This window comes from Myxocyprinus asiaticus, chromosome 5, assembly GCF_019703515.2.
Source record: "Myxocyprinus asiaticus isolate MX2 ecotype Aquarium Trade chromosome 5, UBuf_Myxa_2, whole genome shotgun sequence".
In the NCBI taxonomy this organism is placed as follows: Eukaryota; Metazoa; Chordata; class Actinopteri; order Cypriniformes; family Catostomidae; genus Myxocyprinus; species Myxocyprinus asiaticus.
Window position 1 is genome coordinate 9,481,791 of NC_059348.1, and position 144,179 is coordinate 9,625,969.

The 144,179-nt window shown below is 39.6% G+C and overlaps 3 protein-coding genes across 12 annotated transcripts; all 3 read right to left on the minus strand.

The window, feature by feature from the left end:
* Window positions 1-3,982: 3,982 nt before the first annotated feature.
* Window positions 3,983-32,572, minus strand: LOC127440824 (gastrula zinc finger protein XlCGF8.2DB-like). 2 transcript variants are annotated; one of them, XM_051697761.1, is made up of 3 exons: window positions 32,487-32,572; window positions 30,388-30,539; window positions 3,983-6,612 (listed from the first exon to the last, which is right to left on the minus strand). In XM_051697761.1, the coding sequence occupies exons 2-3, from the start codon at window positions 30,470-30,472 to the stop codon at window positions 5,579-5,581; spliced, it is 1,119 nt and encodes a 372-aa protein (XP_051553721.1). In that variant the 5' UTR covers window positions 30,473-30,539; window positions 32,487-32,572; the 3' UTR covers window positions 3,983-5,578. The 2 variants fall into 2 exon arrangements, with proteins under 2 accessions (XP_051553721.1, XP_051553722.1); XM_051697762.1 differs by having other exon boundaries at window positions 30,388-30,559; window positions 32,487-32,557.
* Window positions 32,573-34,975: 2,403 nt separating this feature from the next.
* Window positions 34,976-46,640, minus strand: LOC127440823 (gastrula zinc finger protein XlCGF8.2DB-like). Of its 4 annotated transcripts, none has more exons than XM_051697757.1 (4): window positions 46,583-46,637; window positions 44,941-45,501; window positions 43,331-43,477; window positions 34,976-36,147 (listed from the first exon to the last, which is right to left on the minus strand). In XM_051697757.1, exons 3-4 carry the CDS (start codon window positions 43,413-43,415, stop codon window positions 35,219-35,221), a joined length of 1,014 nt encoding a protein of 337 aa, XP_051553717.1. In that variant the 5' UTR covers window positions 43,416-43,477; window positions 44,941-45,501; window positions 46,583-46,637; the 3' UTR covers window positions 34,976-35,218. The 4 variants fall into 4 exon arrangements, with proteins under 4 accessions (XP_051553717.1, XP_051553719.1, XP_051553716.1 ...); XM_051697759.1 differs by lacking the exon at window positions 46,583-46,637 and having other exon boundaries at window positions 44,941-45,176; window positions 45,312-46,095; XM_051697756.1 differs by lacking the exon at window positions 44,941-45,501 and having other exon boundaries at window positions 46,583-46,640.
* A 17,335-nt stretch (window positions 46,641-63,975) lies between these two features.
* Window positions 63,976-91,121, minus strand: LOC127440851 (gastrula zinc finger protein XlCGF49.1-like). 6 transcript variants are annotated; one of them, XM_051697851.1, is made up of 5 exons: window positions 91,032-91,101; window positions 88,064-88,161; window positions 87,856-87,936; window positions 81,928-82,074; window positions 63,979-65,125 (listed from the first exon to the last, which is right to left on the minus strand). In XM_051697851.1, the coding sequence occupies exons 4-5, from the start codon at window positions 82,010-82,012 to the stop codon at window positions 64,452-64,454; spliced, it is 759 nt and encodes a 252-aa protein (XP_051553811.1). In that variant the 5' UTR covers window positions 82,013-82,074; window positions 87,856-87,936; window positions 88,064-88,161; window positions 91,032-91,101; the 3' UTR covers window positions 63,979-64,451. The 6 variants fall into 6 exon arrangements, with proteins under 6 accessions (XP_051553812.1, XP_051553811.1, XP_051553806.1 ...); XM_051697846.1 differs by lacking the exon at window positions 63,979-65,125 and adding an exon at window positions 70,080-72,407; XM_051697848.1 differs by lacking the exons at window positions 63,979-65,125; window positions 88,064-88,161 and adding an exon at window positions 70,080-72,407 and having other exon boundaries at window positions 91,032-91,121.
* Between the last annotated feature and the right edge of the window lie 53,058 nt (window positions 91,122-144,179).

Consider the following 144,179-nt stretch of genomic DNA (forward strand, 5'->3'; position numbering starts at 1 on the left):
CACACACTGATCTTAATTTTTCATGACTTTGAGAAATGGCTTACATCAAATGAGTACAAAGTAATCTACAGAAGTGCTATTACAAAGTGTTCTGCACTGCGGACAATGGCTAACCGTTCTACTGTGGCTTCAGAGTTACTAGAGATTTTTCTCAAGAAAAAACTCATAGTGCCTACTTCAGCACGATAGAATTCATTTCATGATGCCTTGTCCAGGATCACTGACAATCCAGTTTGTGAGCTAAATACTATTTGCACTCAATTTGGAATAAAATGCAAATTATTGGGAGTATCTTTTCCTAAAGGAATATTGTATTGTGTTGAAGCCACTCACTGTAGCACTAGACATATTGCAAGGAAAAGATAATTGCTGTTTTGGAACACTTCTTCCAACCCTGGAGATTCTAATGTTCAAGACACTGGTGCTGCGGGATGGGCTTAGAATGACAGCATCTCTCCTTGATGTCATTGTTCAGGTAATCTTATGAAGTTTATGCAAATTGCTAATATCTTGGTTCACCCATGGTTTAGACCTTTTTACATTATCTGTCATACTCTTGTCTCATGTGAAGTGTATATTTTGTTTTTTTCTCATAGGCGATCAAAGTACGCTTTTCCTCTAATGATGGACTATAAAGATGCTCTCCTGGCTGCAGTCACTTTGCCCAAATTTAAGTTATGCTGGCTAAAAGAAGAGAAGAAAGACACAGTCAGGGCAATGCTTACCAATGAGTGGCGTAAGTTGCATTTTGAAGAGCAACAGGAGAAAGTTCAACAGCACCATAAACCTGCTTGATCCAGTAATGACTTTTTTGCATTTGAACAGGAGGAAATTTTCTACTTTGCTGAAACAGAGATCATGGAATATTTGAAATCTGCAGGGTCTGAGCTGGGTGTTCTTAACCAGTTTCCCAGGGTTAAGGCTGTTTCACTGAAATACGACACTGCCACACCATCAAGTGCACCAGTTGAAAGGCTTTTCAGCCTAGGGAATCTTGTGCTGACCCCCAGAAGGAACAGAATGTCAAGCAAACATTTTGAGAGTCTTACATTAATGAGATACAACCACTATTTTAGAAATGAAGCCGCACAGTCAGCTGAGCAGTAGCTCAAGAAATAATGCATATGAAAATATATGTATTGAATAAGGTACTCTGCTTTTAAAAGTCTGTTAATATTTACAGCTTGTTACCGCTAATGTTTAACTTATCTTGTTAAGTTATTTGTTATTGTTATTCAGATACAGTATCATGTGGAGTAAATCCCTTAGTTAACTAAAGGGGGTTCTTTTCAATATTCTGTGTGATTTTATAAATTTGTAATTTTATCATAACTTGATTATACCTTTTTTTTTTTTAGAATCTCTCTCATACATTTGTCAGATGATTACACATGCTTTCAAGCAGTTGATGTACCATACTGTAATATGCATAATACTGTAACTACAGTTTTATTATGGGTTACTGAGTTAGGGGTTGCTTTTGTTTTTAGTAGCTCTTATTGTTAAGCCATTTTATATAATTTGTTTTAAAAAACTGTTTTAAAAATGGTTTACTAAAAGCTGTGCTTTATAGGCTAACAGTGGTTCCCAACCCTGTTCCTGGATGCCCCCCAACACTACACATTTTGGAAATCTCCCTAATCAAACACACCTGATTCAGCTCATTAGCTTGTTAGTAGAAACTCTACCACCTGAATTGGGTGTGTCAGATAAGGGAGGCCTCCAGGAACAGGGTTGGGAACCACAGGGCTAACCTATTCTGTGTTTGACAAGTTATAGAATTAAAAAAAAGAGTTTCATTTTTATTGTCCATTTGGTCAAGGTTGATGCAGATTTTAATAAGTTAGTAATGACTTAATTAATGATTTAGTTAGTTTAATAATTAGTAATGAGTAATGCAATTACTTTTCAGACAGAGTAATTAATTACAGTTATTAAATACATTGTTGAAAATGTAATTAAGAAATGAATTACTTTTTTGGAGTAACTTACCCAACACTGTCAGTGAGTACATCACAAAACCAAAAAACTTGACCTCAAATCTATGCCTCTTTGCTGGTATGAACTGTCAGAATGCCAGCCTGCCCTTCCACTTCATTAGTGACTCATCCACAGAGATCCTTGATTGGCACAAAGATGTTACGAAACGAGGAAGTGATGGCTGTAAATATTTTTCTTATTTTACGCAGGGGATCGCTGACACTGGCACCAGCACTGCTGCTATAGTGCAGGCAATGGAGGAGGAGGAAGCAGTCTTGGGAGAACAAGGACTTGAAAAATGGGGTCTGTGCTCCAGTACTCATGGGGTGAGTTCTTTTTCACAATTCCCATAAGTACAACTGTTACAAAAATGTAGTACACCTCACTGATATTAGTTGGAACCCACTTTGCCAGCTTTCCTTTCACTCCAGGTGGTGTTTTTCCCAGCTGCTCCGAAGCGTATTGGTTTGTTTCTGGAACAGTCTCCTCAACAAGTTCCTCTGTCATAAACATTTTAAAACACTGGACCTCTGTGGGGGATGCAGGTGGGGTCTGAGGTCCAGGAGGGGTAAAATTGCTGGTACCACTCCAGCAGGAAGAGCTTACCTCCTTCACCTCCCTTGGTTTTGTGTTTGCAGGTGTAGGAGCAGTGGGTGAGGCATCTTCATCCTCAGCATCAAGGGCTTGGAGTTTGGGGGGCATCTCCTCATCTGTGTCACTTCCTTCATTGTCAAAATCTCCCTCCTCCTCCATCAGAATCAAAAAAATATTTCTCTGATCTCATCTGTAAATCGATTCCTTTTTTAAAGCAGACATATTTTCTGTGGCAATTGTGTAAATAAAACTGTAAATAATCAAATTAACTCAAGATGTGTGTAAAATAGATGAAGGGTTCCGATGCGAGTATGAAGTAAAAGTGATGTGCCGTGATATCACTTGTCACCGGGGGAAAGGGAAGACTAGTGAAAGGCTATGGCCATTTTTTTTCTTTTTTAAATTGCAGTGCAGGGCCTGTCTGATAATATTATATATATATATGTATATATATATACACACACAGATTCACTATTAAAAATAATTAACAACATAATATGTTTCATGTGAATAAAACATTGCGTTTGAAATGTAATTGTTTTTCTTGCTGTTGTCATAGACACGAGTGTGTAGCAGCAGCCATACAGCAAAGCGAAAGAAGATTTGGTGAGTTTCTCATCTAGTTTTGCTGCTGTTATACACAGTGTGTGGCTATGGACAGTAAACTTGTATTCTGTGTTTGTTTTAATGCTTGTAACATAAAATAAACATCCTGTGGTTGAAAAGATTGTTCAAGTAGCTGTTTAGAGGTACTTTTAAACATGAAGACGCTCAACACTTATGTCATAAATTAACATGGCATTAAAATGTGTTTTCACTTACTTCTATGAGTAGAATTCACATGAGATCAGTAAAAGAAGTTCTTTTAACTACTCGGTGATCATTCAAAGTAACAAATACTGTATGCAGTAGATAATGCATAATTTGTCTTGTTTACATTTTAAATTCATGGAGCTAATGCACACTATATGCTGCCATAAGCCATGCATAAACCTGTGGCCATATTTACAAAGATTTGTAACTTAACACTAGGAGTTCTCCAAAGAGTTCCTAGCTAAGAATTTTTTCTTAAATGCTATTCACAAAACTGCTAAGAGCAAGTTTTACTAAGGAAATCTTAATGTAAGATTCAGGCAGAGCTGACCTTGTTGCTATGGATGATGTCACAATTTATAAGCGCACTCTTTTAAATCGCCCAAAGCAGTAGATGGGGGAAAAGCAAATTATCTGCAAATTACTTACATACAGATAGCAGTGCATTCAGAAAGTATTCAGACCCCTTCATTTTTTTCACATTTTGTTATGCTGCAGCCTTATGCTAAAATGCTTTAAATTATTATTTTTTCACATCAATCTACACCCCATACCCCATAATGACAAAGCAAAAAACAGATTTTTGATAACTGCAAATTTATTAAAAAAGAAAAAACTGAAATATCACATTGTCATAAGTATTCAGACCCTTTGCTATGACACTTGAAATTTAGTTCAGGTGCATCCCATTTCTCTGGATCATATTTGAGATGTTTCTACACTTTGAATGGAGTCCATCTGTGGCAAATTCAATTGATTGGACATAATTTGGAAAGGCGCACACCTGTCTATATAAAGACTCACAGCTGAAAATGCATATCAGAGCAAAAACCAAGCCATGATGTCAAAGGAACTGCCTGCAGATGGAACCTGATGGTCACTCTGGTTGAGCTCCAGAGATCATGCGTGGAGATGGGAGAAACTTGCAGAAAGACAACCATCACTGCAACGCTCCACCGAGCTGGGCTTTATGGCAGAGTGGCCAGACGGAAGCCTCTCCTCAGTGCAAGACACATGAAAGCCCACTTGGAATTTGCAAAAAAGCACCTAAAGGACTCTCAAGACCATGAAAAACAAGATTCTCTGGTCTGATGAAACGAAAACTGTTTGGCCTCAATTCTAAGCGTCATGTCTGGAGGATACCAGGCACCGCTTATCACCTGCGCAATACCATCCCAATGGTGAAGCATGGTGGTGGTAGCATCACGCTGTGGGGGTGTTTTTCTGCAGCAGGGACTGGGGGAATGGTTAGGGTTGAAGGAAAGCTGAATGCACAAAAATACAGAGATTTATAGTTGGTGCAATGAAACAATCGTGTGTCCCGTCTACTGTATCAACTACACCGTGTAGCCCCGCGATGGCCGTGAATGCTGCCTTTTTCTCTGCAATGAGCATGCATCCAAAAGAAAACATACAATATAAACTATCAAATTGTCGGATAATGTGCGTTCTGGAGAGGGCATATATAGTTAGATGATTCTGCTGACGGATGACTGAAATTCCTAATTAATCCATGCAACACAGTTTTATTTTTCCTGTGGCCAGTAAGTGCAGGATTTTCAAAACCTTTATCTCTGGTTTAACTGGGTTGTTTCGATTTGTGGGAGAGTTAAATCCATCTCTAACTAATATAGTAATCATGAAAACACCCTTGCAATTCAGAAGATAACTTTTTAAAAGGTTTATTTCTTAACAATTGACGGCAGCAGACATGCTACAGATCATTTGTGAGTCACTTTTATGGATTTAAAAGTCCTCAGGAGGACTTCTTTGGTGTTGTGGGTTTAGGAAGCATTGAAATGCTTCATGAATCACTTTTAAAGTAGCACGCCCCTAATTTTTAAGTGTTGCTCATAAATTTCCACGTTAACTGCTTTTAGCCTTAAGATTTTTTGTGATTACAGTCCCAGCTCGCTAGCTAAGAATAGCGGTGTGTTCATGTTGACTAATCTTAACTGACTGAACAGGAATGAGCTGTAGGTCTCAAAGTAGGTGGAGCTCCATGTCACACCTACAGTACCGATGACGTGAACTAATGGTAGGAAGGTGTTGAGCAGTCGGTACGAAGTTTTCCTGAAAGTTCACCCTGGCGAGCCATTACGAACCACCGAAACAAACTAACCACCTTTTTGGCCAGATTTTGTTCTAAATGAAGTCACACCTGTTTGTTCTTCAATTTGATATGTGTGTGTCAAAACGGAATTTTCATGTGATTCTCAAGGGTATTTTTGTCTGTGAAGCCAGAGTGAGAGCGCTGATGATTTTTGAGTTTTCTTGCCTGATTAAAACTCTTGCCACAATGTGAACAGTGGTGTAATTTATTTTCTGAATGAACATTTCTATGCCTTTTTAGGCTACTTGAACTTGAGAAACTCTTTCCACACTGATGACATGAATAAGGCTTCTCTCCAGTGTGAATTCTCATGTGATTTGTAAGGTTTACTTTGTGTCTGAAATTCTTTCCACACTGAAGACATGCATCAAGCTTCTCTCCAGTGTGATCTCTTATGTGGATTTTAATGCTCTTTTTATCTGCAAAACTTTTTCCACACTGAGAACAAGTGAAAGGTTTCTCTCCAGTATGAATTCTCATATGATTTGTAAGGTTTACTTTGTGTCTGAAACTCCTTCCACACTGAAGACATGTAAAAGGCTTCTCTCCAGTGTGAATTCTTATGTGGGTTTTAATACTCTTTTTTTCTGCAAAACTTTTTCCACACTTATTGCAAGTGAAAGGTTTCTCTCCAGTGTGAATTCTCATGTGATTTGTAAGGTTTACTCTTTGTCTGAAACTCTTTCCACACTGAAGACATGTATAAGGCTTCTCTCCAGTGTGAATTCTCATGTGATTTGTAAGGTGTACTTTGTGTCTGAAACTCTTTCCACACTGAAGACATGTGAAAGGCTTCTCTCCAGTGTGAATTCTCGTGTGTATAGAAAGGTGTACTTTCTGTATGAAACTTTTTCCACACTGAAGACAAGTGAAAGCCTTCTCTCCAGTGTGAATTTTTATGTGACTCTTAAGGTTTCCTTTTTTTGTGAAACTCTTTCCACATTGAGGGCACATGGCTTTTTCTGCTTTTGTTCTTTTTAGTGCAAAATTCATTTCAGTCTGTGAGCAACTATACGATTTTTGTCCAGTTATGAAATCAGCAGGTTTCTGATGGTGATATTTCTTCTCCTCTTCATTTAGTTCTTGGCTTTCCTTTTTCTCTTCCATCTGGTCTAAAATAGACAAATAAAATAGTCAAAAATAAATACAAGTGAGAAATTAAAAGCAAAATAGGAAGAACAGAACAAATAGTAAAAAGCAACAAAGGAAGTTATTTCTGTGATCTTTATCTTGAAATATCTTTATCTAGCTTAAATTTGCCATTCTAATGTTCAGAGGTTTATTCTGGTATAGTCGACAAAGTTTTGCCCACCCCTCTGATTAAAAATGAATTGTTTCCAAGTGGGTAACTTTATTACAACAATAATGTATTTTCATAGCGCTGACAGGTCAAGTTAAACAAGTCAGTGAAATTACTAAATAAATACATCCCCAATACTTGGTTTGCCTGACTTATTAACAGAAATAATAAGGTTAAGACTAGAACATAATTTATTTTATGCAGTGGTAAAACTCGCAATACTTAAAAATCCAAATTTGAACAACAATCTCATCTAACTCTACCAGGGGACTACTACTTACCTCTAAGTTCTCACCTCTAGTTTTATTCAGATGGAATGATTTTTTTTAGTGTACAACCTACATTATGATCCTTTTATTCAATAATTTGTTTTCCAGCAAGACATGCAACCTTGTGCTGACTTACATTTATATTGTTGTTCTTGACAAATACCTTTAACAAATACTTTTACAGGTAGTTAAAAGGATAGTTTACACAAAAATGAAAATTCTGTCATGATTACTCTTCCACATGCCCATAGAAATGTCTCTCTTCTGTGGAACACAAAATGAGATATTAGGCTGAATGTTAGTCCCAGTCACCATTCACTTTCATACAATGAAAGTGACTGGTGCCTGAGACTAACATATTTCCTAATATCTCCTTTTAAGTTTCACGGTTGAAAGAAAGCAATATGGGTTTGCAAAAACATGAAGGTAGGTGATAAAATCGTTTTCATTTGGGGTCAACCATTCCTTTACAAGTGGTGTTATCACTTTTAATAAGTCAATGCTCTCCAGAACACAATTTATTTTATGCGACATTTCACAAATTGTAACTGCAGACTGGAACCTTAACAAAAATTTTTTAATAGACTAAATAAAGGTACAGTCACAGTAGGCTTTGAGCATGCAACATTTTTTCAACCCAAGTTCAGATGCATTTAAATGGGAGTGAACGGAGTATGTAGTGTTACCGCTGGAGTGGCTGGAGATCAGACTCTTGAAGTTCCAAAAATCACAGATAGACAGCATAGATGTCATCCATACAAACCGTATTAAATATCGTTGAAATAAATGTCTTCTAAAGCGATACAATCACTTTTGGTGTGAAAAAGATGAATATTTAAGTATTTTTTAACTATAAACAATTGCTTCTGGTAAGCTTCACAAGAGCTTGTGACGTATTCACGTTGACATGCTACAGATGTAATCTCACGCACTTCTCTTGGTTGAGACATCCAGGATAAGCACACAAATGCACCATTGTGAGTAAACATACAGTCAGTTACTCCTCCTTCGAAATGTACAAATTCAAATCAGCGGGCCCATAACCAAGGAAGTTTGGGGAATTGAACAGGCTTTGGTAGGGAAACCACCTCTTTGCCATCTCTGTGTACAAGACAGGCTTTTGGAGGGGCGGGGATAAATCTTACTAAAAACTTTTGGCTAATGGATTTTGACAGTCTTGCACATGTCACACACATCATTTTAGTGATGATTTTGGGATAAAAAAAGACAAGTACAGTATGTTTATCATAATACCAATGTGTATAACTTTTGACCAGTAGGTAGTGCTGTCACCAAGTAAAATAGTGCTGTCAAAGTGTAAAGCGTTGCCAAGACACAGCCTCAGATCCTTTCTAGCATCTTTTTAGCCATCAAATTAAACAAAATCCATAGACGAGAAAGGTTCTGTCTATCTGTAACAAAGCAAAGTCATTTTTATTTGTATAGTGCTTTTCACAACACACACTGTTTCAAAGCAGCATTACAGGAAATCATGCATAAAAAAAAAAAAAAGAACTAATATCTATAAATTCTTAGAGTGATCATTGTGTAGTTTGATTAAATATGATTGTAAATTGTGTATACAAATTAAGTAATTAAATAATAATTGTATTTAGAACCCCTGTGTGCAAGCTGAAGGTGACTGTGGCAAGGAACACAAAATTCCATAAGATTTTGGTTAATGGAGAAAAATAACCTCGGGAGAGACCAGGCTCACTGTGGGGGCCAGTTCCCCTCTGGCTAAACAACATAAATATAATGCCAATATTAGTTATTAAAGCCACATAAGGGACATGATAGAACATTATTGCAATTTACATAAAACAAGCAAATGTACTAGGAATTTCTATCCTGTTTTAACATATTCCTGTTGTCTATTTTAACTACTGTGTTTAAAGTATATGAAATGTCTTTTGAAACTGTTTAACTTCCAATCACTGGTGGTCATGTGACAGGGAGGAGGAAGTGTTTTTACCACCTCATTGTAAATAAATAAGCAGCATGGCTTACTACAGTTACCAGTGATTACATCGTTGATCATCGAGTGTTCTGAATTGTGGAGTACGATACTAATGCGTTCTATCACTACTGGACTACTTACCTTTATGGGATTATCACAGCATGTTTGGATTGTTGCACTTGGGATTCTAAATACACTAGTGAACACTTTGGACTAACACTTGTGCTGCGTCAGAATATCCATACATCCCTACTGTACGGTATGCCAAAAACAGTATGCTATTGGAAAAGTATGTCCGAATCATCAGTATTCATAAAACACCCGAATGACTTACTATTTCTGGCGAGATTCTGAAATGTGCATCGACTGAACACTTTCCGATCCCATAATCCCATTTTAGAGATTATTGTTGTTATATCATAAATTCGGGTCACGGGTCAATACCCACATCCTCGGATGTAGTATGTCTGGAATCTATTCATACTACTTACCTGCATACCTAGCGAATGTACTGTTTTACCAGCCAAGAAGTGCGTCCTTCATTAAATAGAGTACATACTCTGACAGTATGCATTTTCGGACGAAGGGTTGGACTGTAAGTAGTGAGAGAACTGTAGCGGCAGCCCTTGTGTGCAGCCATCTTCGTGTGAAGACCTATTTTGGGTAAAGACCTGCGAGTGTAGATGCACGAGTCCACAGATCAAGGACAGCGACAAAGCGCCATTCACTACACTACGTTTCGTTCCCTTTTCTTTTTTTCCTATACTACTTATATTTCCTTGCTGTGCTTGTTACGTGTTTTCAGTACATTCCTACTGTTTCCTGTGGACAAAAATCCACACACACGCCGTTTACTACGCACTCCAGAACACCTGAGATCGCTTACTGCAGCCTCACCACATTCTCTCTCTGTCTCAGTTGGCCTGTGGAACTGCCAGTCAGCTATCAACAAAGCAGATTTTTATCCCAGCCTTCGCCATTCAGTCAAAACTTAATATTTTGGCCCTGACTGAGACAAGGATCAGCACAGACAATACTGCAACTCCTTTGGCTCTCTACCAACTTCACTTTGATCCACACCCCTCATCAGACTGGGTGGGATGGGGGAACTTGTTTGCTCATTTCCAACATATGGAAATTAACTTTTCACTCATCTATCTTCAATAAAACATTTTTTTGAGGACCTACATTTTGTTGAGGAGCTAGATGTATTGCTGTCCTCATTCCCTGAGGATGGCACTCCACTGTGGTCCTCAGGGACTTTAACATCCACTTGGATAAACCTCAAGAGGCTGACTTCTCACACCTGATTTGACCTTACAAGATTGCTCACTCCTGCAACACACAGAACAGGAAAACAGCTAGATCTCATCCTTACCCATAATTGTATCTCCAATTATCCTCTTGCTACGCCTCTACATATCTCTGACCACTTCTTCATCCAGTTCTGTCACTCTGCTTTCTTCCTTACCTCTCACCCCACCTATGGTTTCCTTCCACCATAATCTCTGCCTTCTCTCCCCCACTTGCTTCTCTTCTATGATTTCTGCATCCCTTCCCTCAACTATCTGCTCCTCTTCAACTGATATAAATCAAGCTAAAAATACTCTTTGCTCAACATTGACTTCTTGCCTTGATAGTGTCTGTCCTCTTACCTCCAAGCCAGCACATACCACTCCCCCTCTAGCCCCTGGCTGTCGGAAACACTTCGTGATCACCACACTGAGCTCAGGGCTGCAGAGAGGAAGTGGAACAAGTCAAAACACCCTGCTGACCTGAGCAAGTATGATTCTCTTCTCTCCTCTTTCCTGTAGTGTTTCTTCTGCTTAGGTTGATAATTACGAGAATCAGTAACACTTCAGGTCCCTGTAAACTGTTTTCTACTCACTCTTCTATTCTCTATTCTCCCCTACCTCCTCCCATTTCTTCTGTGACTGCTGATGACTTTGCCACATTTTTTACTGACAACATAGTGAGCATCAGCAGCCAGTTCTTCACATCACATAACCACAACGCCATCTTCCAACATCCGATCCTCTGTTTTCCTCCTTCTCTCCTCACTCCGAGATCAAGATCTCCAAAGTGCTACTTTCTAATCGAGAGACCTCCTCTCGGATGCTCCACACTTCCGCTTAGTTGTTGTTATCAGCTAGACTAACGTTACTGGTGATGGCAAGCAGTGGAGGCTCTGGATGAATATGCGCTGTTATAGGGTGTTAAAATGACTGTAAAATGAATGTCACAACAATAAGCCCCCACAAAAGCTGCCAATGCTGAAACATTGAGTCAAACCAGATGAAATAAGCAGCAGTTGCACTCTGTCACTTGCCTATTTTTTAAAACATTGATAGATAATTCCAAATGATGACCATCATTTTGGAAGATAACAAAGATGAAAAACATTTAAACAAACATTTTTTTTATTAATCATCTTTACGAGGTTCATTTCTCATGTTGTGCTGCGTGTATGTGAATAAGGTAGAGACAGAGTTGTTGTTGGCAGAGTGCGTAAGAAGGCGGCACTTGTTAATGCAGAAATAATGCCATAAATCTGAAGATTTATTAAATTGAATTTATGATGACCATACACTCTCTCTTCACGGACATGTCCTCTTTTTTGAACCTTAATAAAGCATCCAGATTTGGCTGTTTTCATATTGAAGTGCACAACAAGAAACACAATGAAATCTAGCGCATCATATTCATGGATTCTCTCTCTGCATGCTGTATGTCTGTGTCTCTCTTTCACACACACACACACACACACACACATACAGAGCATGTGCAGCACGTGCTCGAGTAGTAACTTTACCATGTAAATGTGTGTGATTGTGTGCTTACCTATTCGGGATTGCCATCGAAACCTAATGTCTATACGCAGACATTAGTGAGAAAGTGATTTACGTTAAGTAAACACAGACTGTTCTTTTGTGTTTGACTGTTGTTAGTGATATTACAGTGCTTAGTAATGGGAATAAGCTGCGAAGCGGAAGTCGGTTGCATCCACATTGGAAGAACGCACTAAGCATAATGGGTAATTTCGCTGCCTGTCAAAAAGGTGGATAGGGAGAGAAAATGAAGGACAGGTGCGCTGATAATCAATGAGCAGGGCATTCAGCGTCTCCATAGAAACGCTGATCACGTTCACCAAGTGACAGCTGAACACACACAGAACAAACCTGACAAACTCACCGGGACCGTCACAAAATGAGATTTTTTGGTTAATGCAATCCCTGGACCCACCTACATCTGTCACGAGCCGCAATACATCAATCATTATGTTACTGTGTTACTGCAGGATTAATGTGTTGCTTAAAGTGCAAGCAAAAACAAGAAATTTTTGTCGTGTGGCTCCCCCTGGTGGAAAAACAGTAAAACAGCCTGCTTTCTCCATATTTCTAATTGTTTAAAAATGCAGTTGTAAAAATAGCTATTTCTTCTGTTATAGCTGTTTCCTCTGCCAAATTGATGTCATTTTGCATGTGGCCTCAGAATGCTCTTTTTTCCATGTTTTTTTACGTTTTGATAAGTTTGACATTTGTGCTCACAAGATACAAGGCTAATTATTTATTATGGGCCACAGCCCAACATGTATTTGATTATATCTTCAGAACGATTTGAAATGTCAAAATTATTTTTGATTAATTTTGTCTGGAGGGTCTTTAGATGATGTATACCAACTTGTGTGCGAATCGAAAAAACGGCCTAGGATGAGTTTGAAAAAGTATGTTTTTCAAAAAAATATTTGTGATAAAAAGGTTTTCTTACAGGAATGGAAATCCTTGTGGCCATATCATTGGGGGCACTGGTGGATTCAGAGAAGCAACAAATGTTTTCTGTAGCCTATACGGTTCCAGAGTTGTGAGCAAAAACGCAAATTATCTAATTATACCACCACCGTGTGGCCGATTGTCACAAAATTTGATATCCAACTTTGAGTTGACACCCTGCATGTGTATAGTAATTTCCATAATCCTCAGACATTCCCAATATAGTAATAAGGTGCTGAAATTTGATTGGCTGTTGGCAGCCATTTTTGTTAATTTGTCGAATTTATTTTTTAAGAATGTTACCATTTGAACCAAAGACGACGCATATTTAATTTGAACTTTGTCGCTCAAATGGCTGTAAAGTTATGACACTTTTTTAGTTGTAGTGCCTCCTAGGGATGGAATTGTACGAAACATTGCTGACATCATCTAAATGTCCTGTTGACTGTGTACTGAGTTTGGTTACATTTGGCCCCAAATTGGCCCGGTTGCTAGGGAGGGTAGAGTCACATGGGGTAACCTCCTCGTGATCACTGTAATGTGGTTCGTTCTCTGTGGGGCGCGTGTTGAGTTGAGCGTGGATGCCACGGTGGGTGGCGTGAAGCCTCCAAATGCGCTATGACTCTGTGGCAATGGGCTCAACAAGCCACGTGATAAGATGCACGGGTTGACGGTCTCAGACGCGGAGGCAACTGAGATTCGTCCTCCGCCACCCGGATTGAGGCGAATCACTACGCGACCACGAGGACTTAAAAGCACATTGGGAATTGGCCATTCCAAATTGTGAGAAAAAAAAAAAATTACTCAAATTGCGTTAAACTGAAGGAATTGTTGCCCCCAGATTGATTTGGCTAGTGCCCTCAGAATGTCCTATTGTCCATGTGTTCCAAATTTGTTCAGTTTGGACATTGTGCTGACAAGATCCGCACCAATTAGTCATTATAGGCCACACCCCAAAATACATTGCCTTACCTTTTCTGTATGCCCTAATGAATCAATATTATTTTAATACATTTTGTTGGGAGCTATCTCTACATGACACATACCAAATTTCATGTTTATCAAACAATGGCTCAAGACATGTTCGAAAAAGTAGTTTTTTTCCCCATATAACCATATGAGTGGCACTGAAAATAAAAAACAGAAATAATCTTTATTGTACCTCATACAATTCCGAAGTTATAAGCAAAACGGATAATTAACTTATTATAGTGCCATTTTCACCCCAAAATTTTGTATACAACTTTTTGTTAACACCCCACTTGTGTGTACAAAGTTTAATGACCATCGGCCAATCACAATTTAAAGGAATGGTACACCCAAAAGTAATAATTCTCTTATTTACTCACCCTCATGCCATCATAAACTCTTTTATACCAAACTTTCAAGCTCTAAGAACATCAAGGCAACATAAAGGTAATCCATAGGACTAGAATGGTTTAATCTAGGTTTAGTCTTCTGAAGCGATACAGTCACTTTGGGTGAGAAACAGACCAAAAAGTCCTTAATCAATAAAAAAAAACTTAACATTCGCAGCCTCCTTGACGCATTCATGCGAGAAGATCGTTCATTATGCAAGTTCAAATTATAGCCTCGATTTGAGGTTAGGGTACTTTTAAAATTTACCATGGTTGCCAAAAAGTTGACAATAAACATTAGTTTGTTTGTACTGGATTTTATTGCAATATCATCTTCAAAGGCTACTTCATGGCAAATACAGGAAGTAATCCAACAATTGATAAATGCAACACATTTTGTAAAAAATAAAACTACAAAATTAATCAATCCTATAAAATATGTCAGTTCTATAAAAGATTCTTTAACTGTACTTGTGATAAAAATTCTAAAAGTTTTTCAGGGCACATCTTACAAAACAAGTCTTTCAAAGTTTTTCATGATAAAAATCATTGTCTCGTGACATTAAAGACATGGCAGACCAAAAGCAAATATTTTACAGTCACAGTTGTATTATGATAAACATTAGAAAATGGAACATATTAATGTCATGATGAATAATGACACCATGATTGGGGACCTAGCAACTGTGTGCAGCATTAAAGGATCATCATTTTGAATCCTAAACTGTATTCCAATAGGGCCAGATGTATGGTGAATAAGGACTTAAATTTTGGTCTCTTTTTCCCTAAGCAATCATACAACCTCAGAAGACATTAAACAGCTCAAATCGAGGGTCGCGTGGCGCCATGTGAGGGTCGGACGTGTGAATGGCAAGCTCTGCGCACTTTGCTAGTTTTAATACTTTTTATTTTTGTAATTATTTTTTTTTTTAATTAAATCATACAATAACTACGAAATGCAAAACACACACACACACACACACACACATATATATATATACATATATATATATATATATACACATATATATTACACATACATACACACACACACACACAATAATCATACTAACTATATTACACTACTCTCTCCACACCCCACCCGAGAGCCCTCCAAAAACTCCAAATACCTGCCTCATTTCCGTATAAACATATCCAAGCCACCCTGTCTTCCCGATGACACCTCCTCATAAGCTGCCACCCTCCCCACCTCCGTGCAACACTCCGGATATGGGGGTGCACCGGCTGACTTCCAACCCCTCAAAATAACCTGCCTGACGATCATCACACAGGTCAGAACCCAGTTCTCTATATGGCCATCCCCCACATCGATGACCACCCCATCGCCCAGAACACAAAATCTGTGGCAAAATGAAACCCGAGTGCCAACCACGTCACACACAAAATTCTGAACCTTCGACCAGAATTTCTGGATCTCGACACACCACCAAAAAACATGGGCCATGTCTCCATCCTCCGACTGGCATCTCCAGCAGGTGGGTGTGTCTTTAAGACCAAGCCTATACAGTCTAGAGGGGTCCAATAAAATCTATGCAAAATTTTGAATTGTATAAGATGCACCCTTGCACCTCTAGAAGCAGACTTAACGTTTTTAAGAAACTTAGCCCACACTCCTTCCTCCAATGCCAAGTTGAAATCTTTCTCCCAAACTCTCTTGAGAGAAGTTAAAGTTCCATCCCCCAGACTCTGAATTAACAGGGAGTAATACACTGATGCCTCATGACCTTTTCCAAAAGCCGCAATCACCTCTCCCAAAGCATCTGCCTCCTTATTGGGGGTGTGCTACTCCCAAAAATAGTACAAAGCAGGTGGCGCAGTTTTAAATACCTATAAAACTGAGATCTGGGGATCCCAAAATGTTGGACCAAGTTTTCAAACGATCTCAACACTCCACTTTCATGTAGGTCACCGAGTGTAGCAACCCCCCTCACAATCCACTCTGGCCAGCAGAAAGGGGACTTGCCAATACACAGTCTTGTGTTCTGCCATATGCTCGAGGCAACATTTAAATAAGTGTTTAATTTAAACAATCTGGACACTTTAGTCAATACCGAGTGTAAAAGCGGAATAACGGGGTGTAACTTCCGATTAGTTTGATAGAGATGCTTTGTAATGGCTAAATTGGGGCAAGAACTGCCTGTTCAATAACAAACCAGGGAGGGGCTCTCTCAGGTGGAAGTGACCAATGAGCCAAATGTGTGAGACTGAACGCATAGTAATAAAACAAAATCTTGGTTAGGCCAAGCCCACCTTTGTCAATCGGCCTATGTAACTTATTAAAATGCATTCTGGGATGTTTACCATTCCAAATGAAGGCCTTCGCTATGCTATCAAATTGCTTGAAATAAGAGAGGGAGACATCTACAGGGAGAGATTGTAGCAGGTAGTTACATTTTGGAATACAATTCATTTTAATAACATTAACCTTCATCGATAAATGTAATGAAGCCCACATCGCTCGAAAACCTTTTTATTAAAGGGTCAAATTGAACCAACTAAATCAGACAAATTTGCTGGGAATAAAATGCCCAAATACTTAATGCCCTGTTTGGGCCACTGGAAGGCGCCCGGCTGGAAAGCCGTTACTGGACAGTACGCTGTCAGAGCCAAAGCTTCGTATTTAGACCAATTGACTTTGTATCCTGAGAACTTGGAAAAGGAATTAATAATTCTGTGGAGGCCAGGCATAGATCTAGTAGGTTCAGAGACAAATAATAAAATATCATCTGCATAAAGCAGAAGCTTATGCACCACACCTCCCACAACCACCCCTGGAAAATCATCCTCCTTTCTTATCGCGGCTGCTAATGGTTCCAGGCCAAGACAGAACAATAATGAGGAAAGAGGGCAACCCTGCCGAGTGCCCCTATCCAGAGTAAAATAATCTGAAATTAATCCATTTGTTTGTACCGCTGCTACAGGGTGTCTATAAAGTAACTTAATCCAACCAATAAATGTACTCCCGAACCCATACATTTCCAAAATCTTAAAAAGATAATCCCATTCTATCATATCAAACGTCTTTTCAGCTTCAAGTGAGATGGCAGCGACCGGAGACTGATCATTCGCTACTGACCACATGATATTGATGAGATGCCTGATGTTATCAGAAGAGCTGAGACCCCGAATAAATCCCACCTGAGCTATATGTATAAGAGATGTCATAACTTTACTTAATCAATTAGCCAAAATGTTTGACAATAGTTTTACATCTAGTTGGATCAGAGATTGAACAGTAACTTTTACACTCGCTTGGATCTTTGTCCTTTTTAAGAATCAGACTGATCCGGGCTTGTGTCATGGTTGGAGGAAGCTTTCCATTCTTTAACGACTCAGTATAAACTTCTAACAAAAGTGGAGCCAGTTCTGTAGCATAGGATCTAAAAAATTCTGTGGCAAAACCATCTGGCCCCGGAGCCTTGCCAGTAGGTAGGGTCTTTATTACCTCGTCAAGCTCCTCCAAGGTTATCTCAGAACCAAGAGAGTTTTTTTGCTCAGTCTTCAGTTTAGGAAGATCTAATGGTTCCACAAAGTTCCTAATATCTTCATCAGTAGACGAAGACGTGGAACTATAAAGATCAATATAGAAATCCATAAAAGCATTATTAATATCAATGGCTGAGGTAAAAATTTCACCACCAGCAGATTTCACTGAGGGAATGATAGAAAGAGACTCTCTCTGCTTTATATATCTAGCCAAAAGCTTCCCTGCTTTGTCCCCCGACTCAAAGTATGACTGTCTTGCCCTGAATAACCAAACTCCACTTTCTGCGTCAAAATAGTATTATATTTAAATCGGGTCAATTCTCTGAGGCCATCAGATGACATATGGCGCTTCAGCTCTGCCTCTGCATTTTTAATATTTCCTTCCAACTCCACGAGTTCTCGTGCTTTGGATTTTTTGATGAATGAGGCATACTGTGTGATCCGACCCCTAAGGCCACGCCCACAGAGGATACCGAGGACCAGTTGGTCTCCATATAAATATTGATTTCAGTCTTTAACATTTGCTGGAAATCAGGATTTTGCAAAAGGGATACATTAAGGCATCAACTATATGATTTCTTTTTCTCTATATGTGACAACACCTCTAAACTCACCAGGGCGTGATCTGAGACTAAAATTTTTCCAACTGAGCAATCAACAACAGATGAAATGAGGGATTTGGATGTTAAAAAAAAAAAAATCTATTCTAAAATAAATCTTATGGACTGATGAAGAAAAATTATAGTCTCTACCAGATGGGTTCAAAAGTCTCCAAATATCTGTAAGACCAAGATTTTTACACATCCTGTGAAGCATCAATGTTGCTCTAGTGGGCTTACACACTTTTGCTTCACTATGATCAAGGACTGAATCCATCAAAAGATTAAAGTCTCCTCCCAAAATTATATCATGAGGGGTGCCAGCGGCTTGCAACATCCCTTCAAGATCTATAAAAAAGCCCTGATCATCAGCGTTAGGTGCGTAAATATTAGCCAAAATCAGACTTTGCCCCTGACTTTCTGCTAAAACAATAATGACTCTTCCTAATTTATCATTAAAATGTTTGAGACATTTAAACTGTAAATGTTTATTTACCAATATAATGACTCCCTTGCTCTTACTTGAGCCAACACTAAAGAAAACATGTCCACCCCATATCTTCCCAAATTTTTCAGCTTCCTGCGGGGAAAGATACGTTTCTTGAAGAAACACTATCATATTTCTTTCGTTTAAGAAAAGAAATAACCTTCCTTCTTTTTATGGGGTGCCCCAACCCATTCACATTCCTTGTGGAGAGAGATAGTACACTCATATTAACATTTGACATTTTGATATAATAAAAAAAAATTAATTGTGTGCCAAAGACAAAATTATGAAGACCACATTTCAACATTAATGCAACAATAGAACCCCGAACTTCCCCCCGAACAAAACAAACAGAAGAAAGAAAAATGTGCGCATTAACCCCGCGCACGACATCGCCAACCGGCATCAATCCCTTTAAACTCAAAGAGTCCATGTACACCTACGAGAGCCCCCGCGATGACTTTGCCATCGGATTGCTCAATTTTGCCTCACAAATTTGTAAGGCAAAATTACATAACATCAAATATTTTGTTAAACAAACCCCAGCCAACAGGCAGAACACAAAGAACATGTAGACTCATTCACAGAACTGTCTTGAAGGTATGTTCCTTCACAAAACAAATTCCAGCCAATATAAAGCCGTTCAGTTTCCTCGGTCAGACAAACGAATCTTCAGTGAGCCAGCTGATGAGTGCAGCAGATGACATAATCATTCCAATGTCCCATGAAAATACTCCACAAATCATACTCCAGCCAACAGGAGGCATAAGCACAAGGAACTGACAGCTTCATCCATAACTGTCCCGAAGTAATGTTAACAAAACAAGCTCCAACCGCTAGGCGGGACCAGCACAAAAGGAAACGAAACACACATCCCAGTTCCTCGGATGGGCAATAGTCAATTCACTCGGAGGCCGAATAAAAGTATATCCCATGATTTACACAGTCCGTCAACTTTATAAAAGACATCCTTTGTGTGGGCATGTAGATATTTTGCGGTCATCCATAGTGTCTATTCTCAATCTGCCTGGGAACTTCATTGTAAAAGTGATCTTTCGTCAATGCAAAAGTTTCTTTAAGGAAAAGTGTTAATCCACAAAACAAAACAAACTCCAACCACTCAGTGAAGCCAACGAAAAAAGAAACAAAAATGGCGCCCAGCTTCCTCCGAAAGCCAGAGTATGTACAGTGAGTCAATCCACTCACAAAAAAAAACACTCCATGGTTACTCACCCAATGTTTCAATATAAGACATTGCCTGATTGGGACATGTAAATACTTTGCTGCCGTCCTTGGTGTTTATTCTCAGTCTGGCCGGAAACATCAGAGCAAAAGTGATCTTCCGCTGATGTAAGAGTTTCTTGCATTCCTTAAACCGATCGCGTTTCTCTCTTGTCAAGTTCACAAATTCCGGGAACAAGAAAATATTGTAATTCTTCCAAGAAAGCTTTCCTTTGCTCCTCGCCTGGTGCAACACGAGATCTTTATCAGATAAGCTCAAAAATTTGGCCAGAATCGATCGGGGCCTTTCTCCCTCAGCAGATCTGTGAGCTGGGACTCTGTGAGCTCGCTCGATTTCCAGCTTGTGGCCAATGTCGAGCAGACCCAGGAAAAGCTCGTCTAGGAATTTCACCATATCTCTGCCCTCCTCATGCTCAGGAATTCCAACAATTCGAATGTTATTCCTGCGGCTTCTATTCTCAAGATCTTCAAGCTTTTCAAGAACACGTTCCAAATCAACTTTGGTCGCAGGCGGATTAGCGGCCAATTCCCTCTCTGATGCCTCCAAATAATCGATTCATTTTTCAACATCTGTCACTCTTGTGACTAGCTCAGAGACTTTTTTTCCACTAGATCCTCCAAGTCCGCAAGTACCTTCGTCAACATCACTGACATGTTGGACAGTTGACGCTGGATTCCTTCTCCCGCCGCGCCATCCAAATCGAGTACCCAATCCACAGGCCTGTCTGGGCTTTCATCTTGAACCCGTAAGTGTCTTTTAATGTCTCCAGAGCCCAAGAATTTTGACTTCTTTGCCATGTTTACCTCAAACAGTAAATGTGTAACTGGGTGTATCGAATTTCACCGGATTATATCATGAAAATAATTTAAAAAAATTAGCAAAGTGCACAGAGCTCTCTCACACGACTGCCCTTCACATGGCGTCACGTGGCCCCTAGTTTTAATACTTTTTAGGTCATAAACCAGTGAGATACGATACACTCTGACTCTTAACTGTTCTAGGAAGACAATATGTCAAAGAACTCAAAATCCTCAGGCTCTGGAGACATTAAAAGACACTTACGTGCTTAAGCTGAAGCCCCTGTAGAACAGGCTGAAAGCCCGGGACTCAATTTGGACAGTGCGGTGAAAGAGATTCAGTGTCAACTGTTGAACATGACGGCGATGCTGACGCAGGTTGTTGCAGACTTGGACCAGCTTACTGTAATACGTCGATTGATCACTGCCATGGAGACGAAATTCACTGAGATGGTTACAAGAGTGTCGGACGTTGAGAAGTGGATCGATTATCTGGAGTCATCGGAGAGGGAATTAGCTGCTAACCCGCTAGCGACCAAGATGGACTTGGAGCATGTTTGGGAAAAGTTGGAAGACCTTAGAATCATAACTGGCGAAACAACATCCGAATTGTTGGAATTCCTGAGGCCAAGATATAGTGAAATTCCTAGACGGGCTCTTCCCGAGTCTGTCGACATAACAGGCCACAAGCTGGAAATCGTGCGAGCTCACAGGTTTCCGGCTCGGAGATCCGCGGAGGGAGACGGGCCCCGATCAATTCTGGCCAAGTTTCCGAGATCATCCGATAAAGATCTTGTGTTACGCGAGGCGAGGAGTAAAGAAAGGCTTTCATGGAAGAACCACAACATTTTCTTGTTCCCAGACTTTACGAATTCGACAAGAGGAACATGATCTATTCAAGGAATGCAAGAAACTCTTACATCAACGGAAGGTCACTTTTGCATTGATGTTCCCGGCCAAATTGAGAATAGATACTAAGGATGGCCGCAAAATATTTACATGCCCACAGCAAGCGATGCCCTTCATAAAGTCAATGGAATGAGTAAGTCATTGTGTGATGCTGTCTATTCAGCCGAGTGGGCCTGACTTAATGAACATTCACTTGACTGTTCGAGGAAACTGAGCACCTTCTTTGGTCTTTGTTTTGTGGGATAACACTCCTTTGGGACAGTTTGTGGATGAATCTGCACATTCTTTGTGCTTATGCCTCCTATTGATTGGAGTTTGTTCTGTGGAATATTTCTTGCAAAACACTGGAGTGATTAGGGCATTTTTTGCACACATGTAACAGCCGAGTGGGCCTAACATTCACTTGACTGTCTGAGGAAACTGGGTGCCTTTTTTGTTTCTTTTTGTGCTGGTTCCACCTAGCGACTGGAGTTTGTTTTGTGGAGGAACACACCTTCAGAACAGTTATGTGGATGAATCTACACGTCTTTGTGTTTATCCCGCCTATTGGCTGGAGTTTGTTTCATAGATTATTTTCTATTGTGTAATTCTGTCTCAACAAAATTTTTATAGAAGCACCGGACTTGAACAATCCAACAGCAAAGTTGTCATGGGGGCTCTCGTAGGCGTACATGGACTGTTTGAATTTAGAGGGATGGATGCCAGTTGGTGCTGTCGTGCAGAGGGTTAATGCACACGTTTTTCCTTTTTCTGTTTGTTTGGTTTGGGGTTTGATTGTTGCACTAATGTTGGAAGGTGGTCTTTATCATTTTATTTTTGACATACAATCTATTTTTTCTAATGTCAATATGTCAATTGTTAATATGAGTGGATTTTCTCTCTCCACGTGGAATGTGAATGGCTTGGTGCTTCCCATTAAAAGAAGGAAGGTCATTTCTTTTCGTAAACGTAAGAAATATGATATTGTGTTTCTTCAAGAATCGCACCTTTCCCCGCAGGAAGCTGAACAATTTGGGAAGATATGGGGTGGACATGTTTTCTTTAGTGCTGGCTCAAGTAAGTACAGGGGAGTCATTACATTGATAAGTAAATATCTACAATTCAAATGTCTCAAACAGATTAATGATAAATTAGGAAGAGTCATTATTGTTTAGCAGAAATTCAGGGGCAAAGGTTGATTTTGGCTAATATTTACGCACCTAACACTGATGATCATGGCTTTTTTATAGATCTTGAAGTGATGTTGCAAGCCGCTGGCACCCCTCATGATATAATATTGGGAGGAGACTTTAATCTTTTGATAGACTCCTTGATCATAGTGAAGCAAAAATGTGTAAGCCCCCTAGAGCAACACTGATGCTTCACAGGATGTGTAAAAATCTTGGTCTTACAGATATTTGGAGACTTTTGAACCCATCTGGTAGGGACTATAATTTTTTTTTTCATCAGTCCATAAGATTTATTCTAGAATAGATTTTTTTATATATATCCAAGTCCCTCATTTCATCTGTTGTTGATTGCTCAATTGGAAACATCTTAGTCTCAGATCAAGCCCTGGTGAGTTTAGAGGTGTTGCCACATACAGAGAAAAATAAGTCATATAGTTGGTGCTTTAATGTATTACTTTTGCAAAATCCTGAATTCCAACAAATGTTAAAAATCAATGTTTATATGGAAACCAACTGGTCATCAGTATCCTCTGTGGGCGTGGCTTGGGAGGCATTTAAGGCAGTTGTTGGGGTCGGATCATTAAGTATGCCTCATTCACCAAAAAATCCAAAGCATGAGAACTCGTGGAACTGGAAGGGAATATTAAATATGCCAAAGCAGAGCTGAAGTGCCAAATGCCTTCTGATGGCCTCAGAGAATTGACCCGGTGGAGAAAAAAAAAAATATTACACTATTTTGTTGCGGAAAATGGAGTTTTGGCTATTCAGGGCGGGACAAGGCAGAGAAGCTTTTGGCTAGATATATAAAGCAGAGAGAGACTTTTTCTACCATTCCCTCAATGAAATCTGCTGGTGGTGAAATATTTACCTCAGCCATTGATATTAATAATGCTATTAAAGAATTCTACCCTGATCTCAATAGTTCCACGTCTTCGTCTACTGATGAAGATATTAGAAACTTTGTGGAACCATTAGACCTCCCTAAACTAACAATTGAGACAAAAAATTATCTTGATTCTGAGATAAACTTGGAGCTTGGCGAGGTAATTAAGGGGGCCAGATGGTTTTGCCACGGAATTTTTTAGATCTTATGCTACAGAACTGGCTCCATTTTTGCTAGAATTTATACAGAATCATTAAAGAATGGAAAGCTTCCGCCAACCATAATACAAGCCCGGATCAGTCTGATTCTTAAAAAGGACAAAGATCCAAGTGAGTGTAAGAGTTACAGTCCAATTTCCCTGATCCAGCTAGACGTAAAAATATTGTCAAATTTTTGGCTAACCGATGAAGTTATGACATCTCTTATACATATAGATCAGGTGGGGTTTATTCGGGGTTGCAGCTCTTCTGATAACATTAGGTGTTTCATTAATATCATGTGGTCAGTGGAAAACGATCAGACTCTGGTCGCTGCCATCTCACTTGATGACGAAAAGGCGTTTGATATGGTAGAATAGGGTTATATTTTTAAGATTTTGGAAATATATGGGTTCGGGAATACTTTTATTGGATGGATTAAGTTACTTTATAGTAAGCGGTACAAACAAATGGATTCATTTCAGATTATTTTACTCTAGATAGTGGCACCCGGCAGGGTTGCCTTCTTTCCCCATTATTGTTCTGTCTTGCCCTGGAGCCATTAGCAGCTGCGATAAGAAAGGAAGATGATTTTCCAGGGGTGGTGGCGGGAGGTATGGTGCATACGCTTTTGATTTACGTAGATGATATTTTATTATTCATCTCCAACCCCACTAGATCTATGCCTTTCCTCCACAGAATTATTAATTCTAGAGTCCGACAGATATGTTTTTTTTTTTAGACCGATACCGAGAGGGAAAATTCACCGATTACTGATATGGTGGCTGATATAGCTAATTTCTGAGCTGGAATGAAAGCAGACCTTTTCTGTGTGGATTTTTCACCGATTTTGCACCAATATGACTATGCAAAGGTATTCAGAGGGCTGCTTTCTTAAATATTTTTATCAAAGAATATTTGACATTATTATTATACATTGTCAACAAATTCTAGAAATGAACAAATAAATTTAAATTTTTTTAAATTTTAAATAAAGAATAAATAAAAATACAATAAATGGCTTAATAAACATCAGTACTGTATGTTTAGTATAAGTCAACTGCTGACCATTTAAATAATAAATAAAAATACAATACCTAAATAAACATCAGTATTACTGTTTAGTATCAGTCAGATGCTGACCATTAAAATAAAGAATAAATAAAAATAAAGTTCTCGGGATACAGAGTCAGTTGGTCTAAATCCGAAGATTTGGCTCTGACAGCGTACTGCCCAGTAATGGCTTTTCAGCTGGGCGCCTTCCAGTGGCCCAAACAGGGCATTAAATATTTGGGCATTTTATTCCCAGCAAATTTGTGTGATTTAATTAGTTAATTTTGACCCCTTAATAAAAAGTTTTTCGAGCGATGTGGACAGGTGGGCTTCATTACATAAGCGTAACAGATTACATTTCAATACGTTGCATAGGCCAATTAACAAAGGTGGGCTAGTCCTACCTAAGAGATTTATTATTATTATGCATTCGGTCTCAGACATTTGGCTCATTGGTCGCTTCAACCTGAGAGAGCCCCTCCCTGGTTTTGTATTGAACAGGAAGTTCTTGCCGCTATTTTGCCACTGCAAAGCCTATCAAACTATTCGGAGAAGTTAAGTCACACCCCATTATCTCGCATTTGCGTGCGGTATGGACTAAAGTGTCCAGAGTGTTTAATTCTGAGATTTATTTAAATGTTGTCTCGAGCATATGGCTGAACCCAAAATTACGTATTAATGTAAGGATGTTAGGGATGTTCAGGGGGAGAGACATATAATTTTATGCATTTATTCTGTGCATGTTCCGTTTGTGTAATCCTGTTTTTCGAATCAATAAAATATTATAAAAAAAAAAAAACAGCTCAAATCACAAGGATTACTTTTGTGTTGTTTATGGACTTTCTGTTCTGAAGAAGAAAGTAAATCATACGAGTTTGAGACAGCATGACTGAGTAAATGATGAGAGAATTATCATCTTTGGGTGAAACTATCTCTTTAAATTTGTTCTGTTGTGTGTTGTGGAAAATTAATTTACATTATGCTCTGTTTCTTTGCTATCATTTCTTATTAACTGTAAATTGCTTTCTGTAAATAAACCAAACATTTTCCAATGCTCAGATAAATAGTTTCTCTCTGTATAGCTAAGTTGACTAATGTTACTTTGTGTGGCCATCTCTGCCAAGGTCAGAGAGAAAAGAGAGGCAGAGAACTGTCTTATCAGAGGACACAGCTGAAGAGTGAAAAACATATTATTATGGAATGTACTGAGGAAGACTAGCGTGGATGAAGAATAGTGCATTTCAGGACAGGAACCTGTCCATTTAAGGTGAAGATAGGAGGTTCTGTGGTAATTACTTTTTATATTTAGCCAATCATTTAGCTGTTTTCTGAAAAAGTAATATGTTTGTAATGATTAAAAATCTGAATTTTGGGACTAACCCTCACAGCTCTCAGAGGTTTACTTGGTAGTAGTAGAGGCTACCCGGCCTCTTGAATACAGATTTTCTTTGCTTAAGCTTTACCACTGGAGTGGCCCGATTCATTTTACAGGTACATTTCCACCACAGTGTACGTATTGTTTTATCGTCATGTTTGTTCCAGCTTGTTAAGGCCTGTGTGGCCTGACTCAACTCAGAACTGTTTGTTCTAATGATGTAATTGCAGGGATTGATTGAAGCTATGCGAGTTACGTGACCAAGACAAAAGGCCCCGTTTCCACCTGGTATTTAGATGCATTTTTGGTGATATGATCAGAAGTGATCAGCTGAGACACATTACTGTTTCCACCTTGTATTAACATGCGTCTCAAATGTGTCTCCAAGCACTTGTGATCAAATTTCGTCAAAACCCTCCCCTCTTACTTCGTCACACACTACATCACTTTCGCGTGTGAAAAAAAAAGCAGGTTGTACTTCAATATCAATATTTGATCTATTGATGCCAGAGCAATAAAGAGCTCATCATCATGCCAAAAAGTTTCTCCTCATGAGCATGCTGGGCCTTCTGCACCCTTAGCAGCACCTCGTCGTCTCAAGGGTCAAACGCTGCCCTGGCAAATACAGGGTGTTGATTCAAATCAAGACTTCTTTCTTCTGGTTGTGCCACTGGTCGTTGCTGCCCTCTTTTTCGGTTTGTCTGAATCCACTTCAGCCTCATGCCCATCTGTCAACACAAATAAAAAAACTATTTATTACTTTTTAAGGCCATTCAATATCCCACAGGAAACAAAAATGAAATAATAATTGTGCACAGTAAAACTTTAAAATAACTTAAAAACACTTCACCAACGTACCTTCACCATCAACAGGGTCGGAACCCTCTGATGTTCCCTTAGTGCAGTTTGACATGTCCGTGTCAGCGGAGTCCAAAAACATATCCCTCGGAAGGTGAAAATGACAGACGATCTTTTAAAACTTCGTCTAACTCATCATAAAATGGACATGTTAACCGACCCCTTCCGGACTTATTATTTTTCTTCACCCCTGGTATGAGAGTTTGTTCCGGCTGTACCTGCTCTCTGAAATTTGAGAGATAATCAGAAAAATTGCCCAGTTGTGGTACGAGTTTCCAAGTTTCTGCTGGACGGAGTCCTCAGCCCAAATGGAGAAGAAACACTTGGTCTCATTTGAAGTACAACCACGGGTATCTGTTTAGATCGGAATCAGTGCGTTTTGTTACAACACAGCCAAGTTTGAACCCCTTGTTTTGGTCCGGTTCCCAGTAACACGTCCCATAATGATTACATGTTACGTGAGTGGGCGAAGGTAGGCGGTGTCTCACTACTGGCCGGAATGCATCCAGAACGGATTAGCATTTCCACTACAAATGCAATGTGGTCGCATGCGTTGACTACCTCCGTATGTGGTTTCAGTGATCTGATCACAAAGTGTTTTGGACCCCATTTCCACCTGTATTCAGTGCTGACGATCTGTGATCAGATCACCAAAAAGGTGTAAATGGGGTCCAAGAGAATCAGCTTCTGCCCAGGGGACTCAAAGTTGTATAATGGAGAAGAGCCCTCAAGGATTTATGACTAACCTGCAACCCTTAAGGTACTTGATTATGAATTACAGTAAGAACATAGTGTATCAAAAGAGAATCAATGACACAGCTCTAATTCAAGCCATTTATGTACAACCCCAAATTGGAAAAAGTTGGGACAGTATGAAAAATGCTAACAAAAAAAAAAAAAAAAAAAAAAAAAGAAAAGAGTGATTTGTAAATTATAATCAACCTTTGCTATATTGAAAGCACTACAACTACACATTATATTGTTTTTTGAAAATGTACAGTAATTTCAAATCAGATGATTGCAACATGCTCAAAAAAACAGCGGCGCTTTAAGACTAATAACAATGACAAGTTGAAATAAGGCAATGTGAAACAGGAGATGTTAAACAGGTGAGGCAATCATGTCATAGTATATAGGGAGCCTCCAAAAACAGCCTAGTCCTTCAAGAGCAAGGATCATTTGAGATTTGTTAAAGGAATAGTTCACCCAAAAATGAAAATTTGCTGATAATTTACTCACCCTCAGGCCATTCAAGATGTACACGACTCCAGTCGACAAATAAAGTTCTTCTGAACCCAAACGATTGATTAATTTCAGAAACAAAACCATACTTGTATACTTTTTAACTACAAATGTTCACTTCCGTACATCTCTGTGTGCAAGCTCGCTGGTAACGTCACGCGTCACGTGGAGGCAGCAGGAAGCACGTCATTGTTTACAAGAGAAGATTTCTATTTGTATAAGTGTATTGTTCAAAATGGTCATTTGGCGTGTGTATCCTGGATGCTTCAAGTATTGTTTTGTTTCTAAAAATAATCTTTTGGGTTCAGAAGAACTTTATTTGTCGACTGTCGAGTACATTCACTTGCACTGTTTAAAGGAGGATGCCTGAAATGAAATCCTAAAAATCTTAAATTCTGTTTTGATGAAGAAAGAAACTCAGATACATCTTGGATGGCCTGAGGGTGAGTAAATTATCAGCAAATTTTCATTTTGGGGTGAACTATTCCTTTAATTTGCCAACAGATGCTTCAGCAAATAATCCAGCACTTTGAGAACAATGTTCCCCTGTAACAGGTTTGAGGAATGAGGAAGCAGGAGATGGCAAATCCAACTCAAAAGGTAAATTTATTCTTCATACAAAAACACGTTCGCTTGACTGCGTAACGGTAAAGCTTCAAACAAAAACACTCAAATGCTATACATAGTAGGACTGACAGCGGCCAACACACTCTAAGCTTCAGCTTGGCTCTGTCCCCCTCATTCTGAGGTCTGGCCCGTTTTATTTCCCCCATCTCTCACTGCGAACAAACAAACAGCAATTATCAGCAATTCATCTCAGGTGAAAACCCTTAACCCTTCCTCTCTCTCCCTAGACGAACGCTCGACCACGCCCTCTCCTCCACATACCCCAACTGCCCGACTCATGCTGGGGGAACTGTCCGGCCTGCCCACTCACCCCCCTTTCTGGAGAGGAGGTCCGCGACAACCATCTGCGCCCGCGGCCTGTGGACCAGCTCTAATTTAAATGGCGCACCGGCCCCTGGATACGCCGCCAGATGGTCTTCCACCAGCTGGATTGCTTTGTCCTGCGACAGCCTACATTCCGTGTTTCATTCTTTTTGCTTTCAGAATAACATGATGTAATAAGGAAAACACCACTATTTATCCTTGAGATTTCCAACCCAGCATACAGGTACACCATCCTTAACACATGGTCACACTCAACATTACATTAAATGATTAAAAGAGAAAACATAAACTCACATCATGTGGTTCAAGTATCTTTTCAAGTCTATTCAAAATATTAATTAAACCTGGTTTTGGGATTTTGCAGGTGCGATTTACCGAAAAGGGCTAACTAGTTGATAGGCTTGTGATGCGCAAATGGCTTGCACGTGCAGCGAAAGTCTCGTCACACTTTAAATGTTGTGTTGCAATCGTCTGATTTGAAATTACTGTACATTTTCAAAAAACAATTTAATGTGTAGTTGTAGTGCTTTCAATATAACAAAGGGTGAATATAATTTACAAATCACTCCTTTTTGTTTTTATTAGCATTTTTCATACTGTCCCAACTTTTCAGAATTGGGGTTGTAGTAGAACACAATCTTTGTTAAGAGTTTCTGGAATGATCTGTATTGTTACGAATCAGAATCTTAAAGATGGCAATCTCTAATTAATGTTGTTACTGTAGTCTAAGTTAGTTTAAGGTTGGATCCACAACTCATTGCAGCCATGCTCTCTTCTACCTTTGGAAATATGGAAGAGAGTAAACACTTCAGTAAACACTCTCTCAACTGATTGAAACTCAGCTTTAACTCATTGTTTTTCATTGTTCATACTGGTCTCTCTATTGGGTCAAGTTGTATTCCCCTACAACATTAATACAAAAAATAATACTATACTGATTCAGGACTCTTGGATGCCAACCTTTATGTTCCTCCATAGCTTCCTTTTTTATTGCACACAGATCTGGAATACTGATGTCTTCACTCTCCTCTTTAATAAACTCCATCTTTTCTTCAGGTAGTATGTGCGGTCACAGAGTTACTCCTGCTCCAACTTGAAAGATGAGAATATTTCTAGAAGAAGAAGCAGAGATCTGCCAAAATAAATAAATGACCAACTGTATATAGGTATATTTACATTAATTAGTACCACTCAAAGCAGTCACCCCAAAAAAATCGAAATTGTCATGACTTTTATTTTGCAGTGAAACCTTTTTTCCTCCATCCATCTACACATCGGCTACAGTCACTTTGCACTCCTCTCTCAGCATTTCCTTTAAACACTGAGTTACCGTATACATTTTTGGCGCAATCATGGAATTACAAGTGCGTTTTCGGGTTTCTTAAAGGTTATTCATGTGAAAATGTTGCCTAAACCTCAATCTTTGGAAACACGAGGTCAGAGTCTGCTGCTTCACAAGTTGAGAGCTACTAGCACAGGCTTTATCATTATTGATGGTACTCTTCCTTTCTGCATCTCCTCGCAACAGTTGCTTTGCAAATGCACATTCAGGTTTGTGAAATTGATTCCCTTACGATTTTCCAATCTTATGATTGGACTTAATGCATTTGCTTTTTCCAGTTTCATAATTAAACTCAAAATAGTCCTACACAGGGATCTGTCATTTCCACCCAGCCATCTTTCATGTCCCGGTCATCACTATCAGTATCAGCTAACCTCACACTCGTCACACACACCATATTGCCATCTTCAAGTCTTCACCTACACAGGCACACGGGTCACATTACTCCGCTATGAGTGCTCCATGATTATGAAAATGATCATTTATTATAACTGCTGTTAGATGTTGTTTGTTTAGTTTTTCATTTACCTTGCACTATTTATTTTATGAAAATGTGTTTAAATCAGTAGTTTTCGTCTTAGTTTTATTTTACGAAAATAACCCTGCTTTGCGTGTCTATTAGCTTTAGATATTGTTTGCTCAATCATTATGTTATTCAATCGAAGGGTACATCAAAATTAGGCCAATAAATGCATTTTAGCCATGTGACTTCACCTCGACAATATTACGCAATCTGAGTTATTAAATACTTTTTCAGATTGTCAAAATAATCGTTAGATTACTTGATTACAAAATAATCGATAGTGACAGCCCTACTGAGGACACAAGAGAGAGGGCCCACTCCTTTCTGCTGCTTTCGCTCAATTATTGGCTGCTCAGTAAACACAAACAAGCATTAACCAAATGAAGCACAATCATTTTGATTTTTGAACACAATTGTCTATTTAAGCAATAGCTGAACAGTAACTGATATTGACATTATATAATTATTATAATATATATATATATATATATATATATTTTAATACTGATATTATAATACTAATATTTATTTAATAAAATATTACACAATAAGGACCATTATTTTGGGGGGAAAAGAATAGGTTTTATTTTGTGATAAACATAAACTAATGTTACCAGAACGTTGCAGGGAGGTTTTTGTCTGACAACCTCATAACTTATAAAGGACGTTCGCTTTTTAATTTTTAGGTTTTACAACCATAAACTAACCTTCCCAGAATGTTGCAGGGATGTTTGAGTGTGACAACCCAATAACAACTACAGAACGTTCTCTAATGGTGATTTAAGGTTTTATTTTTCATTCACACAGAGATGTCCCCGCTTGACTTCTAATTAGCCCGGTTAAGGTTATTTATTATTTAATGCCTGACAATATATATTTTTTTATTTTAAAACCTGTAAACAGTGTTGAAGTCATTGGTTATTTGGAATAATGCACATTAGTGTGTCAGTTGCCACTATTGTGGTGCAAAACAAATACCATATTATGTATGATGATGCGTTTAGCTAGTTTTAATGATAAATTAGCCTTAATAATGGATCAGAACAATGTTACATTCATTTTATATTACCAATGCAAAAAAGTAATACGTGGTTTGAGTATTTTATGTAAAAAATAAATATATATATATATATTTATATAAAAAGTTAAACCACTTTTTAAAAGTTGTCTAAAGTTTCAGCACAAAACACAAACCTTATATCAGCCGAATCACAGAAGACAGGAGATTTGGCGCAATTTTTCTGAAGTCACAACATCAACGCCACATGGGCTCTTCTTCTTCCTTTTTAACGGCTGATCGCGACTTAGTGCATTACCGCCACCTATGATGGAATGGACCAAACACACTAAAAAAGTCCTGCTATCTCCCACACTATAAACTCAGGGCCTAGAATTTCTCTTTTTGTGTTTTGATGAACAAATCATGAATTAATGTGTCATCTCTGGGAAATGCCCTGCACTGTCTGAAAACAAAGTGGGACAAGTGGCATTGCATCACAAGCATTTGTGTTTGAAATTGTGAGTAGTACTGATCAGTTTAACCAGTTTTTAAGACAGAATTCAGGACCCTCCAGTGTAAGTATTTCAAGTGGAGATAAGTGTGTATAAAGGGCATTTGATCTCAAGTACCATCTTCCCATGGCAGTCACATCTTCAGACACCATCAAGTGAAGCAGCAGTGAAAGGAAACGTGTGATGCAATTATCTTGTTCCGGAAGTTTTTTCCCCCATACACAGAGATTTAATCAAATATTTTATAAAATATTTCTAACCTCTGAGCCATACCAACCAGCTCCTATGTCATAAGATAGGGTCATAAGATTACAAGCTTTGATTTGACGCAAAAAATATTACTTGAAAATCGGACAAAAAGACAAGAAGTTCTAAACGTATTTGAGGGAATGAACTACAATCCCACAAAGCAAGGCAATATTGGTTTATTAGAATTATTGGTGGAAATTATAACGTATAAAAACAATATATTCGCTGTGAATACAGGTATGTTTTGGGTATATTTTAGTAATAATGTCCACTTTGCTTACATTTGAAAGAAATTCTCTCTCAGCTAATGCTGTTAATTAAACAGGGACCTAATTTAATACATATTAATTTTACAAAACATTTTAGTCACATATAATGTAAAAAAAAACAACAACAACAACAAAAAAACATGTATTCATCCATAAATATGATGAAGTAATGTCATGCAGTTCCATCTTGAAATTTCAGCATATACAGTATATGTCCCCCATCAAGTTCTCACCATCCTGCTGGGTCTGGCGCAAAAATACAGGACAAATCGAGTCCAGTACTGATCCGATATGGGACGCATCATTTCTTCTTTAAATACGGGACATCCCCCGTATTTTACGGGATGGGTGGCATCCCTTCTTAGGACACACATTACACGGAATGAGTCTAACAAAACAATACTCTCAAAGTGCAGTGAAAGGATCTCGGTACTGAACTTCACATAGAGTAAAAGATCAATGTTGGGATTAAAAGATTCAATATTGGGGTTGGGGTGAACTTCTTATGCTTGAACAATTACTGTGCTCACTTTGTCATATATTTAAATATTAACATGGTTTATTGTCAATAAACAACAATATGATGTTCAGTTAACTCGGCAGGGTGAGTAGTGTGTAACAAGTTTACGCTTAACATGTAAAAGTCCTACATAGTCATATGTGGTGCCATGTGAAAGCTTAGGATCTAAACTTTTCAAAAAACACCATCACTTTTGCATTTCTGTAACATAAAATGTAAAATGCCAAGATAAGACCTGAAAACCTCTGTGTGGTAAATTAGTGCAACCCTGTGGCAATGATGTAGAAATATGAATATTTATAGTTTTCAATGATCTCTGTAAGACAACAAAGACAAACGTCTCATGTCTGCAACAATCACTGATCACTTTAACCCATGTAACCATAAACTCTACATCAGCTATTATCTTAGGATGTTTTCTTCAAAATGAGCCACTTTCTACTTGTCTGTGAGCTTGTTTGGGTGAATAATCCAATGTTATGTCTCAGATGTCCAGAACAAAATATGAAGTCAAGTCCAGCAAGAAAAGCATGAAAAAAGATAACCAGCAAAATATGTCCTCGAATATTTATGAAATATTATGCATCATGAGGATCTCAGCCTTCCAATAACACAAAGATCAAGCTTCTAGTCCACTCAGAGGCCAAGATATTCAACAGTGAGGAAGGTACATGGGATCACAAAATAAACTGAATGTCTCTGGACGAGCACATGTTTGAGTGCTCAGATGCATTAGACAGTGACCTGCATTTCAGATTTGTATGTTGTGATGAAAGGTGATTGAGGAAAATTAATGTTTCCTAGTACTTAATGCTGTCTAGTGGAATGAACTAACATTTTTTGCAGGGACATAAAGCAAACATGTTTTCATCATTAGCTTGTCAACATATACAGTATTATTTATTATATGGGGGGTGGGGAGATTCTGTAGAATAACACCAATATTTTGCGATTGGTCCACTATGTATGTAAGTTGAGCTTTACATTTGGGTGTGAAAAACTGCAGGCAGCAGCCAAATACGGCAGAAGAGTGTAAGGGGGTTAACAAAGAATCATGTTTAATGTTAGCCAACTCAAGTCAGTAATAACTGCGGTTAATGAACAAAGCTGACATTAGCTGTATTTGAGAGAGTATTACAGCAGAAATTGCAATAACTGGGCAGTGGGACAATAACATATTATATCAAATGCTGTTGTAGTAGTTTTTTTTATTCCCTGAATTCATCATCCGACACCGTTAGTACCATAATGCTACTCAAAACAAAGACGTCACCACAAAAAGCTGCAGCTCAAAAGAACCCGGAAGCATGGTGACCGGCTGTGTGATGTCATGATAATTTCATTCATTAGTATGATAAAAAAAAAATCCACTTATTTCAGTGGTATGGACTTCCTCTATTGTGCATTTTTTCATGTGTTTTCCGCTGTTGGCGCCGTTTGAAACTCTTCTCACAATATGAGCACTTGAAAGGTTTTTCTCCAGTATGAATTCTTTGGTGGGCTTTCAAGTCATCAGCTCTGATAAAAGCTTTACCACACTCTGAGCAAACGTGAGGTTTTACACCCAAATGTATAATCTGGTGCTGTTTCATATAAGCCAGTTGTGAAAAACTCCTTCCACAAACAGTGCATATGTAAGGCTTCTCATTTGCATGAAGTTTTAAGTGTCTTTTTAACACTGATGGCAAAATAAATTTGTGACCGCAAAGTTCACAGTTAAATGGCTTTTCTCCAGAGTGATAACGCAGATGAAGTCTGAGACGACTTGCCTGTGTAAAACTCTTGCCACAATGAGAACAGTGGTGTAATTGCATTTCAGAGTGAATATTTATATGCCTTCTTAGGCTACTTGGATTTGTAAATGTCTTTCCACACTCAAGGCATGTGAAATGTTTCCCTCCAGTGTGAGTTCTCATGTGCTCTGTAAGACTTGGTTTGTGTGTGAAACTCTTTCCGCAGTGAGAGCATGTGAAAGGCTTCTCTCCAGTGTGAATTCTCAAGTGATCCATAAGATTTACTTTCTGTCTGAAACTCTTTCCACACTGCGGGCAGGTGTAAGGCCTCTCTCCAGTGTGAATTCTTATGTGGCTATTAAGGTTTCCTTTATGTTTGAAACACTTTCCACACTGAGGGCACATAAAAGAATTTCCTGTTTCTGTTCGATTTCTTTTTTGTGAGAATTTCTTTTCAGTCTGTGAGCAACTAGAAGATTTTTCTCCAGTTACGAAATCCTCAGGTTTCTTATACCGATGCTTCTCCTCCACTTCAATCAATTCTTGACTTTCCTCTCCCACTCCCATCAGATCTAAAATGAAAATACAAAACAGTCAAAAATCAATTCAAGAGGGATTTATGTAAAATAAAAGGAAATAAAAGTAAACAAAATAAATGTGGTTCATATTCAGTAGAGACACACCGATCCTGATACTGAAATTTTTTACCGGATTGGGTATCAATCCTACGAGATTGACCCAAAATCGATATCACGTGTTAGTCATTACCGTCAAGATCAAAAATGACAAAAAAGAACAATAAAAGCATCATTAAAGACGTTCACATGATTCAAGCATTTTATTCAGTCTCTTGAAGACATACAACAGTTTTGTAAATTACAAAAGTCTGTTTAATAAATAAATATACAGTCTGCACGTGCAGCGCACTTCACTGAATAAGCGCTGCTCTACTGACACACACTCACAGCACATAGCCAACAAACACTCAAAAGTTTTCCACCAAAATAAAAGCCAGAAGGTCTTTATGAAGAAATTACGACTGAAATAATAAATAAATAAAACAAAAAAAAATCCTAACATTTTGTAATCAAAATAATAGGGTAATAGTAGTAGTAATAATAATAATAACAAATATCACTGCAAGCAGCAATTCAGGGTCATGCACCAAAATGTCACCAATTGCACCACAGTAAGCACAACACAAAGAATAGTGTGGATATGATGTAAAAAACAAATCACACACCACTTCACAAGTCACACCAGGACAGGATCAAACCTTTACGTTTCTGTTACATGGTTCAGTGCACAATCCACTGCACCACTGCCGCAAGACTGACAGCCACCGAAGGCACATACCAAGCTGAGAAACAACATGGACAAGCACAGCAGTTGCCACTGTCAGCTTTGTATTTGCAGCAGATTTCATCAAAGATCAAAATGTAAAACTTTTTGGAAAGAATTTTTTTTTAAATGCCCTTCAGTCAAAGTTGTGCAAAATAGTAGTAGTGGGAAAAAAAACTACAAATATCACAATCCAATATGACGACCACTGTAACAGGTGGAGTTCTAACCAAACAGTTCAAAACATGGAAGCAAAAGAAAAGTGATATATATATTTTTTTTTAGCTGGTGGTAGTGCTATAGAGTTTGGACTATGGACCTCAAACCTGGTCTGGTGGCTATTCATACCAATCCATATCAGTGTGCTACAGTTTATAATTTTCCTATGTACGGATCATTGTGCTGCTGTAAACTCTCATTGGGGAGAAAGAATAATAATACAAATACCTGCAAGCAGACATGATCATGGACAAGCCCTGAAACTTTAAGTAAGCACAATACAAAGACCTTCAGTACAATAGAAAATCAACTGTAAGACATGTCTAGGTGGGGATTCAACCCCAAAATTTTAGAACTGTAGTACACAACTTTACACGCTAGGCCACACAGTTGACACACCTCAACAATGAGATATATCAAGGTTAGTGTCAGCACACAAAAGTGCTGGTTAGTTATCATTTGAGCTCAAGGTGGCCCTGTTTCTAAACTACTCAGGTATCAGGACTTAATGTTTATGATTTTATTTTCTTGACCCATAGGTTTCCCTGTCATTAAACTTTGCATTTACCCTCAGACCACAGTCCTAATTTTCCATTCAAAGTTTTGTTTCGATAGGACAAAATGTTGCCGAGACACAGCCTCACTTCCTGTTTCACGTAGGCCTGGTTAAATTTGTGTTTGCATAATTTCTGAACCGTAGCAATAAACAAAATGCAGTTTGGTCAGTTCTATGCAGCTCAGTCTGGAAATGATTTTAAGCCACTGTTTGGACAACTCAGACAAAGTTTGAAGGACGTGAAAAGCTTAAATTGTAAATGTCATAACCCAAGTGGCAGCCACTGTAATGGCCAGGGTTTAACGTAATGGTCCATTTGAATAATCAGGAAGAGAGTATTTTGAAGCAAAAAAAAGAAAAAAAGAATTCTAGGCCAAATGGTTCAAAAGTTTTTTTTAACTGCTGGTGGCACTATGGAGTTTGTCCTAGAGACCCCAAATTTTGTCTAAGGGCTATTTATACCCACTATCAGTGTACCAAATTTCATCATTTTGCTTTGAATGGTTCATATGGCTGCAACAGACTCTCAGCCAGAATAATAATAAAAAATAAGGGCTATGCGCCTTTGGAGCTTGACCCCTAATAATCTTCTTCTTTCGGCTGCTCCCATTAGGGGTCGTCACAGCGGACCATCTGTGATCTGCATATGTGACTTGGCACAGGTTTTACACCGGATGCCCTTCCTGACACAACCCACAGTGGTTGGGGGACTCTTACTCATAACTACAGGGCAATTTAGAGTCTCCAATTCACTTAACCTGCATGTTTTTGGACTTGTGGGGGAAACCGGAGCACCTAGAGGAAACCCACACGAACATGAAGAGAACATGCAAACTCCAGCTTGGCCCCTAATTTATCTGCCCAGATTCTATTCTATTTGCAATGAATGTATATTTCCTATTGACACACTAAAGTAGCTGACATAAATAACCATCTTAAGACAAAAGTTTTTGTGAAACATCTTATGTGCCTAAGACTTTTGCACAGTACCGTATATTGCCGGAAATGAGAATGTAAATCGTAGATACAGTCTGTAGGGCTCAAGTTGGTAGCAGCACATGGATTTTTGTGCTTTTCTTTTTTTATGTAATGCCAATCTCACGTTTCCCATGATTTATGGATGTCAGGAGATGGTCTGTAAATAATGTGTAAACAATTTAGTGTTTGTAATATGAAGCGTGAAAAAAGAAAAAAGAATAGTGAAAAAGAAAATGTAATTAAAATTCAAAAAACTTTACTGTCTGCCACACAGGGATAGACATTTTTGGTAACACTTTACAATAAGGTTCCATTTGTTAACATTAGTTAACAACATTAGTTAAAATTAACCAACAATGAACAATACTTAACCATTTATTAATCATAGTTAACATTAAGTTCAACATATAGTAATAAATTTTTTATATCCAAAGTTGTATTTGTTAACATTAGTTAATGCACTATTAAGTATAGGGTGCACTTTAGTATAGTCACCACACTTGCATTTACACACCCATACACTGGGGGACAGGGTGGAGTGCACCAGCCAGGATAATGGTTAAAAATGGGTGTGTGGAAGGCAGCAGTTGGAGAAGACATGCCTGGGGAGAGACACAGGAAAAAAGTTGGGCATGTTGTTTGGTGAATGCCAAACTATTTAGTCATGCACTGAACGATTGGTTTATTTTGGACTGTGTTTACCCTTTCATCCCTCCCCCTTTCTGAACAATGAGTATCAAGGACTGAGCTAGCCAGGTGCCTCAGAGAAAACTCAAGAGTCACTAACCCAAACACAAAGAACACACTGACTACTACATTAAATGCCCACCTAGTTTATGAATGAAACTAGAAGTAGGGTAAGGATCCCTAGACAAACGATAGGGAGGTAGGTTGATGGAATTGTGTTCACCTACGGTTATCGTCTGTTCATAACAGTTGTGGGACTCTTCTGGGATTTGCTTGTGTTTTGTTTAACAATCCTTAATGAAATATATGTTCATAAAAAAGTGAAACAGATTATTTTACAATCAACTCTTCATTCATTCCATCCAAAAGGCCTCTCTCTTTTTTCTGAGCTGATCAAAATTCCCTCATCTTGCTGTGGATTTCATGTGCTTAATACTGAGGAACAACAAGGAGGACATGGAATGGGTTACTTTGGCTGGTTTTCTCCTCATCATGTAAGTGCCGCTTTCACATCTGTCACGTTCGTAACAAAGGTTTTTGTTACGCCCATTTATGAGAAAACAACAATCAATAAAAATTAATTATTACATGTTCTTAGGAGTGCCAACCCTTCTACATTATGTGGCTAGTATTATTTCTGGATTCAGCTTTTCAATTCACAGAATTTATGTCATGTCCATAATGCAAGTTAATTTCCCAATCTATATTGAAATAAAACTTTAGACTAAAACTTTCTGATGTCTGACTCTATCTGCAGGTGTCTATAATTATTCATTCAAATGGTTCCAAATACTGGTCATGAGTATGTATGGATATGTGACAATAAATGTGAAGTTTTCACTGCAAATGTCACACCCATAACGCTGGTACTGCCTTACTATCTTCTGTCCATCATGAATTAAAGTCCATTGACTTTAAATGACCAGTCCGTCTTTCTTAACCCTGAGTGTGTGATGACTTGATTTAAATTTCCAGTGACCAATCCTTAGTGGTGTTCTGCATGCTCCCAAACAGCGTTAGTCTGTTAATATTTATGGTGAGTAATGCGGAGGGAGTAAAATATTGTCCACAGTCGCCGACACAGCTCTTTCCATCAGAAACTGGCTAAAGGCTCAGATACACTCACTCTAAGCAAAGAACGAAGAAGAACTTCACTGTAAGTTCAAAACAGTTGAGCAACGGTAAACTATTTGCAAAAATTCCGACCCCGACCACGATACTGGAGGAGCATTTAAATATGTGGCACACACGGTACTGTCAAGAGTAAGCTAAGAAATGCTTCTTTTAATGCAAATGAGGTGCAAAAGACATTGTGAGCTCAAAGCAGTGACGTCTGACAAATGCACAGACGAATCTGGTCATAATATGCACGGTTACCTGCTGTTATTGCATTTTATGATTAATTTTGTGAAAAGAATCCATAACGTCATGAAAAGGTTTTATATTCTTTTTTTTGTTTTTTTGTTAAAGAAAGACATTTGATATACTACTGCAAAGATGGGTGTATAAAAGGGTGGCAGACAGATAAGGGGGACAGGTGTCAATTGACAAAATACAGACAAAAAGAATAAGCAAGTGGAGCAAGTACAAATCTGGCAGTGAAGTATGTGAAGTTCTGCCAAGACAAAAGGGGGACAGGATCACTAAACGGACAACAACAACAACATCGTGCAACAAGTATGAAATGCTTAGAAATATTTGTGAAAATATTAAATATAACCAGTGTTTTTATTTTCACCTTTTTTATTGTTTTTATATTTTATTCTAGATATTTTTAAATTGCATGTATAAGTGTATTAATATGAATATATGTATTTTGCAATGCAAAGCTTCTTTTTTACCAAGCCAATAAAGCCAGTTGAATCTTGAATCGTGAATAATGATAAGAAGCATATCGAGTCTCACTTTGGGCAGAGGTGTGGCTTACAGGTGTCAACGCATCAGTCAACACAAGCGTAAAGCGCCGCTTTGATCTCTACGTGAAAAGTACTGCGTCTTGCCTTTCCAATTGGCGAGATTTGCCGGTTGCATTCGGGGGAGGAGTTGAAAGAGAGCCATCAAGCCGGACACTTTGATGTAGGTTTAGCACATGACAGGAAGCGCAGTGATGGCAGACTGCACAATATTTGCTTTATTGCAGATGAAGTAGATGAGATAGAATTTCAGCTAGACGGCCACTTAAATTTTACACATAATAGCCAGAAACACTACTGATTTGAATAGAATAAGGTGCTACCTAACACAGTGCCTGTGTGTACACAAAGAAAGTCCGATATAAGCCTACATTTTTTTTATACCAATAAAGGAGAATTTTTGAATAATTTTAAATTGTTTTTTATGAATAAACATGATATTTAAGATCACATTTGAAGTAAGGATGCTCCGATACCAAAAACTGATACAAAAATTCAGCCCACAAATTAAAATCATGTTATGTCCAAGTAAGATTATTTAACCGCAAAAGCTGTGATTTAATGAGATAAATATATAGTTTGCATGTAATTCAAATGTGAGCGCTTGTGAATGTGTGGAGACAATGTTGTGCTGATGCCGGCTGCTCATACCTGTTAAAGCTCCTCCAAGGCTCATACAGGGAAAACACCGTCATGAGCATCGCACACTCTGTTTGTAGCAGATGACAGTAAACAGGGCGCAAATTCACATTGTAGTGTAAGGCACATACAGAGTACATACTTAATTAAATAGCAGCCTTTTGCGGTTTAATAATCACTTTGAGTCACGTAGCGACCGGCTTTTCCAGAGCGGGAATCTGCCGTCATCACGTCAGAGCTCAAAACTTCAAAATAAAAGCTCTGTCAAAATTCAAGGTACATTTATAGGAATGAAGTATGACAGAAATATATCACTACTGTAAAGTTATGTAATGTTTACTGTAGTGCCCGACCGATTTATATGAAAACATTTTTTTCAGAACATATAATGCAGAAAACAATGCTTGGAGTGATTTAGAACTGGTGTCATAACATAGTTTGTCCAGCAGAGCACGCTCCGACTCCATTGTTTACAGAGCTGAGCTGATGTGGTTCTGCTGACAGTGTGGAGTTAAGCGGTGTCTTCACGGTAAGTTGCTAACTAGTTTGTGAAACACAAACTGGAAAGTTAATAAACAATGACCCCATCATTTTCCCTTTTCAATATGACTAATATAGCGTTAACCCTGTTCCTGACTACCATGTCACTCATGTTTATCACATATGTAGTAAGAGTAGTATGGGTAGTATGCCATTCCGAACTCAGCCTATGAAACCCACGTCATCATTGTCATCGGACACTCTTGCCAAATGCAAATAAACTGTGTTGTCATGAGAGCTTGTGCAGCCGCTTTGGAGCAACTGCAGCAGCTGGTCTCGTCTCGCTCTGACGGTTCTTTGATGGCATATGTAATGTGACGCAGCAGCAAAAAAAACTTTTAACCGGCATGCATTGGTGCAAGCCAGGTGCCAATCGGTCTGCACAGCACTAAATGAAGTCGAACACACCAATAGTCTTGTTTTGATTTTACCACTGGCAATGGCCACATAATGATATGTGACCTGAACTGTCCAGTAATCATTGGCTGATGCTTCAAAAGGTCAGCAGCAACAAGGGTCAAAGTTGATATTGTTTGAACTTTGAGTGAATCACTACAGTGCTTGAGGTAACGTTTCACTCCATAGAGCTCAATTTATTCTGCAAAGTAATTCTGCAGGTCAATGGCTTATCAGTTCATCAGTGCGAGAGGAAGCTTATTGGGCACTGCAAAAATCACGAGAGTTCACCTCAGCAACTGCCAGTGAAAACCGTTTTGTCAGAGGACAAATAACTAAGACAGAGTTATTTTTCTCTATATTTCTCCAGTTAAACTTTTTTTATTCTACAGTTCCTGTGATTTTATAACTACAGCCACCAAATCTGGCAAACAGACTGAATGTTCCTCAGGAGTCGTTAAATAAAAATCAAGAATGGACACCAACCTCTTTGTTCCTCAGTATCTTGATTTTTCAGTCTAAATAGTTCTGAAATACAGACATCTTCACTCTCCTCTTTAACAGACTCCATCTTTTCAGGGGTCCTTAAGCAGGTTCCAGGGGGTAGTTGGTGTTTGTCTTGCTTTGTTAAACCTAGAAGATCAATTAAAACTTAAAAATTAGGGCAGTACATAGATTAAAATAATTAATCATGATTAATCTCATGTTTTTTTTCATGACCACATGTGATCGGATCACCAAAAATGCATCTCAAAACCATGTGTAAAAGGGGTCTTACTCGTCTCACTCACTACAACACAATTCTTTTCTCTTCCCATCACACATCTAAGCCAATCAACACAGTCAATCAAAGTAATGCAGTTATAAATTGACAGATTTCTCAAATTGCATAAAAACTAAAAAACTATTATAATAACATTAACCACACTGCATGGACTATTGTTTGTATTTGTAACAGATGTTTTGTCCATTTGATGGTTTCTGGTGTTTCTACGAATAATGGTGTTTGCTCATATATGTAATTTCACATTTGTTGAGTTTCAATGACCTTCAATTAAAGGGATAGTTCACCCAAAAATGAAAATTCTCTCATCATTTACTCACTCTCATACCATCCCAGAAGTACGACTTTCTTTCATCAGTAGAACACAAATCAAGATGTTTAGAAGAATATCTCAGCTCTGTAGGTCCTTACAATGCAAGTAAATGGTAATTAGACATTTGTAGCTCCAAAAATCACATAAAGGAAATATAAAAGTAATCCATAAGACCCCAGTCAGACACCTAGGGATACCGCAATTATACGGTGTCACTATTAACGACAATTAAAAATGCCACGGTTAATTTAACCACAAGAATTTAGAGTCTATGGTTAAAAACCATGAAATGTTTTATTTACATGTGGCAAAAATATAATGTATATAATATATAAATATAAAAGAGTTTTTTGGTGTAAGACCATCTCTTTTGCTTGTGCCTGGATGGTTAGAGCAACTGTTATGAACGGTGGCCGCGTGGTGCTTGGCCAGGTGTCGTGGACTGAACATGAACTTTCAATTCACGTGAAACTGGGGCTTACACACAAACTCCAAAATATATCAGAGGAATTTCGATTTACCAGACTCGTGTCCACCGAAAAAAGCTAATTAAAATCGGCTGTGTGTGGGAACATTTAAATGACCAACTGAAGACGACGGATGGAAAACTTGCTGACAGAAGTCAGATATATTTACACATCCTACAAATGGGACAGGATGTTCTACTTGGTGGTGCTTTTAAAAGGATGATTTGAGAGGTGCTACTTTTTGTAACGTTTAAGCGTGCTAACAGCACATGGTACATTTACGTGTAGTTACTACTGGATATTAAATCATCCTCATTTTTTTAAAGCATTGCTTGAGTACAAATTCACCGCATTCAACAATAATTGTCAATTTTAGTCATTATTGGACTTTAAATAGCCTGCTTTAAGCAATGTTCCCGTTATTGTGCATAGTCTGTTGCTGATTCTTTATAGTGGGGTGTCTGACAGACAACAGATTGCTTTAAGAAACTGTTGCAGAAGACAAAACTGTTGTATGCCGTAAACTACTTACAGTTATGCAGCTCTGAAGCGACTCAAAACACTCCAGTTACATTGACGGGATGCAGATAAGCGGTGTTGCGTCTCTTAATAAATACCTTCTATTTATTTATTGTGTATTTAGCAGTTTTCCTTTTGTATGGCTGCACTTGGAGTCCATATATCCCTAAGAAACGCGTCCACTTACACATTCTGTTGTAAAATGATATGCCTTTTTTTTGCCTCAGTGTTGTGGCACAAAAAGGAAATCTGCAAATAATCGCAAAATCGGTTAACCGTCAAACGGTAATCTAACCGTCAAAATCTCACACCATGGCATCCCTACAGGCACCACATGTGACTTTAGATGTAAAAGTGGAGATTTAGAGTAAAATGAGTACTTACATTTTATGTGTTTCTCAACCACACCTATTATATCGCTTCTGAAGATATGGATTAAACCACTGGAGTCTTATGGATTACTTTTATGTTTCCTTTATCTGATTTTTGGAGCTACAAAGGTCTGATCACCATTCACTTGCATTGTAAGGACCTACAGAGCTGAGATATTCTTCTAAACATCTTCGTTTGTGTTCTGCAGAAGAAAGAAAGTCATACACATCTGGGATTTCAAGAGGGTGAGTAAATGATGAGAATTTTCAGTTTTGGATAAACTATATCTTTAAAGGCTGCTTTACACCAAACTGCCATCAGAAAGTCTAGTCACACCAAAACTGAAACGAACAAGATAAAAATAAAAAAAAACAATTCCACCGCTGTACAGTAGACGGTGCTAATCTACACATATTTTTCTGGTTCATCTGGCAACTGTTTCAGTATATTATTTCCATGTTTTTAATTAATTTTGAGGAATACAGAATTTGTTGCATAAATCTACCTCCGTGTGTCTATATTTATGCACATGTATTCTGCTATAGTACAATTTTTTTTTTTTTTATGATTATAAAATATGAGCTGTCAGCATAAATAATCTAAAAAGAGAGCATGTGTTCGGTTTTATTATTTATTTATTTTTTTGTGCATGAGACGAGTAAACGAAAAGCTGAATAAATGAATATAAATCTGTTCAGTGTCATGTTTATGCACATTTATAATAGATGCACATATATACTATTAGCTGACTTTGAAAAAATAGAGTTCTTTCACTAGTTAAAATATAAGTGACTTTATACGTGATTATCATCATAGCGAAACGGCATAATCCTCTATACATTGCAGCCAAATATAATGCGCAAACAACATGGCCGAAAATACATATCACTGGATCTTCTTTAGGTTTGAATCTTTTCACTGTGGTGTATACCCCTTATGCTGCACTTATATGTATATATATATATATATATATATATGTGTATATATATATATATTTGACATCACTATTCAATGTGACATATACACTGTATGTCTGATTTACAGATGAAATACACACTGAAAAAAATAATAATCTTTTCATTGCGTGTTCCAAGAGAAACCATGTTTACATGAGCAGATTTGTTTGTCAATTCCAATCAATCTCAATCTGGACGCAGATTACAAAAGTATATTACTATTTATCTGTAAAATAAACAATGCAATCCGATTGGAATTATGATGCATGTACACGTACACTTTGTTTAACTTCTCTTTGTTTATTTACCTTATAAAACAACACTTACCTTGCCTGAAAGAAATCAGAGAAGAAAACTGACCGCGGCGCAGCATTTATGACAGCGCAATATGAGCCTCTTCTTCTTTACTTCTTAGAAGATTCATATTCAGTCTGCATATCGCCCCCGCTGCAAACATGGGTTATTTCTTCTGATTCTTTCTATTTCCCTTTCTTTATTTTTTATTTTTTAATAAAGTATATTCTACTTCAGTGATTCCCAACCAGTGTCCCAGACAAAATTGTAAGGATTAGGGCTGGGTAAAATGACAGATTTTCAAATTAATCGTGATGTTCATTTAAAAGATCTTGACATCGATTCTCATAAAACCCCAGATTGATTTTTGATACTGTGCGAAGTTCAGAATCGAGATCCCTTCACTGCATGTCGAGGGTAAAAGTTGGTTTGACTTGTTCTGTGTCAGAATCAGAATCAGAATCAGCTTTATTGCCAAGTATGCTTACACATACAAGGAATTTATCTTGGTGACAGGAGCTTCCAGTGTACAACAATACAAAAACAGCAGCAAGACATAGATAATAATAAAAAATAAAATTAATTATACACATATGTACAGACACACACATACATACATACACACATACACATGGGTAGTGCAAATCTAATACAATCTGTTATGTACAGTGCATAACATACACTATATTGCCAAAAGTATTCGCTCACCTGCCTTTAGACGCATATGAACTTAAGTGACATCCCATTCTTAATCCATAGGGTTTAATATGACATCAGCCCACCCTTTGCAGCTATAACAGCTTCAACTATTCTGGGAAGGCTTTCCACAAGGTTTAGGAGTGTGTTTATGGGAATTTTTGACCATTCTTCCAGAAGCGCATTTGTGAGGTCAGACACTGATGTTGGACGAGAAGGCCTGGCTCACAGTCTTCGCTCAAATTCATCCCAAAGGTGCTCTATCGGGTTGAGGTCAGGACTCTGTGCAGGCCAATCAAGTTCTTCCACACCAAACTCGCTCATCCATGTCTTTATGGACCTTGCTTTGTGCATTGGTGTGCAGTCATGTTGGAACAGGAAGGGGCCATCCCAAAACTGTTACCACAAAGTTGGGAGCATGGAATTGTCCAAAATCTCTTGGTACGCTGAAGCATTCAGAGGGCCAAGCCCAGCTCCTGAAAAACAACCCCACACCATAATCCCTCCTCCACCAAACTTCACAGTTGGCACAATGCAGTCAGACAAGTACCGTTCTCCTGGCAACCGCCAAACCCAGACTCGTCCATCAGATTGCCAGATGGAAAAGCGTGATTCGTCACTCCAGAGAACGCGTCTCCACTGCTCTAGAGTCCAGTGGCAGCGTGCTTTACACCACTGCATCTGACGCTTTGCATTGCACTTGGTGATGTATGGCTTGGATGCAGCTGCTCGGCCATGGAAACCCATTCCATGAAGCTCTCTATGCACTGTTCTTGAGCTAATCTGAAGGCCACATGAACTTTGGAGGTCTGTAGCGATTGACTCTGCAGAAAGTTGGCGACCTCTGCGCACTATGCGCCTCAGCATCCGCTGACCCCGCTCTGTCATTTTACGTGGCCTACCACTTCGTGGCTGAGTTGCTGTCATTCCCAATCGCTTCCACTTTGTTATAATACCACAGACAGTTGACTGTGGAATATTTAGTGCGAGGAAATTTCACGACTGGACTTGTTGCACAGGTGGCATCCTATCACAGTACCACGCTGGAATTCACTGAGCTCCTGAGAGCGGCCCATTCTTTCACAAATGTTTGTAGAAGCAGTCTGCATGCCTAGGTGCTTCATTTTATACACCTGTGGCCATGGAAGTGATTGGAACACCTGAATTCAATTATTTGGATGGGTGAGCGAATACTTTTGGCAATATAGTGTATGTTTGTTTTTTGTTTTTAGAGGAATGAAATGGCAGAAGAGGTTGGATGTGTTGGATAAATATAAACTGTGTATTGCACATAGTTATTGCTCAATGGGGCAACTGTTCATGAGATGGATAGCCTGAGGGAAAAAGCTGTTCCTGTGCCAGATGGTTCTGGTGCTCAGTGCTCTGAAGCGTCGGCCAGAAGGCAACAGCTCAAAAAGGTAGTGGGCAGGGTGAGTGGGGTCCAGAGAGATTTTTCCAGCCTTTTTCCTCACTCTGGAAGTGTATAGTTCTTGAAGGGGGGGGGGGGGCAGGGGGCAACCATTAATCCTCTCAGCAGTCCGAACTGTCCTTTGTAGTCTTCTGATGTTTGATTTCGTAGCTGAAACAAACCAGACAGTTATTGAAGTGCAGAGGACAGACTCAATGACTGCTGAGTAAAACTGAATCAGCAGCGCCTGTGGCAGGTTGAATTTCCTCAGCTGGCGAAGGATGTACAACCTCTGCTGGGCCTTTTTCACAATGGAGTCAATGTGGGCCTCCCACTTCAGGTCCTGTGAGATGGTAGTGCCCAGGAACCTGAATGACTCCACTGCTGCTACAGTGCTGTTTAGAATGGTGAGGGGGGTCAGTATTGGGGTGTTCCTCCTAAAGTCCACAATGATCTCCACCATTTTGAGGGTGTTCAGCTCAAGGTTGTTTTGACTGCACCAGACAGCCAGCTGTACAACCTCCCTTCTGTATGCAGACTCATCATCATCTCGGATGAGGCCGATGACGGTGGTGTCGTCTGCAAACTTCAGGAGCTTGACAGAGGGGTCCTTGGCGATGCAGTCATTGGTGTAGAGGGAGAAGAGTAGTGGGGAGAGCACACATCCTTGGGGGGCACCAGTGCTGATTGTACAGGTGCTAGAAGTGAGTTTCCCCTGTCTCACAAGCTGCTACCTGTCCATCAGAAAGCTGGTAATCCACTGACAGATAGACACGGAAACAGAGAGTTGGTGTAATTTATTCTGGAGTATAGCTGGGATGATGATGAAAGCTGAACTGAAGTCCACAAAAAGGATCCTTGCATATGTCCCTGGTCTGTCCAGATGTTGCAGGATATGATGCAATCCTATGTTGACTGCATCATCCACAGACCTGTTTGCTCGATAAGCAAATTGAAGGGGATCTAGAAAGGGTCCAGTGATGTTCTTCAGGTGGGTAAACACCAGTCTCTCAAATGATTTCATGACCACAGACGTCAGGGCGACAGGTCGGTAGTCATTAAGTCCTGTGATTTTTGGTTTCTTTGGGACAGGAATAATGATTGAGCGTTTGAAGCAGCATGGGACTTCATACTGCTCCAGTGATCTATTTAAGATCTGTGTGAAGATGGGGGCCAGCTGGTTAGCACAGGATCGAAGACATGCTGGTGAGACGGCATCTGGGCCTGAAGCCTTCGTTGTCTTTTGTTTCCGACAGACGCGGCTCACATCATCTTCACAGATCTTAAGTGCAGGTTGAGTAGCAGGAGGGGGAGGAGGGGGGTTGCAGGAGGTGTTGGTCTTTGTGTGAGGTGAAGGTCAGAGTGGGTGTGGGGTGTGAGATTGGGCCTTTCAAATCTGCAGTAGAACACATTCAGGTCGTCAGCCAGTTGTTGGTTCCCTACAGGGTTGGAGTAGGAGGAGTCCTGTAATTTGTGAGTTGTTTCATGCCACTCCACACTGATGCAGGGTCATTAGCTGAAAACTTGTTTTTCAGCTTCTCAGAGTATCTACTTTTAGCCACTCTGATTTCCCTGTTCAGTGAGTTCCTGGCCTGATTGTACAAGACTTTATCCCCACCCCTGTAAGCATCCTCTTTGGCCTGACGAAGCTGCCTGAGCTCTGCTGTAAACCACGGTTTGTCTTTGTTGAACTTTAAATAAGTCCTAGTAGGAATGCACATATCCTCACAGAAACTGATATATGATGTAACAGTATCTGTGAGCTCGTCCAGGTCTGTGGCTGCAGCCTCAAAAACACTCCAATCCGTGCAGTTGAAGCAGGCTTGTAGTTCCCGCTCTGCTTCATTGGTCCATCTCTTTAAAGTCCTTACTACTGGCTTGGTTGATTTTAATTTCTGCCTGCAGGTTGGAAGAAGATGAACCAGACAGTGATCAGAGAGTCCCAAAGCTGCTCTAGGGACAGAGCGATATGCATCCTTTATTGTTGTGTAACAATGATCCAGTATGTTCCTGTCTCTGGTGGGGCATGTGATGTGCTGTTTGTATTTGGGCAGTTCACGTGTGAGATTTGCTTTGTTAAAATCCCCAAGAATAATAATAACTGAGTCCAGGTATTGTTGTTCCATGTCTGTGATTTGATCAGCCAGCTGTTGCAGCGCCGCATCCAAACACGCGTTTGACGTGATATACACACTCACCAGAATAAATGAGGAAAATGCCCGTGGCGAGTAGAAAGGCTTACAGTTAATAAAGAGCGCTTCCAAATAAGGACAGCACATCCTCTTTAACGTTGTTACATCTGTACAGCAACTTTCATTGACATAAAAGCATGTTCCACCGCCTCTCGTTTTCCCCGTTAGCTCCGTGATGCGATCCGCTCTGAACAGCTGAAAGCCTGGCAGATGTAATGCGCTGTCTGGAATGGCTTCACTCAGCCAGGTTTCTGTGAAGCACAAGGCAGCAGAGGTTGAAAAGTCCTTGTTTGTGCGGGTGAGGAGATGTAGTTCGTCTGTTTTGTTAGGAAGAGAGCGGAGATTTGATAAGTGAATACTCGGCAGCGCTGTTCGAAATCCGTGCCGACGGAGTTTGACCAGCGCACCGGCTCGTCTCCCTCGCCTGCATCTCTTGAACAGCAGAGCTGCACCTCCAACTAAAATGTTTAGCAAAACATCTGAATATTCGAAAACAGGGAAAAGTTTGTCTGGTACATGCTGTCGAATGTTCAGCAGTTCGTCTCTGTTAAAACTGACTGGAAAAAGATTACTAAACAAAGGACAAACAAACAAAAACAACAAAAGAACTGAGGATCTCCACACCGAGGCAGCCATCCACGGCGCCATCATGATGATCATTGTGATGCGAGTCCAAAGATGAGATCCATGTGTAACCGGTCCTACTCAACCCGCTCCGAGCGGGATTCGAATTGGCATCTCTGGCTTGGGAGGTGGGCGCACTAAAGAGGAGGCTAAAGGCTACAGCGTCAGTCACAAGTGCGCCTCTTGGCCAGGGGAGTGAGGTTTACACACACTGCACAGTTACCTACCAGCTGGCCACCATTTCACTCACCCCCTTACAACTCACTCCCATCCGGGTCACGGCACCACTGTAACCAGTCCTACTCAACCCGCTCCGAGTGGGATTTAAAATGGCGTCTCTGGCATGGGAGGCGGGCGCGCTAACGAGGAGGCTAAAGTTTACATCCTCTAGCGTCAGTCGCTAGTATGCCTATTGAGGCCAGGGGAGTGAGGTTTACACACACTGCACAGCCACCTACCAGCTGTCCACCTTTACACAGACATTCCATTTGTCACTGAATAATGTCTTTTTCATTACACTTTCTGTTTTTTTACAGTCAGTTGTTGATCAAAAACAACAAAAAAGAAACATTTGATTCCAATAAAGAAGCTGTGGGATTTGAGTCAAAAATACAATTAATTGTGAATTACTTTATCTACAAAAAAACACGTTGTCCCAAATAGTAAAAAAGAACATTGCTGATTTGCGAGTTTCCAGCATGCATTTCAACATGAATTAAAGTGTCATAGGCTTATTTTTGCTGTTGAATGACTTTATTTATGTTGTAGGATATGTGGATATCTCAACAGCACTTCTATTAACTTAAAGAGGTTTGTTGATTGTCACAGTTATTGAGGTTTGTGTGTTGAGGTCTATTGTGTGTCTATGCCTTGCAAGACATACCTCTCTTCAGAGGCAAAGATTTGCAGTTAACTTAAAAACTAAAAGTAAATTAAAAACATATGTAAGATTGAAATGGTGACAAAATGAAAGTTCTCATATTGCGAATTGATAGTTGGCTGAACCAGAAACTTGTAGTTCTCTCAACAAGGATGTTTGCATTTAGTGAACAAATAAATTCACATTGATGACTATGTGACTAAGAAAAGCAATGTTACGGTGGACAATTATTAAGACTTGTTCTACATATCAATGCTTTAACTGTACAATATATTTGTGCCGTCAGTCGCTAGCAGAGTTGGGAGGGTTACTTTTGAAATGTATTCCACTACAGATTACAGAATACATGCTGTAAAATGTAATTTGTAATGTATTCCATTAGATTACTCAAAGTCAGTAATGTAATCGAAATACTTTGGATTACTTCTTCAGTACTGATAAATTTTTCACTTGTTTTGACTAAAAACAAGTAAATAAAGTAAGAAAATTAACTTAAATGTATCTTGCTTGAATGATTTTTTGATATTTTTACAGAAAAACAATATTTAAATTCTCATTAAGAATAAGATTTTTGCAGTATATCTTTGCTCTAATGTCAAAGGTCTTACTAGAGAGAAAAAAGTTATGCTCCAACATGCATTTTCTCACAGATATATTGGTTGTAGCTTTCTATACGATGTTAAAGGCTACATTGGTTAGCATTTCTTGTAAAAAAATACCCTAACCTCATAAAAAACTTTGACAAGGCGTGTTATCGTGTGTTGGATTTGTTTCATCTATCAAAGCATTTCTAACAGTTTTCTTGTTAAGCTGTAGAAACATGATGTAGCTCCTCTATTAAGCTCCCAAGGGAAAATTCCTTAATGATGTCATATCCACCTTTTCACTCACAACAGTATGAACTTGAATGAATGCAACACATCTTAAGAAAGTGTTTCACTGCTGTTTGAAAGATTCTCAGATAGTAGGATCTATAGTGATCTAATAGTCAGATAGCATCATTTATATGGATAAATGTTTTCCAACTGAATAGTCTAAACATTTAATGAAACAAATGACAATAAAATGCAAAGTAATCTCTTCAGTAATCAAAATACTTTTTGAATGTAACTGTATTCTAATTACCAATTATTTATACTGTAACTGTAGTGGAATACAGTTACTAATATTTTGTATTTTAAATACGTAATCCCATGTATTCCGTTACTCCCCAACCCTGGTCACTAATATAAAAATGTTAATCATGAGTTAATCGTGGTTAATCGCATAGTTTATAAGTGCTTAAATTGGACTCTATATACTTCTTTTCCTGTCCAAATGCATTTAGTACCTTGTTAAGAAAGACAACAAAACAATATGTTACAATAATGCTTTAGTTTTCCAAACAAAGCCTTCCACAGTATAAAGATGCACTAAAAAAGCACCAAAAGTTCAGCAGAATCACGTAAACCATGTCTGTGATGGAGCAAGTAAATGTGTAGTGCGCTGTTGTTTTTTTTTAGAAAAACTCAGCAGAAACAGAACACTGAATCTGTCAAGTCAAATCAAATTTATTTATATAGCGCTTTTCACAACAGGTGTTGTGAAAAGCAGCTATACATGAAATCATGCTATAACAGAAAATGAATGAATATAATGCCAATATTAGTTATTTATATTTAGATCTATTAGTGGTTTAAATTAGTAAACTAAGTAAGTATTGTGGGTTAATGGCTAAACAAAATGATTTTGTATGAACTATAATTTTTAGTGTTAAAAGTCTTTGAAGTCTTAACTGAGGAAATACATGTAGATGCATTGTTCTTTGATTTTGGCTGATGAAGGCTTTTGTTAGTGGTTAATACATTTTTTATGTAGTGCTTTTATTTTTATTTTTATTATTATTATTTTTTAAGAGAGTGTTGTCCCTTATTTTGACCAAGCTGATATAGGTATTATCCAGTGAGGAGCATCGCAGTCTGGCCGGAAGCTTATGACAGGTAATTTTAACTCCATCCTTAGCCCATGCTTCAGACAGTGGCTCATGAAGAATTCCATGTCTTTGAGTTTGCTTAAATTCAAACTGTCTTAGTAGACTGAAGCCTGGCTGCAACATGCTGCGGTTGGAAATCATCATTCAGCGACACAGTGGGATGTCGGATATCAGGCAGGACCGGAGATGGATCTGGCAGGCTCTGGTAACCTTGGGATATTATCCTGAGGTTTAGACAGCGAAATAAATGGAATAAAATTAGCATAGATGCCATTCACTTTAAAGCAGGTTTAAAGAATAAAATAAGTGTTTTTGGTTCCGGCAGACCTAAGCAGCATAACTATGAATTGAGGGATACATTAGGTGTATGCCTGGATGAATAGATAAATCTTAAGTCTAGACTTAATCTGAGAGAGTGTGTCTGAGTTCCGAACACTACTAGGAAGACTATTCCATAATTTAGGAGCCAAATATGAAAATGATCTCCCTCATTTTTTGTGAATATGTGGACTCAAGATGGCGCCGAGTATGGCTGCTGTGTTGCGAGCTCCGACACAACATTGTAGTGTTTTGTTTGTTTTGTTTACAATTCTTAAGTTTTTTGTCTTGGATGTTGTCTGCCTTATTGTTTATGACAGACAAACACTTTTGGACATTAGTTTTGCAATTACACACCGTAAACCGGACTTCAAATTCCTCAATGCCGACCCGCTGTTTACAAACATGCCAGCGGAGCACTTTGTCTGGGCAGCCCGGCCACGAAAACGCAAAAGGAAAAGGGGAAACAGAGCCGGCGTTCTCATCAGAGTAAGACGTCACGCAAATCGACCCCCGCTACCCAGTATTCTACTGGCAAATGTTCAGTCTCTGGACAACAAGCTCTGCGAGCTGAGAGCGCAGATCTCTTTCTAACGAAAGACGAGGGACTGCTGCATTATCTGCCTTACGGAAACTTGGATGTCTGCTGAGATTCTAGATTCAGCCATTGAACCCGCGGGGTTCTCCGTGCACCGAGCGGACAGAGCGAAAGACCTCTCAGGTAAAAGCAGAGGTGGTGGTGTATGTTTTATGATCAACAAATCCTGGTGTGATCAGAGGAACGTACATTCTATCAAGTCTTTCTGCTCTCCTGATCTGGAATTTCTCATGCTTCTGTGTCGACCATTCTGGCTACCGAGGGAATTCACAGCGGTCATTATCACTGCTGTGTACGTCCTGCCACAAGCCGACACAGACCGGGCACTCAAGGAACTGTATGGGATTATAAGCAAGCAGGAAACCGCGCACCCTGAGGTCGCATTCATTGTGACCGGGGACTTTAATAAAGCCAGTTTCAAATCAGTTGCACCAAAATACCACCAAAACATTAGTTTTAACACATGAGGGGACCGGGTTTTGGACCAATGCTACTCTCCCTTCCGGGACGGCTACAAATCCCTCCCCCGCCCACCATTTGGCAAATCGGACCACTCTTCCATTCTGCTTCTGCCCGCTTACAGGCAGAAACTGAAACAGGAAGCACCCACCCTCAGAATGATCCAGTGCTGGTCAGACCAATCAGACTCTACGCTACAAGACTGTTTTGATCACGCGGACTGGGAGATGTTCCGGTCCGCCTCTGATGACGACATCGAGCTTTACGCTGATAGCATAACATGTTTCATCAGAAAGTGCGTAGAGGACGTCGTTCCAACCACAACAATACGGATCACCCGAACCAGAAACCTTGGATTAATAGCGATGTTCGCACGGCACTTGATGCGCAGACCTCCGCTTTTCATTCCGGGAATGCGGAGGAGCATAAACAAGCCAGTTATGCCCTCCGAAAAACTATCAGAACAGCAAAATGTCAGTACAGGAACAAGATTGAAGCATAGTTTAACACTACCAACTCTAGAAGCATGTGGCAGGGAATTAACATCATCACAGACTTTAAAGGGAATAAAAACTCCACCGTGAACACCGCTGCCTCTCTCCCGGATGAGCTAAATACTTTGCTCGTTTTGAGGGAAATAATACCGCCCTCGCGGAGAGAGCTCTCGTGGCCGAAGCTACAGAGGTTAGTTCACTCTCCGTCTCTGTAGCGGATGTAACCCGATCCTTCCGACGGGTGAATATCTGCAAAGCCGCAGGTCCAGACAGCATTCCGGGCCGCGTCATCAGAGCGTGCGCGAACCAACTGGCTGGTGTTTTTACGGACATTTTCAACCTTTCCCTCTGTTTGTCTGTAGTCCCCATATGCTTTAAAACATCCAACATTGTGCCTGTTCCAAAGCAATCCAAAATCACTTGCTTAAATGACTGGCGTCCTGTTGCTCTGACCCCCATCATCAGCAAATGCTTTGAGAGACTATTTAGAGATTACATCTGCTCTGTGCTGCCTCCATCACTGGACCCATTGCAGTTTGCTTACCACAACAACCGCTCCACTGATGATACCATTGCATCTACAATACACACCGCTCTCTCCTGGAAAAAAAGAACACTTATGTGAGAATGTTGTTTGTAGACTACAGCTCAGCATTCAACACCATAGTGCCCTCCAAGCTTGATGAGAAACTCCGGGCTCTGGGCTTAAACAGCTCGCTGTGCAGCTGGATCCTGGACTTCCAGTCAAGCAGAGGCCAGGTGGTTAGAATGGGCAGCAACATCTCCTCATCACTGACCCTCAACACTGGAGCCCCGCAGGGCTGTGTTCTCAGCCCACTCCTGTATTCCCTGTACACACATGACTGTGTGGCAACACACAGCTCCAATGCCATCATTAAGTTTGCTGATGATACGATGGTGGTAGGTCTGATCACTGACAATGATGAAACAGCCTACAGAGAGGAGGTGCACACTCTGACACACTGGTGTCAGGAGCACAACTTCTCACTCAACGTCAGTAAGACAAAGGAGCTTGTGGTGGACTTCAGGAGAAGAGAAAGAGAACACAGCTCCATCACCATCAATGGAGCACCAGTGGAGAGAGTCAGCAGCTTCAAGTTCCTGGGTGTCCACATCACTGAGGAACTCACATGGTCCATCCACACTAAAGCCGTTGTGAAGAAGGCTCATCAGCGCCTCTTCTTCCTGAGATGGCTGAGGAAGTTTGGAATGAACCGCCACATCCTCACATGGTTCTACACCTGCACTGTAGAGAGCATCCTGACTGGCTGCATCTCCGCCTGGTACGGCAATAGCACCGCCCACAACCGCAAAGCACTGCAAAGGTTGGTGCGAACTGCTAGACACATCATCGGAGGTGAGCTTCCCTCCCTCCAGGACATATATACCAGGCGGTGTGTGAAAAAAGCTCGGAGGATCATCAGAGACTCCAGCCACCCGGGCCATGGGCTGTTCTCACTGCTACCATCAGGCAGGCGGTATCGCAGCATCAGGACCCGCACCAGCCGACTTCATGATAGCTTCTTCCCCCAAGCAATCAGACTTTTGAACTCTTGATTTCCCACGATCAAAATACATCAGCACTGCACTTTATTACTCTTACTCTTATATCTCACTGACTGACTGTCATAAATTATATTATTATTATATTATATTCTCTCTTAACAACACACTGGCAACTTACTATCAACCGACAGCCTGAATGTCAATACAGTACAATACAACCTACTGTACATTTTATATATACTATATATACTTTTTTATTGTATAATGTGTATTCTATATTGTGTGTATTGTATACTGTACATTGTATGTTATTATTTGTATATTGTGCTATGTGTAATTATGTGTATATTAGATTTTAAATTGTGCTGTAAATCTGATGTTTATTGTAAATTGGTATATGTCCCATCACTGTCACGACTACTATGTTGCTCGGAACTGCACCCAAGAATTTCACACACTATTGCACTTGTGTATATGGTTGTGTGACAAAAAAGTGATTTGATTTGATTTGAATATTCCCGGTATAGTTAACAGGCCGGAGCTTTGCGATTGTAGTGAACACGATGGATTATAGCGTGATAGAAGGTCACTTAAGTACTTTGTAAATAATTAACAGAATTTTAAAATGAATACAAAACTTAACAGGTAGCCAATGTAACGCAGATAAAATGATCATATTTCTTGGTTCTAGTTAGCACTCTAGCTGCTGCATTTTGAACCAACTGAAGTTAATTTATTAAACCTGCAGGACATCCACCTACTAATGCATTACAATAATCTAGTCTTGAGGTCATGAATGCATTAATTAGTTTTTCGGCATCAGAAACAGATAGCATGTGTCATAACAATATTTCTGAGGTGGAAAAATGCAGTTCTACAAATATTGGAAATTTGTTTTTCAAAAGTTAGTTTGCTATCATCAAATACAACACCTACATTTTTTTGCTGTAGAATTTGATGTTATAGTACATCCAACAAGAGTCAGATTATATTTTAGCGTCTTCTTTTTTTCTATTTTTGGTCCAATAATTAGTACCTCTGTTTTGTCGGAATTAAGTATAAGGACATTTCTAGCCATACACACTTTGATATCATTTATACACTCTGTTAATTTGGGAAATTGTGAAATTTCATCGGGTTTCAAAGAAATATAAAGTTGGGTATCGTCGACATAACAGTGAAAACTAATTCCATGATTCCTGATAATATCTCCCAGGGGAATCATATATAAGTAGAAAAGCAGAGGCCCTAAAACTGATCCCTGTGGTACTCCATACTTACATTTAATTTGATATGACAGTTCCTCATTTACACAGACAAAGTGGTAGCGGTCGGATAAATAGGACCTAAACCAAGCTAATGCCTGTCCACAAATGCCAACATAATTTTCAAGCTGTGCCAGGAAGGAGGGCTAATCAGGCTAATCAAGCCCTCGAGAGGGATAAAGGTGACTGGAGGCAGCAGTTCGGGAGAGAGAGAGAGAGTTACGGGCAGCTGCCCTGCATGTGTTTATGTTTGTGTCTTTTAGTTTTTTTAAAAAGATTATTTATATTGTCAAGCCGTACATCCCGCCTGCTGGCAGGTCATCCCCGCCTCTTCAGACTTGGGAGGGTGACAAGGGCAGGGAAAAACAACAACAACAAAAAAACGAGAGGGAAAGGCCAACACGGAGTGGGAGAGAGAGAGAGGAGAGAGAGAGAAAAGAAAACGTACTCGCTGGTCCTCGGCCACTCCTCCACCCTCTAGTGGACGACAGCCGCGCCTCCACAGGTGGATCGGAGGCAGTCCTCCAGCCTCTGGCAGACGGAACGATCCGCCGTGTTTTCGGTGGATGGTAGGGGTCTCCCCCGCCCCTGACAGCAGTTCTCCCGCTCCAGGCAGTCAGCCAGGAGCCCCTCCCCGCTCGTGGTCGATGGTCCTCTCTTGACCCCACCGCATTTTAGCAGCCGGTAGGGGTCTCTTCTGCCCCAGGCAGCGGCCCTGACCACTCCAGGCGGTCAGCCATGAGCCCCTCCTCCCCTTGCAGTCAGTGGCCGTTCCTCCGCTCTCAGGCAGCCGGGCTCCTCCGTCCCCCGGCAGATGGCCGCGGCTGCTCCGTTGGGGTGGATGGTAGTGGTGAGGACCCTTCTATGGCGCATCCCTCCTCCTTCCCATATTTTTGCACCAGTGTAACAAAGTTCATTGGAGAGGAGGAGGTGAGAACCAGCTTGACAATATAAATAATCTTTTAATAAAACAAAAAGACACAAACATAACCACATACAGGGCAGCTGCCCGTAACTCCCTCTCCCAAACTGCCACCTCCATTCACCTTTATCCCTCTCGAGGGCTTGATTAGCCTGATTAGGGGCCGGGTGTGCAGCATCACGACCCGCCCTGCCTTCCTCCCTGCCACACAAGCCTATCCAAGATAATGTTGTGATCTATGGTGACGAAGGCAGCACTAAGATCTAAGAGCACTAGTAGAGAAATACAGTCACAATCAGATGATAAGAGCAAGTCATTTGTAACTCTGATAAGCGCAGTCTCTGTACTGTTGTCACAATTCACTGTTGTTTGCCTTGTGTTTTGCCCCTGTCATCTGTTCCCCCTGGACTACACTTCCCATAATCCCCTGCCCTGATCACTTCCAGCTGTTCCCTATTGTTCTCAGCTATGTGTCATTTACCTTGTTTATCCCTGTATGTATATATATTGCCCTGATGTTTATGTAACCTTTTTCAGTTGTTATATGTATATGTGTTTCTCTCGAGTTCATGTTCCGGTTTAGATCTTGTTTGTTTACGTTTTGTTCTTGTTTCCTGGTTCCCAGTCTTGCCCTGTTCCTGCGTTTATCCTGTTTTGTATTTTGATTTATTTATGTATTATTGAAGTTTATAAAAAAAAAAAAATAAATAAAAAAAACATTTACAGGAAAAAACAACATTTTGATACAGTTCAATACGGTTAATATGAACTCTATAATGAATAAAAACGATCCAGTCAGCCATATGTACTTCTGGCACATTCACTAAATGTTTTAAAGTATTGATAACTATTAGAAAGAAAGCTGGTGGACCAAGTGTTTCATGAAGTCAAACAGGATCACAGGATTATCTCAAAGCAACACTAATCTCCCCCAGGGAACCTTAAAACAAAAACCTTTTATAACATAAAACAACACATTTAACATTAAGATGAACTTGAAACATAACTATAACCCCAGTTACTTTTAAATTCTAGTTAATAACACCCCCAAACAGTCCTCAAAACCTGCACAGACCTACCTTGTTAATTATGCAAAGGTACAGCCAATAGAAAGTCCCCAAGCAGAAACATCAAGACGTTACAGTATATTCCTGGAAAGGACTATAATTCAATGTAGTTTTAACAACTGAGATTTATTACAATCGGGAAATGTGCCATTTTGCCCTGTGCACTAAGAAAAGTGAAAAAATGCAGACATCTGATTGGTCCATCTAACCACTGATCTAAAAAAGCCCCGGGCCAACTGTGGCTAACTAGCCAGAAATTAATGAAAGTGGATGAGGGCGCGCTGGCTAGATAGTTTTCACTGCTATTCTGTGTAGACACGTGTAGAACCACAAGGAGATGTTCCGTTTTACACAATTATAAGTCCAGATGCTTATGCAAGTAGTTGTAACTTACGTGATATGACTTGCATGATAGTCTTAGAATGACCATCTACTGTTTGCACAATATTAACAAGCAAAGAAAAGGTGTTTTACATTCTCTGTTGGTTGGTTCTTAGTACATTGGTGACATGACGTAATTTAAATATACAGTAGATATATTAGGAAAATATTTCTAAGTCATATTACTAGTAATTATTTATGCTTGAAGAATATTATTTTGAACACTTCAAACAAGATGTCAAATCATAAAACAAGTTGTAGATGGAAACAAGCACCTAACCAATATACTTTCTTAAAGTTCACTTTATTTGAACTTAATGTACTTCCCCTAATTGCATTTGAAAAAGCTATACTACTTCACTGCTTCATTTGTAGTGATCAAAGTTTCTCTGTGAGCATTTGAATAAAGCATGAATTAATTGCAATTACATGGTACTCTAAATTAGTACATAAATATGTTAATGCATTTGCAGTATACCTATTATGAAATAAATGTATTTTAAATAAAATTTGCTATATTACTTTTTCACTAGGGTAGTTACTTATACATTTCCATGTGGAAAATGAAAAGAAATATCAGATAGATTTGGCTATTTTGAATGAAAGTGTTTGTTTGTGTGTGTGTGTGTGTTTTCACTTCAAATAAAATCAAAATTTGAAAAAACAGCTTTTTAGTGACTCCAGCCAGGTCTCCTAAACAACCAAATTGGCCTGGTTGCTAGGGAGGGTAGAGTCACATGGGGTAACCTCCTCCTGGTCGCTATAATGTGGTTCGTTCTCGGTGGGGTGCGTGGTGAGTTGAGCGTGGATGCCGCGGTGGATGGAGTGAAGCCTCCACACGCGCTATGTCTCCGCGGCAACGCGCTCAACAAGCCACGTGATAAGATGCGCGGGTTGACGGTCTCAGACGCGGAGGCAGCTGGGATTCGTCCTCTGCCACCCGGATTGAGGTGAATTTCTACGCGACCACAAGGACTTAAAAGCACATTGGGAATTGGGCATTCCAAATTGGTTAAAAAAAAAAAAAAAGAAAAACCAGCTTTTTGAAAAATGGCTGAAAGATGACCGCTTTGAAAAATACAAGCTATTCAAAGACAAGATATGAGATGCATGTGGAATCACACTTTTAAATATGCACATCTACAGCAGGAATACATTTAGTGTGATGAGATTGTTTTCCCCCACACCAGTATAAGACATGACTGCAATTATCAGTTGAAGAATATTATGTTAATATGAATATTATGAGGGATTTCAACTGTTCTGACAGCTAAAATATGTAGGCTGAGGGATAATTGTACAGCCAGACTGGGGCACACAATCAATAAGCTTTAGAACATGTAAAACTGCTTATCAGCAAAACAGTTTCTGCAAGTTTAAAATGACCAAGTCATGTTTTCCACTTAATGAGTTCATGGAAGAATAATATTCATTATAAACATAAATGTGTGAAAATCATATTAAAATTGGTAAATGTACCAACATATCAATATAGACGATGAATAAACATTTACCTAAAAATTATACAAAATTATTTAATGTAAAATGTTATGTAGGGATGCCTATGACAACTTAGGAATTTTCAAAAGCAAACTGTAATATTATATTACTGTAATGTAATTTTAAATTATTATTATTACTGTTCATTTTATTGTAGTATAACAGTAATTTTTCTGTTAACCATTGGTTTTAACATGCTCATTTACAATGTGGTGAAATGCCACCTCGTCCTCATCTGTGTCCCAGTGTCACGTTATTACAAGAATGTTTTGAATTTTGTGAAAATAAAGTGATTTAGTTGCACTTCACATTCTCCATGCACATTATGACAAAAACACACCGATAGCAAACCAAACCCAGAACAATTATTTTCAAGTATTTATGTGGTATTCCATATTGATTGTAAATTATTCCAAAGTAATTCAAGTTTTAAACGAAATCTTTGGCTTAAGGCTAATAAGTGCAAACATAACTTGACTTGACGTCTTTTTCTTTTCTTTTTTACACACTTAGACGTTTGATTTCCTTGTTGTTGATCGCTTCTCCGCATAGAGATATTTAATTTTTCTTCTTCCAGCCTTCTGTCATTGGAACGGCACCCGGGCATGCTGATGGAAGCAGGAGATGCAGGTGTAATACCACAGTGGAGACGTGCAGTACTTCAGTGTGCACGTGACATCAAAGCAAGATGCGGAGCGGTGCACGTGCACTCACGAGCCTCCACAAACATAACGGCTGTATAACATATATTTCAAATTCGAAATAATTTTAGATCTTTTATAACTGTCAACCTAAGGAAAATTCAAGCATTTTCAAGGGACTTATTCAAAATTCAAGCATATTTCAAACCTTGAAAACCTGTGAAAATCAAGCATTTTCCAAATTTTCAAGACTTTTTCATGTGTGAGCTGCATGTGGTGAGATCAAGCGCTGATCCCTGTTAAACTAAAGCGCTTTTATAAGCACCTATTTTCAAAAGCATCATATCTATATGAGATTAATCAGCTATATCAACAGCATAAATATAATATTACAACATAAATCTGCAATGAAGCGAATACACAACAGAGCTTGACTTCTAGATAGAGTGCATAAATGGGCGCGAGCCCTTTCTTTCATGCTGTTGGCAAAAATGACGAATAAACACTGCCGTGCGTGAGTTTGTGAAGGAATTTCGGGATTGTAACTTCAGTCGGGTGGACATGTGGGTGGACGTGTTGTATGAATTGGTATAGTATACCTAGTCTGCGATCAGTCGTGGTATGAGCTTGGCTAAATGCGTACCTCACACTGTGAATACGTTGTTGCCATAACAATGCGTTATAGCACAAAATAAAGAAATATATATATATAAGAAAAAAAAAAGTGAAATGAATACGTCCCTAGGATGAAGAATCCACACCATAGTCACTAAGGATCTAATACTTTGCTTTACTCACTAAATGACATTGTTTCAAGGACTGTTTTCAAGTTTTCACAAGGACTTTTATACAAGTTGAGTTATATTTATGTCGCGTGCATAATAGCCAGTGGCACTCTGTCACCATGGTGCCACTCTACCACAGCGGTGAGGCGGTTTTCACGGTGATTCTAGCAGCCCTAATCTGAACAATGGTGCAAATCCTTTTCTGAATGAATATTTCTATGCCTTTTCAAGTTGCTTGGACTTGAGAAACTCTTTCCACACTGATTGCATATGAAAGACTCTCTAACGTGAGTTCTCATGTGCTCTGTAAGACTAAGTTGGTGTCTGAAACTTCTTCCACACTGACTGCATATGAAAGGCTTCTCTCCAGTGTGTATCCTCATGTGTTTCGTAAGGTTTACATTCTGTGTGAAACTCTTTCCACACTGAGTGCATGTGTAAGGCTTCTCTCCAGTGTGAACTCTCATGTGGATTGTCATGTTTTTTTTATCTGCAAAAGTTTTTCCACACTGAGTGCATGTGAAAGGCTTCTCACCAGAGTGAATTCTCATGTGATCCGTAAGGTTTACTTTACGTCCGAAACTCTTTCCACACTGATGGCATGTAAAGGGCTTCTCTCCAGTGTGAACTCTTAGGTGCCTGTTAAGGTTTCCTTTGTCTGTAAATGTCTTTCCACACTGAGGGCATGTGGAAGAATTTTCTGCTTTTGTTCTTTTTTGAGTTAAATTAATTTCCGTTTCTGAGTAACTAGAAGACTTTTCTCCAGTTATGAAATCAGCAGGTTTCTGAGAGTGATGTTTCTCCACTTCATTCAGTTCTTCACTTTCCTCTTTCACATCCATCAGGTCTAAAATAGAAAGATAAAAGTCAAAAATAAATACATACATTTCAGCATAAATTGTAATAACATTACTCTTCAAATAAGAAAATTAGACAGAAAAATAGACAAACACAGTGTGCTTAAAAACATAAAACACACCATAAAATATAGTTCAATATAAGTATGTGTAACATAAACCACTGTCCATAAGATGTGGTGGTGCTGAAGGATTACAAATTTATAGTGATTAAAGACTTATATTTTTGGTCTGTTTCTCACCAAAAGTGACCATATCACTGCAGAGGACATGGATTAAATCACTGGATTACTTTTATGTTGCCTTTCCTTTTTGGGTCTTATAGATTTTTTGCACCCGATTGACTTGCATTGAATGGACAAAAACATCTCATACAGCCTTCAAAATATCTTTATGTTTAGTAAAAGAAAGTCATACTAGTCTGAGATGGCATAAGAGTGAGTAAATGATGAGACAGTTATAATTTTTGGGTGTACTAACTCTTTCAGTTCATGGGTGTAGAACTTTGATTGGCTGTTGGTGGCCATTTTTGTTGGTATGTTTAATCCAGTGCTTTTAAGTCCTAGTCCTGGGGACACACATCAATGCACAACTTGGATGTTTCCTTTAAGAAACCTGATTCAAATCATTAGCTCGTTAGTAGAGGCTTGGTGACCTAAACTGGGGTGTGCTAAAGGGAGACATGAAGATGTACCATTGTTTTAAGCACACTTTCTTTTGTTGTGACTTGGTTGAAGATCAGATACAATTTTATAACAAGTTTTCCAAACATCCAGGGTTCAAATACTTTCTCTTGCAATTTTATGTTCAAGCCATCTTCAATGAAAAAAATATTTACATAAAGAACACTATAGGAGAACCCCATGGAAATATTCGGTTACACTGCCACTATGGATAACATTAAGTGTTTGCGATGTATTGTATGTGCTGAGGAAAAAGGTTGGATCAGATCCAAGCAGGTCAATGGCTTATCAGTTCTTCAGTGTGAAAAGAAGCTCATTGGTCATAAGAGTTGAGATGCTAAAGCCATTAGAGTTTATATGAAGAGGAAGATTAAATGAAGATGGCACTTTTATGGCAGCCGTGTTGCGAGCTCCGACTCTACATTACAGCTTTTTGTTTAATTTTGTCTTTTATTGTTGTGTTTTTTGTGTTGGATGTTGTTTGTCATATTGCCTATGAAAAACAAGCACTACTGTGCCTCAGTAGCACACCGCAAACCAGACTTTGAGTTACTCTATACCGACTCTTTGTTCACAAACTCGGCATCGGAGCCCTTTGTTTGGAATGCCCGTCTCTGGACAACAAGCTCTACGAACTTAGGGCACGGATCTTTTCAACAAAGATGAGGAACTGCTGCATTATCTGCCTCACAGAAACTTGGATGTCTGCAGAGGTTCATGCGGAAGCATGCAGGGAACCGTGCACCCTGAGGCCGCATTCATTGTTGCTGAGGACTTTAACAAAGCAAACTTAAGGACAATAACACAATAACACAAAGTACTCTCAACATGTTACATGCAGCTCTCAGATGGACAGGGTCCTGGACCATTGTTACTCACCCTTCTGGGATGCTTACAGATCCCTCCCCCATCCACCATTCCGCAAATCGGGCCATTCTTACAGGTAAAAATTTGAAACAGGAAGCACCTGCCTTAAGAACAATCCAGTGCTGGTCAGACCAATTGAACTCTGTGCAACTCTGAGGACTGTTTTGATCACGTGGACTAGGAGATGTTCCTGTCCGCCTCTGACGATGACATCGAGGTCTACACAGATCCTGTGACGAGTTTCACCAGGAAGTGCGTAGATTTTGTTGTCCCGACCAAAAAAATAAGGATTTACCCCAACCAAATGCCATGGATTAACAGCGAAGTTCACGTGGACTTCTGCTTTTAATTTTAGTAATGCGGAGGAAAATAAACAAGCCAGTTATGCTCTCCCTAAAACCATCAGAGCAGCAAAATGGCAGTATAAAGATAAAGTGGAAGCACAGTTCAACACCACTGATGTGAGCGAGAAGCATGCGGCAGGGAATTAACACAATAACAGACTTTAAAGGGAAGAAAAACTCTACTGTTAACACTGCTGCTTCTCTACCGAACAAGCTTAACCTTCTATGCTCCTTTCGAGGCAAACAACAACACTGCCTCCATGGAGAGAGCTCCTGCGGCCGATTCTTCAGAGGTTAGCACACTCACAGTCTCTGTAGTGGACATAACTCGATCTTTTAAATGGGTGAATATACGCAAGGCCACAGGTCCAGACGGCATTCCGGGCCGCATCCTTAAAGCATGCTTGGACCAATTAGTGGGTGTTTTCACTGACATTTCAACCTCTCCCTCTCACTGTCTACGATCCCCACATGTTTCAAAACATCCACCATTGTGCCTATTCCAAAGCAAACAAACATAACTTGCTTAAATTACTTGCTTGAATCTTCAGTAAATGCTTTAAGAGGCTAATCAGAGACTACATCTGCTCTGTGCTGCCTGCCTCACTTTGCTTACTGTGGTAACTGCCCACTGATGATGCCATTGCCTTCACCCTACACACTGCTCTCTCTCACCTGGATAATAAGAATGCATTTGTGAGACTGCTGTTTGTGGACTACAGCTCAGCATTCAGTATCAAACTCTGGGCTCTGAGTTTGAACAGCTCTCTGTGCAGCTAGATTCTGGACTTCCTGTCAGACAGACACCAGGTAGTAAAAATAGGAAGCAATAATCATGGTTATCTCAAATAACCGCAGTTAGATCAAACAGCCACGATCCGATGGTTATTTAATAACTGCGACAGTCCTAGCGGCAGCATTTAAAGCTATAATGATAATTATTAAATTGCAAGACTATAGATTAAGGGTCTTTTTAGTCCATACAAAAATTATTGGGCTGTACAGTAACCACCTGCCTAATATTGTGTAGGTCCCTCTCGTGCTGCCAAAACAGTGCCAACCCGCATCTCAAAATAGCATTCTGACCACCACAATTGTACAGAGCGGTTATCTGAGTTACCGTAGACTTTGTCAGTTCAAACCAGTCTGGCTAATTCTCTGTTGACCTCTCTCATCAACAAGGCATTCCATCCACAGAAATGCCACTCACTGGATGTTCTTTGTTTTTGGCCCCATTCAGAGTAAATTCTAGAGACTGTTGTGTGTGAAAATTCCAGGAGATCAGCAGTTACAGAAATACTCAAAACAGCCCATCTGGCATCAACAATCATGCCATGGTCCAAATCACTGAGATAATTTTTTTTTTCCCATTTCTGATGGTTGATGTAAACATTAACTGAAGCTCCTGACCTGTATCTGCATGATTTTATGCACTGCAGCCACACAATTGGCTGATTAGATAATCGCATGGATGATTGTTGGTGCCAGATGGGCTGGTTTGAGTACTTCTGTAACTGCTGATCTCCTGGGATTTTCACACACAGCAGTCTCTAGAATTTACTCAGAATGGTGCCAAAAAATATCCAGTGAGTGGCAGTTCTGTGGATGGATATGCCTTGTTTTTTTTTTTTTGTTTTTTTTTCACCCAATTTGGAATGCCCAATTCCCAGTGCGCTTTTAAGTCCTCGTGGTCACGTAGTGATTCGCCTCAATCCGGGTGGCGGAGGATGAATCCCAGTTGCAAATGGAATGCCTTCCGCGTCTGAGACCATCAACCCACGCATCTTATCATGTGGCTTGTTGAGCACGTTGCCACGGAGACATAGCGCGTGTGGAGGCTTCACGCCATCCACCGCGGCATCCGCGCTCAACTCACCACACGCCCCACCGACAAAGAACCACATTATAGCGACCATAAGGAGGTTACCCCATGTGACTCTACCCTCCCTAGCAACCGGGCCAATTTGGTTGCTTAGGAGACCTGGCTGGAGTCACTCAGCACACCACTGGGATTCGAACTAGCAAACTCCAGGGGTGGTAGCCAACGTCTTTTACCACTGATCTACCCAGGCCCCAGAAATGCCTTGTTGATGAGAGAGGTCAACAGAGAATGGCCAGACTGGTTTGAACTCAGTAACTCAGATAACTGCTCTGTACAATTGTAGTGAGAAGAATATCATCTCAGAATGCTATTCTGAGATGCTGGTTGGTGCTGTTTTGGTGGCACGAGGGGGACCTACATAATATTAGGCAGGTGGCTTTAATGTTGTGGCTGATCGGTATACACTACTGGTCAAAATTTTGAAACACTTGACTGAAATATTTCACATGATCTTAAAAATCTTTTGATCTGAAGGCATATGCTTAAATGTTTGAAATTAGTTTTGTAGACAAAAATATATTTGTACTATATTAATTTATTTCATTATAAAACTAAAATGTAATAATAAAAAAAAGTTTTTGAAATTGATGACTTGTACCAAATAATAAAGAAAAGCAGCCAATAAGTGCCCAACATAGATGGGAACTCCTTCAATACTGTTTAAAAAGCATCCCAGGGTGATACCTCAAGAAGTTGGTTGAGAAAATGTCAAGAGTACATGTCTGAAAAGTCTAGGCAAAGGGTGACTACTTTGAAGATGCTAAAATATAACACAGTTTTGATTTATTTTGGATTTTGTTTAGTCACAACATAATTCCCATAGTTCCATTTATGTTATTCCATAGTTTTAAAGACTTTACTATTATTCTAAAATGTGAAAAAAAAAAAAAAAAAAACGATAATAAAGAATGAGTAAGTGTTTCAAAACTTTTGGCCGGTAGTGTATATCAATTTAGTTAAAAAGAGAGTACAATAAAACCACACTAGCATCCATTTAGGCAACTTTGCTCAGGACAGGTAGGTCACATGTTTTATGAATGGTCTGTCATTACTCAAGAAACAAATACTGAACTTAATATGCCTGAACTCTCCTCTCCATCTGAAGGTATCCTCTGTGGCTCTCCCTGGCTTCACTTCTAATACCCCCTGATCTGGGTGACAGAGACAAGAAAGACAAACAAACAATATGATAGATGTAACTGTCTTTATTGTGATGAGTTCTGTGATCAAATGGATCACTCTACAAATTAGTGAACAATTACTCTCTCCTTGTGCTCACTTAGTTATATATTTAAATATTAACACAGTTTACTGTCATTAAACAGCAACAACATATTCATTTAAAGTTATAGTTAACCCCAGAATGAAAATTCTCTCATCATATACTCACACTAATGCCATCACAGATGTGTATGACTTTCTTTCTTTTGCAGAACTCAAATGAAGATTTGTTGTAGAATATTTCAGCTCTGTTGGTCCTCACAATGCAAGTGAATGGTGACAAGAACTTAGAAGGTCCAAAAACTATATAAAGTCAGCATAAATGTAATCCGTAAGACTCCAGTGGTTAAATCCATGTCTTCAGTATCGATATAATAGGTGTGGGTGACAAACAGATAAATACTTAAGTCCTTTTTTACATTAAATCTACTTTCACATAGCCCTCCTATGCACATCAAGAGAATTCTTCTTACATTTTTTTTTTACCAATTTATACTGTTTGTGCATATCGCCACCTACTGAGTAGGAAGAAGAAAAAAGGGAGGGATAAAGCAAGGGAAAAGACTGAATACATCATATTTTTCATAACAGCCCAGTAGGTGTCGATATGCACGAATAATACGAACCAGCAAAAAACAGAAGAAAAATGTGGAAGTGAAAGTAGATTTATAAAGTAAAAAAGGACTTAAATATTGATCTGATTCTCATCCACACCTATCACATCGCTTCTGAAGACATGGATTATACCACTGGAGTCTTATGGATTACTTTTATGTTTCCTTTATGTCCTTTTTTGGCCTTCAAAATGCTGGCCACCATTAACTTGCATTGTATGGACCTACAGTGCTAAAATATTTTTCTAAAACTCTTTGTGTTCTGCAGAAGAAAGGAAGACATACACATCTTGCAGGGTGAGTAAATGATGGGAATTTCCATTTTTGGGTAAACTATCCTTTCAGTGAATGTTTCGAGTATAAATTTGCATGATTAGTAATCGATGCACCGAGAAAAGTGTAAGGGGGTTAATTAATAAAAAATCATGTTTAACGTTTGCCAACTCAAATCAGTAATAACTGCGGTTAATAACTTGATTTAGAGATAACAAAGCAGAAACTGCAAGCATTGGGCAGTGGGGCAATAACATACTTTATATCAAATGCTGCTGTAGTACTTTTGTATTCTCAGAATTCATCAACTGACACTATAACGCTACTCAAAGCTGTCTCTACAGAATGCTGCAGCTCAAAAAAACCTGGAATTGTGGTAGCCTTCTGTGTGACGTCACAGTAATTTCATCTATTGGTATAATCAAAATAATTTCTTATTTTTTTATTTCAGTGGTATGAGGTAAGACTCCTCCTATTATGCATTTTTTCATGTTTTTTCCACTCTTGGGGCCGTCTAAAACTCTTTTCACAAAATGAGCACTTGTGAGGTTTTTCTCCAGTATGAATTCTTTGGTGCACATTCAAGTAATCCGCTCTGTTAAAAGCTCTACCACACACTGAGCATACATGAGGTTTTACACCCAAATGTGTTTTCTCATGCCCTTTCATATAAGCCAGTTGTGAAAAACTCTTTCCACAAACAGTGCATATGTAAGGCTTCTCATTAGTCTCATGAAGTTTCAAGTGTCTTTTTAGCACTGATGCAAAAATAAATTTTTGACCGCACTGATCACAGTTAAATGGTTTTTCTTTAGAGTGATAGCGCAGATGAAGCCTGAGACGACTTGACTGTGTGAAACTCTTGCCACAATGAGAACAGTGGTGTAATTGATTTTCAGAGTGAATATGTATATGCCTACTTAAGCCACTTGGATTTCTAAACCTCTTTCCACACTGAAGGCATGTGAAATGTTTCCCTCCAGTGTGAGTTCTCATGTGCGCCTTAAAACTTGCTCTGTGTCTGAAACTTTTTCCACACTGAAGGCATGTGAAAGGCTTTTCTCCAGTGTGAATTCTCATGTGTTCCTGAAGATTTGCTTTCTCTCTGAAACTCTTTCCACACTGAGGGCATGTGAAAGGTTTCTCTCCAGTGTGAATTCTTAAGTGGATATTAAAGGTTCCTTTATGTGTGAAACTCTTTCCACACTGAGGGCAGATGAAAGAATTTTTGGCTATTTTTCTTTGAGTTCTTTTTTGTGAAAATTTCTTTTCAGTCTGTGAGCAACCAAAAGATTTTTCTCCAGTTATGACATCATCAGATTTGTGATACTGATGTTTCTCCTCCACTTCATTCAGTTCTTGACTTTCCTCTTTCACTTCCATCAGATCTAAAACGAAAATATTAAACAGTCAAAAATCAATTCAAGAGGGATAAATGTGAAACGAAAAGGAAATAAAAAAGAACTTCAAATAAATAGCACAAAGCAACAGAGATCAAGTATTTATTTCTTTTTATACTAAAGATTAACTCTCATGTTCAGTGGCTTATCCCAGAAAAGGCAAATTCCGTCTGATCCTCTGACTGAAAATGAATTGTGTTTTAATGGTTAAATTCCGAGCATCACCAACATCCATTGCTTTCTGTCCTCTCATTAAATATATCTCCTCACCTTCTTAAAGCCATACAATTTTGATGCCTATAGCGTTGTACAGCAAGGGCCTTCAACAGGGGGTCCAGTGGGTCCGCAAATTATTGTTTGATCCACCACCGGCACTCGTAATAATCACTCGCATGTGAGCGAGAGACAGTACCGCCGCTCCATTAACGTATATTACGCAGGCTGCATAGGGCACCAACTCCCTAGGGGAGCACCATCTTACCCTAGGGGGAACCAGAAACTTCACTGGCTGCCCTTACTTGCACGTTATCCGTTATTCAAGGACCTGGTAGCAGTCACGAAACACAGACGATTGCCTCGTGCTCGCACTTTATCCTCGTGCTCGCACGTCCCTGGTGAGAGAGGAGTATGTATTTTAGTCCATCCACATTCTGAAGCCCCTCTAACCTGCATGCCATATCTTCTTCTTGCAGTAATCCTTCCTCATATTCGTGCATCCCGTTTTGTTTAGTTATGAACTAAATAGAACGCCAAACATTGTTACATTTTGATTAAATTAGCCCAGTGCCCATGCTTATTACGAATCGTTCATAATGCATGTCAGGTTAAGTAGCCCTGCAGTAGAGGGTTGGAAATGTAAATGCGTGTGCGTTGCGTTTTTCGAGGTGTGCGGATGTCAGCCTACAGTTTCTTGTATTATTAGTTGCTTTTGGTTTACAGAACAATAGCCTACACATACTTAATATGTACGTATATGTAATATATGTGTCTAAATATATAGTTACCACTAAGATTATCAAGCTGCCATAGGTTAGACTGACGGTGACTGTCAAATCAACATAATTAAAGGTGCATAGTCATTTTTTCCTCATTAAAAAGTTTTACTCCTACAGAAACTAACAGTAAAAAAAACTTATGTATAAAATCGTTCACTAACATGAGATGAAAACTCCAGGTATAGGCCTTTCAGTAACCACATAAAGGATTTTTTTATTATTCTGCAAGGACAAGGTCTGTCTGACTATCTGTCTATATATTCATTTTTTTGGAGGGGGTGTGGCACAGTGATTAAAAAGGAAATTAAAAATAGCACTTCATGTCTAAAAGGTTGCAGACCTCTGCTATAATTAATTTAATGATTATTTTAATGGCTTTGAAATGTAAACATAAAATATGTTCATATAATAATATGGTATAATACACGTTTTATAGGCATAAAATGCAACACTCAATTTTCAGACAATATGCAACGGTGGTCCCTGCTCCGTCTCTCTACATACCAAGGGGTCCTTGGCCTGAAAATGGTTGAAGATCCCTGCTGTACAGTATAAGTCAAGTTAATGTCTTGCCGGCATAGCCGCAAGCAAAAGCGACACCATTCTCTCGTTCTTGTTAGGATTTCCAACAGGTTCTCCCCATTCAGTGCACACCCACTGAGAATTCTGTTGAAAGTGGCCTGGTTATAGGGAAATCCATTTTACAGAACATAAAAAGAGAGACACCAGTCACTAGATGTTGACCAATTATGGATTTTGCCGATACCGATAACTAAGGTGGTGGGAAAGGCTGATAACCATTAGTTTTTAAAATTGATTTATACAGTGTCATAAAAAATGCCTTATTCTTTACTTACTATGACAGGCACAGACAAAGAGTCCTAAATGAATAAAATCCCAGATTCAGTTTATTGTACAACCAAAATCCCCCAAATAACCAGAAAAAAATGAAGATTTGGTGCATAACGTGGGACTTTTATGTATAAACAATTCCGAAACACACCGAGGACTCTTATTTTGAAATGAAGAACTATTGGCAACTATTGGCATACATTTTTTGAGATAACGATAGTTCCAAAAAGCAACTATCTGCACAGATTAATTGAAAAACGGATATATCGGTCTACCTCTTCCAGTCACCATAATCGAATGTGTACCAGGAGCCAGAGCGCCTGACACCAGAGGACTATATGTTCGTTTGATCAACAGCAGACAAGGGGCATGTTTGGAAGGCTGTTTGAAAACAATGTTTTTGCAATTCCATTCGGTGGCGTAGATATTACACACACTTGAGTTGTGGAAATTGCAAAAACGATGTCAGACACGGCCCCCTCCCTGCTTATCGTGGTGACGAAATATATGGAAGATTATCATCATGGAGTGGTGTCCAGAGAATAGCACAGGTTTCACAGACAACTGGACAAGTTTTTGTGTAGACCCAGATGCTGATCATACTTAGCTTAATAGTTCGTTGAGACTCAACGAAATGTTCCGATTCCAATTCCAAGTTAGCAGAGTGTACTGTATTAATAACATCGAAGACTGGTTAGCTGGTAATTCCATTCTACTCAATTCTGACAAAACAGATGTACAGTATTAAATATTGGACCAGAAACCTCTAGAAATAAGATGTTTGAATATAATCTGTCTCTCAATGGATGTTCTGTTATGCTGTCATCTACAGTTAAAAACATGTGTCTTGTTTGATAGCAATCTGCTTTTTGAAAATTACATTTCCAATATTTCTACTACAACATTCTTCCACCTTAGAAATATTGCTAATAGGGATGGGACGATATATCTCATGATTTGGTTCAATATATGATATGAGGTTTACGATTTGATATAAACTTGATTCGAAATAATAACACTTAAATTACAAAATATTACCGACATTTTTTTATTTTCTGAAAAAATTTTGAGCAAAATACACATGATAATTTCTCATCAAAATAAAAGTTCTTTAATACACAATATAAATTCTCAAAGCTTAAATAAGAGTCACTCACATATCTTTCTCTATAAAAAAAGATCACAAACAAATAAGCTTTCAAAAGTAGTGGGGTACATTCAGGCTGATCAGGTGCAGAACAGGCAACAGAACTGAACAAAACCTGTCCTGAAATATGTATGTGAAAGTGAATATTTTATTTTTTTATAATTTGTTTGTCATTATTATAATCACATTTTAACTTTGTAAAAATACATAAATTCTACATTCTATTCATTAATATTAAATCATGAAATGGTATATATAATAATGATTTGAGCTATCACTGTTTGAAATAATGTGTACAATTTACAATTAAAAACATTTACATTCATTTGTATAAGAAACACTAAAAAGGTAATGTCACTTTAAGAGTTTAATGTGCATTTCAGTGTTTTGGTTCAGCAAAAGTCAATGAGAGGTTTCTTTAGTGCATCCCTGCTGTGTGAGATTAAAATGAATATTTCTTTTAACTTTTTTATCTGACTGTAAAGAACAGAAAGGATGCTAGAAGACACATTATTCAATGAAAGTGTAGTCGCCTCATCTTCAATAAACACACATTAAATGGAAGAAACGATCAGTTTTATTCTCAAGCACTTTTCATCAAAACAAGGTGATTTTCCAGGTATTATAGTACTTACATTTCTAAAAGCTAAATTCAAGCACTTTAAGCACTTCAAGGACCTTGTGCAAACTCTGTAAACAGTGTAGAAAAAGTGATGTAATGGTAAGATCAAGCGATAAAGCGATTATGATGATTGACCCCCCCCAGTCTTTCCAATCATATGTGACACCCTCCCACCCCCCATATGCACATATTTGTGGAGGTATAATACCTGTCTATGCCTAACCTTTATCTGTTTTTTTATAGATAGACAAGATAGATAGATAGATCTTTCTTCTGTTTTTGCATATATCTCATACTAAATTCAAACAAAATCTAACATAAAACAAAAGCAATCTGAGTAAACACAAAATCCAGTTTTTAAATGATAATGTCATTTATCGAAGCAAAAAAGTTACCCAATACCAACTGGGCCTGTGTGAAAAAGTATTTGCCCCCATTAGTTACTAAATCCCAAAATCTATGAAACTGCATTCATAATGGGGTTCAGCTGGACTAGACACACCCAGGCCTGATTACTGCAGGCTAAGCTCTGCCTGTGCCTACACAAAAAAAAAGAAAAAGCAGAGGGAAAGGGAATGCATTTTTTTTGCTCATTTATGCAGAGGTTAACGTCATGGAGACAGAAGGCAATTGTGAACGACCTTTATTCATATTTTCTGAAGGAGATGAACCATATTGATGTTACATGTTCTAATTACGTTTACAGTTCACATTAGGCTCATGTATATTTGCTCATACTTCAGTACTGAAGCCTATTTGAAGTCAATCAAAAATTCAACCTTGAAAAAAATGTGCGCCCACCTTCCGACCTCTCCGTCCAACCCCCCGTCTCAATAAGTAAGCTTCAGCTGGTTCAAAATGCAACATTTAGAGTGCTTACTAGAACCAAAATCATACTGTCAAAAGTACCTGTACTTCGGTACCAAGTCGGTACTAAAATAAAAAAAATATGTAAAGATACCAGTGTTTCTGCAGTACCACTAATACCGAGCACCGACTCAGTCCAATACCCGCACACTGTCTGACTGACACACGACTGCTTTCAAATGCTCACACGCTTGTTTGAGTTTGTGCTCGGTTACTCTTTTTAAAATGAAATGCACAATTAATCATCTTAAAATTGTGATATGTTCTAGTGTGATTATTAAACCGTGAAAGGCTGCAATCTTAATCTGCATTCGAGCTGTGTGCTTTAAATAAATGTATGAAACATACCGCTCATACACTAGAAACTCCACAGACATTGTGAATCTTTTGCATCGGATGAGATGGCAGAGCACTAATCCACTGTGAAGTGTGTTATTACATGTAGTCTATATATTTATATAATTAAATCAGCATTTGCGCTTTAACGATCACACTGGGCCATGTTGTGAACAGTTTATCCAACAGAAGAAGTGAAGCTTCCATCAAAACCACACGTCAAACTAAAAGCTCACATCAAAATAAAAGCATGATTCAAAATTGAAGAGATTGCAACAGAAATACAAATGTATAGTAAAAATGTCATGTTCACTGTAGTAATATTAATAATAATAATAATATTATACAACAGTTAGTTCCGGTCCTTGAATCTGACTGGATGAGAGACGTTCCATGAGTACTGATGTCTCAGAAAATCAGCACTCGGACGCTTCACTGTCTGCATCAATCCGCTTGTGTTCGTGTTGTTCTAAACTAAAGTGTAAGAACAGTGCAGATGTGTAAAAAGCTAGATGTGTCTCTTTACATTTATTTTTGAGACATCGCAGATTTTAGCCAGCAGGTAGCAGCAAAAGACAATTCTTTTTGTGTAAATGAGTCAGCTGAGTATTTTCATTCATCGGCACTCCGTGATTTCTCGGATTACTACTACACTAATAAAGATGGGAAATAGCTTTAAACAGCTTTCAGTAACAACTTCAGCATTAAGGGTCATCACAGCTGAGACACCACAGACTGATTAATTACACAAACTCAAAGCCCTTACCTCTTACCGGAGTTTTCACATTGGACAGGACATAATGTTCAAAATGGTGGATGACGTTGCGGTTTCTATAATGAATGGCTCTTGCGCACCAGCTACTGCGAAATAGGAGGAATACACCCACTTGGATGGCGATTTTTCCACAGACAAAATAGGATATATTTGATAAAAATTCCATTATCTTCAGAAAGCTGACAAACACACTATAGCATCTCTGCTTGGGAGTGGCAACAGAGACAGGTGATCGCACACGCTCCATCTCTCTCTCTCTCTCTCTCTCTCACACACACACACACACACATCCTTGTTTCTCCAATAACACACATATACATCCTGTTTTCTCAAATAACTTGTTAGAAACAGCCCAAGCCATGATACTAGTTCAAAAGTGACATTTTTGAGAGGCTTGGACGCATCATTTCGTTTGAACTGCAGATTCTGATCCGTTGGCTAAGAAAGTAGTTCCATGCACAATGCATTTTTTTGTGACGTACTCAGTTTTTCCTCATTGTTTAAAATTTACTTGTTCATTGAACTGCTGTATATAAGCAATATCACACTCGCAATCATGCTATATGGCCCTAAATCAGCACTGCTGAGAATACCTACGGGACTCTTGCTCGTGTGATATTGCTTAATAATGATTAATGGGTAATAATAATAATAAAAACTAAGCAATATATCCCAAGCAAGAGTGCATTTGTATGGAATAAAAGTTTGTTAAAAATGCAATGGTATGTTGAAAAGTAATTGTCCTATTTTTTACTTGTTAAAAGCTTTTAGAAGTTAAGAATTAATTTGATCAGACACCATTTTGATGATGAAATTAAAGTTTAAAACATGGAATTCTTGAAAAATAATAAAAAAAAATTAAAAAAAGGAAAAAAGGATTTGGGGGGAAAAAAGATTTCAGCTGGGCCATGCTTAAAAACACTTAAGCATGATTAATTGAGAAACATGCATATCTTTTCATTTATTATTTACATTGCAACTGAACTTTAAAGAAGTTGTTAAATAGTACATTGCCATATTAGCACGTTTGCTGTGGTATCGAAATTGTTATCAAGATCCTTGACTACTGAAATTGTGGTATCGTGAAAACACTAGCTGCCTGTTAGGTTTCATATCAGTTAAAAAATTCTACTACTTACAAGCTTTGAATGGACTAGCTCCTCATTGCTTTAGCAAGCTTCTATATAATCCATTACATTCACTAAGGCCGTAAAATTCTGGCCTGTTAATAGTACCTGATAGGGCTGCATAATTTGGACAAAAAGTCATTGCGATTATTTTGAAAAATATTGCGATTCCGATTTGAAATGAGATATGATAAACAAAAGACTAGTATGTGATTTTTTTGAGACCAAAATAAAAAGACTTGGGCTGCTCTTTGAGGGTTTACACTGAGTCCTCTTAAAAAGATCCAAACCCAGACCTTTTTCACTTCAGCCACAAATAAACAACAAATAAATACTTTAAGTAAAACAATTGTTCTTCACATTCAAATTGTACCTGTCCACTTTGTACCTGTTTTTGTCCACTTTGTGATAGGGTCTCAGCCCATTATTCATCATCATTATTTTTTGGAACCCAGTCTACTTGAATATCATATTATTGTTATTATTATAATATAACATTGTTGATTATTATTATTATTATTATTATTAAATAGTAATATATTTCTGTAATAAAATCTTAACTTGCATGGGCTTTGAGTTTATTTTGGTGACGTCTGCGTGAAGAATTTCTGTGAAGGTGACTTCACAACAGCTGTATAATGTGCTTTTCATTTCAACATCTCCTCCTCCTCTGTGCACAAAAACCCAGTGCCATGGGGTGTATTATTTGTATATTAAATTGTAGCGGCCAAGCATTTTTGGAATTATGCAAAGGTAAAATTTAAGTGAATCTGGAGAGCTTTATAAATGACGCACTCAGCTCATGTAAACAAACAGATACAAACTCAGAGCACATCTGTTACTCTGAGCACGAGACAGAGTTGTGGACCACAGAGTCTCCCTGAAAACACTGTAATAATGCATTAACACAATGCAGAAAGGACAGAGCAACAGTCATAAACATAGAAGCGAGCAGCACGAGCAGACTATTTACTTAATTTAACTAAATCACAGCTCTTTGCTGTTTAATCATTTCGATGTTATTTCTATTAATTGTGCAGACCTAGTACCTGTAAATAAGGATATACCTCCACAAAAGGAGATAGATCCTTTTCTTATTTGGCTCCCAAATTCTGGAATAGCTTTCCTAGCATTGTTCGGGACTCAGACACACTCTCTCGGTTCAAGTCTAGACTAAACTCATCTCTCTAGCCAAGCATACCCCTAATTTATACCTCAACTCTATTATGCTGCATTAGTCAGGTCTATTGAAATCAAAGACTCTTCTCATATTTTAGAACTCTGCCTTAAAATGAAGTGAATGGCATCTACACTAACATTATTAATTTTTTTTTTTCTCTGTCTCGGATACCTCGGGATACCTATCCTTAGACAACCAGAGCCTGCTTTTTTCAACTTTTAAATGTACTCAACTAAAGAGTAACTCCAACATGAATCAAATCACGTGTTCTTTATTAGAATGCAAGGCAACCTGTTTAGAGAAATCAAAGTTCTTTTCATTATATATACGTGTGAAAGAGAAATGCACAAAAAAATTGCACCACACAAGAAGTTGCAAACATAGTGTAAATGTAAAATAAATTAAAATCTAATAAACCCAGAAGTTAAGAAATCATAGAATAAAATAAGAAAACTGCTAAATACTTCTTAGCCAATGTAGGTATTAATTTTTACAGCGTGTAAAATCAAAATAAATTAAGACAATCACTGCCTGAGTTGTCAAATCCTCTGCTGTGAGCAATGTTCCCATTATTACGAATACTCCACAGGTTTATATGTGAGGTGTTAAGGAGATATTAATAGGATAGTAGTTTTCTGGAGTCATTTGCTGATTCTGTCTGACACTGAGAGTCCAAGCTCTGCGTTAGGGATGCGCATAAGCTGTGATATGCTACTTTACCTGAGGGACTTGCTTGTTTTCTGACTATTCTTACTTTGACAGTTTTTGCGATAACAGGCTATAGTTATTAAGCCTATTTATTTATCGCAAAGGTTCTGCCCTATTTCAATCCATGTTTAGAACTCACACGGAGCTGAATAAAATATCAGTATCTAATGTCAAAATTGCTAAACACATTAATTGCATTAAAAAAATAAAATAGCGCATTAAACATTTTAAATGAATCACTCGCGTTAAGTCGTAAATTCCGACAGCTCTGGTATAAATGTGCAAATAGGTTTACTGAAACATAGGCAATTTAAAGCTTATTTTTTAAATGCCAATAAAGCTAGTTGAATCCTGAATCTTTGAAAAATGATTAGAGGCATATCTATGAGTCTCAATTGGGCTGAGGTGTGTCTTTTACGGGTTAACAAACCAGTTAACATAAGCGTCAAGCACCACTTTGATCTCCACATGAAAAGTACGGCAGAGAAAGTCTTTTGATATGGCACTGACATTGTCCATGTAATGATACGTGATCTGAATTGTCCAGTTATCATTGACTGATGCTACGAAAGGTCAGTGGCAACAGGGTCAAAGTTTAAATTGTTGTAGAGCCACACTATAATGCTTGACATAAGCACAACGCAGGTCAGGGTAAATGTTAAAGGTGATGCTTCAATCCATAGAGCTAAATGTATTTTGCAAATTTGGTAGGTCAATGGCTTATCAGTTCATCAGTGTGAGAAGAAGCTCTAATTTTAAAATTTTAAAATTAAAAGTTTTAATTTTACAGCTCCAATGGTTTTATACCTACAGCCACCAAATCTGGCAAACAGACTGAAGCTTTGTTACTTTAATGTTCCTCAGCAGTGGTTTAATAAAAATCAAGAATGGACACAAACCTCTTTGTTCGTCAGTATCTTGATTTTTCAGTCTAAATAGTTCTGAAATACAGACATCTTCACTCTCCTCTTTAACAGACTCCATCTTTTCAGGGGTCCTTAAGCAGATTCCAGGGGGTAGTTGGTGTTGGTTTTTCTTTGTTAAACCTATAAAAGAGAAATTAAAACTTACAATTATTAGGGCCTTATATAAATTAAAATACTTAAGTATTGAGTATACTTTATTAACACATGATTCATTTCATGATTTTTAAAAGGTAATGCATTCAGTTTCTCTTTTATATAAAGACAGCGGTCAGATGCTCTTCAATCGCTACAACACTAACTCTATTCTTTTCTCCTCCCATCACACATCTAATCCAATCAACACAGCCAATCATATTAATGCAGCTTTAATGTAACAAACAGATTCTATATTTATCAACTTGCATAAAAATACAATTAAAAATACAAATCTGCAACAGTAAAGTAATATAACAATACCCACACTTCATGCATTAATATCTAGATGCTTTGTCCTCTGATGGTTTTCACATTTCAATGAATAATGGTGTTCGCTCGCATAGGTGATTTCATATATGTTGAGCTTCAATGATGGCCAAGTATTGAACTGAACACACATTATAAACTCTGCTATTTATTTAAAGGAATAGTTCACCCAAAAATGAAAATTTGCTGATCATTTACTAACCCTCGGGCCATCCAAGATGTATCTGAGTTTCTTTCTTCATCAAAACAGAATTTAAGATTTTTAGGATTTAATTTCAGGCCTCCTCCTCTAAACAATGCAAGTGAATGTCCTCCATTTTTTGACGGTCCAAAATGCATATTTAGGGTGCATCAAAATAATCCACACGACTCCAGTCGACAAATAAAGTTCTTCTGAACCCAAACGATTGATTATTTTGAGAAACAAAACAATACTTATATACTTTTTTAACTACAAATGTTCGCTTCCATACATCTCTGTGACGCGCGCTCATGAGAGGGATGATGTAAGCTCGTTGGTAAGGTCACGCGTCACGTGGAGGAGTCAGGAAGCGCGTCACTGTTTACAAGAGAAACTTGTTCATATGCATTTTGGACTGTCAAAAAATGGAGTACATTCACTTGCATTGTTTAGAGGAGGCGGCCTGAAATGAAATCCTAAAAGTCTTATATTCTGTTTTGATGAAGAAAGAAACCCAGATACATCTTGGATGGCCTGAGGGTGAGTAAATTGTCAGCACATTTTCTTTTTGGGTGAACTATTCCTTTAATACACTACACTAAGAACAACAAAATGGTGTACGGCACTCAAGTCAGAAGTAAATATCCAAAGCTATATTATATTATTTTATGTAAGGAACTGAAAAGGTATTAAAATAGAAGCTTTAAAAGGGAAAAGTTGGTAATGGATGCTGCTTTAGGAAGTCATTTGCCATGGCATTATATAGAGGGTGTGTGTGTTTAGTGACAGTAAGCATTTCTTGGCTCATTTTTAAAAATACATTTTAATTAAAGGGATAGTTCACCCAAAAATGAAAATTCTCTCACCATTTACTCACCCTCATGATATCTCAGGTGTGTATGACTTTCTTTCTTCACCAGAACACATTTGAAGAAAAAATATCTCAGCTCAGTAGGTCCTTAAAATGCAAGGACCAACTTTTGAAGCTCCAAAAATCACAGACAGTCAGCGTAAACGTCATCCATACGACACCAGCATTTAAATTAATGTCTTCTAAAGCGATACGATCACTTTTGGTGTGAAAAAGATCAATATTTAAGTACTGTTCAAAGTACTTTCAGTAGGAGGACCTCTGTACAGAAGCTTCATTGGTTTTGGTTTAGACCTGTATTTATCGGTTTCTTTACTCACAATGGTGCATTTGTGTGTTCATCCTGGATGTCTCAACTGAGAGAAGAACACAAGATTACGTCTGTAACATGCCAATGTGTCACACGTGGTCCGTGTGAACTCAGCGCTCTCGTGAAGCTTATTGGAAGCATTGGATTATAGTTAAGATCTTTTTCACACCAAAAGTGATTGTGTCGCTTTAGAAGACATTAATTTTACCGCTGGAGTCCTATGGATGACATTTATGCTGACTGTCTGTGATTTTGGAGCTTCAAAAGTCTGATCACCATCCACTTGCATTTTAAGGACCTACTGAGCTGAGATACTAAGATATTTTCTACTTTTCTTCAAATGTGTTCTGCTGAAAAAAGAAAGTCATACACATCTGGGATTTCAAGAGGGTGAGTAAATGATGAGATAATTTTTGGATTAACTATGCCTTTATTTTTATTTTATTTTTTTAATATGCAGAATAAGCTTTAAAATATAGAATTTGTACCCCTGTACAAATTTAATCTGGTTGATTGGCATAACTGTTTCATTATGTTCTTCACATGTTCTTGATGCATTTTTAGGAATACAGAATCTGTTGCATAAATCTACCTCTGTGTGTCTTCATTTTTATATATGTGATGTTTGATAGTAGCGTGATTCAAACGAACTACCGAACCCAACTGTTTTTTTTCAAGGTACAGTGTGAATACATCCAAAATACTGTACACTTGAGGAAAAAAATAAAACAGGTGAAGTACACTGGCAGCCAAAATTGTGGAATAATGTACAGACTTTGCTCTTATGGAAAGAAATTGGTACTTTTATTCAATTGATCACAGTGTGTCAGTCATATACATTATAGTCAGGACATTAATAACGTGAAAAATTACTACTACAATTTGAAAAAAAAATGTTCAGAACTTCTTAAACTACTTCAAAGAGTTCCCTTTAAAAAATCCTCCATGTGCACCAATGACAGCTTTGCAGATCCTTGTTATTCTAGCTGTCAGTTTGTCCAGATACGCAGGTGACATTTCATCCCACGCTTCCTGTAGCACTTGCCATAGATGTGGCTGTCTTGTCGGGCACTTCTCACGCACCTTACAGTCTAGCTGATCCCACAAAAGCTCAATGGGGTTAAGATCCATAACACTCTTTTCCAATTATCTGTTGTCCAATGTCTGTGTTTCTTTGCCCACTCTAACATTTTCTTTTTGTTTTTCTGTTTCAAAAGTGTCTTTTTCTTTTCAATTCTTCTCATAAGACCTGCACCCCTGAGTCTTCTCTTTACTGTTGTACATGAAACTGGTGTTGAGCGGGTAGAATTCAATGAAGCTGTCAGCTAAGGACATGTGAGGTGTCTATTTCTCAAACTAGAGACTCTGATGTACTTATCCTCTTGTTTAGTTGTACATCTGGCCTTCCACATCTCTTTCTGTCCTTGTTGGAGCCAGTAGTCCAGTAGTTTTTTGGCAATTTCAAGCATTGTATAGCCTTCATTCCTCAAAATAATGATTGACTGACGAGTTTCTAGAGAAAGCTGTTTCTTTTTTTGTCATTTTTGACCTAATATTGACCTTAAGACATGCCAGTCTATTGCATACTGTGACAACTCAAAAACAAACACAAAGACAATGTTAAGCTTCATTTAACAAACCAAATAGCTTTCAACTGTGTTTGATACAATGGCAAGTGATTTTCCTAGTAGCAATTTAGCATGATTACTCAAGGATAAGATGTTGGAGTGATGGCTGCTGGAAATGGAGCCTGTCTAGATTTGATCAAAAATGATTTTTTTCAAATAGCGATGGTGCTGTTTTTTACATCAGTAATGTCCTGACTATACTTTGTGATCAGTTGAATGCCACTTTGGTGAATTAAAGTACCAATTTCCTTCTGAAACAGCAAAATCTGTACATTAATCCAAACTTTTGGTCGCCAGTATATATAATACGAGGTCTCAGAGCATTACAAAAACAGGTTTAAACTATTACCCAGCTAATAAAGTTACGTGACCATTACATAACTGCAACGTAATATGATGACCAAACTTTCGACGTGGCAATATATCTGATTACATTGTGACAACTGGAAAAGTGAAATTCCTGGATTCGCAGCCACAACGTAACTTTGGAACTGTGCCAGTCCGTCATGACGATGTTGTGGCAACGTCATGGATCAGTAGTGGTTTGTTGGTAACCAGATGGTAATTTTTGCTTTTAATGATCATTCTATGGGCAGACATACAGTAGTCTAACCTAATTTATATCCTCATTTGCCCAACATTAATTTAAAGGCTTTTTAAACAGCTGTGCGTGTGAATAACGAAAGCAGACTCAAAGTTAATGGACTTCATTTATTTTGACAGAGAACAGAGGAAAAAAATGCAACAATAAAAGAAATGAAGACATGGCCAATTGCAATGAAATTACAAGCCTAAATGACTTTTGTGCTCATATTAAACTCTACTTAGAACAGCTCAACACCTAATGCCTTGAATTACATTTGTTGATTTAATTTAAAGCCATTTTAAGGATATATAAAAATGGTAAATGGCTTCATTACAATATAATCTTCAGATCTACATATTTTTTTCAATAATAATTATATTAAATTATAGCAAAAAAATTAAAATTAACAATGAAAAATTAATGGATGGATGGATGACAGACAGACAGACTGATATATGGACAGATAGAAGACTGTGGCGGGGCCGTGATGCTGCACACCTGGACCCTAATCAGGCTGATCAGGGGCCGGGTGTGCAGCATCACGGCCCGGCCTCAATGATTATATATATATATATATATATATATATATATATATATATATATATATATATATAGATAGATAGATAGATAGATAGATAGATGATAGAATGATAGATAGATAGATAGTTAGATGATAGACTGATATATAGATAGACTGATAGACAGATAGACTGATAGATAGATGATAGACTGATAGAGAGATAGATGGATAGATAGATGATAGACTGATAGAGATAGATGGATAGATAGATGATAGACTGATAGATAGATGGATAGATGATAGACTGATAGATAGATAGATGATAGACTGATAGATCAATAGATAGATGATAGACTGATAGATAGATAGATAGATGATAGACAGATAGATAGATAGATAGATGATAGACTGATAGATAGATGATAGATAGATGATAGACTGATAGATGGATAGATAGATGATAAGACTGATAGATAGATGGATAGATAGATGATAGACTGATAGAGATAGATGGATAGATAGATGATAGACTGATAGAGATAGATGGATAGATAGATGATAGACTGATAGATAGATAGATGATAGACTGATAGAGATAGATGGATAGATAGATGATAGACTGATAGAGATAGATGGATAGATAGATGATAGACTGATAGATAGATAGATGATAGACTGATAGATAGATAGATAGACGATAGACTGATAGATGGATAGATAGATGATAGACTGATAGATAGATAGTTAGATGATAGATAGACAGACAGACAGACAGACAGATAGATATATAGACAGACAGATAGACTGATAGATAGATGACAGACAGACTGATAGATGGATAGACAGATAGATGGATAGATAGACGGAGGAGTGGACAGACGAATAGATGGACAGACAGACAGACAGACGGACAGGTGGACGGATGGATAGATGATAGACATAGATGATAGACTGATAGACGACAGACAGACAGACTGATAGGTGGATAGACTGATAGACGGACAGACTGACAGACGAGTGAATGGATGAATAGATGGACAGACAGACGGACAGATAGATGGACAGATAGACGGGCGGGTGGACAGACGAATAGATGGACAGACAGATAGATGGACAGACGGACGGATGGATAGATGATAGATAGATAAATATATGGATTCACATTTATATTATATTGTGTATACATTTATTTTAACAAATAGCATCAAACATTTACATACATAAAAACGTAACCTGTATAATATACTTCCGTTAAAAACATTTGGCATAATGTTAGCGGAAAATAATTACAGATGCAAAAATATGAACAGAATTTCAACTAGAAGGAAATAATGTTACTTAACCAATCTGATGTGGCTGCTGAACTTTGACCCAGATGTGCAGCTGCTGTCTTCTGCAGTTTGGTAACTCCACTGCTATCAGTACTATATAATTGTAAAAACAGGTTTTATGTATTTAGCGTCTTTCCAAATCTCAAGGAACCTTTACACACAAAATATTTCAGTACATTTTTAATAAAAGTCTGTTTGTGAAGTAATAAGTGTTTTTTACCTCAGAAAAACTCTCCTGTCAGACGAGGCAGAAGTAAAAAAGTGTCTCAGAAATACATGTTGTCCTGTTTATCTGCTGCCAGATGTGATTCCGTCAAGCTTTATGTAAATATGGAAATATTCTAGTGTTATGTTCATAACTTAAGACATTTTTATATTGTTTTGTGAAATAAAAACAAACAGTCCCGTCAGACGCATTTCCGTTGTGCGCGCTCTTAGTTCAGCAAGAGTTCAGGAGGAGGCACATGCTGTTATATTACTGTATGTATTGTGTATTTCCCATTCCATCACTATATTAAAATATAACTGTTTATGCATATCATGTTAAATATATTTTTACTTTGCAAAAGCAAATATTTCATCTTTTTGCAAAGTAAAGTGTGCTGTGACTGGAGAGTGGAGATGTTTTAAACATTTTAAATAGCAAATTCTGCTCATCATAAAACACTGCAAAGTTTTTATTTTTTATTTATTCCCTTTTTAGCCCAATTTGGAACGCCCAATTCCCACTACTTAGTAGGTCCTCATGGTGGTGCGGTTACTCACCTCAATCCGGGTGGTAGAGGACAAGTCTCTGTTGCCTCCGCTTCTGAGACAGTCAATTCGCGCATTTTATCAAGTGGCTCGTTGTGCACGACACCGCGGAGACTCACAGCATGTGGAGGCTCATGCTATTCTCCACGATCCACGCACAACTTACCACGCGCCCCATTGAGAGCGAGAACCACTAATCGCGACCATGAGGAGGTTACCCCATGTGACTCTACCCTCCATAGCAAACCGGGCCAATTTGGTTTGTTAGGAGACCTGGCTGGAGTCACTCAGCATGCACTGGATTCAAACTCGCGACTCCAGGGTTGTAGTCAGCGTCAATACTCGCTGAGCAACCCAAGCCCCCTATTTTCTCAAATGTTAAGTAAAAAGTAAAAAGTGAAAACTATTATTTTCTTCGCAAAAGCAAACAATATATGAAATACTAATTGGTATGTAAACCTTATATTTTATAATGACACATTTTGTAAGATTTCATGTCCACTCAATCATCCAAATAAATAGAAATGCAATTTTCCTGTGTTGCGACTGGACTCGGACTGTTTTTTTTTTAATCACATAGGAATATAAAAAAGTGGAATTGGAAGTTGAAGTGGTAATTAATTACGGGCCTGTGTCGTTGCAGTTATGCCGAGTGTACACAACACGATTTTAGGCCCGATTTTCACTCGCCGACAGTTTTGTGGAGATCGCCGACAAAAGCCGAAATCATAGGCAAATCAGAGCTCGCTCCCATGAGTGATGAACGCAATGTATGAATTATCAAAGACGCGATCTGAGAGAAGTGCCGACGTGTCGCCGATGTCAGCGAGATATCTAGCATGTTAAATATCTGGACCTGTCTGCGATTCCAAATTGCGCAATGTGAAATGGGTTTTGACTGAATACAACTGCAGCGTTGACCTACAGCCAATGAGAGAGAGCAAGAAACGGTGCACGGGATCTTTCAGTGGGAGGAGTCCTGATGTACCTGCAACAGAACATCAACTAGCATGGCTGTGGTATCAAAAAAGTCTCATTGGACTGAAGAAATGGAGGACAAATTAGTGGAACATTGGCAGGAGCACTAGTGCCTATTTGATGTTTCCTCTGAACTGTACCACAACCGGGTGGAGAAAGAGAAGAGATGGAGAGAAATTGCCAATTCTCTTGGACAGTCAGATAAGCAAATAGGTAGATTTTTCAGTACGAGGTACTTTTTCATATTGTAACCAATCAAATATATGATGCCATTAGGCAATTAAAAACATACACATCATCTTCTGAAATGCATAACATGTGATCATGCATTTGTTTTTGTATCTCATATCACTTCCCACATGTACTCTGTTGTGAAAAGTAATTTGGAGTCCAGGCAGAGTTGTCAGGGATTCGTCAATAGTGAAATGTTTTGTAATGTGTTCACCCCTGTCACCGATTCCTCGTGTAATTTGAAAACCTTACGACTTCCATGACAAGACAGACAGTTGTGTAATGTGAACAGTACCACAGTCTGACGTATTTGAAAATCGTGTAGTGTGTAGGAGGCATTACGTTGCCAACCAGTCACAGGATTACCCAAATATTACGAATACATTATGTAACTGGACCATTCTGGTTATGCTTGCAACATTAGGAGGACGTAAAGACGACGTTGTGAATTGGTCATATAATGGTAACAAAATTACGGGCATGTGACGTTGCAGTTACGTTGCCTGTAAAACGAATAAATTACAAAAATGGTACATCGTGTGTTAGCAGGGTAACTTTTATCTGATTTAATTATTGCATATTTCCTTGCTTTCAGAGAATTTATTTGTGTGACGAGTAAATCAACAGTTACATGAATACACTGTCCTGTGTCTTTACATCCAATACTTTACTATGAGTGTAGTTCAAATAAAATGCTTAACATGACTGTAATTTTTAATGACAGCCCAGAATAATATAACACGAGGTGTAGTGATGTAATTACGCATTAAATAGTGTACATTAACATATTATTATACAATGAATTATCAGCATAAATAATAAAAAAAAAAAAAAAAAAATGTGTTCACAGTTTTATTTAATTACTGCATGTTAGCACTGAATTCAGGTTGTTGTTTTTTTAGTGCATGAGACGAGTAGGAGCAGCTGAAGGAATAAATATCTGCTCAATGTCGTGTTTATGCACATTTATAATCAGTGGACAACATTTAGTTTTTCCATTAAAGATATCAGTGACTCTCTACGGGATTATAATCACAGCGAAACGCCATTTTAGCCAAATAAATAGTGGAAAATACAGGGCATTGTCACTGGATCAAACCCCCACAGCATTGTGTTCAATAGCGAAACAAGTTTACATTACATTTGATCAATCTCAGTCAGCTCAGAAATAAAATGCACTCATATGCACGAAGACTAAATGTTTCTTTACCTTACAAAACACTTACCTTAACTGAAATAAATTATAGCAGGGTGAGAACTCTGCAGCATTTATGACGTCACAATACAAGATAACCGTCTTCTTCTTTACTTTTTAGTGATTCGCATTCTACGTGCATGTCGCCTCCTATTGGGCTGTTGTGCAGTCACATTTTTTTTTTCTTCGGATTATCTTTTTGTTTAATTTCTCCCTCTCTTTCTTGCTTTTTGCTACTTGACAATCTGCCCCAATCTCTACATCCATCAGCTGCCCTCATGATCCAGAGTAGAGCAGAGAATAATCAATCCATTCTTGTAACCATATCAAATTCTTATATTCAAAAAAAAAAAAAAAAAAAAAAAAAAAAAAATACTGTATGTATTGTAAAAGAATTGTGCATACTATAGTGATTCCCAACTGGGGGTATATATATATATATATATATATATATATATATATATATATATATATATATATATATATATATACATACAGTTGCAAGACAGTAAAGATTTACAAAGGTAAGCTTTTCTGATTACCCAGAAATTTTAATCTATATCAGTTGAGTGACACATTCAAAGTCATAGTGTGAATATATAACCTAATATTTGTAAATAGTAGGATTTTTTAAAAATACAGCCATGTCATAATTATTCAGCCCCTATTGCATGTAGCTGTTTCTTAAATATGTAAGGCTACACAAATAATTGTTTTAAAACAAAATTAAGTCATCAATTTGCAATGGCACTTATTTGAGTTTTAAAATTTAAGTTTAGCATTGTAAGCAAAAATGTATTTCAATGCAAAAAATGCAATTAAAAATAAGCTGTCTCAAAAGCTAATAGAGGAGATTATTTCATTACACAAGAAAGGTCATGGCTAAAAGTACATTTCCAAGGCACTTCAATTTCCAATAGACAAAGTTGGCAGCACCATTCATACATTTTTTAAATATGTTACAACAGCAACCTTCTTGGGGTGTGGAAGAAAGCAAAACTTCAAGGGAAATGTTGACTGAATATTCAAGAAGTAATTAGGAAAGACTGTGGAGTCCTGGAAGAAGGTTTTATAGACGTATGACACTAAACAGAAAATGAGTTTTAGACCCATGGGTCAGCAGTATGTCTGGAGTAAGATGACAAGGTGATGACAAGAACAACACCATCCCCACAGACAAGCATGGAGGTGGGTCAGTCCTGTTATGGGGGTGTTTTGCAGGTGCAGGAAATGGCTATCCTGACTATGTGACTGACACCATGGATTCTTTCAGGTATCAGGCCATTTTGGCATTAAAAATGTGATGCCTTCAGTGTGTAAATTGAAGCTCGGTGATCACTGGACTTTCCAGCAAGACAATAACACCAAGGATACATCCAAGTTGTCCAAAATCTGGTTCAGGGATAGGTCGTGGAATGTCCTTAAATGGCCCTTTCAGTCCATCATTAAAATCCCATTGCAAACCTTTGTTGGGATTTCAAGGAAGCAGTGGCAGCACAGAAACCAAAGAATGAACTGGAAGCTTTTGCTCAAGAGAAATGTGTAAATATTCTAATAGAGAGATGTCCGAAGCCTGAGAACACAAGAATAAAGGATGCTCCACAAATGATTGACTTTGGGGGTTGAATATTTTTGACATGACATTTGTGGAGAGAATCAGTTATTTTTTATTTTAAAATTTGGGTAAACTGAACTCTTTGTTCTCAAAATCACTCAAATGTGTATTAAAAACTTACTTTGACTGTTTACTGAGGTTTTAGTTGATGTGTTTTAATTCACATCACCAGAATGTATTGCTGGTCAGGGGGGTTGAATAATTTTGATTGCTATATATATATATATACACACACACACACCAAATTGACCAAAATTATATATATATACGTATAAAAAAAAAAAAATCCTATTTTAAAGGTCCTCTGTATAATTAGCATCATAAGTCTGCTCTAATTCTGAGTTTCACAGCTTCTATGGCCCAGTTTTGTTTTTAAAACTGGCAAGTTAATAATTTCATTTTGTACATCAGAGGTGTTACAATATTAGCGATGACATTAAATGACATTTAGCCTTTGGTACACATTTGTTGTTGTGTGTTGATGAAGGGGTACTTGAGCCTTACTGATGGTGCTGTAAGGGTTTGGGAAACATTGTACTACTTGACTGCCATCTCAATAGATACACCAAATCCTTATAATTTCTACCTGTTTTATTTAGATGTCATATTCATTCTCCTTAACATACCTTCTACAATACTTTATTACATGCTTCACTGATTATGTGAACACTTTGGTTTAATTCTTCACTATGGATTTGAGCATAAATTGGTAATATAATTGTATCTGATCTTTAAAAAAAAGATTAGCCAGATGTGAGAAATTCAGATTTCCTGGCACCAGTCTGTCGTTAAGTGGTTCTGTGTGGAATTGTTCAATTTATCTTAGTTTTCTTCTGCCACAAAGTCCTACAATGGCTTTCAGCTGCAGAAGGCACATGGATGAAGCATCATATCAAACAACAGTGTGAATGGGCACTTAAAGTATTTGAGTAGATTTGGTTCCTTTTGTAGACTAATAAAAAAAATCAACATGGCATAGTCTGCCTCTACCTGAACAATCGGTTCATTTTGACTGTTCTTAACTAACGGTGCGCTCATACTATACTTATTTGTTAATTGTGATGTATTATTTACATACACTAGAAGCCCACTCGTGTACCCACATATCCTGGTCAGTTACGTTATCCACAGAAAAATTGTGTGCTCAAAGCCTAGTGTGACCACCCCTTAACCGGAATTATTTGTTGGCATCAAAGAAGGTGGAGCACAGGGTCACACCCACTGATGGTTTGGAGCAATGGCAGTATGAAAGTGTTTAGCAGCCAGTGCAAAGTTTTCAACAGAGTTTGCACTGGCAAACTGTTTTGAGCCACGTAAACAAACTCAAAAACACCTTTTTAGCCAGATTTTGTTCAAAATGACGTGACACTCATTGTTTCTTCTATTTTGCATGGGGTATCTGTATATCGGGACCTATATAGTGCCACAGTGTCCCAGCCCCCAGATTTGTTATGTGTCCTCAGATTGAACACTTCCATATCTGTACAAAACTTTAAGAAAATAACTTGTGTTCAAAAGGTTTGTCCATTTAATTAAAAGTGGCCTCATCCACTTTTTTATGTGACTGATCAATAGTGTTTTTGAACAAAAGATATTTTGGTTTGGTACCGATCGAGTGAATGCCAAAAGTCTAGTCACCAAAAATCTCTTATAGCGAATTCTTTTAAATGGTGATCAGGTGCACAGGTACCTGTCAAACCTGCAGGGTGCTATTGACTGCTGCACCTCCGCAAGTGCCTTCAATCCAGCTGCAGGGTCATCAGCTGGAAGACACCCATTATAAATGTTTCAACCCATTATTGCCAGAAAATCTCCTGGTGGTGGGGCAGTGGTCAGGGATGTCTCCCTGCCACCCCCCACAGCTGGACAACAGATCCTTTCCATTGCTTTCCATCCTACAGTACCTTACCACAAAACCTAAGTGTCATCCTCTACAATAACCATAGTTAGCACACTGGAAACCAGCCATAGTATTCCTTACCCCAGCGTAATTGTACCACACATAATCTCAAACATCACAAATGTTCCCTATCCACACTTACACCCTACTGCCGTTCTCACATCTGCACAACCCACTTTTTGTCCTTCCTTTTTATCAATAGCCAGAAGCTCCCTTTCTCAGCTTTCTGTGCCATTTCCTTCAGAGACTTCTTCGATGGTAATCTAGCAAAACCAATGTCTTTCAAATCGCTGGGTATATAATAGTAGCACAGGTTATGAAATTAGCACCCACCAATTGTGTGTAGCGTATATCATGTGCATGGCATGTAATTTGAACATCTACCCACCACTATGGTGGGGTAACTGTAACATAACAAGAAGTACTGTTAGACACAAAGACACGTGCTTAAAGAAACACACTTTATTATATTTTGAAGAACAGATGACAGAAAAGCCATTGATGCGCGTATCTGATTTGTGTGTACAGAGGCGTGCAGCGGGAGCATGTCTCGTGGAACATGCGCATGTAGAGTTCTCACTCTTACTTTTCTGTTTGAGTCACCTGAAAACATTTGCAAGAATAGTGTCATCTATGAGAATGCTGCAAATTACCTCAGATCATCTCAGGAGGTGCTTGAAGTTTAGTTTTAGCTTTATTTTCATGGAGCATTTCACGCTTAACATGTATTGTGAACTCTGCAGGTTCACTTTATATGTAGCCTATACATGTGTGATTAAATAATAAAATAATATAAAAACACATTCACCTTGAATATACTTGAATGACAGCAAATGGAAATACTTTACTTGTTTTTCATTTAGTTTGAAGTGCAATTTGAATTTATAAATATCTTTGGTTTAAGTTTTTCATGTTTGTAAGTTTGTGCTGATCGGACAATAGGTGATCAGACAATAGATGGCAATAAACTGTGGTAAACATGTAAAATGGCTGTCTCTCCATGGTCTTTTTGTCCTGAAATTTTCAGTACATTGTCTTTGTCTTAAATGCTAAGTGTCTGTATGACAAATGCTGACTGTTTTGAAAAAATATGGGCTAAATGATCCAATACTTCTTGAACCCTGTTAATTTCTGCATGCAGCTACATTTAGGGATCCAAGCACTTATTCTTCCTTCATTCTTCCTATAAAGTACTGAAACCCTATTGTAACTGTTGGGATTATTTGTATTTTTAGAATTATTCCACCCTAAAACTGATTATGCAGATCAAACCATAAAGCCTAGTGTCATGAAACTTTGGGGAAATGGTATCACATTTTGTAATGCAAACATAAACCTGGTCTGTTTGTGAAAGTCTGCCTATAATATACACTGATCAGCCACAAGATTAAAACTACCTGCCTAATATTGTGTAGGTCCCCCTCGTGCCACCAAAACAGCGCCATCCGCATCTCTGAGATGCTATTCTTCTCACCACAATTGTACAGAGCGGGTATCTGAGTTACCGTAGACTTTGTCAGTTCAAACCAGTCTGGCCATTCTCTGTTGACCTCTCTCATCAACAAGGCATTTCCGTCCACAGAACTGCCGCTCACTGGATGCTTTTTTTTTTTTTTTTGGCACCATTCTGAGTAAATCCTAGAGACTGTTGTGTGTGAGAATCCCAGGAGATCAACAGTTACAGCAATACTCAAACCAGCCTGTCTGGCACCAACAATCATCCATGCGATTACCTAATCAGCCAATCATGTGGCAGTAGTGCAGTGCATAAAATAAGGCAGATACGGGTCAGGAGCTTCAGTTAATGTTCACATCAACCATCAGAATTAGGAAAAAATGTGATCTCAACAATTTGGACCGTGGCATGATTGTTGGTGCCTGACGGGCTGGTGTGAGTATTTCTGTAACTGCTGATCTCCTGGGATTTTCATGCACAACAGTCTCTAGAATTTACTCAGAATGGTGCCAAAAACAAAAAACATCCAGTGAGTGGCAGTTCTGTGGACGGAAATGCCTTGTTGATGAGAGAGGTCAACAGAGAATGGCCAGACTGGTTCGAAATGACAAAGTCTACAGTAACTCAGATAACCACTCTGTACAATTGTGGTGAGAAGAATAACATCATAGGATTAACATAGACTCCCATTGGGGAAGAATATGAAAACTAACGGATAAAATAGGGGCTACCGCATCTTCGGTGCTTGGCCCCTAATGAGTTATGGAACCGTGAGCCTCAGCAACTGTAGCAGAATTAAAAGTGAATCTGAAAATAATCATTAAAATAATTATTAAAAATAATAATTAAGTGTAGGTCCAACAGATGTTTTCCCACCAATCCTGATGTATAGCAATATCACTTTTAAGTTGTGTGAGCTGGTTTTGTCCATTAGATCAGAAAATCTGAAAAAGCCTATGCACAAGACTTCACACAGTATCTCCAATAATGTTTGCCAACAACACATGCAGTGAAACACTGACGTAATATTTGTGCACGGTGGCCTTTGACCCTCATGCTGACATATATAGTGACACAATCAGAGATCAGCTCATACACCCTCCTCTTGGAGAAATCTGACCAAAAGTGGGCAAAGGTGATGAATCTAAATACCAGGTATAAATACCACATATAGCAAATCTAGTATACGGGTTGAAGTTGTGTTACTGTACATTAAATACATAAGTGTTGACCCTGAAATTAACTTTGCTCCCTATGACAGTTTTTGACAACCGTTTTTTAAATGAATCTGTAAATTACTCAATTGGCTGAAACTCTTTAAAAAATATACACGTGAGGCTTCTAATTTGTGTGAGTTGACATGTGTGTCTTTAGATATGATGGCAACATAAATGTCTTGCCACACTGTTCACAGTTAAATGGCCTTAATCCAGAGTGAGATCGCAGATGAAGTGTGAGATGGCTTGCTTGTCTGAAACTCTTTCCACATTGAGAGCATGCGAAAGGCTTCTCTCCAGTGTGAATTCTCATATGACATTTAAAGTTTCCTAAATCACTGAAACTCTTACCACACTGGGGGCATGTGTAAGGCTTTTCTCCAGTGTGAATTCTCATGTGATGCTTTAGGTCTCCATTTGGTGTAAGTCTTTTTGTCTCTTGTTTTTTGAGTTATTTTCTGTGAGAAATTGTTTTCAGTCTTCGAGCCACTAGAATATACTTCACCGGTCATGAAATTATCATATGTAAGATACTGATGGTGTTTCTCCTCCACATCATTCAGTTCTTGACTTTCCTCTTTTACTTCCATCAAGTCTAAAACAATCAGAGTAAACTGAGACAAATGTGATAATTGATATTACATGTATTTATTATAGCAATAACAGTCAATTATGTGTAACTACAAGTGACTAACCCTAAACCAAACCCTATAGTAAGTACTAGTGCCCTAGTACTAGTACTAGTACTAGATATTATCGGCTGATATTAGCCTTTCACAGATATATCGGTATCGGCGTGTCTGTTTACCGATATGCACAGATATGAAAACTTTTTTCAGAACATATAATGCAGAAAACAATGCTTGAATTGGTCTCATAACGTAGTTTGTCCAGCAGCGCGTGCTCCGACTTCACTGTTTACAGAACTGAGCTGACGGTGGTTCTGCAGACAGGGCGGAGTTAAGCAGTGTGGTGTCAAGTGGTGTCTTCTCTGTAAGTTGCTAACTAGTGTGTGAAATACATACTGGAAAGTTAATAAACAGTGACCCCATCATTTCCCCTTTTCAATACAACTAATATAACGTTAACCCTGTTCCTGACTACCATGTTACTCATGTTTATCACATCTGTTTGCTATGTTAGCCAGCTATAGTTTGTCAGTGCAGTCAGTAACGTAGCAGATTGAAAGGTAAACATCAGAGCATCTTTTTGCATCTCAGCAGACAACCGTGCGTTGGTGGATTGTGTCTGTTGAGTGTTAATTTCATGCTATGTTGTTACCTAGTTGGTGAGACACAATGCTGGAAAGTAAATAAACAACATCCATCTTTTACTCTCCGTGGCAACGAGCTTATAGCTAAATAGCTAACCATGTAGCTACTTTCATACTTTGTCAGCTGAGTGGATGCTAATGTGTAAACATGTATTCACCAAACTGTTTTGTTCAAGATTCACAATTTGGTACCCCCTTCAACCGAACAATTCCAGTCATTGCATTTATAAAATGTAATATTTAAAAGTCTGGTTTTCCACCGTTGAAAGTTTCTCCTGAACTTGTATAGCAGAATACGGTGAAACACTGCTGCCGCTGTTTATCTCTTAAATCGGCAGGTGTAAATGCTTCTTGTTTTACACCCTGCCCCTAATGGACTGGCAGTATTAAAATAGTCAGCATTTGACTAATACTAAACAGTACTACTGATGTTTATTTAGCTATTTATTTAATTTTTATTGATTCTTTATTTTAATGGTCAGCCATTGACTGATACTAAACATACAGTACTGATTTTTATTTAGCTATTTATTGTCTTTTTTTATTTATTCTTTATTTAAATGGTCAGCAATTGACTGATACTAAACAGTACTGATGTTTATTTAGCTATTTATTGTATTTTTCTTTTTTCTTTATTTAAATGGTCAGCAACTGACTGATACTGAACATACAGTACTGATGTTTATTAAACTATTTATTGTATTTTTATTTATTTTTTATTTTCTCAGTGTTCATTTCTAGAATTTGTTGACAATGAATAATTACAATGTCAAATATTCTTTGATAAAAATATATGTTTAAGAAAGCAGCCTTCTGAGTACTTTTGCATAGTCATATCAGTGCGAAATCGGTGCACAATCTACATAGAAATGGTCTGTTTTCATTCCAGCTCAAAAATTAACTATATCGGTCACCATATTGGTAATCTGTGAATTTTCCCCTCTAAAATCGGTGTCGATATCGGTCTCAAAAATCCCATATCGGTCGGGCTCTAGTAAGTACATGATGTTAATTAGTAATAATATTATTTGTGTAATTACACTGTAACAAGGACACATTAAAATAAAGTGTAACCCTATTATTTTCTGACTACAGCTGCCAGGTATAATTAAGCTTTGTTCCTCAACAGTCATTATGAAGAATCTAGAACGGACACCAACCTCTTTGTTCCTCAGTATCTTCATTTTTTATTCTGCATGATTTTGTAATACTGATGTCTTCACTCTCCTCTTTAAACTCTTTAACAAACTTCATTTTTGCAATAATATGTCACTAGACTTCAGTGATTACACTTGGAATTGTTCCTCTTTATAAACCACATTTTCTTTCTTCACTTGTGGGATGATGGAATTAATCACATAATTTATTGGTGAATTGCTGTGGGAGTGTCTTCACTGCAGAGGTGAATCACTGCATGGTATGGAGGAGCAGATCTGTCAAACATAAGGGATCAAATTTCTTCATTCTTTACAATAACAACTTGTTGAATGAAATACAATTTCCCTGTTTACCACGTATAACCATAGCTAGGCCTTGAAACATATATGTATTAGAATGTATGCTTAGCTGTGTATCAACCAAAAGAATGTAACAAGGTGGATGCAATAATTTGCTTAGGGATGATATCATGCAATACTTAGAACGACTAATTGCTTAAAGGCAGAAGTTGGGCTAAAAGCATATGTGTGGTATATGCATCACCTTAGAATGACATAATACATTGATGACCACTATGGCAAAGTAAAGTCCAGTTCACAGTGTCCCAACAAATGCCAACACTTCATAAATTCTGAAGTTGGCTGTTGTATTTAAAATGTTGGGAAACTAAACTGTCATGTTCACACTAATCCAACAAGCTGTCACGATTACTAGGTGATTATTAGTATATTAGGGGTGTCAGGGAGTGGGTAGCACCTCTGGTGGGGGGGAACATGTTACGTCCTTTCAGGGTGGTTCCTCCACCTTTGGTCCCCACCTGGCACTCTGCTCTCACCCATGGCTGACAATGGCTTCAACAGGCCAGCTAAACCAGGTGAGGGTAGCCGTCGGGTCTTTTGACTCTCGGTGAGATAGGGATTTGTCTATCCCAACATGTGAAGATAGATTCTGGCGGATTGTACAGATGAGACCAATTGAAGGTCCAAAGGTCAAGAAGGTGGTTTCTGCAAGCGTTGTGGAACGAGAATAGCATGAGAAGACACAGAAGATGTCCTGGTCATCCACTGCACCTAGTCCCATCTCCAGATGTCTTGACTTTTCTCTTGCCACTGGATTCAGATGGGAATTGGGAAGAGAGAGTGAGGCTGATGCTGCGCAACTCTCCCTCACTTAAATCCAAATCTCGACACCACTACACTACCATCACCATTTTCTGAAGTCCTGTGGCGATGGGTGAGTGACGAAGCAGCAGGTGAGGGAGCTGTCATCACGGACCGGCACACAGGTGGCTCAGTTCTAATGGTTGCTTTTCGCTGACAGCGTCGTGATGCTGGAGATGGATTTGCCATCAGGAATCACATTGTATTGAAACTCGCCAGCTTCCCCATGTGTGTGAACGACAGGCTCATGACACTGCAGCTTTCGCTACAGAACAGAAGTCAAGCCACCCTGATCAGCATCTATGCTCCCACAATGACCAACCTGGATAAGAAGACAGTTTTTTATGAAGAACTAGATACCTTACTGCCAGCTGTGAGTAGCACCGACAAGCTGATCCTGCTAGGTGACTTCAATGCAAGAGTAGGCTGTGACTCTGCAACTTGACAGGGAGTCGTTGGGAGACACGGAGTGGGCAAGTGTAACAGTAATGGCCTACTCTTACTGAAGACCTGTGCAGCACACGACCTCCTGGATGCATCCCCGCTCCAAGCATTGGCACTTTATTGACTATGTTATTGTCAGGAAAAAGGACAGGCAGGATGTCAGAGTGACTAAAGCCATGTGTGGTGCTAACTGTTGGACAGATCGCAGGCTCATTGTCTCCAAAATGAAGCTCCCCATCAGACTCAAGAGGCAAACACAAGGCAGCAAGGCTATGATAAGGATCAACGTGTCCAAGCTGAAGGATTCCAGCATAGCTTCAGTATTGGCTGAAGATTCAGAAACCAAGCTTGCTGACTTACACCTTGCAGGCAGTGAAAACACCTTTATCAGTGCTCATAGGACAGTCCAGAATAAACTGCGTAAAATGCAGGATGCCTGGTTGAGAGCCAAGGCAGATGAAATACAAGGATACGCTGACAGACATGACCTGAAATGGTTCTATTAAACCCTTACCACCCTTTATTTACCTCAGTCTCTCGGGAGCTCCCCACTCCTGAGTACAGATGGTACAGCTCTCATTACAGAGAAGGCTTGGATCCTGCAGAGATGGGCCGAACACTTTGAATCTGTCCTAAACCAACCGTCATCTATTTATGACAAGGCGATAGACAGGATTCCCCAGATCGTCATCAACAGCGCCATGGATGACTTACCGGCAGTAGCCAAAGTCACAAAAGCCAGCCAGCTATCCAGTGGTAAAGGCCCAGGGGCAGACGCCATACCTGCAGAGATCTACAAAGTCGGTGGTCCCATAGTTATGGAGAAGCTAACACAGATTTTCTAGTTGTTTTGGAGACAAGGAGTCATTCCTCAGGGACTCAAAGACGCATCCTTCGTACACCTCTACAAGAGGAAAGGAAATCGACAAGTATGTGATAAACTTTGAGGAATCTAGTGAGATTTCCATCGCAAGAAATATCCTCACAAGAGATCTGCTAAATCGTTTGGTCACTCATTTGGAGCTGGGCCTGTTGCCAGAGTCACAGTGTGGCTTCTGCAAGGGTTGTGGGACTATTGACATGATTTTTGCCATACAACAACTTCAGGGGAAGTGTCAGGAGCAGAATCACGAACTCTACATGACCTTTATTGACCTCACGAAAGCCTTTGACCTTGTCAGCCGACAAGGCCTGTGGAGGATCATGTCAAAGTTTGGCTGTCCCACCAAATTCATTCAGATGGTACGCCAGCTTCATGATGTCACACCAATGGCATCAAACTAGGCTATGTACTTGCACCCATATTGTTCATCATGATTTTTACTGCCATGTTGAATGATGCCTTCCAGGACAGTGATGCTGGAATCAGCCTCAAGTACAGACTGGATGGGAAACTTTTCAATCTTAGGAGGCTTCAAGCTATTACCAAAGTAAAAGAGACTGTTCTGAGAGACTTCCTCTTTGCCGATGGCTGCACCTTGTATGCTGGCTCAGATTCAGAGATGCAAGACAGTATGGACAAATTCTTCACAGCCTGTGACAACTTTGGACTTACCATCAACATTATGAAGACCGAAGTCATGTACCAGCCTGCTCCTCATGCACCGTACACAGAACCCAAAATCATGATCAAAGGGCAGAAACTACAGGCAGTGGACCAGTTCACCTACCTTGGAAGCACTCTCTCCTGAGTAGTAACCATTGATACTGAAGTTAACTTCAGAATAGCAAAGGCAAGCTCTGATTTCGGTAGACTGCACTCCACTGTATGGTAACATCAAGGAATTAGTCCAGCAAAAAACTTAAGGTCTATAGCGCTATGGTACTTACTATCCTCTTATATGCCTGTGAAACGTGGACTGTGTATCAAAGGCATGAACTTAAGCTGTCACGATTACCCTGGTGACCACTAGGAGTCGCCATGTATGTTTATTGCTCCCTGCCTGTCTTGTGTTTTGATTATGGGTTTTGTAGTTCTTGACATTGTCTTTGTTTCATTGGTTCTTGTGATTATTAGTCCCAGGTGTTCCTTGTTTCCTCGTTTGCCCCTTGTGTACTTAATCTCTTGGTTTTCCTGTGTTCTTTGTCAGTTGTTAACCATTATGGATGTAACGGTTTGTTCTGTTTTCTTGTTTTAGTTTTCTGTGTTTATTTTCCTGAGTTTTTATTACATAAGCCTGCATTTAAATCCTCGACTCCTTCCTGCAAACGTTACACAAACACACTTGCATGCAGTTGTTTGCCTTTGAAGTAGATCACAGACAAGAAAAAGGTTAAAACCAAACATACGCAATACAACATATAAATATTAGGGCTGTCAATTGATTAAAAGTTTTAATCAAATTAATTACTTGGTATGCCGCTTAATTAATCGAATCAATCGCAGTTAATCGCATATAATAATTATTTGCTAAGAAAATGTTTCAATAAATTCAATAAATAATAAAATACTTTTAAATAGTTATATTTAAATAATTATAAATATATATATATATATATATATATATATATATATATATATATATATATATTATAAAAAATTATAATATAGATAATTAAAATTCATTACATCGTTGTGGCACACAAGTAAAACATTGAAAAGGAACGGTAACACTTTACAATAAGGTTCCATTTGTTAACATAAGTTAACAACATTAGTTAACATTAACTAACAATCAAAAATACATTTACAGCTTTTATTAATCTTAAAGTTAATTTAACCTATAATAAAACATATACTAATACATTTTTCATATCAAAAGTTGTGTTTGTTAACATTAGTTAATGCACCAAGAACTAACATGAACTAACAGTTAACAAATGTATTTTTATTAACTAACATTAACAAAGATTAATAAATGCTGTAAACAATAAATTGTTAAATGTTTGTTCATAAAACCTAATGCATTTACTAATGTTAACCAATGGAACCTTATTGTATAGTGTTACCAAAAAGACAATTCAAAAAGTGGCTTTAATATGCAATATATTGTTTATTTCCAAATTTTTGAACATAAGCCTATCATTGACCTGCAGTTTACAGCAATCCATTATGCAATTGAATTCGTCAATCAGTCAGAGACAGATTTATTTTGAGGGCTTGTCTAAGGACGTGTCAATGTACACCTGAATAAGACGCTTTTGGAGCATTTCGGTTGCGTTGCGTCATAAACATACCGTTTTTAGGACGCTGAGTCAAGTTAAACATAGTTTGACATTTAGAAAAACACATCTTGAGATCCCTGCGTTCGGATTTGCGCTCCATCAAGCTGTTTGAACACCGACCCCGACCTCCGACACATCAACTTCCACCACGAACTGACGTGAAGGGTCGGGAGTACTAAGAATGGGAGCGGAGGTAAACTTTTATTTCAATTTAGAAAATGCAGCTTCTGCCTGCGAGGAACAACAAAACTTGGTACGGGTGGATGTGAGATCTGTCAGGGGCACGGCGAGCTGCAAGTACATGTTCATAATCTTGTGTTGTCTGTTGTCAGTGAGTGTAGTTTGTTCTCTGTATAATCGGCGCACTGCCCTCTGGAGAAAACAGATGGTACTTCAAGCTTGAATTGCTCAGATGGAAGGAATATTCCTCATTATGGTCCAGGGACATGATTAATTGCGTTACGTATTTTCTTTTTTTTTTTTAATTAACATTTTTATTGGTTGATTATCAAATATAACTCAGAATAAAGCAAAATATACATGCACAGAGTCAAACATTATCCCCCTTAACCCCCATTAATTCCCTATCCACCTCCTAGTCCCAAACCCCCCAATGGTCCAAGCCTGAGTATGCACATACAAACACAAAGAGAGGGGGAAAAAAATTCTCTCCTCATCGCCCTCACCGAGAGCCTTCCAGAAAGGTCATGTATTTGTCCCATTTCTTACCATATTTATCTAATCTGTCAAGCTGTTTGTATGACATCTTTTCGAATACCACCACCCTGTCCAATTCGGTGAATGTTCTTGAAATGGAGTGCCAACTGACTTTCATCCTCTAAGAAATATTTGTCTGCCAATCATTAGACTAGTTTGGACCCAGCTTTTTGTATGTTTGTCACCTAGATTAATAACTGCCCCATCACCCAATATACATAGTCTGGAGCAGAATGAAATTTGAGTATCTAAAACCTCACAGATAAAATGTTGGACTCAACCAGAATTCTTGAATCTTAGCACAGAACCACAGAGCATGGGCTATGTCCCCATCCTCCAGCTGACATCACCAGCAGGTAGATGTGTCTTTTAAACCAAGCCTAAACTATCAAGACGAAGTCCAGTACAAACAATGCAAAATCTTAAACTGAATAAAGCATACCCTTGCATTCTAACATTTTTTTTAATTCTTTCCCACTCCCCATCCTCCAATACCAAATACACAGAGTGTCTGCAGCTTTAGGGGGTTGTGTACTCCCACCAAAAATAGTAAAAAGTAAATGGTGCAATGTAAATACCTAAAAAATTGAGACCAAGAAATCCCAAATTGCTGTATTATATCTTCAAATGTGTCATGGTCCTGCCACTTTTGTCTTTATTCATACTGTGGCAGGATCATGAGAGTCTCCTCTGTCTGTTTGTTTCTTGTGTGTGCTTGTTTCTGTGTTTTAGCCTCTTCCTCTTGTGTTTGCAGGTGCATTTACTAACAGTCTACCTGGGTCAGATGAACTTTTGGACTGGGGCTGCATCTGCCCAAAGCCTGAAGAGGTTTTTACTGCTGCTTATCCTTTTTCTCATCTGACGAATTATGTGGTGTGTGTTTTTAACAAAAAAACTGTAGGATATCCATTTTGAATTTCTCCACAACACTCTGCTTTCTTTTTGTAAGTCACTTTGGAAAAAAGCATCTGCCAAATGAATAAATGTAAATGCTTTCAGTCTCACTCAAATACGGAAGAGCAATGCACGCGTCAGTGTCTAGAATAACATACTACTCTTAATGTATCATCAGTATCTATACATTGCTAAAATAGTAAGAGTAGTAGGTTTGTATACGAACACAGCCTCTGTGTACCTACTGAATTACCTCCCAAGGACAATAAATATTTAAAATGAAAGTTGTAACGATAAAAAAAAAAAAAAAAAATCACAGTATCAATGTGCATTGCAATATTATTAATATTAAATGGAAAAATAAATAATAATAATATTAAATAATACTGCCCTGTAAACGGTAAGTTTTGCATTTGATTCATATTTGCTTTTGTAATTGATTTTGATTCTAAACAGGCCTACCTTCCTAAAAATAAAGAAAACAATCTACACCAACAAGGTAAAACTATGCTTTTTTCTTCAGACATTAGCATTTATTACATTACAAACTGATTAGGCTATTCATTTGCCGTTTACTTATTTATTTATTTGCACAAGCACTGACATTTTTTCTGTATGCTGTTTTTAAAAAAGTGCTTTACAAATAAAACTTAGTATATAATGTACACATTGTATGCTAACTGTTGTGCTGCGATTGAGAAGCATATTTTCAAATGTTATCTTTTATTCCTACAAGCTGTAAAATGAAAGGTTTATTTGGGTGAAAAACAGAAATTTATTATTTGGGACCTTATGTGTTGGAAAAAAGCCATGAAAGGAGAGTTTGTGTCATTCAGTTGAACTCCGAGCGTCACTGAGACGCACTGCAGATGTCAACTGTAGCAGCTCCTGTCCGGAAGAGCATGTCAAGCTCTTCAAGTGCTCTGCTGTATGCAGCGACAGCAGAGGCTGGCATCAAACTCCCGTGAAATGATAAACAAACAAACATAAACTTTGACAGTGAACGCAAAACGCTATGGTTTCACTTTAATTTAGTGATCGTATAATGCAAATATTCCTGGTCATAGCAGGTTTATACACACAGTGTTAAGGACACACTGTGACACAGAGGAGGAGATGCTCTATTTCTGTGGAGTGATAAAATGCAGAAACTAAATCTCAAAGGTTTTTGCTTTACAAAAAATAAATACTCGTGGGTTTAATCAAAGAGCATTAAAATAACCAGGCTTGTGTTCACACATAAGGCTCCCTGGCATTAATCCTGGGAATATCCTGGGATCAGAGCACAGTGTGAATGTTGTGTTTAGACTCTATAGGCTGTGCGTTTGTGAACAACGATGGACATAATCATGCAGATAACACCAACGGAGCAAACGCTAAATTGTTGTATGCAATTGCACGCTTTTGTTACCAAAAATATTGAACTGGGACAGTAATTATTTTAATTATATAGAGATTATATGCAATTTCATAAACATGTCAATTTTAATGACATTTGAAGGGAAGCCACGCTTCCCGTTTAGTCTTAAAGCAATCGCCACTGCTCTATATACAGTTGAAGTCAGAAGTTTACACGCCAAAAACATTTAAACTCAGTTTAAATTTGGAAGACCCATTTGCGACCGAGCTTTAACTTCCTGGCTGATGTCTTGAGATGTTGGTTCAATATATCCACATAATTTTCCTTCCTCATGATGCCATCTATTTTGTGAAGTGCAACAGTCCCTCCCTTCAGCAAAGCACCCCCACAACATGATGCTGCCACCCCCATGCTTCACGGTTGGGATGTTGTTGTTCAGCTTGCAAGCCTCACTCTTTCCTCCAAACATAACGATGTTCATTATAGACAAAAAGTTCAATTTTTGTTTCATCAGACCAGAGGAAATTCGTCCAAAAAGTAAGATCTTTGTCTCCATGTGCACTTGCAAACTGTAGCATGTTGATATAGGACTCGTTTTACTGTGGATATAGATACTTGTCTACCTGTTTTCTCCAGCATCTTCACAATGTCCTTTGCTGTTGTTCTGGGATTGATTTGCACTTTTTGCACCAAACTACGTTCATCTCTAGGAGACAGAATGTGTCTCATTCCCCAGTGGTATGATGGCTGCGTGGTCCCATGGTGTTCATACTTATGTACTACTGTTTGTACAAATTAACATGGTACCTTCAGACATTTGGAAATTGCTCTCAAGGATGAACCAGACTTGTGGATGTACACAATTTATTTTCTGAGGTCTTGGCTGATTTCCCATGATGTCAAGCAAAGAAGCACCGAGTTTGAAGGTAGGCCTTAAAATACATCCACAGGTACACCTCCAATTCAGTACACCTCCAGTCAGAAGCTAATTGGTTAACTGTCTAAAGGCTTGACATAATTTTCTGGAATTTTCCAAGCTGCTTCAAGGCACAGTTAACTTAGTTTATATAAACTTCTGACCCACTGGAATTGTGATATAGTCAAGTAAATGTGAAACTATCTGTCTGTAAATAATTGTTGGAAAAATGACTTGTGTCATGCACAAAGTAGATGTCCTAAACGACTTGCCAAAACTATAGTTTGCAAATATTAAATCTGTGGATTGGTTATAAAATGAATTTTAATGACTTCAGCCTAAGTGTATGTAAACTTCTGACTTCAACTGTAAGGTTTTTGTTAGGGATGCCCCATCTGATACTGGTATCAGGTCCGATACCACACTCATGTACTGGTACTCGTACTTGTAAAAATTCTCCAATACCAAAAACTGATACCATTTGACATACGAATGTCATTAAGTAAACATACAGACCACAAATTAAAATCACATTATGCCCTAGTGAGATTATTTAACCGCAAAGCTGCGATTTAATGAGATAAATATAGTTTGCATGTAATTCAAATGTGAACGCTTGTGAATGTGTGGAGACAGTGTTGTGCTGACGCCAGTAGCTCATACCTGTTAAAGCTCCTCCAAGGCTCATACAGGGAAAACACTGTCATGAGCAGCATCAGTCTGTAGCAGATCACAGTAAACAGTGCAAATTCAAGATGTAGTGCAAGGCACATGCAGATTACATACTTATTTAATTAAATAGCAGCCTTTTGTGTTTAATAATCACTTTGAGTCACATAGCGACCGGCTTTTCCAAAGCGGGAAGCTGCCGTCATAACCTAAGAGCTTCTTGGTCCAAACAACACAGAAACACTTCAAAATAAAGCTCTGTCAAAATTAATAGTACAAAAGTAATATATCAAGAAATATATCACTGCTGTAAAGTTAAGTTATACACTGTAATACTACTACTACTACTACTACCACTACTACCACTACTACTGCTACTAATAATACAGTAGTAATTGTATCATAATTAAGCAGTACCTAACATCTGTGATGCTCTGTTATGCAGCACTTTATTTGACTAAATATACAGTAACTCCAATGTTGTATTTTGGATTATGTTGTGAGGTTCTGTATATAAGCACTTTATTTGATAAAAATAATACAATATTATATTGAAAATTAATTGTTATATTTTCATTTGATTGAAGTTTTAGTGAATTAATTTATTTAAAGAGCAAATATTATGCTCATTTACAGGTTTATAATTTTATTTTGGGGGTCTACTAGAATAGGTTTACATGCTTTAATGTTCAAAAAACACACATTTTCTCACACTGTACATAGCTGCAGCACCTCTTTTCACCCTCTATCTGATACGTTCTGTTGTAGCTCCTGTCTCTTTAAAGCCCCCCTTTCCAAAAAGCCCAGTCTGCTCTGATTGGTCAGCTGGCCCATTCTGTTGTGAATGGTCAACCATTTAGAGCGTGTGTCGGAAATGTAACGGCCCTTACCATAACCAAGTTTCAGCTCCCGAGGCTTCCTGAGCAGCGGTAAACTCTATTGTAACTACGGTAACAGTGCCGTTGGTTTTGTCATAACAGTCCGAGCCCGAGTCTGATAATCAAAGTTTGGAAGAACAAGCTGATCTACCCGAACCACCATCGCAAGCACGACTTGAGCAGGACGTTTCACAGTTGTAAGTTTTAATTTTTTAGATATGTAGTGCATCTAAGTTAGTCATCTTTTGCTGGAATGGGTGTAGCCGAACTTTTCGCCAGTGCCATGATTGGAGAACAGAGGCTTACTCCCAGGTGGACATTACCGGGGGTATTAGAGAGTGTTACAGCTCACAAACAGAAGGGAAGGAGAACACAGGGAAGCAGGTTTTTCCAGGCTCAGGTAAGACTTTTAATCGGCCACTACATTGCTTTATAACTTCACAAACTCAGCAGCTTCACAGGCACATAGACTTAAACTCATTAGCTTCACAGGCAATAGTAACTTAAACACATCAGCTTCACAAACATAACAGATTAAACATAGCAGCTTCAGGAGCACCGTGGCCTTTCTTGTGCCAGACTATCTCTCTCTCTCTCTGCTGGTGGCATGGCTGCTTATATGCCGCTCTCCCCGTGCTCACTGGAATTAGAGACAGGTGTTACACATAATCTAGCTCAGGTGCAAGTGCCCTTACCGCTTTCTCTCTCTCCGGACGGACACTCGACCACGCCCCCGCTGCCACAGAGAGTTAGTGAGCAAGTTAGCTGTGGACTACCATGGATAGCGGCTGTAACATTACAGCTTGTAATTACATAAGTAAAACTCCACACTTTACCACTGATAAAGACTCTTGAGATCGACCATTTTGTTACACAGTTTTAGGTAAAAGCCGGCCCGCAGCTGAATAGTAAACCCTTACACCCCTTTCACACATGATCCGTTTGCAGTACGTATATATATATATATATATATATATATATATATATATATATATATATATATGTACAATATACAAATACAAATCTGTAATATACAGAAGCAAGGGAATGTAATGGCAGAAGAGGTGTGGTATGTTGGATAAATATAAATAAACTAAGCTGTGTATTGCACATTAATTATTGCTTACTGGGGCAGTTTTAACTGTTCATGAGATGGATAGCCTGAGGGAAAAAACTGTTCATGTGCCTGACGGTTCTGGTGCTCAGTGCTCTGTAGCACCTGCCAGAAGGCAACAGTTTAAAAAGGTAGTGGGCAGGGTGAGTGGGGTCCAGAATGATTTTTCCAGCCTTTTTCCTCACTCTGGAAGTGTACAGTTCTTGAAGGGAGGGCAGGGGGCAATTAATAATCCTTTTAGCAGTCCAAACTGTCCTTTGTAGTCTTCTGATATCTGATTTTGTAGCTGCAGTTACCAGACCAGACAGTTACTGAAGTGCAAAGGACAGACTCAATGACTGCTGAGTAGAAATGTATCAGCAGCGCCTGTGGCAGGTTGAATTTCCTCAGCTGGCGAAGGAAGTACAACCTCTGCTGGGCCTTTTTCGCAATGGAGTCAATGTGGGTCTCCCACTTCAGGTCCTGTGAGATGGTATTGCCCAGGAACCTGAATGACTCCACTGCTGCCACAGTGCTATTTAGAATGGTGAGGGGGGTCAATGTTGAGGCCGATGACAGTATTGTCGTCTGCAAACCTCAGGAGAAGAGACCTGGTGTAATTTAGTCTGGAGTATAGCTGGGATGATGGTGTTGAAAGCCGAACTGAAGTCCACAAAAAGGATCCTTGCATATGTCCCTGGTCTGTCCAGATGTTGCAGGATATGATGCAATCCCATGTTGACTGCATCATCCACAGACCTGTTTGCTCAATAAGCAAATTGAAGGGGATCTAGAAAGGATCTAGTGATGTCCTTCAGGTGGGCCAACACCAGTCTCTCAAATGATTTCATGACCACAGATGTCAGAGCGACGGGTCTGTAGTCATTAAGTCCTGTGATTTTGGGTTTCTTTGGGACAGGAATGATGATTGAGCATTTGAAGCAGCATGAGATTTCACACTGTTCCAGTGATCTATTGAAGATCAGTGTGAAGATAGGGGCCAGCTGATTAGCACAGGACTTTAGACAAGCGGGTGAAACACTGTCTGGGCTTTGTCTTTTGTTTTCGGAAGACACGGCACACCTCTTCTTCACAGATCTTAAGTGAAGATTGAGTAGGTGGGGGGAAATCCGCAATGCAATCTGCTCTGAACAGCTGAAAGCCTGGCAGATGTAACGCACTGTCTGGAATGGCTTCACTCAGCCAGGTTTCTGTGAAGCACAAGGCAGCAGAGGTTGAAAAGTCCTTGTTTGTATGGGTGAGATGTAGTTCGTCTGTTTTGTTAGGAAGAGAGCGGAGATTTGCTGTTCGAAAGCCACGCTGACAAAGCTTGACCAGTGCGCCAGCTCATTTCCCTTGCCCGCGTCTCTTAAATGGGGGCAGTGGTGGCTCAGCGGTTAAGGCTCTGGGTTACTGATCAAAAGGTCGGGGGTTCAAGCCCCAGCACCGCCAAGATGCCACTGTTGGGCCCTTGAGCAAGGCCCTTGACCCTATCTGCTCCAGGAGTGCCACACCCTGCACTCTGACCCCAGCTTAGCTGGGATATGTGAAAAAAAAAAAGAATTTCACTGTATATGTGCAAATGTATAATGTGTGATAAATAAATACAATTATAATTAATTATTTATAATTATAAACAACACAGCTGCGCCTTCGACTAAAATGTCCAGCAAAGTGTCCGAATAGTCAAAAACCTGGAAAAGATTGTCTGGTATGTGCTGACGAATCTTCAGCAGTTCATCCCTGGTAAAACTGATTGGAAAAAGATTGCTAAACACAGGACAAACAAACAAAAACAACAAAGGTTACAGCATTCAGACTGCATGCGGATACAGCACGGCAATGTGTTGCAGGAGCGGTGCGGCAGCGGCAGTGCGGCAACCGTTTCCACACTGAGTCTATTTTTGCAGTGCTGCACACACTAAATTAAAGTGATAACGCATTGTTCGTGGTCAAAATGAACATGGATTGACCCAAAAATGCACAAACAATGCATGCTGCTTCTGCACTGCATACGCGTTGCATACGTACTGCATAGGTACTGCAAACGGATCATATGTGAAACGGGCGTTACCAAAACAATAACATAGCAAGTTAGCCGAGCACTACCGTGGATTGCAGACATAAAAATAAATCCATTTCCACACTTGATTACTATTAATGATAGTAAGAACGACAAACAATCTGCATAATTCTACACAGTTGTAGGTAAAAGTGGGCCCGCATCTGATTAGCAAGACTATTTCAAAACTATAACATGAGCTAGCAGGTTAGCAGAGGCCTACAGCTGTGCACTGTAGCTACAACACAAAACTCTGCATTTGAACTCTCCGTAGCAGATAAATCCACGAATAATCAAGCATACTTAAAAGTTGTGATCCTGAAGCGCCAGATTGTCCCAACAAAGTGGGAACTGCACCATTTTTCAGGAGTAATCGTCTTGAAAATCCAGCATTGAACTCTGCATGGATCAGCAGTCCTCAGTAAAATGAAGGGAACACAACAAAAGGTTGTGGTTATACTGCTGAGGAATAGTGGTAAAAATTATTTTTAACCACTCATTCTTCAATTCGTCTGCCTTTGGAAGTCCAAACAAAGAGGTTTTGCTTTCACAGTGGAGAAAACAGCGTATTCTCGACATGGTGACAACACTAACCCAGCTCATCCTGGCCTTGGCTATAACTACATTTGTTTGAGGGCGAGCAAAAGTAGCCCTTAGGCCGCCGTTATGCAAATGTTTTACATAGTGATGTAGATACTTCACAGAAGAAATGGCTGGACAACAAACCAGGTGTTTCATGTAGTTCAGGAGCAGTGTTTTCTGTGGGAGAGAGTAACTCCCTTTGCCATGGACTTTGTGCTTTGTAATTTTTCAGACCTTTTACATGCACAAACAGCTATATTACACACTAAAGGAAAGATAAAATCCCAAAAAGCATAATAGGGCCTCTTTAAACACCATTTTGATGCTAAAACTGGAATAAACTGTTGATATGGAGTTCAGAAAAAAATAACAGGTATCGAGCAAGTATCAAAAATGAAGTATTGGTACTCGTACTTGTTCTAAAAAAACAAAACAAATGGTATTGGGACATCCCTAGTTATTGTGATAAAATCACAGAACATTTTGGACCCATTTGGCACATTTATTTAGTGCAGACTACTTGTGATCAGAATACCTGAATACATCTTAATTCCAGTTGTAAATGGGGTCCGAGATACTCATAACACATCATTAGTCATTAATGAAGAATCAAAAATAGACACCAACCTGTTTGTTCCTCAGTGTCTTAAATTTTCACTATGTATATTTCTGGATATCTCTCTCTCCTCTTTAGTAAAGTCCATCTTTGCAGTAGTATGTCAGAAATTGTTGACACACTTGAAGTTTGTCCTGCTCTTCTGGAAATGTGTCTTTGATTCAAAGATGACAGGAATATTCAGAGCATTTACTGATGAATTGCTCTGAAAGTGGATTCACAATCACTGTGTGGTAGCGAAGATCAGACCTGCCAAAATTAAAAAATAAATGTCAGAATTTAAAAATGTCTGTATTAGTACCTTTAAGTTTCTTTGCTTTAGTTTCTACATTTCTGTATTTATCATCACATTTACATAATTTCATCCTTAGGGATAGTTCACCCCAAAATGAAAATTCTCTCATTATTTACTCACCCTCATTATATCCCAGGTGTGTTTGACTTTCTTTCTTCACCAGAACACATTTGAAAAAAAATGGAAAAACATCTCAGCTCAGTAGGTCCTTAGTGGATTGTGATTTCACTTTTGAAGCTCCAAAAATCACTAGTCAGTGACTAGTCGACTAGTCGACTAAACGGTTCTGATGCTGCTAGTCGACACTGGAATTACTAATCGGTTAATATTTTCCCCCATTAAACTGTTCAACATTTTTACACATTTACGTTTGGCTTTATATTTTTATAGAGGCTGCACTTACTGTAAATGACTGTCATATTAATGTAACATATTTTAAATATAATTAATAATACAAATATTATTGAAAAAATAGGATATCTGGAGCAGATACAAAGTTTAATTTCACCTCAGGCTGCGCATGCTTCTTCCCTCTCTCACTCGCGGTGTGCACAGGAAAATGTCCTCTCGTTAGACAAGCAAACTCAGCAAAGTTAAGAAGCTATGAAACACTTTGGTGGTGGTGCGGGAAGTGAATGGCTTGAATGTCGGATGTTTTCACATTTGAGCCTTCTTTAATTCTATGCATGATTATAAGTTAATTCCCCGCTGATCGGGCTTTTTCAAGTGCAGGATAGCCCCCTCAGTTGAGTCAAGTCCGGTCTTTCACCGGACCATTTCGACGTGTTAATTTTGCTCATCAAAAAATGTATGCTTTTGAGTAAGTAGCCTATAAAATGACTGTTTTAGGCAAGGAATGCCATATTTTAAAACTGCTGATTAAGAAGGCTATTTTCAATGAGGTGCCGACACATTTTTTTCTCTCGTAGATTTAGCTTAGCCTTACTTGGTGAATTCTGTTTAGAATAGGCTATTTGGGTTGCGCTATTGGTTCTGCAATATTTATTCAATTGTTTTCAATAAATAAACATGCATTTGCTAATGTTGATTCAGTGAATGCATGTCATGTTCTATTTAATGTACAATGATAATAATGCAGGCAAGCACGTTGCAGATGAATGCCCATTTTCAGCTGAATTTAGCGTTGGATTTGGAATAGATTAAATATTTGAAATGGGTAGCATAAACACAATTCTTTTTTTACTGTTTTCTGAAGGTTGGTTTAGTTTTAGACTAGTCGACTCCAAAAGTTTCATTTAAATATCAGGGGAATTAGTCGTTCCAGACATCTCTAGCATGAACATCATCCATACGACTCCAGTGGTTAAACTGATGTCTTGAATTGAAGTGACACAATCGCTTTTGGTGCGAAAAATATCAATATTTAAGTAATATTTTTAAACTCTAAATCATCGCTTCTGGTCTGCAGCTGTATGCGCGTGACGTAATCGCATTGGCCCGTGAGACATGTGAGAACTGACATATCTGCGACACACATGGAAGAGTAGCGCTGTTTACAAGTGAGGAGGAACGCTGTACAGAAGCTTCATTGGTTTTGGCTTAGATCTGTATTTATCTGTTTCTTTACTCACAATGGTGCATTTGTGTGCTCATCCTGGATGTCTCAACCGAGTGGAGAATGTGAGATTCCTTCTATAACATGGCAACGCGAATACGTCACACGAGAGACTGCGTGAACTTGTGTGAAGCTTATCGGAAGTGTTTGATAGTTAAAAAAGTACTTAAATATAGATTTTTTTAAGTCGTAAGGATGAAGTTTATGCTGACTGTCTTTGATTTTTGGACCTTCAAAAGAGAAATCGCCATTCACTTGCATTTTAGGGCCTACTGAGCTGAGATTTTTTTCTCAAATGTGTTCCGCAGAAGAAAGTAAGTCATACACACCTAGTATATCATGAGGGTGAGTAAATAATGAGAGAATTTTCATTTCATGCATTTCACAACACACTTTGAAAGCCTCCTCATTAATCACTTATTGAAGAAATCACAAAAAAAATAAATGTAACGGAAAAAATAAAGATGTAAAATTAGGGCTGGGCGATTAATCAAATTTAATTTTCAATTGCAATTTTGGCTTCCAATGATTATGAAAACAAGATAATCGAGATAAAATGATTATTGTGCCGCATTCCGTTTCGCAATGAAACATCCCGGCATTATATCTTTAAAGCATCCTTTATTAAAGTTAAAATAATAAGGAAGCGGGTTATGAAAATAAACTCCGAAACTGGCATTTCTCTGCGCAGTCAGCGCCAATTCTATGAGTTGTATGAAGTGACCGGGGAAGAGATTGAATCTTCTCCCAGCTGATGCACACTCTGGCACAGGGACGCTCGTCACTCGCGCTTCAGCTGCAGCTAGATTATAACGTGATAAATTACAAAATACACTTATATATACAGTTGTGCTCAAAAGTTTGCATACCCTTGGAGAATTGGTAAAATATGTACCATTTTTAAAGAAAACATGAGTGAGCAGGCAAAACACATTTATTTTATTTCTTATGGGATTCATATTCAACTGTAGGTTATAACAGAATGGCACAATCATATAACAAAACATGGCAACAAAGAAAAAAATGAAATGACCCGTTCAAAAGTCTGCATACCCTTAGTTCTTAATACTGTGTATTGACCCCTTTAGCAACAATGATAGGGTGCAGTCTTTTGTAATAGTTGTCTATGAGGCCCCAGATTCTTTCAGGTGGTATAGCTGCCCATTCGTCTTGGCAAATGCCTCCACGTCATGCAAAGTCTTTGGTCTTCTTGCATGAACCGCACGTTTGAGATCTCCGCAGAGTGGTTCAATGATATTAAGGTCAGGAGACTGTGATGGCCACTCCAGAACCTTCACCTTTTTCTGCTGGAATCACTGGAGGGTCAACTTGGCCTTGTGCTTAAGGTCATTGTTGTGTTGGAAAGTAAAAGTGCAGCATTTGTGCAGAAGAATGCAAAATGTCTGCCAGTATTTTCTGATAACATGCTGCATTCATCTTGCCATCAATTTCCACAAGATTCCCCGTGCCTTTAGAGCTCACACCCCCCCAAAACATCAGTGAGACACCACCATGCTTCACAGTAGGGATGGTATTCTTTTCACTATAGGCCTTGTTGACCCCTCTCCAAACATAGCGCTTATGGTTGTGACCATAAAGCTCTATTTTGGTCTTGTCACTCCAAATTACAGTGTGCCAGAAGCTTTGAGGCATGTCAAGGTGTTGTCGGGCATATTGTAACCGGGCTTTTTTGTGGCATTTGCACAGTAAAGGCTTCTTTCTGGCAACTCGACCATGCAACTCATTTTTGTTCAAGTATCGTTGTGTTGTGCTCCTTGAAACAACCACACCATCTTTTACCAGAGCAGCCTGTATTTCTCCTGAGGTTACCTGTGGGTTCCCTATCTGTCACTCACTCGACATTGTGTCGATGTAGTGACACTAGAGGTCACTCTTGGGAGCCCCAAACACCTCTGATTTTGAAAAAAGGCCAACGGGAATTGGTGAGTGGAATTTGCATGCCACTACCCCGGACATACGGGTATAAAAGGAGCTGACTCGCAACCACTCATTCAGATTTTCTCTTCGGAGCCGAGCGGTTGTGCTCAGTGAGATGAATTCCTCCGCTGCCTGTACTCAACTCAATCTGCTGGATTTACGGTGCATTTCAGCGGCTTCTCCCCCTCTGCACCCGTGGAGTGTAGAGAACGCCCCTGGGCACTTCGGCAAACAGAAAGAGCATATTCTCCTAAAAGAATATATTTTCTTCTCCTAAAAGAGTGGCACTTATGGGAACATCTTTTTAAAGATGCCTTTCTGTTTGTGTATTATTCCTGATTATTTCTGACGCCCACGATCGCTGTCTTACGTGTCTGGGCGCTGCCCACGCGGAGACATCGTTCGTGGATGGGTCATGTCCTCATTGCGAGAACATGACTATGGCAAAATTGCGGTCACGGCTTTCCTTCGTAAGAGGGAAAGCCACCCCAGCGGCTCCCCGCCTCGGTCCTTCTACCTATGAGTATGAGGCCACGTCGGTTAGCACTGGGGGCGATTTGGGGAATGGGAGCACCTCCGCCGGGTAACCCTCTATGGACCTCCCATTCCTCAGCACGCTCGCTTGCCCCGATCGGCTCTCAGATGAGACCGCCAGCTCATCTCAGGGCGAGTTCGACCTCTTATTCGGAGCTCGGGAAGACGATGAGCTCTCGATCGCAGCATCGGAGAGCGGGCTCGTCCAGTCTGATGCGGAGGCTTCGGCTGGGCTTCCTCCTTCTGGTATGGTCGCCCAGTCTCAGGCTGACGCGGAGTGGACGGACATGCTTGCCCGGGTGGCCGCGAGCGTCGGGCTAGAGTGGAACCCTCCACTCTCCCCTGAACCCTCGTGGCTCGATGATTGGTTCCTGGGCGCCCCGCCCCGGACCTTTTCTTCCCGGAGGTGCATGAGGAGCTGACGAGATCATGGAGGGCACCTTTTACTACCCGATCCTGGTCTTCAGCTCCCCCGCTCTCACTACCCTTGATGGTGGGGCAGCCAGGGGGTATTCGGTGATTCCCCAGGTGTATAAGTTGCTCGCGGTGCACTTGTGCCCGCAGAGCGCTGTCACCTGGTGCGGTCACCTGAAGCTCCCGTCCAGGGCCTGTAGGTTTACGTCGTCTCTGGCGACTAAGGCCTACAGTGCCGCTGGACAAGCCACCTCCGCCCTGCATGCCATGGCTCTCCTGCAGGTACACCAAGGCAAGGTGCTAAAGGGTAGTTCTGACCCGGGATTGATGCAGGAACTGCGCTCGGCGACCGACCTTGCTCTCCGGGCGATGAAGGTCATGCTACGGTCTCTCAGGCAGGCAATGTCCACCCTGGTGGTCCAGGAGTGCCACCTTTGGCTCAACCTGGTCGAGATGAGGGAGGCTGACAAGGCATAGCTCCTTGACGCCCCCATCTCCCAGGTTGGCCTGTTCGGCGACACCGTCGAGGACTTTGCCCAGCAGTTCTCAGCGGTGAAGCAGCAGACGGAGGCTATCCAACATATCCTGCCCCGGCACAGTTCAAGACCCCGCACCCCATCAGCTCGTTGCCAAGGGCGTCCTCCTGCAGCAACAGCACCGCGGCCCGGCCCCAGCGTGGAGCCCACCGCAGGCGCCACCCGTCTCACGGCCGGCCGCCAAGAACCCGAGGAAGGCTTCGAAGCGCCCCTGAGATGGGTGACCCAGGGACGAGGAGACCCGTTGCTCTGGAGCTGGTGGACAGACCACTCCATCCTCCAGTGGAGGGCTGGGGGGAGAATCTTTTGTTTCATTTTCATTTAATTTCGCTGCATGCCCAAGAGGCTGCAGTCTCCAAACGTTCAACAAAAGAGCGGTTTTCTTGTTCCCTGGGTCACATATCCAGTGCATATCTCTCGACATGGTGCCTCAGGCTCCGTCCTGCCGTGAGGTCCCATCCGCCGGTACGTCCGACGAGATTGTCCCCTTGGTCCCCCCCCCTTGGTTTCCAACCCATCGCAATGGCTGACCCTGACCATCCGACTCGGCTATGCAATTCAGTTCGCCAGGCGCCTGCCCGGGTTCAGCGGTGTCCACTTCACCTCGGTGAAGGGCGAGAACGCCACTACCCTGCGTGTGGAGATCGCTAACCTTCTGCGGAAGGGTGCGATAGAGCCTGTCCCTCCGGCCGAGCTGAAGAAAGGGTTTTACAGCCCCTACTTCATCGTACTGAAGAAAAGTGGTGGGTTGCGGCCAATCTTGGACCTGCGAGTAGGACCGGGCTTTGCACAGCCTCCAATTCAAGATGCTGACGCATCAAGATTGGTTCGCGGCAGTAGACCTGAAGGACGCGTACTTCCACATCTCGGTTTTACCTCGACACAGACCCTTCCTGCGGTTTGTTTTCGAGGGCCGTGTGTACAAGTACAAGGTCCTCCCCTTTGGCCTGACCTTGTCCCCTCGCGTCTTCACGAAGGTCGCAGAGGCATCCCTTGCCCCGCTAAGGGAAGTGGGCATCCGCATCCTCAACTATCTTGAAGACTGGCTAATTCTAGCTCACTCTCAGGATGTGTTGTGTGCATGCTCTCCCCGGTTCAGAGCATCTCTTTTCTCGGTTTGGAGTTGGACTCAGTCTTGATGACGGTGTGCCTCATGAACGAGTGCACACAGTCGGTGCTGAACTGTCTGAAGGTGTTCAGACAGAAAACAGCGGTCCCACTGAAACTTTTTCAGAGGCCCCTGGGGCATATGGCATCCTCAGCGGTGGCCACACCGCTCGGGTTGATGCATATGAAACCGCTTCAGCACTGGCTTCAGACTCGAGTCCCAAGATGGGCATGGTGCCGCGGGACACATCGCGTGGTCGTCACGCTGATCTGTTGCCGCTTCTTCAGCCCTTTGACCGACCTAACATTTCTATGGGCAGGGGTTCCCCTAGAGCAGGTCTCCAGGTGTGTCGTGGTTACGACGGACGATTCCAAGATGGGAAGGTGCATCATATGCAACGGGCATGCAGCCACCAGCTCTTGGACTGGCCCGTGTCTATATTGGCACATCAACTGCCTCGAGTTGTTGGCAGTACTGCTCGCCCAGCGAAGGCTCCGGCCGTTGATCCAGGGCAAGCATGTGTTGGTCCAGATGGGCAACATGGTGATGGTAGTGTACATCAACCGCCAAAGCGGCCTATGCTTCCGTTGCATGTCACAACTCGCCCGCCGTCTCCTCCTCTGGAGTCAGCAGTGCCTCAAGTCACTGCGAGCCACTCACATCCCTGGCGACCTCAACACCGCAGCGGACGCACTGTCATGACAGGTTACGCTCAGGGGAGAGTGGAGTCTCCACCCCCAGGTGGTACAGCTTATTTGGAGTCAATTCGGTCAAGCGCAGGTAGACCTGTTTGCTTCCCGGGAATCCTCCCACTGCCTGCTATGGTACGCCCTGACCGAGGCACCCCTCGGTATAGACGCGCTGGCTTACAGCTGGCCCCCGGGACTACGCAAATATGCGTTTCCCCCAGTGAGCCTACTTGCACAGACCCTGTGCAAGGTCAGGGAGGACGAGGAGCAGGTTGTCCTAATAGCACCCTACTGGCCCACCCAGACATGGTTTTCAGACCTCACGCTTCTTGCAACATCCCCCCGGCACCATCTGGCACCCGCGACTAGACCTCTGGAATCTCCACGACTGGCCCTTGGATGGGATGCAGAAGACCTAAGTGGCCTACCACCCACGGTGGTAGACACGATCACTCAGGATAGGGCTCCCTCTACGAGTCTGTATGCCTTGAAGTGGTGTCTGTTCGCTAAGTGGTGTTCTTCTCGACGTGAAGACCCCCAGAGATGCGCAGTCGGATCGGTGCTTCCCTTCCTGCAGGAGAGGCTGGAGGGGCGGCTGTCCCCCTCCACCTTGAAGGTGTATGTAGCCGCTATTTCGGCACATCACGATGCAGTGGATGGTAAGTATTTTGGGAAGAACGAGCCTCATCCCCTCGTGGGACCTCTCGGTAGTCCTCGGGGAGCTCCCTTCGAGCCCCTGGAGTCAGTTAAGCTAAAGGCACTCTCTTTGAAGACTGACCTCCTGACTGCGCTCACTTCCATCAAGAGGGTAGGGGACTTGCAGGCGTTCTCTGTCAGCAAAAAGTGCCTGGATTTCAGTCCGGGCTACTCTCACGTGATCCTGAGACCCCGACCGGGCTATGTGCCCAAGGTTCCCACGACCCCATTTAGGGATCAGGTGGTGAACCTGCAAGCACTGCCCCAGGAGGAGGCAGACCCAGCCTTGGCGTTGCTGTGTCTGGTGCATGCTTTATGCATCTATTTGGATCGCACGCAGAGCTTAAAAAGCTCAGAGCAGCTCTTTGTCTGCTTTGGCGGTCAGCGGAAAGGGAGCGCTGTCTCCAAACAGAGGATTGCCCACTGGGTCATTGAAGCCATCATGATGGCATATCATGCTCAGGACGTGCCGCCCTCCGTGGGGCTACGAGCCCACTCTACTAGGAGTGTGGTGGCCTCCTGGGCCCTGACCAATGGCGCCTCTTTAGCAGACATCTGCAGAGCAGCGGGCTGGGCAATGCCCAACACCTTTGCGAGGTTCTACAATCTTCGGGTTGAGCCGATCTCGTCCCGTGTATTGTCAGGTACGAACAGATAAGTTCCAGGACAGCTGGCCGGGTGTACAGCTTGCGCATAGTGCCTTTCCCCTCCCCTGAGGTGAAGACGTGCACTTTGACTCCCAGTCATGTTCACAAAGTTGTGATCCCTGGATGAATTTCCTCCTCAGCCCTGTGGCAGATGAGTTTGCGGAGAAACTCGCTGCCAGCCAGTACATGTGCTAACTAAGCCCTGTACTGGGGTAGGTGCTCCACATGTGCTGGTTCCCCATAGGTGACCCCATGTGATATATCTTCCACTAAATCGTTTCCCTGTCGGTAACTGCATCTTCCTTGGGCAGAGGTTCCTCTGTCGAGTGAGTGACAGATAGGGAACGTCCTGGTTACTTGTGTAACCTCCGTTCCCTGATGGAGGGAACGAGACATTGTGTCCCTCTTGCCACAATACTGAACTACCCACTGAAATTCCCGTGACCTTGTCTCGGCTCCTCAGCACAAAACCTGAATGAGTAGTTGCGAGCCAGCTCCTTTTATACCCGTATGTCTGGGGGAGTGGCATGCAAATTCCACTCGCCAATTCCCATCTGCCTTTTTTCAAAATCAGAGGTGTTTGGGGCTCCCAAGAGTGACCCCTAGTGTCACTACATCGACACAACATCTCATTCCCTCCATCAGGGAACGGAGGTTACGAAAGTAACCAGGACGTTTTTCTTTATAACCCAAACAATTCTTCTGGCAGTTGTAGCTGAAATCTTTCTTGTTCTACCTGACCTTGGCTTGGTATCAAGAGATCCCCAAATTTTCCACTTATTAATAAGTGATTGAACAGTACTGACTGACATTTTCAAGGCTTTGGATATCTTTTTATATCCTTTTCCATCTTTATAACGTTCCATTACCTTGTTACGCAGGTCTTTTCACAGTTCTTTTCTGCTCCCAATGGCTCAATATCTAACCTGCTCAGTGCATCCATGTGAGAGCTAACAAACTCATTGACTATTTATACACAGACACTAATTGCAATTTAAAAAGCCACAGGTGTGGGAAATTAACCTTTAATTGCCATTTAAACCTGTGTGTGTCACCTTGTGTGTCTGTAACAAGGCCAAACATTCAAGGGTATGTAAACTTTTGATCAGGGCCATTTGGGTGATTTCTGTTATCATTATGATTTAAAAAGGAGCCAAACAACTATGTGATAATAAATGGCTTCATATGATCACTATCCTTAAATAAAAGTTTTTCTATGATTAAATATGATCAGTCGTATTTTCAAAATCAATGCCAAAATTTCACAATTTCTGCCAGGGTATGCAAACTTTTGAACACAACTGTAAGATACGTTCTGCAAAACTGCCCGTCTTGGTGAGGTATTCAATTAAACACAATGAGTGATGTCTAAAGTGAATGTAAACAGTGGAGAAAAAGCGTATTTGTATTAATATGTCGGACTTGTAAGTATATTTGTAAGCTAATAGACCTGCTGCCGTCTAGTGTGTCATTATAATAATCAAACAACCATAACAAGAAAATGAGAAAACACCCACTGCTCTTGACTGGGTTACTTTTGTAGCTTTAAAAAGTATTAATGTTTTATAATCATACAGTGAAGACCAGTAGTATTTTTATGTTGCATTTCATTCTTAATGTTTACTTGAACACTTGATACCCTACTGCTGTTAAAAAACCTTTAAAGCTGTTAAAAAAGCACTGAATTTTCTTTATTTGTATTTTTTGTTCTATTATTTTTTATCTATTCCTATTCATCGCTGTTTTTTAATGTTATTTTATTACTGACTGTTTACTAGTCTTGAATAATTACTTAAGAACTTGAAACCACTACCGACTACTGAAATTTTGGGTTTGGTGAACATTAGACACACTTAGTTGATAGTAAGGAGGGGTAACAGATTTCAGTAATCTCTAATGTACTGTCAGATTTGGTGACCCTGCTGTTTCTCTACACTTCATCATATACCATAATAATAAATCTATTAGAGGATAACACTGAAGAGATTAGACATCACCTGAATGAGTTTGGTGAACATTAGACACACTTAGTTGAAATTAAAGAAGGGCAACAGATTTCATTAACCTCAGATTTCATTAACCTAATATCAATATAATTTAATATTTCACTGTCAGTGTTGGTGTACCTGCTTTTCATAGACCAATGTGGATATATCACCAAAGTAAGTGTGGTGAATAGATGTAAGATGAAGTCAATTACACAAATATTACATAAATGTATTTCATGCAAAGATAATAGATAAAAAAAACGGATAAGAACAACAATATTAAAAGTAGAACACAAAATGGTATATGGATTGCTTGTTATAGCATGCATCTTTAAGAAATCAGTTTGTATTAAACAGCCCCACCCCCTCGATGCACCATTCACGTTCTCACATGAAAACTTACTGAACAGCGGCCTCTAGTCACAGATTTTTGAGGGAGGTCAAGATGGTGGAACGAACGGTCCAGTTTTTCCACTGAGGAACATCGGCCAGTGTTTTCACACGCAATTATCAATGTTTACCTAGTATAGTTGCATCGTTGTTAAGTATACATACATAGTCTTTTGTTTAAGATATATTTTCCAAGGGTGGTTGACTTTTACGAAGAGTATAAGCTTAGAAATCTGTCAGGCTTTGGTGAATATGGAGGAGAACGTGACCTGTGAGCCATGTGCTGCAAAAGAAATGGAAGTTGTCACCATGAAAGAGAAAAGAGTGATACAAGATACACATTCCTGATCTTGCAAGACTTACAAAGAAAGTGATGGAACTTGTGATTCAAGCCCCAACACACCAGATAAGAAGCATCCCAAGAAAGCACATAAAGAACTGAAAATACCAGTAAGTTCTGAACCATCATTGCTGAATTACAGGATAACATCATCCATGTTATCACAGCAAAAATCAACAAAAGAGTAGATCAAACTGATGAAGCTGTTTGTCCAGATCTGCAAGGTATGCGCTGTGGAAAGGCGCCAGGAATAACATGTTCTTCAATAACCGCAGACTTCAAATCAAGGAAGATCTGACAGCTGATGACAGAAGAGCGGGCTTGTTTATGACCCTTAGTGGAGATAGCGAGGAAATATGGAGAAAGAGCTTTCTTTGTTGGCAACAAGGCATTTGTGAATGGAAAAGAAATTAAAGGAGGATGAATGTTTCAGTAGGTCCCTTTCTTCTGCAGAGATGTGGTTAGAACAAGGCAAAAAAACACAAAATATTTCTTTAGTTTAGAGAAAAGGAATAGTGAATTATCATCTATACGTAAACTTATAATCAATAATACTGTGTGCAAAAATAAGATATTGCTGAATATGTCAACCAGTTTTATAAAACTCTTTATACTGCAGATTCTTATAAAGCCACAGAAACAGATTTATTTTTAGGAGGAATTTTTTATGCTAAAAAAAAAAAAAAGAAAGAATTTAAAATAAACTGTGATAAAGACATTAATTTGGCAGAGATAAAAGACTGTATTTTGGGCCTGAAAGATAACAAGTCTCCAGGAAATTATGGGATAATTAGTCAATTTTATAAGATGTTCAGTAGTCAGTTATCTCACTTTTTACTAGCCATGTTTCAAGAATCTATAAAATGCGGAGAATTACCAGCCATGCTAAAACAAGGTCTTATCACACTTATTCCTAAGCCTAATAAGGACAAGCTTTATACTGAAAACTGGAGACCAATCATGTTGTTCAATAATGATGCAAAATTGTTTGCACTAATTTTTGCAAGAAGGCTAATAAAGGGTCTAGAAGGAATTATTGATGAGGAACAATTAGGGTTCATGAAGGGGAGACATATCAGCAATAATACAGACTAATTTTAGATATGACTGATTAAAATTATTACATACCAGATGATTCATGTGGCAGCGGGGGCGTGGTTGAGCGCCCATCCGGAGAGAGAGAAAGTGGTAAGAGCGCTTACACCTGAGCTAAATTATGTCTAACACCTGTCTCTAATTCCAGTGAGCTTGGGGAGAGCGGCACATAAACAGCCACGCCACTGCCAGAAGAGAGAGAGAGAGAGTCTGGCACGAGAGTCTCACGGTGAAGCTACTGAGTTTATGACGCTACAGAGTTGTGATAAAGACTTTGTGATGATTAAGAAGCTGTGACTAGGAGCCTGTGATGCTAAAGAGTTTGTGAAGCTGAAGAAGTTACTGTGCCAGTTGTGACTGTGTTATCCCTAAGTTTGTGATTAAAAGCTCACCTGAGACCTGAACCTTCCTGTCCCAGTGACCTCATTCCCTCACAATTCATTTATATTATTTACAGACTTTTACAAAGCTTTTGACTCAGTGAGTCATAAATTTATGTTTAGGTGTATTGAACAATTTGGTTTCGGAGAACACTTCCAAAAAGCCATTAAAACTGTATACAATGAGTGCAATAGCTCAGTTAAATTATGCAACGGTTCGTCTAGTAGATTTTGTTAGTTACCCAAGTTATGGCTCTACACATTAAACATTCTGAATTTGAAGATATTAAAGTGTTAGGAAGAGTATTTCAATTGTCAATTAGCTGATGATACTACAATAGTAATGAAGGCGGTTAACTGTATCAAAACATTTTCATCAGTATCAGGTCATAAAATGAATATAAACAAATCTGTGCTGTTTCCACTTAAAGTATGCAATTTAACAGAATTAAATGGTATCCCCATTAAACATACAGTTACGTATTTAGGAATAATTTTACATAAAGATAGCGATGAACATAGTGCATTAAACTTTAAACCTATAATTAACAAAACTAAAATAAGATTTAATGCGTGGCTTCAAAGAGATTTATCGTTGAATGCAGAAGGGATTTCAAGATCAGTGTATGTAGCTTTAGCATTAGACATGCCATTTAAAGTATGCAAATGCAAATATTATTTAACTTTATATGGAGGAACAGACAGCACTATTTGAAAAAGGAAATTTTATGTAATAAAAAGAGTAAAGGCGGTTTAGCTGCACTTAGTTATGAAACACTGAATAATGCTTTTAAGGTTAATTGGTTAATACAATTTGTGAAAGAAAGAACAACATGTGGCACACATTTCCAAAATTTATTTTTGATCAAATGGGTGGTATAGACTTTTTGTTGAGATGTGATTATAACATTGATAAACTTCCTGTGAAATTAAATACATTTCATAAACAAGCGTTGTTGGCCTGGATGTTGGTGTATAAACACAATTTTTCCCCAAACAAATATTTTATCTGGAATAATAGAAGTATTCAATACAAAAATAAATCTCTCTTTCTACAAAAGATGGTATGAAAATGATACTGTTTTAGTAAAACAACTTTTAAATGCAGATGGCAATTTATTGTCTTATAGTGAATATTTAGAGAAATTTGGATTGCCTGTTAACCTCAAAGAGTAAGCTGTTTTGTTTGATGCCATACCTCAACAAGTTGTGCAGTTTGTTAAAGCTTGTGAAGGTAATGTCTCTGTGATTTTATTTGTAAAATACAGCATGTTTATAGGCAATATAGACATTCTCAAACATAATTGTACTAATCAACATATTAGAAATATCATAACAGATGAAACAGCTACTCACAAAAGTTTATTATGGACCTCTGCATTTAAAAATACAGACTGGAGCAAAGCATGGAAAATTTGTGAAAGATTTTGTTTAAACAATAAAGTGAAAGAGGTCACATTTAAAATTGTACATGGTATATATCCAGCTAAAAGTGTACTAGAGAGGTTTTAATTAGATATTGATTATTCCTGTAATTTTTGTTCATTACAAAAAGAGTCTATTGTCCATCTTTTTTTATAATTGTGTATACACAAAGATGTTTTGGGTGGATATGGAAAACTTTATTAGAAATAAAACAGCTGTATTTTGACAGCGGTATGTATTATTCAAATGTACATAACAAAAATAATTTTATTTTTCTTGTGCAACTTTGTATTCTTTTGTGGAAATTTCAAATACACAAAAAGAAATGGTCAAGTTCCAAGCCAAATTTTATTCACTTCCTCCAGGAAACAAAAGAATATAGCACCTGTTTAGAGAACATTGGTAATAAAAAAGCAAAGAAGACTTGTAATATTTTTCATGAATATAGAATATTTGAGATTTAAATGTACACTCTGGCTTTTTATTTTTTTATAAACTTGTATATTTTTGTATACTGTTGTATACATTGTTCTGGCAATTAATAATAATAATAATAATAATAATAATAATAATAATAATAATATATATATATATATATATATATATATATATATATATATATATATATATATAGTCACCAGTTTTGATAGGTCACCGATTTCGGCACAACACCGAAAGTAAAATCCCATTCATTTACTGACTGTCCTTTAAAGTCAGCCCTACCGTGAGCTCAGAGGTTGTTAATCAATGATATATGCTCCTGTTGAAGCCATCAGTCTGCCATATTTCAACTTCATTCTTCTTCTTCTTCGGGTTTAATGCCGGGTTCGTGTCTTTAACACATACTGCCACCTACTGTACATTGTGCATCCATCATGGTGACGCTCTATCACATGCTGTGTGTTCTGTAGACGTGTTTGCTTTCCCTGCGATGTGTGATCTGAGCTGCTGTGTGTTCAGCTCCCATGCCCCGACCACCTCATCCAAAGTGTTTATCAGTTCTGTGTGTGTGCAGTTCATTGTTATATATCCTCCAATATTTAATTAGTATTTCACGTTATTATATCCTTCAAACAAGTCAATTTGTTCAGAAATTCCATAACTACCCTACAGTTTCCTCTATCTTCTAGTCCTTTTCCCAACAACCACCATAACAAATCCATATCTCCCTCCTTACTTTACAAATGTTATTTTCCTTTCCACCAAATACTGTTCACATTTTAACGTAACATGTTCCACGGTTTCTAATTTGCCGCATTCACACCTGCCTGTATCATGTTTTCCTACTATTGCCACAGATGCCTTAAGTCCACTATGTTCAAATCTTAGTCTTGATAATATCACCTCCTCTCTTCTATTCTGTCCTACATTATATTTATTTTTGCATACTGTTGGCTGAATATTATAGCAATGTCTTCCTAATTTAACACAATCCCATTCCCTCTGACACTCATTTAATACTGCATTTCTAATTATTGATTTCATTTCCCCTCTACCTATGCCACCTCTATATCTATTATATTACTCCTTAGTGCCTTTTTTGCTAGCATATCCGCAACCATGTTACCCTTTGTTCCATTATGTGCTGGTAGTACCCTACAGAATCTTATATACATTTTTATATTATCTAGTGACTGTAATACCATATAAATATACAATAATATGTCTTCTCTACCTGACTGGTGACTGCTAAGACTACTGAGTGCTGATAGTGAATCTGAGCATATGATAACCCTATCTGGTTTAACCTGTTCCACCCATTGGAGACTTACAAGTAATGCGACCAACTCAGCTGCATATTCTGATAAATTATTTGACAGACTTTTGTTGACATGGATTTTAAATTCTTGGATGTATATTTCAGTTCCAGTAACTGAAGCGTCTGGTGCTTTAGATCCATCTGTATATATCTGTATAAAAGGGAAATAATTCCTCTCTTCATAATTATTGCAATTACCCTCATATATTTCTTTGTCTTTAACTAGATTTAAGTCAAACTTACCCATTGGCAATACCCATGGTGGTACCACTCCTATAGCTACAGATGGTCCTAAAGTAATCTGTGACTAATTGTATCTCTCTAACCTCACTCTTAATTCCCCAATCAAATCCTCTACCCTGTTTGCTCTGATATTCCCAACAGTTTGCATTATTTCAGAGATAGGTCACTTCTATTAAAATGAATGGAAGAAATTTGAACACTCATCCAAGGAGCTCTGAGCACCCAATGGTAAACAGATGTACAGGTGCATCTCAATAAATTAGAATGTTGTGGAAAAGTTCATTTATTTCAGTAATTCAACTCAAATTGTGAAACTCGTGTATTAAATAAATTCAGTGCACACAGACTGAAGTAGTTTAAGTCTTTGGTTCTTTTAATTGTGATGATTTTGGCTCACATTTAACAAAAACCCACCAATTCACTATCTCAAAAAATTAGAATACATCATAAGACCAATAAAAAAAACATTTTTAGTGAATTGTTGGCCTTCTGGAAAGTATGTCCATTTACTATATATGTACTCAGTACTTGGTAGGGGCTCCTTTTACTTTAATTACTGCCTCAATTCGGCGTGGCATGGAGGTGATCAGTTTGTGTCACTGCTGAGGTGGTATGGAAGCCCAGGTTTCTTTGACAGTGACCTTCAGCTCATCTGCATTTTTTTGGTCTCTTGTTTCTCATTTTCCTCTTGACAATACCCCATAGATTCTCTATGGGGTTCAGGTCTGGTGAGTTTGCTGGCCAGTCAAGCACACCAACACCATGGTCATTTAACCAACTTTTGGTGCTTTTGGCAGTGTGGGCAGGTGCCAAATCCTGCTGGAAAATGAAATCAGCATCTTTAAAAAGCTGGTCAGCAGAAGGAAGCATGAAGTGCTCCAAAATTTCTTGGTAAACGGGTGCAGTGACTTTGCTTTTCAAAAAACACAATGGACCAACACCAGCAGATGACATTGCACCCCAAATCATCACAGACTGTGGAAACTTAACACTGGACTTCAAGCAACTTGGGCTATGAGCTTCTCCACCCTTCCTCCAGACTCTAGGACCTTGGTTTCCAAATGAAATACAAAACTTGCTCTCATCTGAAAAGAGGACTTTGGAACACTGGGCAACAGTCCAGTTCTTCTTCTCCTTAGCCCAGGTAAGATGCCTCTGACGTTGTCTGTGGTTCAGGAGTGGCTTAACAAGAGGAATACGACAACTGTAGCCAAATTCCTTGACATGTCTGTGTGTGGTGGCTCTTGATGCCTTGACCCCAGCCTCAGTCCATTCCTTGTGAAGTTCACCCAAATTCTTGAATCGATTTTGCTTGACAATCATAAGGTTGCGGTTCTCTCGGTTGGTTGTGCATCTTTTTCTTCCACACTTTTTCCTTACACTCAACTTTCTGTTAACATGCTTGGATACAGCACTCTGTGAACAGCCAGCTTCTTTGGCAATGAATGTTTGTGGCTTACCCTCCTTGTGAAGGGTGTCAGTGATTGTCTTCTGGACAACTGTCAGATCAGCAGTCTTCCCCATAATTGTGTAGCCTAGTGAACCAAACTGAGAGACCATTTTGAAGGCTCAGGAAACCTTTGCAGGTGTTTTGAGTTGATTAGCTGATTGGCATGTCACCATATTCTAATTTTTTGAGATAGTGAATTGGTGGGTTTTTGTTAAATGTGAGCCAAAATCATCACAATTAAAAGAACAAAAGACTTAAACTACTTCAGTCTGTGTGCATTGAATTTATTTAATACACGAGTTTCACAATTTGAGTTGAATTACTGAAATAAATGAACTTTTCCACGACATTCTAATTTATTGAGATGCACCTGTAGATAGAAAGTCCTGCCATACAGTTAAAAGAGCCAATCACCTTTTAGATACAGACATCACCTGTCAATCAACTCTAGAATGCACATGCGCTTTAGCTATACAAGCTGGGAAAATTGCGTTTTTTAACGTAATATGAGTTAAAGAACATGACATAGTTTTGAAGAATTATTCAGTATGTTCTGTAATGCTGAGACAGATTTGAATTCTTCTTTGAGCTGGAGTCTTTCTCTGTCATCTGCATTGCAATTTAGCAGCACATGCTCAACAGTCTCAGGAAGACCACATTTATTACAGTTACCAGATTCATGTTTCCCTACAATGCATAGTGAATGATTGAGTGCTGAGTGTCCAGTCTGTAGTCAAAATATTGCTGTGTCATCCCTTCTATTGTCATAATTACTCCTCTCATAATCAACTTGTCTTTGAATATTGAATAGATGTTGTCCTTTTACGTCCTTGTCCAACCTCTCTTGCCACATCCCCTTAACATCCTTTTTAATTAATCATTTGACTTCTTATTTACTTAATGGTGCACTGATGTCAATTATTAAATGTGTAAGAGCCTGATTATTCATATTATCCACCTCCTTATTACCCTCCGCTCAGGGGTTCAACTGGGATTTCGGAGGTGGTGGAACCCTAAAATCGGGTGATGTTGCAAACACTGGCTGAATGTATATAGCAAATGTCAGATTAGAATCCATCCATACACCCAAATACCTGATCACTGATACTTGTTCTAATATTTGACCATATCATTTTAATTTAACAGAGGGAGTTTTCTTCTTTTTTGAGTTTTTGCTACAGAGAAGCAAAATCCCCAATGATTTGCCCACTTTTTCTACACCTACTGCATCCTTCTTTCCAGGCATTGAACATTTAGTCCTCTCTTCCACAGTGCTCAGTGCATCAGAATATAATGATTTTCCTATCCCTGGTCCAATTGTTGAAAAGTATAATTTATCATAACATTAAAAAGGATGGGACTGCAGACACTACCTTGAGGAGCACCATTACCAATTGAATTTGAATAGGAAGATCCCACCCTTACTAGTATTGTCCAATTCAGTAAAAATTCATTATCCAGTTATATAAACTCCCCTAGATGCCCATTTTATCCAGTTTAATTAAAAGCCCTTCCATCCACATTATAAGCTTTTTCAATACCCCACTAACATTTCTTTATACCCGAGCTTTTATAATTTCAGCCTCAATGTCAGGGTTGAATTAAGGGCGAGGACTCAAATGAAAAATAAAACAAAAACAAATTCAAAGTTCCCTGAGGGGCAAAAACACAGCCCCAGTGCAAGGATTCAAGTAGCCTGGCTGGGCTGTCAAAGGGAGTCTCAAAATCCAAGAAAATTCCACATATTCTATTTTTGTACTCCTCTACATCTTGTACAGACATGATTAAATCTAACAATCTTATCTCACATAGCTCTTTGAATTTTTCCAGTATGCAGGTTTAAGCTTCCATCTAGGAATTTTTTCCATTTCAACTTCAGTTATTTCTAACCCAATTTTACAACTAATGGGAAAATGATCACTTCCCATAAATGTTTGGTCCAACACTTTCCATGCATGCAACTAGCCAATGTTTGAGACATTATTGTTAAATATATGGTAGAGTATCATCCATTGGCTACATCCATTCTAGTAGCACTACCATCACATATTACATTTTTCCATTATTAAATTCCCTCCACTACTTTCACATTTTGATCAGTATGCATACTACCACATAAAGTCAATTATCTACATGCAGGGTTGGGAGGGTTACTTTTGAAATGTATTCCACTACAGATTACAGAATACATGCTGTAAAATGTCATTTGTAACGTATTCTGTTAGATTACTCAAGGTCAGTAATGTATTCTAAATACTTTGGATTACTTCTTCAGCACTGGTAGATTTTTTCACTTGTTTTGATTACAAAAACTCTGCCAGTACAGTAAGACAAAATACACATTAAAAATACACTCTCTGAAAAACCTAAATATCTTATGCAGTGTTGTTTCTAAAACAAGATGGATCAAATTGATCTTGTTTTAAGGATTTTTAGATAATTTTACAGGAAGACAATACAAAAATTATTATCAAGAATTTTGCCCTAATATCAAAGGTCTTACTAGAAAAAAGAAATTATGATCCAACGTGAATTTTCTTGATAAAAAAAATATGATTGTGCCTGGTAACGTGCATGTAAAATGGCTAGAAATAGCATTTTAGCTTAGCGTAAAGCTTACAATTTACACAAGGTTTATTTCTATTTCTTGCGCTCCAAACTTACTTCAAACTTACTTATCTGTCTGCTCGTATGAATGTAACTCATCATAAGAAAGTGTTTCACCCCTGTTCAAATGCACTTTGGATCGCATCATTTATATGTATACATTTTTCCATCTGAAAGGACTATATATATATATATATATATATATATATATATATATATATATATATATATATATATATATATTTTTTGTTTTGTTTTGTTTTTGTGTGGATTTTCTCCCCTTTTTCTCCCAATTTGGAATGCACAATTCCCAATGTGCTTGAAGTACTCATGGTGGCATAGTGACTTGCTTTAATCCAGGTGGCAGAGAACAAATATCAGCTTACTCCGCATCTGAGACCATCAACCCGTGCATCTTATCACGTGGCTTGTTGAGTGTGTTACCGTGGAGATATAGCACGTGTGGAGGCTTCACGCCATCTACCGCAGCATCCACGCACAACTCACCACGTGCTCCACTGAGAGCACACCACATTATAGCAGTCATGAGGAGGTTACCCCGTTGAATTACAATTGGTTCATATTGGATCTCCTTTAAATAGTGTCAAATTTTGACCAGGGGGACGGGGAGAATGGATGTTTCGTTAGCAAGACACCGCTTGTGTGTAGGTTCTGTGAAAGACTGTGCTATGAGAAAAACTATATGTGATGAGGAGGATGGTGGGGCCGGCCATGAGGACACACGGCTGGCCCTGAATCAGGCTTATCAGCTGGGAGGGGGATAAAGATGAGCCGGAGGTGCCAGTTCGAGAGAGAGAGAGAGATGCATGTGGCCACGTTCTGTGTGTCTGTGTGTCTATTTTTATGTTGTTTTAAGTTCATTTATATCATTAAACTTTATGTTGACAGTTCATCCAGTTCCCGCCTCCTCCTTGCCCATCCTTTACCTGATGCAGTGGTGCTGAAACCCAGGAGGGAGGAGGGATGTGCAGTTGCGGAGTCCTCACCGCTGCCATCCGCTAGGGGAGCAGCCGTGGCCGTCTGCCTGGGGACAGAGGGGTCGCTGCCAGCTGCAAAGAGCCAGAGGAACTGCTGCCGTCCACCGAAGAAAGGGAGGAGCGGTTCCATCTGGCAGGGGCCAGAGGTCTCCCTGCCATCCGCCAGAGGGTGGAGGAAGGGTTGAGGACCGGGCAGCCAGCGTGTTCGGGAGCCGGTGAGCAAGTTCTTCTCTCTCTCTCTCTCTCTCTCTCTCTCTCTGTGTGTCTCCGCTCGCCCTTTCCCTCTCCCCACACCTCCCCTCGTCTCTCCCCCAGGTTCACAGGTGGGGTGGACAACCAGCTGACAGAACGGCCGGTAGGGCAGCGGTGGGGGGTTATGTCAGTCTGGTGGCGCCCCGGCCTGAATCGGGTGGGGTCAGCTGATCAGTGGGAGAGCGAGATAAAGGGGAGCCAGAGATGCCAGTTGGAGAGAGAGAGATGCACGTGGCCACGTTGTGTGTATCTGTGTATCATGTGTATCAGACAAAATGATGCCTGAAAAAAGAGTACATGGAGCCTGACAAGTCAAAGAAACTTTTGGCACAAGGTTCACTTTGAATTGCATGTATGATGGAGAGGTGAAGCTGGTGGTTATAGCAGTGGATGTAGGGGATATGCCTGCCCAAACTTTTTTGCAATAAAGCCTGAACACCGCCTCGCACCCCACTCATCACTGATGCTCCATCATAACACAGTATATTGTCAGAACTGAATCCTGTATGAGACAAATGTCTTAATATTTCAGTGGTGATGTAATCTGCATCAAGCTGCTGTAGTTCTAACAAGCCAATGATATGTTCCTCTGGCACACCATTGCACACAAAGCGGATTACAACAGATAAATTTTCAATGTTGCACCGATCCCTTGTGCCATCACTTTTTAAATAGAATGCAGCTGAATCAGCAGTGTTATATTTCTGTTTTATTTTTTTCAGAACCATGGATGCCAAAATTTCAATCACTTCATTCTGGATGGTTTTGGAAGTGTACTTTGCATTTTCTGGGATACTTGACATAATGTCAGCAAGGTATTTTAACTTCTTCCAACGTGTATTTAAACATCTTGGCAAAAACCCCTCAGCTATGCAATCCTCCTCATTGTTAAATGTTTCCTGATCTCCACGTAGTGGAAGCTCATTGACTGCTAAAAATTTCACAACACCTGCCCGCTTTTTATGTAATATCCATTCTTTTCTATCTGTTGGGGGCCGAGTAAACATGCTACGGTCTCCCCTGACACCTGTCGGTGGAAAATTCTGCCCACGCTGTTGAGGCTTGTAAATGAGCCTGGCTACAAGCATGTTTTTGAAGACCGCGGTCGCGTTCTGATGCTGCTTTCCAGTTTCTAAAACTTGTCGAAACGAAAGTATCCTTCTCGGAGAAAGCAACACCAAATACTCAACATAGAAAACAAAAGCATGTGTCACGCTCTACAAAATATTCAAGCCACAGTCGTGACTGATACCAAGCGGCTAAAAAACATCTCTCTCTCCCTCCGAGAAAGGTTCGGGGGTATGATTTCAGAGCCGGCTGATGAGGATTTGCCTTGTTTAAATCATTTGTGACAGAATTGCTGCATTTTTGTGTAGGTGTAATTGTGTTTTTGACACCATCTGAAGATGCCGTTGAACTTGACCCAAATATTTCTCCGACCTCGTTGCCGCAAATGGAAGAGGTGGTAGCTGCATCCTGGTGAGCAAAAGTGCTTTTCTTTTGTCCTTTTGGAATAAGAAATCTGTGCATGTTGTGCTTTTTTTAATGTACAAGTGTTTAGTAATATGTTCACTGACTGTTATAACGACAGTATCGTCATTAATATTGCTTTGTCATTCAGCACGTTTGTTAACGGCAAAGGTAGCGAGGTGAATGAGGCTAAGGTTATTGTTTCAACAGCCTACGCTTAAAAAAAAAAGACAAAAATCTGGAGCTGAATTGAACATCGCACCAATTTTGTGATTGGTTGTTATGGGGGGGTGGGGCCAGGGTGGGCCAAGCTCCTGATTGGGTGGACCAGGCCCACCCTGGCCCCCCGTGGAGCCGGGCCTGTTTCATTGCATCTTTCTTTTCTATAAAAGTGAGTAGTTGTCTGAAATTCAGTATTGCAATATCTTCTTTTGTGTTTCACAAAAGAATAACAAACAGGTTTGGAACATCTGGAGCCCCGTGAGAGGACAGAGAGGGAGGAATTTTTCCCCCTGAAATATTTTGCATTCCCTTGCAATAGTTTTGCAAGAAAAATAACAACCTTGGTTTTAGGACAGTATTGAACAATGTTATTTGTAGTAAAACCATAACCACAAAACTTACCATGGTTTCAATAGTAACCATATTTTAACCATGATACTTGTAGTAAAACCATTGTATAATGAGACAGAACAATGAAAAGTGTGGTAATAAAATTAGAATTTTTGTTTTACTACCATAATTAAACTAGTGTAACAGCTGAAAAAACATAATTTAACCGTTATGAAAATTAAACCTTGTTTTACTACAGAAACCATTGTTTAACCATGGTATTTAAAAACCATTACTGCAAGATTTACCATGAATAAGGTCATGTTTTCTACATTTTAAAACCATGATTAATTTATTGCGAGGGAGCAGTAATAAAGGGATAGTTCACCCAAAAATGAAAATTCTCTCATCATTTACTAGCCCTCATGCCATCCCAGATGTGTATGACTTTCTTTCTTCAGCAGAACACATTTGAAGAAAAACAGTAAAATATTTTAGCTTAGTAGGTCCTTATAATGCAAGTGGATTGTGATCAGACTTTTGAAGCTCCAAACAGAACAATTAATTAATTAACAATTAAATGAATGTATTCTAAAGCAAAACTATCTTTTTTGGTATGAAAAATATCAATATTTAAATACTTTTTAACTATAAAGTATCGCTTCCGGTCAGCAGTAGTAAGCACGTGTGATGTAATCATGTTGGCATGTTCAAGCGAGAACTGATGCAGTTAGTTTCAAGCGAGAACTGACACGTGCGACACGTGGAGGAGCAGCACTGTTTACAGCCGAGTAGGAGGAACGCTGCACAGAAGCTTCGTTGGTTTTGGTTTAGATCTGTATTTATCTGTTTGTTTACTCAGACTGGTGCGTTTGTGTGCTCATCCTGGATGTCTGAACCAAGAGAAAAACATGAGATTATGCCCACAACATGTCAACATGAATTTGTCACATGAGAGACGTGTACGCAGCGCTCTCGTGAACGCGTATATGGCTGCTAACCAAAAGTGATGGATTAGAGTTAAAAAGTAAATCTTTTTCACAACAAAAAAGATTGTATCGCTTTAGAAGTCACTTTAATTTAACCACTGGAGTGGATGACGTTTATGCTGAGAGTCTGTGATTTTTGGAGCTTCAAAAGTCTGATCGCCATCCACTTGCATTTTAAAAACATACTGAGCTAAAATATTTGACTATTTTTCTTTAAATGTGTTCTGCTGAAGAATGGGTGCGCCTGTTATTATTTACAAGTCTAAGATGTTAATAAACTCATTGACTGTTCTCATTGGTCCTCTGCGTTTGGGTCCCTTTGTCTCCCCTCATCCGCTTGACACTGCAGAACACAAAGGAAGATTTTAGAAGAATATTTCAGCTCTGTTAGTCCATTCAATGCAAGCAAATGGTAATAAAGCACATAAAAGCAGCATAAAATTAATCCATATGACTAGAGTGGTTTAATTCATGTCTTCTGAAGCAATCCAATCAGTTTTGGGGGAGAACAGACCAAAATATAACGCTGTGGTAGCGGGGGCATGGTCAAGCATCTCTCCGGAGAGAGAGAAAGCGGTAAGGGTGCTTACACCTGAGCTAAATTATGTCTAACACTTGTCTCTAATTTCAGTGAGCAGGTGGAGAGCGGCATAAAAGAGCCACACTGCCAGTAGACGCGGTGAGAGAGAGACTGCCACGATGCTGACATTCTGTTGTATGATTAGTGTATTGAACTGGAAGTGTTTGAGTAAATGTTTGCCTGTAAAACCGACGAGTGTGGAACTGTAAGCATCAGAGTGCATGATTAAAACTCCTACCTGAACCAGGAAATCTGCTTCTCGCCTCCTCCTTTCCACTAATTAGTGTTACACTGGTGCTGAAACCCGGGAAAGGTTTGAAGATGGACGGAAGTCGCCCCGTAGAGTCCTCCCAGTTGGCTGAGATCCTCCAAGCCCTCGCTGGCTTACATCGGAACCACTAGCAAACCCTGCTTGAGCTCCGGCAAGATCAAGACCGCCGGTTTGTGGAGCTCATGCGCGCTCAAGCAGAGGACCAACAGCCAGGAGGCATCCCCAGCCGCGACCCCGGACACCCACACGCCGTTACCCCCACCTGTGTTACAGAAGATGGGGACGGCGGACGACCCCAAGGCATTCCTGGACCTGATCGAACGCACCGCCGAGATCTGGGGCTGGCCGCTCGGCCAGTGGGCGGTTGAGTGCTCTCAACAACTGCCGGCGACGAGCCTCCTGGCTTACGGAGACTTTAAGAAAGCCATCCTGCAACGGGTTGGTCAGAGTCCGGAAGAAAGTCGTCAACTCTTCCGGAGCCTGAAGTTGGAGAGCTCCGACCGCCCGTTTGCCTTCGCTCAACAGCTCCGCGACGCCTGCCGAAGATGGTTGCTAGCGGGGGACCGCGGCGTCAACGGGATCATCAACCAGGTGGTACTGGAGCAATTAATACATCGACTGCCTAAAGGGATGGCGGAGTGGGTCCAGTGCCTGCCCGGCGTCGCTGGAGGAAGCCGTCCGGCTTGTGGAGGACCACATGGCGGCGATCCCGAGGGCGGAAGAGCCCTCATACTCTCTCTCCCCACCCCTATGTTTCCCCCTGCTTTTTCCTCCTCCACTCTCTCCACTCGTTCTGCTCTCTCCCCAGGGCCCGTTCCAGCCCCACACAGACGAGAAGGACTTCAGACACCGAGACCAGTTCCTCGGGCGTGGGAGGCGACACCTTCCCCTACCCCGATGCCCCGCCGCTCTCCCCCTCGGGGGGTGGGCACCCACCGACGCAAGTGCAGGCGTAACGCCTGGGCCAGCCTGCTGGAGGTGCGGGGACCCAGACCACTTCCAGAATCAGTGCCCTCTGATGGAGCTGGGGATGGTGGTGCGGGTCTCTGACCTCCCGCAGGCTGCCCCCGACCGGGCCGGAGCGTACCGGATACCGGTAAGTGTCAAGGGGGGTACTCACAAGTATCCGGTGGTGACCCTGACGATTAAATTCCAGGAGAAAAAGTATAGAGTGGAGGCCGCGGATAGTTCCCGCCTCACCCATCTGCTGATTTTGGGGACTGATTGGCCTGACTTTAGAGATTTATTAAAAGGAATTTGTGTGGATGGGTCCTGTATGAAATTAAGGAGATGTGCAATGTGTGATGCTCTGGCAGGGGAGGCGGAGCTGGGGCCATCCTCGACAGCTCCACATCATAATGACGAGAAAGGGGGAGAGGCTGCAGCCCCTCCCCTTCTCAGGGAATTCCCTGAGGGAGATTTCCCTTTGGAGCAGTCACGAGATGAAACCCTCAAACACGCCTTCGACCAAGTGAGAGTCATCGATTGTCAACGACTCCAGCCGGACATCGCCCTTTCATACCCCTATTTTGCAATTATAAATGAGCGGTGTATAGAGTGACACAGGACACTCAGACTAAGGAAGATACAACCCAACTCTTGATCCCACGGAGCCGTTGGGAAATGGTATTCCAGGCGGCTAATTATAATCCCATGGCAGGTCACTTAGGAGAAAGGAAAACACTGAACCGTCTAATAGCCCGCTTCTATTGGCCGGGCATTGGCGGTGATGTCCGCAGGTGGTGTGCGGCATGCCGCGAATGCCAGCTGGTTAACCCACCGGCCACCCCAAAAGCGTCATTGCGCCCTCTTCCGTTGATAGAGGTCCCCTTTGAGAGAATTGGAATGGACCTTGTCGGGCCATTAGAACGACCAGCACGTGGTCATCGCTTTGTATTGGTCCTAGTGGACTATGCAACACGATATCCGGAAGCAGTGCCTCTTCGCAACATCTCAGCACGCAGTGTTGCAGAGGCACTCTTCAAAATAATCTCCCAGGTGAGGATTCCGAAAGAAATCCTCACCGATCAGGGCACAACGTTTATGTCACGGACACTATGCGAGCTGTACGAGTTGTTGAGTATTAAATCAATTCGCACCAGCATGTACCATCCTTAAACGGACAGCCTGGTGGAACGATTTAATAAAACCCTCAAAAACATGATTCGTAAGTTCATGCACGACGATGCTAGAAATTGGGATAAATGGCTCAATCCCCTGTTATTTGCAGTACGAGAGGTCCCGCAACTCTCCACTGGCTTCTCCCCATTCGAGCTGCTGTATGGGCGACGCCCACACAGCGTGCTTGATGTATTGCGAGAGGCCTGGGAGGAGGGACCCTCAAACAGTAAAAATGAAATTCAATACGTTCTTGATCTTAGAGCAAATCTCCACACTTTGGGGCAGCTAACACAGGAGAATTTCCTCCAAGCTCAAGAACGACAGCGCCGACTGTATGACAGGGGAACTCAGCTAATGGAATTTGCACCAGGAGATAAAGTGCTTGTATTACTTCCCGCATCGAGCTCTAAATTACTCGCCAAGTGGCAAGGACCCTTTGAGGTCACACGACGAGTGGGAGATCTTGGTTATGAGGTTAAACGAACTGATAGAGGGGGCGCACGTCAAATATACCACCTCAATCTCCTGAAATTGTGGAGGGAGGCGGTCCCTGTGACGTTGGCTACGGTAGTTCCCGAGAAGGTGGAGCTCGGACTGGAGGTAAGTTCAAAACATAAACAGTTCACCCTGGTCACTTGCGGAGACCACCTCTCACCGAGTCAACTCGCGGAGGTTGCTAGGTTGCAGCAGGAGTTGCGGATGTGTTCTCCCCTCTACCGGGGAGTACAAACCTCATTCACCACCACATCCAGACCGAGCCGGGGGTCGTGGTATGTAGCCGCCCCTACCGATTACCTGAACACAAGAAGAAAATTGTTCGGGAAGAATTGGATGCAATGCTCGATATGGGGGTAATAGAAGAATCCCATAGCAATTGGTCCAGCCCAGTTGTTCTAGTGCCTAAGAGCGACGGGTCTGTATGGTTCTGTGTGGATTATTGGAACATCAACGCGGTGTCTAAATTTGATGCGTATCCAATGCCTCGCGTTGATGAGTTGCTCGATCGGTTGGGCACTGCTCGATTTTATTCGACATTGGATTTGACGAAGGGTTATTGGCAGATCCCCTTGACACCAATTTCCTGTGAAAAAACCGCCTTCTCCACACCGTTTGGATTACACCAGTTTGTGACACTTCTGTTCGGTTTGTTTGGAGCCCCGGCTATGTTTCAGCATCTCATGGACCGAATCCTCAGACCGCATTCAGCATATGCCGCTGCCTATGTAGATGACATCATCATTTACAGCAATGATTGGCAGCGGCACATGCAACATCTGAGGGCGGTTCTGAGATCGCTGCGCCGAGTGGGACTCACAGCAAACCCAAAGAAGATGCTTCAGACAGGGGGCTGGGGGCCGTACTCTCGCAGGTGGTGGAGGGGGAGGAGCGCCCGATGCTGTACATTAGCCGTAAGCTCGCGTTGAGGGAAACTAAGTACAGCACCGTGGAAAAGGAGTGTCTCGCCATCAAGTGGGCGGTCCTCACTCTCCGATACTACCTGTTGGGGCGGGCCTTCACCCTCTGTTCCGATCACGCCCCGCTCCAGTGGCTCCACCACATGAAAGATACCAACGCGCGGATCACCCGTTGGTATCTGGCTCTTCAGCCATTTAAGTTCAAGGTGGTCCACAGACCGGGGGCGCAGATGGCTGTCGCCGACTTCCTTTCCAGGAATGGGGGGGGAGTGGTAGGCAGGCCGGATGCCTCCCCGGCCTGAGTCGGGCGGTGGGGATATGTGGCAGCGGGGGCATGGTCAAGCATCTCTCCGGAGAGAGAGAAAGCGGTAAGGGCGCATACACCTGAGCTAAATTATGTCTAACACCTGTCTCTAATTTCAATGAGCACGAGGAGAGCGGCATAAAAGAGCCACACCACCAGTAGACGCGGTGAGAGAGCAACTGGTGCAAGAAAGGCCACGACGCTGACATTCTGTTGTGTGATTAGTGTATTGAACTGGAAGTGCTTGAGTAAATGTTTGCCTGTAAAACCGACGAGTGTGTAACTGTAAGCGTCAGAGTGCATGATTAAAACTCCTACCTGAAACAGGAAATCTGCTTCTTGCCTTCTTCTTTCCACTAAGTAGTGTTACAAACACCTTTTTCATTTTAAATCATGACATCAGCAGCCTCTTTCAATATCACTCGTTCGATATAACTTTCTAGCGCTATCTAGCACTCTATTCATGTGTTAAGCACTAAGTGTAATTGAGCTAGAAATCATTATCATGCCTAGAGACTGAAATGGCAAGATGTATAGTAAAAAAGGAGTTACATTTTGGTCTGTTCTCACCAAAATCCACATCAGAAGCACGGCCTGAAATTAATTTCCAAAAATGGGGGGGGAATAAAACTCATAACACTTAAACTTTCAAAATTTTAAAACGAACTCACCTAAATCTCATGGGGGGCTACTTTTCTCAATTCCTGTATAGGTCAGTTGGAACCTGGATCAGAAATAAACTTTTCCATTTTAGGAAAATATTAGATTTTCAGGGGCATTTTTTAAAATCTTTATATGGGCATTTTTTAATTCTAACCTTATAAAATGACTGCGTCTCCTTGTATGTTACAATTGAAACAATTCATTTTGAAAAATGTTTCAATAATTACAAAACTGCATGATCTGCATATTGCATATTGTAATGACTTGACGTAGGGAGGG

What these genes read in the sequence shown, in the direction of transcription:
- LOC127440823 (XM_051697756.1), bottom strand. Translation starts at nt 46,628, where the DNA reads ATGCTGCGCCGCGGTCAGTTTTCTTCTCTGATTTCTTTCAGGCAAG. An exon ending in TCTGATTTCTTTCAGGCAAG is followed by an intron (nt 43,478 to 46,582) that starts GTAAGTGTTGTT and finishes TTGATCTTCTAG; the next exon opens with GTTTAACAAAGCAAGACAAA. An exon ending in AGATACTGAGGAACAAAGAG is followed by an intron (nt 36,148 to 43,330) that starts GTTGGTGTCCAT and finishes TTTTCATTTTAG; the next exon opens with ATCTGATGGGAGTGGGAGAG.
- LOC127440824 (XM_051697761.1), bottom strand. Translation starts at nt 30,472, where the DNA reads ATGGAGTTTATTAAAGAGGAGAGTGAAGACATCAGTATTCCAGATCTG. An exon ending in AGCTATGGAGGAACATAAAG is followed by an intron (nt 6,613 to 30,387) that starts GTTGGCATCCAA and finishes TGTCTATTTTAG; the next exon opens with ACCAGATGGAAGAGAAAAAG.
- LOC127440851 (XM_051697848.1), bottom strand. Translation starts at nt 82,012, where the DNA reads ATGGAGTCTGTTAAAGAGGAGAGTGAAGATGTCTGTATTTCAGAACTA. An exon ending in AGATACTGACGAACAAAGAG is followed by an intron (nt 72,408 to 81,927) that starts GTTTGTGTCCAT and finishes TTTTCGTTTTAG; the next exon opens with ATCTGATGGAAGTGAAAGAG.